The sequence below is a fragment of the Odocoileus virginianus genome, chromosome 22 (assembly GCF_023699985.2).
Source record: "Odocoileus virginianus isolate 20LAN1187 ecotype Illinois chromosome 22, Ovbor_1.2, whole genome shotgun sequence".
In the NCBI taxonomy this organism is placed as follows: domain Eukaryota; kingdom Metazoa; phylum Chordata; class Mammalia; order Artiodactyla; family Cervidae; genus Odocoileus; species Odocoileus virginianus.
Window position 1 is genome coordinate 9,442,292 of NC_069695.1, and position 144,179 is coordinate 9,586,470.

The following is a 144,179-nucleotide window of genomic DNA, read 5'->3' on the forward strand; positions in this document are numbered from 1 at the left end:
CGCTTCAGTATTTTTGTCTGGGAAATATCATGGACGGAGGTGCCTGGTGGGCTATAACTCAAGGGGTCGCAAAAGAATCAGGCATGACTTAGCAACTTAACAACAACACCTGCACACACCTTTGCTCCCCTTGCCTTGGAGGGAAGCAATGTACCTTCTCAGGATGCACTGGAACTAGCCAATTTTCACATCTGAGTGACGCTCTCAAAACATTTCACAGCTATTACCTTCCTACGTGAGGTGGAGAGGGCAGATCTTAGATGGATGAGAAAAGCACCAGAACGTGAAAAGCCTTTTTGCTCAAAATCACATAATTATGAATTAGCTGAAGCTGGAATTAGAAATTCCAGTCTTCTATCTGACATCGTGCTGCCTCTTCCTTCTGACATCCTGCTGCCTCTTCCTTTTTGTTGTGTGGAAGTGTTAGTCTCTCAGTGGTGTCTGACTCTTTGCACCTGGCTCTAATCCCCCTGACACACCCTCCCCTGGAAAGTTCAGTCACAGGAAGCCACTTGTCAGAGATAGATGCCTAAATTCCACCATTAGAGCTTCATTTCTTTTGCTTAAGGCAAAGTGTGAACTAAAGTGCAAATGCTCCCAGAAGGAAGGGGTCTCAGGTATTATCAAACACTTTCTGTGAAAGGGCCAGAGTATAATATTTTAGGTTTTGCAGGCCACACAGTCTTGGTCACAACTTTTCCACTCTGCCACAGTAGCACGGAAAGCAGCTGCAGACTACAGAACAAATGAACAAATTACTATTTCTGGACACTGATGTTTGAGTTTCATATGATTATCACATGTCAGAGAACGTTATTCTTTTGAGAAGCGTTTTACACTGTTTAAAAGTGTGAAAACCATTCTTAGCTCACAAGCATGCAAAAAATAGAGCCAGACCTTTGCTCTAAGGTGTCCCCCGGTCAGGACTGTGCTTTGTGGGTCAAGGCTCTGCAGAAAGGATTGGGGGGTAGGGGGACGAGTAGTGAGCAGGAGACCCCTGAGTGCCTCTGGCAAGGAAGGGGGTGGTGCGGACAGACCACTGCCGTCTGCAGTCTGTCCTAGTGCAGCCCTCCCGGACCCATCTAGAAGGAGGCGGCTGCCCGCCAGGCTGTCTGAGAAAGCCTTGCATCTTGATCGCCGCCGGAGCTGCGGGGAGCTGTGGTTTTGATGCCGAGGTTGGCTGGCCACTGAGGGGGAACCGGCTTTTCCCGTCTCTGGCACACAGCTGCACAGATATTTAGGTTTTTTCCTCTCCCCACATCCACCTGTAGGCTCCGTGCCCCACCACGAGGAGGCTGAAAGGTCAGGTTGCTCCATGGTACTGTTACATTTCAGGGCTTTTGTTACTGATTTAAAAAATACATACATCCATTGGAGGTCACTGCTGTGGGCTGACACTTTGACCTGCCACCTGGTAGACACAAACTATGAGATGCCATCATCCTGCAAGCACTTCCTCTTACAATCCCATCTGGTTCTCCTAAGTGGAATGAACAATGAGATGTAATTACCACCATTTTACAGATGGAAAAGCTGAGCCCAGAGCACTAAACTGACTTTCCCCAAGCAGAGCAGAGGCGCCCGGTTTGCATCCAGGTCTGAGTTCAAAGTCCTGACCCAGTTTCCAGGATGACTTGAGGAGGGATGTGCTGCAGACCGGCAGCCTCGCCCTGACCCAGAGCAAGGAGGTGCCATTCCAGCCTCCTTGGGTACAGCCTCCAGCCTCAGCCTGCCTCTCACTTGAGCCCCTCTGTGGTTCTTCTGAGGCCTGGGGGCTTCATCCACCTACAGGGCCCGCTGCCTGCCTCGACCCCACCCCACCGAGCACCACAGTCTCCAGGGAGGCCCACGGGAGCCCCCAGACCTGTCTGCCATCTATCCCTTTCACTGTGTTTTCTTCTTATATGTTTCCTATTTTATTGCTTGACATGCAATCAGCACTCAATGTTGATTTGTGCCTGGAGGAGTGAATGACTTAATACCTCTTACCTTCAGATACCCCAGGAACGCCAGGATAAGAGTCTCCATGATTAGCTTTCAGTGGCATGACCCACAGGAACTTTTTTTAGTTATTTTGGATCAGCACATAATAAGAATTCAAGGGAGCAGTCGAAAGACCCGGCACTTAACATACATTCGTTTCATCCTCATGGCTGCCTGCACTAGGCACCCTCATCACCCCATTTCACAGATCAAGGAACTGAGGCTCAGCGTGGGGCCCAAGGTTCTAGACCCTGGTCTCACTGTCTCCACACCGGCCTGTTCTGAGCACCAAGCGTGTAGGTCAGGGAGGCTCCATAATCCACCCTGAAGTTCAGGCCCCAAGAGGAAGAGGGCTGGGGAAGGAAGGATCCCAGGGTCCCCATGTCCCCATCCGTCTCAGCCCCCCTACCCCCTCACCCAAGCAGGGCAGCCACCTGCACAGGTGTGGCGGGGCTGGGCAGGAGCCCAGGGCAACCTGTTCCCTTCCCTCCAGCCTGTGTACCTGAAGCTGGGATATTAACAATTCTGACTGGCAGCCCGTGTAGACGGGTGCAGAAAAGTGGCCGCACAGTGGACCTTCCCTCACAAGCACTTGGCGTGATTGGGGTCCAGTGTCAAAGACCCTGACTCTTGACTGCCCAGCCTGTGCTAGGAATCCTGCCCTGGATGTGTTACTGCTTCTGACTTCCAAGCAGAGAGAAATGGTGTGGGGGAAAAAAAAGAAAAGAAAACTGGATGTGAGTATGATTGGGAGGGGGCAGGCGCGGGGCAGAGGGCCGGGAGGGCTCCACGGTGGGCCGACCACGGAACTGGGTACAGGACCAGCCTCCTGTCCTTGACCCTAGTGCTAGCTAAGGGTGTAGAGGGGACACGGAGCAGCGAGCGGCCCGCCCCCCGGCCCCTCCTCCCGGCTCCGCCCCTCCCCCCGCCTCCCCCCCTCCCCCCACTCCCTCCCCCTGGCCCCTGCCCCGGCCCCTCCTCACAGGTCAGCTCAGCCCGTCAAGACTCGTCACTTCGCTGACTGGCCACAAAAGCCTGCAACCAGTGAGACCCACCCTTCCAAGAAGGCAGCAGCAGAAGGATGTATCCTACGATGTTTGGGTCCTATTGCACATACATTACCTTATTGAAGATCTGAGGTCAAAAGCTAGTGCGAGGCCTCACAGAACCCGTCACATCTCTCTCACATCAAAGCCCCTGCGACCCGGGCCAGGTCCTCGGGGTGAGGCCAGTAAGTGGGCTACAGGGCCCTGCCCTCCATGGCCCCGGGCAGCCGGGCGGTCCTCCCAGACAGCCGGGGGGGGGGGGGGGGGGTCCTCCCCTTCTAGGGTGTGCTCAGTCGCTCAGTCGTGTCCAACTCTCTGCGACCCCGTGGACTGTAGTCCGCCAGGCTCCTCTGTCGTGGAATTCTCCAGGCAAGAATACTAGAGTGGGTTGCCATTTCCTTCTCCAGGAGAACGCCCTGACCCAGGGATTGAACCCTCATCTCCTGCACTGGCAGGAGAATTATTTACCGCTGCACCGCCTGGGAAGCCCTCTGTAGAGGCGGTTGTAAACCCTCAGACGAGGGGATCCACCTCTGAGGGGGACATCCGGGCGGTGGGGGGTGTGGCAGGGGGACAGGGGTGCCGCTGGTCTTCGGGGGGACGCTTGTCTTCACTGCGAGGAAGGTGCCAGGCAGCGGGGGCCTTCAGAGTGTGTCCCCTCAGGCTGTGGTCATTTCCTCAGAACAGAGGGCCCCAGGCCAGCGGCGTCACCTGGGAACCTGCAAATTCTCACATCCCACCCCAGACCTCCCCAACCAGACCCTCTGGGGTCTTTGTCTTTACAAGCCTCCCCGTGACTCTGAGGCTCCTGAAGTCTGAGGTCAGCTGTCCTCAAACTCCGGTGTGACCCACTCTTCCCTGGGGGTAAAAAGCTGTTTACAAGCTCTGATTGCCTTATTTCATCAGTGATGGTGAGGTACTATTCTATCATATTATGTACAAAGTAAAGCATCCAAAAAAGATTATGAAGGATGAGATACAGCTGAAATTAACAGTATCTCGTGACACAATATACACTGCAGGCATGAACCGTTATGGATGTAAAGTCTTCTGGATAATTTCAGTTTTGTCCAGCTCTTGGTCAGATCTTCTTAAAGCATGTGGCTGACCATGAACTCCTACCAGCGCTTGGGGACAGGTCAACTCACCTCTGCCACCCAGAGCTGTTCCCTGTGATTTCCATGTTAGCATCAGCTCCACTCCAAGGTTCCCTTCACAATGTTTTAATGTGCTTAGTCGCTCAGTCATGTCTGAGTTTTTGCGACCCCATGGACTATAGCTCCTCTGTCCATGGGGATTCTCCAGGCAATAAGACTGGAGTGGGTCTCCATGCCCTCCTCCAGGGGATCTTCCCAACACAGGGATCGAACCCGGGTCTCCTGCATTGCAGGCGGATTCTTTACCATCTGAACCAGCAGGGAAGCCCAAGAATACTGGAGTGGGGAGCCTATCCCTTCTCCAGGGGAACTTTCCGACCCAGGAATCGAACTGGGGTCTCCTATGTTACAGGCGGGTTCTTTACCAGCTGAGCTACCCGGAAAGAGGCCACTTGTTATTTTCATGAGAGTTTGTTTACTGCAAAAGAAATCACAGAATCTCTCAGTTCCCCTGTGAACACATGTAAGTAACAATGTGCTGAGATACCCCCTCCCCACATAGGGCCCCCTCCTCCCTCCTCCAGGACCCCATCCCTGCACCCCTCAGGACAACCCAGGAGGCCAGAGTTCATCAGCACTCAGCCTTCCTACTGTTGCCAAACTTTCTCTTTCGCTTTTGAAGTAAACCATCAGTCCAAATAGAGGGAGTGTTCTTTTCTTTCCTCCACCCCATAAATCATCTTCCATGCCCTCTGGGGTGCATGTACGCCACTTTGGAGACCCCAGACTGAATATAGCACCTCTCCACTTCCCCCCAAAGCCTGTGGATGCCCCTAACGAGGCATCGTCCATCAAGAGAGCCTGCCAGGAGCTGCCCAGGCCCCCGAGGGCAGGTCGGTCGGGGTGGTCTCAGGGCCACACGCCCCCTTCCCTCCAGCACCCTGTTACCCTCCTGGAGCCGGGAGTCCCCCCGGGGGCCAGCCTGGGTGGGCACCGCTTTCCCCGGGGAAACAGCCGCCCAAAGCAGGGGAAACGCAAGGGAGGGGCCGCCTCCCACCCCCGCCCCCCACAGCCCCGCCATGGCATTTCTGAAATCTCATTTCCTGTCACAATTCGGAGGCAGGTGTTTCTGTTTTTAGATCCGTCTCCAGTTGCTATTCTGGTCTGTGTGAGTCGCTTGGTTTTTGTTGTTTTTGTTTTTCTTTTTCAGGGACTGAAGTGCTATTTTTTCCCCCTGGGGGAGGCACAGTGAGCAGCCAGCCCCCCACCTTCAGCCACCCACCCCCGCGGCAGGGTCAGTCATGTGGCGGAAGCCCTTCCCAGAGACCTGGGGACCCACCAGGGACCTCTGGGGGCCCAGGGGAGCGGAGCTAGCGGGAGCCAGTCCCCCCCAGGGTGGTTAAGAGCCATTTGTGTTTTGGTTGAATTTCAGATGTGCAAACCTTCTGGCTCCAGCCAGGGAAGGCAAAACAAAAACAATCCAGGCCTGCACCTGAGGGGAAGCCGGGTCCCACAGGACTCAGAGTAGCTGCGGACTGTAGCAGAGAGTTTCTCACATGATAGCCAGATCCTCAAATCCAGGAGTTTTCAAACTGGGGTCTGCAAATGACCCAAGAGGCACCCACCCCACTCAGGGGTTTCCGTGACCCCCACTATGAGAATTTTGACTTTCATCTGGATGAAAATCTTAAAAATTAATGTCAACATGTTCCATGTCACATGAAAGATTATCTCATGGCTAAATATTTCTGGAGACTTCAGGACCAATTACTATTTCTAAAAAGAACAGAGAGGCTTTTCCTCATGAACATCATGGCATCCTAGCCCAAGGGAAAGACTTCACCTTCCAATGCAGGGGGTACAGGTTTGATCCCTGGTTGGGGAGCTAAGATCCCAGGGCCCAAAAACCGAAACTTAAAACAGAAGTAATACTGTTACAAACTCAATAAAGACTTTAAAAAAAAAAAAAAATGAGCTAAGAAGAATTTCAGCAGTAGCCTCATAGGGACTTTCTGTATTTCATTTGCATGCTGGCTTGGGTTTGAGCGTCATGTAAGAGCTATTAAGCATACAGAGTTTAAATAATTCTGTATCCAGACTTATTTAAGTAATATTTTAATAAGCAAAATCATTTAAATCAGCCCTGGGGGAGCATAAGACTTTTGGTTCCATTTGTTTGAAAGAAGTTTGTACCTGACTCAGAATTTAAAATGACCACTTTGGCATTCAAATCAAATATCCAGAATTACCTAAAGCAAGGGTTTATGCTGGGAGAATTCCAGAACAGTCTCTTAGGGTTTAGGACCAACCAAGATAATGAGCCTGCAGGAGGTATGTGATCACCTGTGTGTTTCCTGGGAGCTCAGTTTAAGCAGGGGCTGTTTATTGCCATCACCGTTACTCAGGCCTGAAATCTTAGTTTCTAGTACTTTGTGGTTAATGAGTAAAAAGTGAGTTTTGTGTATGTGTTGTTGCCAAACGAAGCATGTGCGAGGCGATTTGAACACTCACAATCTCCGGAGAGCAGTTGCAGGCAGGTGAGGTCACCACCCAGGGGTGAAGCCAGCGCCTTCCCTCCGCCCTGGGAACTGAAACCTCAAGGGCTCACCTGCCTCCCCCACTGCTGTGTTGAGGGTTACTGGGTCAGGTCTGGTTGTCAGGGCCAGGGAGAGCCAGGGCCACAGCTTGGTTCGGGTCGTTCTCAGACTTCCCAAGAGCCCTGGTGCGCACAAGAGCGAAACAAGAAATCCAGCCGTGCAGAGGGTGCTGACGAAGGCGCCCACAGGGCAGCTATGTCACTCACTGCCCCTGGGGTGTGGGGACCCCGAGGGCAAGTCCAACCAGCGATCCTGCTGGTGCTCCCCCCAGAGCCAGGGTCTCGGGGGCCAGGTCCCCTGGGGGCAGAAACTCCAGCGACCGGGGCTCTCGGCCCCTGAGACAAGAACTTGCTAGAGTCACCTCACTGGGACGGGGGTGGTTGGTAAAGGAAGATGAAATAAGCCTTGGCAAACAAACCCAGACACAGAGAGGGAAGGAGCACGAGACCCCGGGACCAGGTAGGGGTGGGGGTGTTTCCCAGGAGGACAGAGGCTCTCAGCATTACCTTCCCATCAACCAAGAGAGGGTGTGACCCCAAGTGTATTTGTTGGCTAAGGCCGCCATATCAAAGACCCACAGCCTGGGGGTTTGATAGGAATTTGCTCCCGGTCCTGGGGGGCTGGAAGTCCAAGATCAGGGTGTGGGCAGGTTTGGGCCTGAGGCCCCTCTCCTTGGCTTGCATGTGGCTGTCAGCTTGCCGTGGTCTCGAGCTGCCATTCCGCTGTGCCTCTGCATCTCTGCTGTCTCTCCCCCTTCTCACACGGACCCCAGTCCTCCTGGACGAGGGACCACCCATCCGACCCCGTTGACTTCCTTACTGCTTATCTCCAAATATAATCACATTCTTGGGTATTAGAGTTCAGACTTCAACATACAAACTTTGGGGGGACACCATTCAGTTTGTGGGCTTCCCAGGTGGTGTTAGTAGTAAAGAACTCACCTGGCAAGGCAGATGGAAGAGACACAGCTTCGATCCCTGGGTCTGGAAGATGCCCTGGAGGAGGGCATGACCACCTGCTCCAGTACTCTTACCTGGGAAATCCCACGGACAGTGGAGCCTGGCGGGCTTCAGTCCATAGGGTCGCAAAGATTTGGACACGGTTGAAGTGACTTAGGAGGCACAGATTCAGTTCACACCACCAAGAAAAGGCTTTGTGTGAGGTGTGGAGTCAGACATGAGCTGTGCGCTTGCCAGCGAGAGTCCTGCAGAGCCCCCAGCTTCATTCAGCCCCGAGAAGATGATGCCGGAGCTCCAGGAATGGCCTCTCACCTTGCCTCTGCCCCGGCAAGGACGGCCTGACTCTGACCCTTGGCCCAGGTCTTTGAACATGCAGTGAGCGCTTGCTGTTTCCATCTTTGTGAAAGTGGAACAGAGAGTCTATTTTCGTACTGACCTGTAGAGGCCGGGGAGGCCCCCATGGCACCAGGCCCTGGGCTCTGAGCCCAAATCTGCTCAGGACCGCGCCGGCCACCGCGGGTGCCCTTTTGGATTGTGTTTATTCAGGGAGATAAGCGCTACGTGCAGCTCCTGGGACCGGCAGACACACACCCCCGCCCCGGGTGGGGCGTCCCCTGCTGGGTCTGTGAGTCACCTTTCCCAGACACCACAGGTGTTCAGAGCTACTGTGCAGGCCGAGTGCTGTGCTTGGTCAATTCGTCGTGTACGACTTTGTGACCCCAGGGACTGTGGCCCGCCAGGCTCCTCTGTCCACGGGATTCTCCAGGCAAGCATCCTGGGGTGGGCTGCCGTGCCCTCCTCTCTATAGGCAACACCTGCCCGCATACTTGCCCCGTGGGTCTTCTCTGAGTACAGTATAGTTAACAGCCTCCACGGCCGTTAATGACAAAATAAGTAAGTCAGACCAGTTGTTTCATCAAGAACATCTAGAAAAGCAGGATTAGATAGAAAAATCAAAGAAGACATCAGAGAGCTAACATGAGAGTGGAAAAATTACTGGGCCAAGAGCTCATGGAGACCAGAAACGCAGGTGGGTGAGAGGCGTCCAGAGCCTGGGTGCATCTGCTGATCCACAGAGAGCAGATGAGAGGATGAACATAGCTTTTCAAAGCTTATAGGCTGTTGGGCAGGCCATCCTGGTGACTGAGACAGTAAAGAAACTGCCTGCAGCGCAGGAGACCCAGGTTCAATCCCTGTGTTGGGGGGATCCCCCGGAGGAGGACACAGCAACCCACTCCAGTATTCTTGCCTGGAGAATCCCATGGACAGAGGAACGTGGTGGGCTCCAGTCCATGGGGTCACACAGAGTGGGACAGAACTGAAGCAACTTGCACAGCACAGAACAGACTGCAGGGCAGGGATCCACAAAAATAGTGTGTATCAGAAAAAGAATAACTGGAATTAAGGTTTTTCTAAGGTATTCATATTGTCTAAAAAAGGTGAAAGTACTAAATTCTTTTAGAATTTGATAACACCAAAAAAGTACTGTAATCTCAAAGTTTGACCACTAAAAACCATATATTTTTTAAAGAACTATAACTACCAAACTAAGGAACAAAAAAAAAATAATTAAAAAACTAAAGAAGGCAAGAAAGTAAAAGGAAACATGGGCTAATTGGGACAAAGCAAGAGCAAATAATAACATTTAAGCCCAAGTGAATTAGTAATTATATTAAATGGAAATGGACTAAATGCTCCAATTAAAAGGTAGTCTGACTTGATAAAAACAAAACCCAGTTAAAAGCTGCTAATAAGAAGCACACCTAAAATAAAAGATACAGAAAGGTTGAAAGTTAAAGTACTATGAAAGATAAAGCAATCAAAAAATCTAAAGACAGAGTACCTATATTAATATCAGAAAAAACATTTAAAATCAAGAAGCATTACTGGAAGTGACCCAGTGTTTCATAATAATAAAAAGGTTGACTCACCAGAAAGATCTATCAGTAACAAATCTAAATTTGCATGTATATGATAAAATAGCCTCAAAACGTAGAAAGAAAATTTGACAAGTTAAAAAAAAAGGCAAATCCAAAATTGTAACTACAGTTAGGAATGGTAACATATTTCTCCCCAAAATTTTGGAGAAGTCTGAAAGGAATTAGAAGGATAACCACTTAAGTGACCCCAAATAACCAATACCAAGACATATTCTAGTAAAATATTGGACTTTAAAAGTAAAAAGGAGAAAGTAAAAGGAGTATAATAGATATTAACTATTTGTCGTTGTTGTTCAGTTGCTAAGTTGTGTCCAACTGTTTGCAACCCCATAGATGGTAACACAGCAGGCTCCTCTGTCCTCCACTATCTCCCAGAGTTTGCTCAAATTCATGTCTATTGAGTCAGTGATGCTATATCTTGTCATACGGGATGGAAAAGAAGCTACCAAGACTCAGGAGCCAAGTAGAACTCCAAATGGCCAAATATGGGACAATGTGAGCATTCAGGATAATTAATGGATGAAATACATCAACTGGATTTTATTCTCTGAGTAGCACTAATTTATATCCACAAATGAGCAACCCCAAGTTGTGGGTAGCTTTCAATGAGCAAGTCCACATGAGGAACCTGTGAGGAGTTTTTGGAAACTGAAACCTTAGCCCAGACCCCACCCTGACCGTTAGGGGAGAGGTGGATGCAAGGGAATAGCAGGAATTAGGAGATTTAAGGAAAAGGTCCTGCCCAGGGACAAGATATACTTTCTGGTTTGGGGGGTTTTGCCTGCTTGCCATGTTTCATTGGTTTTATATTATGTTGATCTGATTCAAAGAGCTTAGAGTTCAGTTGGGGAGATATATATTTGTGAATAAAGATCTAACAATTCCTCACTGACAGGTGAATCTTAAAAAGACACTACAGGCAGGAGAGTTAGGGAGGGTGGGTGACTGGAGTGGAAAGACTCTGGACTCAGACAATCTAGGTCTACATCCTGCTCTGTGTGACCTTAGAAAAGGGCATTCCTCTTTTCCGCATCCTCATCAGCAAGTTGGCGAAGGAAAACTTGGAGGTTTGCACTGAAGGTCCTGATCAACAGGAAAGCAGGCCCCAGAAGAGGACAGCCAAGTTTCCAAGCAGGCTGGTAGCGGGCAGGGGAGGGGCAGAGGCCCTGAGACACAGCAGAGGAGGAGAAGAAAGGCTAAAGAACCAAAAGCTCCAAGAAACCAGGAAGGAGAACACAGGGCTTCCTGCCTCTCGGAAGGGGACTACTCTCTGCCCCGGGCTCCCACGGGGAGCCAAGATAATCCTGTGGCTGGCAAGTTACAACCTGTCCCCACTCCACCTACCTCCCCACTTAGATCTTCCTCAGCCTCTAAGGAAGGAGGCCGCAATAAATTCTGTGTTCCTGTGATGGATCTAAGTATTCCAAGAAAATTCCAGTTTAATTAGTTCTAAATCACCATCCAGCTGGGCATTGTCTGCCTTTATTGAAATCTGGACCTGGAAGCCTGCTCATCCAGATGGATGCTTGCACAGTCTGATGAATCCAGCTCTCACGCTGCCCTCATTTTCCAAAGTGACTAACGATAAAAGGTTTTGTGCACTCATCAGCAAGAAGGCCTAGGAGGAGGGACAGAAGGGGGATCTTGACCAGAAATCCTGAAGACACACAGGGTGGTTGTACAAAATCCCATCAGTCTGGCATCTCCTTTCCCATTCTTTTTTCTTCTTTTTTAAACTGGAAAATCTGATTTTTGAATTTGTGGTTTGAGTCCTGGCTATGCTGCCAGGCAGAAGCTCTGGCCACCACAGGCTTATGCTTCCTAGTCTCTCTAGAGGGTCTGAAAGGCTGTATCATGGAGAGAGAGGCAAGATGGTATTAGAAACATTTTGTAAACTCAAAAAGTGTTAGACATTCTTAGTTCACATATCAGACCTTATGTTCTTGGGCTCCAAAATCACTGAGGATGGTTCCTGAAGCCATGAAATTAAAAGCCAGGTGCTCCTTGGAAGAAAAGCAATGACAAACCTAGACAGCATCACTTTGCCGACAAAGGTCCCTATAGTCAAAGCTGTGGTTTTTCCAGTAGCTATATACGGATGTGAGAGTTGGTCCATTAAGAAGGCTGATAGCTAAAGAACTTTTGAACTTTTGAACTAAAGAACTTTTGCTTTTGAACTGTGGTGTGCTGGAGAAGACTGTTGAGAATTTCTTGAACAGCAATGAGATCAAACCAGTCAATCCGAAAGGAAATCAACCTTGAATATTTATTGGAAGGACTGAGGCTGAAGTTGAAGCTCCTTACTTTGGCCACCTGATGCGAAGAGCGATTCAGTGTCAAAGACCCTGATGATGGGAAAATTGAAGGCAAAAGGAGAAGGAGATGACAGAGGATGAGATGGCTGGATGGCATCACTGACTCAGTGGACTTGAGTTTGAGCAAACTCCGGGAGATAGTCAAGGACAAGGAAGCCTGGCGTGCTGCAGTCCATGGGGTCACAAAGAGTCGGACACGACTTAGTGAGTGAACAACAAAAAAGCTCATGTCTCTGGCGGACTCTGCGGGGCCACCGGAGGAAAGGTTTGCTAAGCCAACGAAGGGTGTGGCCACCTGGGCCGGGAGGAGAGAAGGGTTACACAGAAAAACATCCTCTCCCACTTTGAAAGACCTGACCTCATCACAAGTCATTCTTACTCAGGGCTTCCCTGGAGGTCCCGTGGTTAAAAACCCGCCTGCCAAAAATCCCACATGCTCCGGGGCAGCTAAGCCCATGCGCAACAACGGCTGAGCTGGGGCTCCCTGGAGTCCAGGCTCCCCAGCAAGAGAAGCCACTGCTACCCTCCTACACTGCTTCACTATAGAGGAAGGCACACGCAGCAGTGAAGATCCGGCACAGCCACAGATAAATAACCAATCTTAAAAAGCAATTAATTCATCCTTAATTCTTCTCCCAGGTCACCCAAGAACCCCTGGTTGGCAGGGGTCACCCGTTGCCGGACATGTATTGGAATGTCCCCTAAGAAACGCCCTGCAGCTAAACTCTTCCACAGCCTCAGCTGGGAGCCTCACCCCAGAGTCTTCCCACGCATCCGGCACATCTTGGTTTGTCTGTGTAATGAGCCTGGTTTCCTGACGCTCCCTGGAAGGCGGGCTTCCACAGTGGTTGCTGGGCTGTGTGGTCGCAATTCACTCCCGTTTTGTCCTGGGACAAGTCACTCACCAGAAACCTCTGGGCGCTCCTATTTGTCATCTATGCAGCGTGCGGGCATGCCAAGTCACTTCAGTCATGTCCGACTCTTGGTGACCCTAAGGACTGTAGCCCGCCAGGCTCCTCTGTCCATGGGATTCTCCAGGCAAGAATCCTGGAGTGGGTTGCCATGCCTTCCTCCAGGGGATCTTCCCAACCCTGGGATTGAACTTGAGGTTTTCATATCTCCTGCATTGGCAGGTGGGTTCTTTACCAATAGTGCCTGCTGGGAAGCAGGGAAATGATAATCCCCTCCTCACAGTGTTTCTCTGCAGATGAGATAATTCACACAAAGCATTGGACAAGGCCTAACATTCAGGAAGTCTTCACAAAGTATTAGCTATAACATTCAACAACAAAAGTCAAACACTAAGTAAGAGGCTTCTTTCTCAGAGAGGCAGAGAAGTCCACACAGGACCAGGCTGTGGGTTTCAGGGACATGTGCTCCAAACGGAGGGACCTTTGTGCACCAGGCTGCTCACTGTACACACATTTAGTCATTTTATCAAGCATCCCAGAGCACTTCAGCTGACCTCTAGCTACCACCTCCCTGCTCCAGGCATGATTCGGTGTTCGAGCTTATTTATGGGAGAGCGTGAGTTCATTTCAAAATGTCAAATGCTCCCTGGTGACTAATGGTCCCTGCTGTGCTCAATATCTTCACAGAGGTTGTCCTTCCGTGACCCAAGGGCCTCTGCACTTCAGGAACATCCATCTGAGTGTCTGCCACAGGAACTACTGTGTCACAAAACCATCCAAAAAATTGGAGAACCCAGGCCTGTTGGGGTGAGCACTCAGGGAGTCAGCCAGAAGGCACAATCTCAGGAGTGGGGAATGCGATGGTTGGAGGGCAAGGACTTATAAATTCCACCAGCCCACTGGACAAGTGGACCTCAAGAGATGCGCCCAGAAAACAATTTTATTATTTTACAATTCTGGCTCATGTTTTTCACCCATTGAAACCTGCTCTGATCCTACCCCATGTATGACTCTCCAGTAGATTCTGTGCCTATCCTGTTCATTCCCAATTTCAAAAAGTCCTCTGGTCACCTCTAAAAATTTATATTATGGAGGGACTCCCCTGGTGGTCCAGTGGTTGAGAATCTGCCTTGCAAAGCAGGGGACTCGGGTTTCGATCACTGCTCAGGGAACTAAGATCCCACATGCTTCAGGGCAATGATGCCCTGAAGTGCAGAAGTCCAGAGCCTGTGAGTCACAATGAAAGGGTCCCTCGAGCTGCAACTAAGACCCGATACAACCAAATAAATAAATACTTTTTTTTAAAATTGTATTTTGGACATTTTCACACACCTCCAAAACTAAGGAAAATGGTATTATGAATCCCCATATACCCAATCACCCTGCTTCAACAATTATCAACAGTCCTACTTGCTTTATCAATTCCTATTTCCTCACCCCACATCTCCCCCTGCCAACACATACTCTTTGTCTTTGCTGAGATATTTAAAGCAAATCCTCTGATTACTTTCAGAAACAAAAGTAGCCTTAGTTCAGGAAAGAGTACCCCGTACAGTGGAACCATCAAGGACTTAAAAACTCCATTTCAGTTTCAAGCTCACTCTCCTATCCAGGCAATCCAAAAGGAGATCAGTCCTGAATATTCATTGGAAGCACTGATGCTGAAGCTGAAACTCCAATACTTGGGCCACCTGATGCGAAGAACTGACTCCTTGAAAAAGACCCCGGTGCCTGGAAAGATTGAAGGCTGGAGGAGAAGGGGATGACAGAGGATGAGATGGTTGGATGGCATCATCAACTTGATGGACATGAGTTTGAGCAAGCTCTGGGAGTTGGTGATGGACCAGGGAAACCTGGCGTGCTGCAGTCCCTGGGGTCGCAAAGTCAGACAGGACTGAGCAACTGAACTGAACCCCCATCCAGGGTTGCTGCTGGCTGGGAGACTGCTTTTGGGAAGGAGGTGTGACGGGGGTCTTCTCTGTTCCCCAGCTGAAGTTTCTTCTCCTTCCACTCACAGCTGCCTCTGGCTCCTTCAGGGTTCACAGGTAAGGGCTGGGGGAGAGGTTCCCAGTGGCTCTCAAGGCTAGAGGTGGTGGTAGGCTAAACACCCTGAAGTGGACACTCCGTCTCTCCTCTTCAGGGCTTGCCTTCCCAGAACTGGTCCCAGAGCCGATGGACAGATGGTGGAAGCAGACATCTGCCTGGGTTGCAGAGCAGTGCATGCTGGGTAGACTGAACACGTGTGTCTGCCCGTCGCTGTGAAGACAGTTTTTCATTGGGGAGGAAAAATCTCATCAGAGGAGGGGAGGATATGCACTGCTTTCCCCCTCCCTTAGGTGACCTGGCATCTCACTTGGGAATGGGAGATAAATAGTTGGCACATCTTGCCTCGAAGCCATGCTGTCCAATATGACAGTCACTGGTCACGTGTGGCTACCGAGCACATGAGATGCCTCCTAAGCAGGGAACACACACTGGCTTTCCACGACTCAGTATGAAAAATAATGTAAAATATCTCGTTAACAATGTAAAATGACAAAAAATATCTTATTTTCTATATTAATTACATGTTGAACTGATAAGATGTTTATATTGCATTAAGTAAAATGTATTATTAAAATTGATTTCAACTCCTTTAATTTTTTTAATGTGGTTATTCAGTTCAGTTCAGTCGCTCAGTCGTGTCTGACTCTTTGTGACCCCCATGGACCAGGCTTCCCTGTCCATCACCAACTCTACGAGTTTGAGTTTGCTCAATTTGAGTTTATTCAAATTCAAGTCCATTGAGTAGGTGATGCTATTAAAAAATTTTAAATTATATCCATGGTTCACCTTATATTTCTGTTGGACGGGCAGCCTCAAGGACTCAGCTAAAACCATGAGTGAGATTTGTTGCATTTTAATTTCGTGTTACGAAAACTTCTCCTCCCCCGCCCCACCAAAAAAATTGGTCCTAAAGCCAACAGAGGTTTGATCTGGATAAGTCTCTAGGTGAGGGTCAGTCCTTCATTTTGCAGCCAGTGAGACTGGGGCCTAGAGGGAAGGGACAGGCCTGGCTCGAGGTCACCAATCACTGCATGGCACATGTGCCATTTCAAGCGGCTCCTGTGAAACCGTGGGAGAGACACACACCAGACTTCCAGAAGCTCCTTTAAATACGTGTGCCTCAAAGGGCTTTCCCCAATGGCTCAGCGGCGAAGTCTGCCTGCCATGCAGGGGACACAGGAGATGCGGGCTCGATCCCTGTGTCAGGAAGATCCCCTGGAGAAGGAGATGGCAACCCACTCCAGTATTCTTGCCTGAAAAATCCCATGGACAGAGGAGCCTGGCAGGCCACAGTCCACGGGGTCACAAAGAGTCGGACAGGACTGAAGTCATTTAGCATACGCGCCTCAGAATGGAGTATTTCATAAGTCAGACCGAGAAACACAAACCCTGGGTGATATCCTTTATATGCGGAATCTAAAAATACAACAAATTGGGAGTATAACGAATATAACAACAACAAAAAATAGGCAGACTCAGATACGGAGAACTATTGGCTACCAGTAGGGAGATGGAAGTGGGGAGGGGCAATGCAGTGGTCGGGGATGGAGCAGTACAAACTCTCAGGTGTAACATAAGCTACAGGGATGTGCTACACAACAGGAAATATTGCCAATACTTTATAATAACTATAAATGGAGCATAGCCTTTAAAAAGTGTGAATCACTGTGAAGACCTTACTATATTATACACCTGTAGCTTATATAATATTGTACAGCGCTATACTTCAACAAAAGTGAATAAATTTTAAAAATAGTAATAAATAAATAAAATGCATTATTTCAGTGTCTCATAGTTCAGAGTGGGGAGCATAGGGCCACAGACCTTTGCCCACTGCCGGGGGAGAAGGCTGGGCTCCTGCCCGCAGACATGCAGGGCCTGAAGAGGTCTGAGTCTGAGGTCAACGAACTGGCGGCCTGAGGCCTAAATCTGGCCCTCTGATCTGTTTTGATTGGGCTGTGATGTTTGACAATTTTTTAAATCATTTGCCAACGTTCCAACTTTAGGAAACATCAATAGAAATGTGGGTTCCAACGTCTCCTAAAAACTTAGATCTGGCGACAGTGGGCTCGTGGTCCTGCTTAGCAGCCGCCTGCCAGCCCCATGGCTGTGGCCCCTTCGGGTGTGGGGTCACACCCTCCATTCCCCCATGGTCTTCATGCCCCCCGGAGGCCCAGCTGTAATCACTGTGACCTCTGTTTCCCTTAGGGCAGAGGTAAGAGGCAAGTGGGGCTTCCCAGTGGCGCTAGTGGTAAAAGACCTGCCTGCCAGTGCAGGAGACCTAAGAACTGCGGGTTCGATTCCTGGGTCTGGAAGATCCCCTGGAGAAGGGAGTGGCAACCCACGCCAGGATTCTGGCCTGGAGAATCCCATGGACAGAGGAGCCTGGTGGGCTCCCTTCCATGGGGTCACACAGAGCCTCACATGACTGAAGTGACTTAGCACACACGCACACAAGACAGAAATGCTGTGCTTAGTCGCTCAGTCATGTCCGACTCTTTGTGACCCCATGGACGGTAGCCCTCCAGGCTCCTCTGTCCATGGGATTCTCCAGGCAAGAATACTGGAGTGGGTTGCCATGCCCTCCTCCAGGAGATCTCCCCCGACCCAGCGATCAAACCCAGGTCTCCTGCTCTGCAGGTGGGTTCTTTACCATCTGAGCCACAGAGGGAGAAATAAAAGCCAGGCCAAGACAGCATCATGTTTCGGGGGGGATTAATCTTTTTACCGGCTCTTGCCCCCGTTTGCATCACCTCCCTCCTCAGCGGAGAAACCTGAGTTTGCCATCTGATCTGATCTACTTCTGCTGCGCCCCAGGACAACAGGGAAGGAGGCCAATTCACCCATTTTCCAGGAGGAAACAGAGAAACCATCTACTGAATACAAGGAGCTGGCTGCAGGGCTTAGCACCTGCGGGGCTTCTCCCAGCTCGCCAGAGTTCCGAGGCCAAGTTATCAGGGTCTGTGGGCCCCAGGGTGCAGGTACCTCCTGTCCCGAGGACAGATAACGACCTCGAGGGGCAAATTACATACAGTCAGTCTCCCCAGGGCTCCTCCTAAGAGCCAGATCCTGGCACAGGAAAGAGAAAGACACAGCTGTACTGAGGTCAGGAAACAACAGAGAAGGTGTCCCTGATGGCATTTCTTCTGCTTTTGGGCAGCAGTATTCTTGCCTGGAGCATCCCCATAGACAGAGGAGCCTGGAGGGCTATAGTCTGTGGGGTCGCAGAGAGTCAAACACGATTGAGCGACTAACACCGTTCCTGGTATCAGGCTGCCCTCCCTCCATCCCTGACGGCATCCTGCCATCGGCATCCTGGAGCCCACGCCTGTCTCCCAGGGTGTGGGGCCAGCCATGCCCAGACTCCCCCAGCGTTCAGAACCTAGATCCAGACAAGGCTTGCCCTAGGCGGGTTGGCACCCTGACGGGAACGGGGCAGCCCTGGGGGCCGGGGGTGCCTCTCAGCTTCCCCACCAAAGGGCTTGGAAGCCCTTACTTGTCCCAGGAGACCGATGGATTGGGATCGTTTCTTTAGCCACGTGCAGAGGCAGGAGAGTGCAGGCTGCCTCGGTGTGAGAGAAGGGGAGGAAGGGGGTGCTGGTTGTAATTAAGGCCGCTCTTGTGGTTCAAAATTTGGGGGATGGGGGCAAGACAGTAATGAGAAGGGCACAGCAGAGATGCCCTGGCAGCTGGCAGAAACCCATTCCCATCTGTCCCCAAACCTCACAAACCAGAGCCACGGATACCTGCCCAGCTCCATGGACTGGGACACAACACCTCCAGGTAACTGGTAAATGGGAGTCCTTCGTTTCCCTAGGAAAGGACGGGGAGAAAGATGGGGAGTGGAGGGAGGTGGCCTGGACTCTGCCAACCAAGCCGGCCCCTAAGGGCCCGCTCTGAGCTGCCCATTGTGTTAGCGGTCACAGCACTGACACTTCTATGCTTGTGTCATAGAAAAGGGTTTTCCCCTTTGTTCATTCGTTTGTTTTGAATAAAGGTATCATGCAGGGATTCAGAAAGATTGCTAAGTGGAGGGGAAAAAAAACCAAAACAGAGCAGAAACAATTCATTTAGCCCCATTTCTACAGTAGAGTGGAGAAAAATAGGTATCTTCCTCAGGCTTGCTTGGATTGACCCCAGGAAAACATGCAAGAAGACACTAGAAGCAAACAAAAGTGGCTACTGCGGGGCAAGGTACAAGGAATATATCTCAAATCGTATGCTTAGAAAATAAAATGAAATTTAAAATGAAACACCACAAACAACTTTAGAGTTTAAAAAGCAGATGAAGGACATGTGCCCTTAATTCTACTGCTGTCGAAGCACAGACGCATTCATTCATTTGTGCCTGTCTCCTTCCTGCTGTTACCCACATGCTTTTATGTTTTACATAAAAGACAAGACTCAAAAATTTGCCTACTAATTATCTCACTGTCCATCATCAGTGTTTTCCAGGTTGCCAGGTAGGATTCATTTGGGCTGGACACAGAAAATTCCATCACCTTGGGACTTCCCTGGCAGTTCAGTGGTTAAGACTCAGGCTTCCACTGGAGGGGGCTTGGGTTCGATTTCTGGTTGGGGGACTAACAGCCAGCATGCTCTGGAAAAACAAAATTATTAAAGAAAAAGAAAATTCTATCACCATTCTTGCTCTAAAGACCCATGGTGTCTATTTCTCTTTTTCTAAAGTTCACCAGGTTGATTAGCTCTGAAGTTCATCACCCGGCACAATTATGGCTACAACTAATGGCACTAGTGGTAAAGAACCTGTCTGCCAATGCAGGAGACATAAAAGATGTAGGTTCGGTCCTTGAGTCAGGAGGATCCCTTGGAGGAGGGCGTGGCAACCCTCTCCAATATTCTTGCCTGGAGAATCCCATGGACAGAGGAGTCTGGCAGGCTATAGTCCACGCGGTCGCAAAGAGTCGGAAACGACTAAAGTGACAGCATGCAATGTTGATGGGAGAGCAAAACGGAGACTTTCTTCTCCCAGGACATAGGCAGGAAAACACAGCCAGGACCCATGCCTCCCCCACAAGGCAATGATGGTTCATTGACCTAACACCGGAGACCCCACAAAGGCAGTTTTTGTCCCCTCAGAGCTAAGAGCCCTTTAAGATTTGCTTACTCTTTATTTTGAAATAATTACAGGCTCATGGGAAGCTGGAAAAATAAGACAGGTACACTTCACCCAGTTCCCCCCATTGGTGAGGTCTTGCATAACTATGTGCCACATCGCTTCAGTCCTGACTCTTTGCAACCCTATGGACCATAGCCCACCAGGCTTCACTGTCCATGGGATTCTCCAAGCAAGAATACTGGAGTGGGTTTTCATTTTCTTCTCCAGTGGATCTTCCCAACCCAAGGATCAAACCTGTGTCTCTTACGTCTCCTGAATTGGTAGGCAGGTTCTTTACCAGTAGCACCACCTGAGAAGCCCTATACATATCTATACATAGCTATCAGTCAGTTCACTTCAGTTCAGTCGCTCAGTCATGTCTGACTCCTTGTGACCCCATGGACTGCAGCACACCAGGCTTCCCTGTCCATCACCAACTCCCGGAGCTTGCTCAAATTCATGTCTATCAAGTCAGTGATGCCATCCAATCATCTCATCCTCTGTCATCCCCTGCTCCTCCTGCCTTCAATCTTTCACAGCATCAGGGTCTTTTCCAGGATTCAGTTCTTCATATCAGGTAGCCAAAGTATTGGAGTTTCAGCTTTAGCATCAGTCCTTCCAATGAATATTCAGGACTGATTTCCTTTAGGAAGGACTGGTTGGATCTCCTTGCAGTCCAAAGGACTCTCAAGAGTCTTCTCCAACACCACAGTTCAAAAGCATCAATTCTTTGGTGCTCAGCTTTCTTTATAGTCCAACTTTCACATCCATACATGACTACTGGAAAAGCCATAGCTTTGACTAGACGGACATTTGTTGGCAAAGGTAATGTCTGTGCTTTTTAATATGTTGTCTAGATTGGTTATAGCTTTTCTTCCAAGGAGCAAACGTCTTTAAATTTCATGGCTGCAGTCACCATCTGCAGTGATTTTGGAGCCCAAGAAAATAAAGTCTGTGCTATAGCCATAGTAGATCAAATACATAGCTACAGAAGATCAAATACATCAATGCCAGGAAATTTACATTAAGACAACATGTGCGTAGTGCGATGCCATTCACCACGTGGACAGGTTCCCATAGCCACCACCCCATCGAGAAAACCACTCCAGCGTCACAGAGGTTTCCCTCGTGCCACCACTCCTACCCACCTTCATCCCTAATCCCAGGCAATCTCTTCTGCATCTCCCTAATTTTCTCATCCAAGAATGTTGTGTAAATTGAACAGTGTGTATTTGAGACTAGCTTTTGGAGACTATTCCAAATAAATTGTTGTGAATATTCATGTACAGGTTTGTGTGTGGGCATACACCTTCATTTCTCTAGGATAAATGCCCCACTGCTGGGTCATAGGATAAGTGCTTGCTTACATGCGTGCTCAGTCGTGTCCAACTCTTTGTGACCCCATGGAGCCTGCCAGGCTCTTCTGTCCATGGGATTCTCCAGGCAAAAATTCTGGAATGGGTTGTCATTTCCTTCTCCAGGGGATCTTCCCAAACCAGGAATTGAACCCGCGGTTCTTACATCTCCTGCATTGGCAGACCATTGAACCAACCTGGGAAGCTTAACTGCTTAGTTTTTTGAGAAACTGCCAAACCTTTTTCAGGGCATCAGTACAATTTTGTATTCCCATCCACAAAAGAGAAACCCAGGCTTTCCATGTCCTTCCCATGCTGTGGGTCTAAGCGCATCACAAGAGTGAGCTAATCAGAAACCCTCCCAGATGTCAGTCAGTGATGTTGAGAGAGGCAAGTCCTTTATGGGGCAGCTAGCTGTCAGCTGTACTCATTAGGGTCTTTTTCCTTAACTTTTTGTATTTCTGATGATCTGACATCTGGGGCCTTGCTGACCCTGACAAGACTGCGCCTCCCAGGGCTAGCCAGTTCCAAGAGGCGGTAAACCAGTGCGCCTTTCATATGCAAATTAACCAGAGCCCACCCCACCCCCACCTCCTTCACTGGCTCTCACCCTCGGGGCCTTGTTGTCCCTCTTTCTAATCATCCCAAGGACAGGTGTCGGACATCCGGGGCAGCCCCTCTGAAGTTGTTCAAGCTAGCCAGTCCTTGCTTAGCCTGCTCACCCCGCTCATCCATTGCTTCCCACAAACACCAGAATACAGGCTCTTGCTTGTTTTCCAGCTACAAACAGGGAAGACACTGCAAAGGCGTCTTCCTGACCCACTCTGACTTTTCCCCACGGGGGAAGTGTGGTGCAGTAAGCCCCCTCCTCTTGGGAGCTGTGAGAAACAGTCTTTTCAATAGCGATTGTGTCGGGATCTGTTGCCTCCCCATAGCCAAGAATAAATCCTACATATTTTATTTTTCTTATTGGCATATAACTGCGCTACCATGTTGTGTTAGCTTCTGCTGCATGATGAAGCGAATCCGCTCTATGTGTACACAAACCCCTTCCCTTCCACGCATACCGCCCTCTCCAGCCCTCCGGGTCACCGCAGAGCTGAGCTGAGCTTCCTGGGCTTTAGGGCAGGCTCCCACTAGCGAGCTATTTTACACACAGGAGTATATATGTGTCAGTCCTAAGATCCCAATTTCTCCCCCCCTCCACATTCATGCATCTGTCCTCCAAAGCCGCATCTCTGTTCCTGCAAATACCTTCATCTGCACCATTCTTCTAGATTCCACATATATGTGTTAATAGACACAGATGGAGCTAGACTCTGTCACACAGAGTGAAGTAAGTCAGAAAGAAAAAAACAAAGTCTACCTTTTAAACGCAAGGACAATGTGAGCTTAGAGTTGCAGGTGGTCCCCCATCCCTCCCCCACGGAGCACCACCTGAGGAGAAAGCCCACCTACAGAAACACCAAGGAGAGACAGCGGCCCGATGGGATCTCTTCACACCCCGGATCCACCTGTGCCTGAAAGGCACCTTAGACTCCTTGGTACAGGAGCAATCGTCTCTTTTTCTTTTTCTCCTTAACCTATTTGGAGTTGGATTGTCCATCCCAAGTCTTCCCAGGTGGCACTGGTGGTAAAGAACCCGACTGCCAACGCAGGAGATCTAAGAGACTCTTGGCTTCAATCACTAGGTCGGGAAGACCCCTTGGAGGAGGAAATGGCAACCCACTCCAGTATTCTTGCCTGGAGAATCCCACAGACAGGCTGTCCGTCATAAGCACCGTGATTGATGCACAGCAGGCCACAGTGACCCTGCCCAGGTGCTGCGTTTCAGCAAGACCCAGTCCCCCAGAGTGCTGTGGAGGCAAACCTAGCAGTTCAGCAAAGGAGGAGCTGGTGGTGGGCGTGAGGCTGGAGCGTCCACACAGGGGCCGTGTGGAGAGCAGCTCTCCGGGCTCAGATTGCTCACCCGCAGAAGAGACGGTTAGGCTTGGGGTCTCTGTGGCCGCTCTGTTCACGTTCCCTAATTCTCTAAGTTTTCATTCCAAAGGAAAAATAACACTAGCTAGCACTCACAGAGCCCTCAGCACAAGTCAGGCACTGCTCGCACACGAATTCATTTCATCCGTGTAACAGCTCTCTGAGGGGTATGACCATCCCCACTCTACAGATGAAGAAACTGAGGCACAGATGCTCGAAGGCCAAGCTTGTAAGTGCAAGAGCTGGAATGAGAACTGGGTTTCCCTGATGGCTCAAGCAGTAAAGAATCTGCCTGCAATGCAAGAGACTCAGGAGACACGTGTTCGATACCTGGAAGATGTCCTGGAGGAGGAAATGGCAACCCACTCCAGTATTCTTGTCTGGGAAATCCCATGGACAGAGGAGTTTTATAAAAAATAAAATAGTGGCAAAATATACATAAAATTTAGGGACTTCCCTGGTGGTCCAGGGCTTCCAGGTGGCACTAGTGGTAAAGAACCCACCTGCCCATGCTGGAGACATAAGAGATGCAGCTTCTATCCCCGCATGGGGAAAATCCCCTGGAGGCAGGTACGGCAACCCACTCTAGTATTCTTGACTGTAGCTTGGCGGGGGCTACAGTCCAGAGGTTCGCAGAGTCAGACAGGACGGGAGTGACTTAGCACACACACACTAGTGGTCCAGTGGCTAAGGCTTCACCTTAAAAAAATGGTGCACATCAAAATACATATTTAAAAAAAAAAAAGACCTGGGATGAGATCCAAGCAGTCTGGCTACAGGGCTCTTGCTGATGACCACTGCTGAGCGCCTTGACCCCCTCCTCTGATGGTTCGATTCACAGGAAATTCTCCTGTGTCTGACTTGATCTCTCAGTCTCTTTCTTCAGTTCTTCCTAGTCCTTTCCTCCCCAGACTTACTATATGAGCTGCCGTTACTTTAAAATCTTTTCTCTCTAAATTGCCTCCCACACGGCCCCCTGTGTAAATCCCATACAGCTGAGGGCCTTTGTTCTGGAACCAGGTCAGGCGGAGGCCTGCGGCAATGGGGTATCACAGAGTGTTTCCAAGACCAAAAGCCCTGCAGGGGAGGGGCTGTTAGGGGGCAGAATCTGAAGTCTTGCAGGAGACACCGCGCCCTTGGAGACTCGGACACCTGGATTGCCCCTGTCTCCTGTTGCAAAATCCCACCACGGGTGTTCATTTCATCTTCTCAAGGTTCCATTAGATAGTTTTCATTCATCACCATCACCACCACCACTATTGATAGATGAGGAAATTTGCTCTGATATTCTAGCTGATAAACAGTGAGATTTACAATCACATCTGACTTCAAAGCTCATGTTCTTCCGACTAGGTTACTAAATAAACATTTTCAATTACCACCCAGTGCTGGACACTGCACAGTTGATGACTAGTTTCGAGGGTGGGAACTGGCCCCAAACAAGGCAGCTTCTTTGTCTGGGAAGAAGCTGAAATCAACACGTGGTGGGTGAGAACCACACCAGGTGGACTGAGGAGAGGCCCCCCACCATCAGAGCAGCAGCGTGAGACGGACCGCTGTGCCCGGGAGCTGGCAACTAAGGGGCTAGCTCTTCCGTAACAACAGCCTCATCCCACCGCCGGGGTACGTCAGTCTCAAGGACAAGTGGTTGTCGTCCAGTCGCCCAGTCGTATCCGACTCTTTGCAGCCCCAAGGACTGCACCATGCCAGGCCTCCCTGTCCCTCACCAACTCCCGAAGTTTGCCCAAGTTCATGTCCATTGCATCTGCGATGCCATCCAGCCATCTCATCCTCTGACGCCCTCTTCTCCTTCTGCCCTTAATCTTTTCTGATAAGTGGACCTGGCAGCTCTTTGACGGGGGTGTGAGGACTCCTGTGACAGTGTTCCCACTGCCACACCCAAGGCAGGAGCTGGGGAGCATTTGAGCTCTAGCTACAGAGGCAGCTCTGGAACAGGTCCAGCACCCCCCTCTCCAGCAGTCCCAGGGGTCCCCCCACCAACCGCACCCTAGAAGGTATCCAATAACTCAATCCTCCTGGGGCATTAGATGCCCTCTCTGGGGAAGCAGGGCTCTGGGCCTGCAAGGAAGTTTCTGGGAGGCAGACCTTGTCTCAGCACCGGGAAGAATTTTCTAGGTTCAAAGGGGTGCAAAACTGGGACCCAGCCTTGAGCCACCTCCAGGGCTGGAGCTTCTGACAGTGTTAGCAGCTCCGGGATTGCTGTGGAGCTCCAAGCCGCTGCTTACCACCCCCTCCAGTTCCACCTCTGCCAGGACACGGCCTCTGCCACGTGGTTCACACGCCACAAATAAGGGGCACAGTCCTCCGTTCAGCCCCGAGCTGGTTGCCCGTCGCTGCTCCCTCTCAATGGGCCACCAGTCAGCGCGGTGACTCAGTGACTGTCCCCTCCAGCTTCATGTCAGCCTGCCCTTTGCCCACAGCGGGAGGCTCTCACACTCAGGGCAAAACTGGTTACTTCCATCAACATCCCTTCTAGGGCCAACCAAGGAACCTTGTCAAGGTGGTGGCCTTGCCCGCCCTCTCCACCAGGGGGTCGCCTTAGAGAAAAAATCAGGGGCAGCTCATTTCCAAGCCGGTTCTGCTCTAGGCCCTTCAGCAATTTTTCTAGCCCCATTGTCCCACAGAGGCACGTCCAGAAAACACATTGTCCTGGTCTCACCCCTACCCTTTGCCACTTACCATGAACTGGCTGCTATTTCAGTAAAAATAATTGATGACTAACCTGGTGGGCCACTTTCTTTCACAAGTGTTGAAGTTTCAGGAAACTGAGACCCAGAGAGATTGAAGATTCTGGGCCTCACTTTCCCCATCTGTAAACCAGTGATGATATTCCCTCGGAAAATGCTTGTCAGGATGAAACGAGTAACTGCAGGTAAGGAGTTCAGAACTTTGCCCGGCACGTAGTAAGTGCTGACTCAGTGTCATTAACTATTACTATTATTACTGTTGCTGTTAGTTCATGCCTCCGGGGCCTGGCCCTAGAATCTCCTCTTTGGCTCCCTGGGCTCAGGGGGTCCCTAACCTTTCAGAAACAGGAGCGTTTTGGGGGGTGCTGGTGAGTACCAACTTTCCTTCCAATGTCCGAGAGTCCATCAAGCCATCAGCATGGGGGAGGAGGGGGGTGGGCTCCATTCGGGAAGGGACCGGGGAAGGGAAGGGGCTCCGACCTCCAAGGTGGCCCGTGCCCTGCGCGCTCGGACCGCAGCTTCCCCGCAAACCAGGGCCTGGTCCAAGCAAGCCCAGCAAGACCGAGGCTCCGGTGGAGGAAAACGAGAGCCGTCCCACGCTGGCTCCCGGAGTCCCTGCGACATCGAATTAAAGATTCCCAACACCCGAAATCGAAGGGTGGGCGCGCCGGGGATCGTCCTGTTCCCGGCTCCGCCGTCGGGCTCGGGTACCCGGCGAGCGGCTCGGGGCTGGGAGGGGCGAGTCCTCGCAGCGTTCCGCCCGGGAGGAGCCGGGAGGAGCGGGCCCCGCGTCGGGCGCTACGCGGGGCTATGGCGGCCCCTGGCGGTGACCGAGGGAGGCGGCCTACAGGCCCCGGGCCCCGGACCCCGGCCCCCGCGGCTCCGGCCCGCCTCGGCCCCGCCTTCCCCGCGGACGCGCGCCCCGCTCCTCCGCCCCTCCCGGGCCCAGTCCGGACGGCCCGCGGACCCGGACTCACCGCACCGGGACGCCTGTCCTCCTCCGGGACGCCTGTCCCCGGCCACCTGCCGGCCTCCCAATGCGCGCGGCTCCTGGTGGCCGTTCTGGGCACGCGGCGCGGGACTGATGGAGAGCCTCCCGTGGGGACCGCAGTGTCCTCGGCCCCAAGCCGTCGCCTGGCTTCTGTGGGCCCGAAATTCTGCCGCCTCGGACTGTGAGCCCCGCTGAGGCCGGTGCAGGGGCACCCCCGGGACACCCCCCGAGATGGCAAGGCAAAAGTGGGGGAGGACAGGAGGCCCCCCGGGGCCGAACGACGACTCCCACAGCCCACCTCCCGCGGGCACGCTGATAGACCCGCGCATTTCAGTGGTGAGGGGCAGCCCCCAGACACTGGTTTTCCGTCAAGGCTCTGATGATGGTGATGGTGATGGTGATGATGGCTAAGCCCCAGCAACCCCTTCCTGGCAGCGGGCGTTCTGTTACACATACGTTTTCTCCATGTATCCTCACATCAGACCTAAGACCCTCACTATGCCTGCCAGTGTTTTACCGATAAAGAGACTGAAGCTTAAGTTAGAGAAGTTGCGGAAGGCGCGATGGGGAGTAACCGCGGAGCTGATGATGCCAAAGACCCTCGGAGCACCACCTCCCGGGCCTGCGCTGTCCGCCAGCCACGAGTGCGCCGGGTACCTGGGTTCCGCTGCCGGAGTGTTCTCACCCTCGGCGGGAGATCGGCCCGTCCCCCGCGCCTGTCTGAGTGCGGGGTCCTCCGTGTACCAAGGAAAGGTGCCTCCAGGGCCCCGGGCGGGCGATCAGCAGCCCGCCGCCCCCGGCCCTGACCTTGAACTGGGAGATGCGCAGACGTGCTCTCGTTCAGAGTTCGCCTCTCAGCCTTTGTCCTCCAGACTAAGTCCCCGGTTCTCAGAGGGCCCCCCTAGGGACACTGCTACCTGTCCTGGACTGGCCTGCAGCTGACTCCTCCCTGGAGAACCCACTCAGCCTGTGCTGCCCCCATCTCACCCCTCCGAGAGCCGTGAGGCCCCCAGCACAGGCCCCGTGAGTGGACACTTGCTACCTGTTTCAAGAATAAAGACATGAATGTGGCCTTAATTTCCTGGACCTGCTATAACAAAGTGCCACAACCCAAGTGGCTTTAAAACAGCAGAAACTTCTCTCGGGCTCTGGGGGCCAGAAGTTTAAAATCAAGGTTTCAGCACAGCCATGCTCCCTCCTCCCAAGGAGGAGGGTCCTTCCCACCTCTTCCAGCTTCTGGTAGAGGCGGGGCGGTCTTGGAGACCTTTGGCTGGTAGCATCATTCCCGTTTCTGCAGAGCACCCCCCCCCCCCCACCTCAAAGGCCCTATTTCCAAATTAGGTCCTGTTCCCGGGCAAGGGGATTAGAACTTCAGCAAATCTTTATGGAAGACACAGTGCAACCCCAAACAATTGCTAAGGGCAATTTTCTTGTGGTCTGATTTTCCAGGAAAACGAAAGCTCTTGGGGCTTGGCTTCCCACTGCCAGTAAAAGGCCACCAGTGTTCGTGAGGTGGTGCTGCCCTGAACACTGCAGAGAGGTACTTGTTTCACCCGTGATTCCTTCCCTTTTTCTATTAGTCCATCTGTGATGCTTTTGTGGTCAAGTATGACTGTGTTGGGGCTTCCCTGGTGGCTCAGATGGTAAAGAATCTGCCTGCAATGTGGGAGACCTCGGTTCGATCCCTGGGTTGGCAAGATCCCCTGGAGGAGGGCATGGCAGCCCACTCCAGTATTCTGGCCTGGAGAATCCCACGGACAGAGGGGCCTGGCGGGCCACAGTCCATGGGGTCACAAAGAGTCAGACACGACTGAGCGACTAAGCACACAGCACAGTGACTGTGTGTACTCCAGGCTTAAATGCCTCTGTTTCCCTTTCGTGTTAGGTGTTAAAATGGAATATTAACTTAGAATATAGCCTCTCCCTCCACAGCCATGGCAAGAAGCATTCTGGTGTCAAAATAGGTCGGGCTGGCCTCGGGCACTCACTGAAGTCCAGAGGGCTCTGCTGGTCCCTAAGGCTCAGCGCAATCCAGCCCCAGCTCCCCTTTGATGGCGCTCCCTACACACGGCCGCCTGCCCTTCCCAGAAATGCGACCCGGGCTTCCACATCCATGGCTTTGCTGTCCTTCCCAGAATCCCCTCCCCATATCCAGCTTTTCTGTTGACATTCCCCCAGTCTCTCTTTTATTTAATATTTATTCTTATTTATTTGGCTGCACCAGGTCTTAACTGCAGCATGCAGAATCTTTTTTTAGCTGTGGCAGGTGGGATCTAGTTCCCTGACCAGGGATTGAACCAGGGCACCCTGCATTGGCAAACAAAGTCGTAGCCAGTGGACCATCAGGGAAGTCCCCTTCCCCCTGTCTGAAAGGCCAGGTTCAAAGGCTGCCTCCTCCAGGAAGCTTTCTTGACCTTCCAGCTCCTCCTCAGAAGGCTGGAGGCCCTGGCTGGCCTTCAGTTAAGGCACTGCTTTGAAGCAAACTTGTCTTTCCTTCACTCCCCCTACTCCTACTAAGCCCTAATGGAGAGGTGTCTAGAGACCATTTCATACAAGGAATAACTGAGTTGTTCTTTTACTTAGAAAAGAGAACACTTCCCTGAGTCATGTGCCCCAAGTTTCTCTCAGCTGCTAAGATTGTCAGACCATGAGATCCTTGTAGAAACTATACCTGGACTTCTTTGGAGGTCCTTTACACACACACACACACACACACACACACCACACACACACCTGTGCCCAGCACAGACCAGTGCTCAAATATAACCTCCTACCCAGTATAAAAGGTCTCTCTCTTGTGTCCCCCTCTTTGGGGCTTCCCTTGTGACTCAGCTGTTGAAAAACCTACCTGCAATACGGGAGACCTGAGTTTGATCCCTGGGTTGGGAAGATCCCCTGGAGAAGGGAAAGACTACCCACTCCAGTATTCTGGCCTGGAGAATTCCATGGACTGTATAGTCTATAGGGTTGCAAAGAGTGGGACATGACTGAGCGACTTTCACTTTGACTTTTAGGTGGCGTGGTAGGCAGAATTCTAAGGTGGCCCCCAAGATTTCCTGCACGCCAGGAAATTCCTGCACTGAATATCCCCAGGGCTGTGACATGATGCTTTCACTCCTGTGATGAGGCTGTGTTCTATGGCACAGTTGGCCTTAAAATAGGGAAGTTGTCTGGGTGGGAGCAGTCCTAATCACATGAGTCCTTTAAACAGAGTCTTCCTCAGCTGGTCACACAACGGGAAGTCCGAGAGCTCTCAAAGTGTGAGAGGGATTTGACTCGAGACCAGAGGGGCCCCGTGGCAGTGAGCTGCCTCTGGGGGCGGAGAGCTGTCCACACCAACGGCTAGCAAGACGGGGGGACCTCAGTCCTACAGCCACGAGGGAGTTAGTTCTTTGGAAGCTGGGAAGCCGCTCGTTCCCTCGTGGAGCCTGCAGATGTGGATGCAGCTGATGAGATCCTGGTTTAGCCTCAGAGACCCTGAGCAGAGGGCCAGCTAAAATGTGCTGGACCCTTGGAAACCGTGAGCCAGTAAATGGATGTCATGTACTCTGTTCCGTTTGTGATCATTTGTCACACAGCAGTAGAAAACTGATCCGACCCCCTGGGCCCCTCCCAGGGCCGAGCTTCTCAACTCTGCTGCAGGTAAATAGCTCTAGTGGCTGGGGAGGCACTTTCTCCTTGCAACTTAAAAAAAATAAAAGCAATACGGAGAAATTTTGCCCTACGAGGTATTTAAAGTATATTTTAAAGCCAGAACAATCAAAATTGCCTGGCATTGGGCTCGGGGATATAGGTAGATTAATCCAATCATGCAATACAATGGACCCAGAACTAAATATATAGATATGAAATCTTTGTTCATGATAAAAGAGTCATATCAAGAACTAAATTAGAATAAATAATGTTTAATGAATGGTGTTGACCACTGATGTATCCATTGAACTAAATTAGTGAATAAATAATGTTTAATGAATGGTGTTGGACCACTGATGTGTCCATTGAACTAAATTAGTGAATAAATAATATTTAATTAATGGTGTTGGACCACTGATGTATCCATTGAACTAAATTGGTGAATAAATAATGTTTAATTAATGGTGTTGGACCACTAAGGTATCCATTTGGAAAAATTAAGTTAGATCCTTCAACCACAGATCACATATAAATTAAAACTGGATTAAATGACTAAAATAAAGAATTCAACAACCATACAATCTGTAAAATACTAGAGTGTTACATAAATATAGAAGAATATTTTTATAATCTTTGAGTAAGGAAGGCTTTCCTACTCAAAACATAAAACAGAAGCTGTTAAGGAAATATCTGAAAAATGTAACTACATCCATTCAAACCTTCTTGTAGACACTGGGACCAATAACACAGCTAAAAGCAAGAATCAGGCTGAAAGAAATCATTCATACATACGTAACAGACAAAGTAGGGCTTCCCAGCTGGCTCTGTGGTAAAGCATCTGCTTGCCAATGCAGGAGATGCAGGAGACGCAGGTTCGATCGCCACATTGGGAAGATCTCCTGGAGGAGGAAATGGCGACCCACTCCAGTATTCTTGCCTGGATAGTCACACGAAGAGAGGAGCTAGGTGGGCTACAGTCCGTGGGGTCCCAAAGAGTCGGACATGACTGAGTGAGCACACATGCAACAAAGGAGAAATATCTAGGTCCAAAATACATAAAAGCTTACACTGATAAGTTAAAAAAATTACAATTCACCAAGGAAGTAAATAAACTATAAGCATATGAAAAGCTTCTAAACTTACTAGTAATCAGGAAAAGGCAAACTAAAATAACAGTGAGACATCACTCTTGACCCAGTGTGACTGGCACGATTTCTAAGTTGATAATATCTAAAGTGGGCAGGAGTGAGAGAATACAGGTACTCTAATGCTCATTTGTTGGGACTACAAAATGATAAGACCTTCTGGGGAACAATTTAAAAATTTAAATCGGCAAATTCTTTAATCCAACAATTCTACTCTAAATGTCTATCCCAGAGAAATATTTTTAAAAGGCCTGTGAAAGATATTTATTGTAGTATTTTCATAATATCCAGAAAAGTCAAATATCCAATAATAGAACAGTGGTTAGATAAACTGTGGGACATCCACATGGTGGAATACTGCAGTTATTGTGTTAAAATAAGGCAGGTCTATATACTAACATAAAAAGGAGTGTATATATCAGTAGATGAAGATAGGAACTTTCAGAATACTGACATATATTTTCTATTGTTTCTGAGACCCACATTTTATCCCCTTTCAATGTCTCTGAAAATGAGAAGTCACCTTATAATCAGCAGCATCTAAAGTGCTATTGGCCCAGTGCCTTTACTGCCTGAGTATACGTGAACTCTCAGAATTTCAGGTAAATCATTAAAGGACTGTTGGTTGAAGAAACAAGAATCGTGTCTGTTGTCTGAAAACTTTGTTAAACATCTCATAAGATTAAGAAAGTGACAGCTTCAAAAACTGCAGAATGGGTGCCAACAACTTAGAAGAAACTCCCTGAGACAGTCGTGAAGTGGTCTTTTAAGAAATGCTGGATCCAAGACTCTTGATGGTGTGAAGAAGACATGGTATGTATTAATAGTCATGGGCCATTTGGGGTCAGAAGAGATTCCAAAGAGTCAGATTCTGAACATTCAGAAATTTTAGCAGACACCTGAACCAACTTATTTATATTTAAAATATGTATTTCATGTAAAATATATATTTCAGGTATTAACATTAAATACAATACTTAAAAAAAAACCCTTTGTGTAAATAAGTCTAAGATTCTTGCAATAAATGTAAAAGAAAAATTATAAAGCAAAAAGAAAGCATGTGGTAAAATTTTTGTTTAGATTTACAAAAGGTTTGTGAAGTTATTTCAAAGAGTTCCCGTGTACTCCTTCCCAGTTTCCTTTATTATTCAGTTCAGTTCAGTCACTCAGTCGTGTCTGACTCTTTGCGACCCCATGGACTGCAGCACGCCAGGCCTCCCCGTTCATCACCAACTCCTGGAGTTTACTCAGACTCAGGTCCATCAAGTCGGTGATGCCATCCAACCACCCCACCCTCCATCGTCCCCCTCTCCTTTATTATTAGCATCTTATATTAGAATGGTACATTCGTTGCAATTGATGATATTGATACGTTGCTATTAACTAAAGCCCACACTACAGATTTCCTTCTTTAAAACTGTTCACCTATTTTGGCTGTGCTGGGTCTTCGTTGCTCGCATGGCCTTACTCGAGTTGCGGCGAGCAGGGCCACTCTGTGGTTGTGGTGTACTGGCTTCTCTTGCTGCCGGGCATGGACTCTCGGGCACGTTGGCTGCAGGAGTTGTGGCCCACGGGCTCAGTTGCTCCAAGGCATGTGGGATCTTCCCGGACCGGGGATTGAACCGGAGTCCCCTGCATTGCAAGGCAGACTGCCAACCACTGGGCTGTCGGGGAAAGTGAAAGTCACTCAGTCATGTCCAACTCTTTGCAACCCCATGGACTATACAGTCCGTGGAATTCTCCAGGCCAGAATACTGGAGTCAGTAGCCATTCCCTTCTCCAGGGGATCTTCCCAACCCAGGGACCAAACCCAGGTCTCCCACATGACAGGCGGATTCTTCACCAGTTGCGCCATCAGAAGCCCTACTGAAGTTTCCTTGGTTTTTACCCAGTGTCCCTTTTCTGTCCCAGGAGCACACCCAGGCTCCCACATTCTATTTATTTGTGATGTATCCTTAGGCTCCTCTTGGCTGTGACTTTTTACAGACTTTTCTTGGTTTTGGTGACCTTGACAGTTTTGCAGAGTACTGGTATTTTGTAGAATGTCCCTCAACTGAGATTTTTGATGTTTTTCTCTTAATGAGACTGGGAAGATCAAAGGTGTAAAGTCCCATTTTCATCACGTTATATCAAGGGCACATGATTTTATCAATATTTATGTGAACTTTGATCAGATGGCTGAGGTAAAGTTTGTCAGGTTTCTCTATTGTAAAAGTCAATTAATTTTTTACAAAGATGTCAAACTAATTTAATGGGTGAAACAGAAAACTTTTCAATAAATGGTGCTTGGACAATTGGATATTCTTAGAGGAAAAAACCTTGACCCTTACCTCACAGCACACATAAAAATCAATTTGAAATGGATCCTACACCTTAATGTAAAAACTGAAACTGAAAGTTCTGTAAGAAAATTCAGGAGGAAATCTTCATGATAAGTTTGGCAAAGAATTCTTAGGACACAAAGAGCATAAATAATAAATGAAAACCTTGATACATCTGACTTAATCAGAATTTTTAAATGCTCTTGAAAGATACTAGTAAGCACATGGTGGGTTTCCCTGGTGGCTCAGGGTAAAGGATCCACCTGCCAATGCAGGAGACACCAGATCAGTCCCTGATCCCAGAAGATGCCACATGCCGTGGCTCAACAAACCCCGTGTGCCACAACTGTTGAGCCTGGGCTCTAGATCCTGAGAGCCAAAGCTGTCGAAGCCTGTGTGCCCTGGAACCCACGCGCTGCAGCAAGAAAAGCCATCACGGTGAGAAGCCCGAACGTGGCCACTAGAGAGAGTAAGCCCGGCTTGCCGCAACTGGAGAAAAAGCCCGATGCAGCAGCAAAGACGCAGAGCAGCCGAAAATGAATAAATAGATGAATTCATTTTAAAAAATACATTCTCTTTGGAAAAAAAGAACACGAAAAGGTAAGTCATAGGTTGAGAGAAAATAGTCACCATATGTATATCTGATCTAGATCTTTCTTTTTATTATTTTTTTCCATTTATTTTTATTAGTTTGAGGCTAATTACTTTACAATATTGTAGTGGTTTTTGTCATACGTTGACATGAATCAGCCTGATCTAGATCTTTCTTATAGAATGCATTTTAAAATCTTATAGTTCAGTCCAAAGGCAAACAATCTGAAGATTTAAACAGACTCACCAAAAAAAAAAAAAATATATATATATATATATATATATATATATGGCCAATAAGCACATGAAAAGATGCTCAACATCATTAGTCATCAAGGAAATGCAAACTAAAACCACAATGAAATACCACCCCATACTCACTAGCATGGCTAAAATGAAAAAGACTCACAATACCAGATGTTGGTGAGGATGTGAAGCAACTGGAATTTTCATACTTTTCTGGTAGGAAAGTAAAATGATACAACCACTTTGAAAAAAAGAGTTTGGTACTTTCTAAAACTATGTATATTGTTGTGGTGGTGATTCAGTCGCTGAGTCGTGTCCGACTCTTTGCATCGCCATGAACTGCAGCACGCCAGGCTTCCCTGTCCTCCACCATCTCCCGGAGTTTGCTCAAATTCATGTCCACTGAATCGGTGATGCCATCCAACCATCTCATCCTCTGCCGCCCTCTTCTCCTTTTGCCTTCGATCTTTCCCAGCATCAGGGTTTTTTCCAATGAGTTGGCTCTTCCCATCAGGGTTTTCTGGTGTTTTTTTGGTTTGTTTTTCTTTTTTATGGTACAAAAAGGCAACAAAAAAGATTATGTATGTACAAGCAATCAGTTTCACTCTGAGGTGTTCACTGGAGAGAAATAAAAACAGATATCCATTCAAAAACTTGTACATCAATGTTCATAGCAGCTGATGTGTAATAGTGAAAATCTAAAACAGTCTTGATATTATGCCAAAATATTAGGCCTCTGACATTCTTAAGTGCCTCCAGGTGGGCTGGTTCAATTAAGTTGAAAACCACAAATAGTGACAAATGCCATGCACCCTCTATTACTTTATGACTTATTCCTGGGCAAGGGTTTAATGGAGTCCTGCCCTGATCACAAGTTGGGAACAACCTACTGACTACTATGACAGGTACCATTCTAAGCAGACAAAGCATTGCAAGTTAGGGTCCCTGCCTTAGCCTCTAAGAGCTCTATCTAGTCTCGGGGAACTCCCGCCTTCCAGGCAGAGCCCACCTCCCACTATCGAATCGGAACCTGACAAATACTTGCTCTCCCAGCTTCTCCTGCAGTCAAGACGTGGACACGGCGATCTAGGCTCTCCAATCATGTGATCTCGACACAGACTTGGTGGGCCACCAGCAGCAGTGGGAATGGTGCAGGATCCCTGCCGGCAAGGGGGGCTGTGGCAGGGGCAGATCCCGCCAGGATCCAGGGGCAGCGACAAGGTTGGGGGTCAGCATGTACAGTCCAGGCCAGGCTCGCTGCCCTTTCAGGACCCAGCAGACCGGTTCTGCCATGTGAGGCGGGCAGTGCCTAGCTCTGTGGACTCCAAGCTCGCATCTCCTGCTCTAGTGCTAAGTTGCTTCTGTCGTGTCCAACTCTTTGCAACCCCATGGACTGTAGCCCGCCAGGTTCCTCTGGCCACGGGACTTCCCTGGCAAGAATACTGGACGGGGTTGCCATTCCCTGCTCCAGGGGATCTTCCCGACCCAGGCATCCTGGTCTCCCACATTGCAGGCAGATTCGTTATGGGTCTGAGCTACCAGGGAAGCCTTCTCTAGGTAGGATTCTACTTACTAAGCCAGATCCTTTCAATACATTCATGTTCTACTCAGCCAGAGTTGGTTTCTTTGCTTACTAGATAAACCAGGTCCTTAAGAAATTCACACTCTAGACAAGACGTTTACACAGTCTTCCTGAAACAAGAGGGAACAGAGATAGTGAAACAAAGACAGTATTACACAACTGTTAAATGGAGTAGAATAAGCTAGAAGCTCAGAGCGAGGGTGATTGCTCAGGGATTGGGAAGGGCATGGATGATGGCATGGAGGAGCCACCATAATGTGGCAAGTGAGGGTGCCCTGCCCCAGGGCCTCAGGGCTGTGAGACCTGCAGGTTCCAGAATGCTCTGCTCCCCAAGAATGTTTCTGGTCTGCAGGGATGGATCAGAGCACCCCTTTCTCTTCAGAGCCAGACCCCTGGGCAGCACAGTGATGAGCTGGGGTTGACTTCAAGAATGCTTTTCCGGGTTCACTCCTGAGTAGTTCTAGGGTGTCCTGGAGAACCCACTGACATCATTTGGGGAGACAGCCCTACGGGAGCAAGTCCTAGCTCCTAGAGATCAGCCTCCAATGAAAGCGGCACAGAGCAGAGAGGGACGCGTTTGGTTCCCAGTCCTCCCACCGGCACATCGGATTGAGCTTCTAAAACAAGAGATTTTGTGTGCGGAACCCAGCGTAAACTGTGAGGACCTGGAGAGGTCACCGGCTCGACAGTCTCCTCTAGCAGACGGGAGCGCCGAAGGGCCGCCTCGCAGCCTACGTGGGCTTCCCCGAGCTGTGTCCTACGGAAACCCCAGAGGGGACAGCAGTGCTCACAGGTGTCCCAGCCCCCCCCCACCCCGCATTTCTGTGACCCGTGCTGTCGAGCGTGGCAGCTGTGTGCCACGGCCATTCTGCGGGGCTGTCTCAATGAAGAAAGGTTCCCCCAAGGTCCCAGCAGCCCCGGGCGTTCAAATCCACGAGACGTGTAAAAGGTTGTTCCTGCCACAACTGTGCTAGTTCTCAAGGAGGGGAGTGAGCTTATGGGTGTTTATTTTCTCATTATAATCCATACATCTTGTGTATTATGGTCATTCATTTCCGTTGGGTTTTAATTTAGTTAAAAGCTTTACAGGAAAGCACTATCGCAAACAGGGCTCACCACGCGCGCTAGTGGTAAAGGATCCATCTGCCGATGCAGGAGACATGGGTTCGATCCCCGGGAGAAGGAAGTGGCACCCACTCCAGTATTCTCGCCTGCAAAGTCCCACGGACAGAGGAACATGGGACAGTCTATCGGGTCGCAAAAACTTGGACACAACTGAAGCAACTTAGCATGCACGCACTATAGCAAATGGGATGTCTGCAAAGTTCTAAGGTGACTTGGGATGCACAAGAGTCGCAGGCACTGGAGAGTGTGCTCTTGACTGGTTGGGGGCTGGGTCAGATGCCCCACCAGGCTGCTCTGATTCCAGGCTGATGATACCAGCTGTCACAGCTGTCAGGACCAGCAGGACGGATTCTGTCCCTCCTGGAACCCCTGCATCCTGGTCCCATCAGCGAGCCGTGTGGCTGTCTGGCCTGTTCTAAATCTCACCCCGCACCTTCTGTGAAGTGTCTGTGTGACAGAGGACTTCCTCTTTGGCCACTTCTCCAGGGTTTTCACCAGCAACTCATTGCGATGTCACATCCTCCACTTTCTACCTTCACCTTCTGGTCGCAAGGAAGTAACTCTCGAGAATCCTAACACTGACAGTGAGGAGATGACCATGGATGACAAGCAGGAGGCAGGCTTCATCCAAACCAGAGCAGGAAGACAGAAGGCCACCTCCAAAAATGTCCCTCACTAATGGAACTGAAAGGTTATCTGATGTGACTGACCATTATGAAAGGAATTTCATCGTTATTTTACAACATTGGGGGTTAAAACAAGAGCTACACAGAATAAGCAAATAAGCATATTAAAATATTGAGGCAATTAATTTTGGGGAAAAAAGCAAAAGAATTATCGAAGAAAGAAAATATACACCAAGTGGTTCAATGGTGAATATTGAATTAATCAAAGTTATGATGTAACTCGATTGGCAAATGGGATATAATGGTGGTAGTGGTGGTATGAGAGAGCCAGATCTTCATTTTTCAGAGTAGGAAGTCGGTGGAAGTCTAAACTGTTTTTTAAATCAAGAAATGGCAACACGAGTAAGCGCTTAAGAAAGATGGAGGTAAACCCAGAAAAAGAGCGAAGAAATAGGAATGGGAGTCGGGAGGGGTGAGGTGAGAGACCTGTCTTTTTGTGATAAGCCTCACCATACGGCCTTTTTAAGATTAAGCTTTTTATTTTGTGATAATTATAGAGTCATATGCAGTAGTAAGAAATGATGCAGAGAGATTCTCCAACAGTAACATCTTGCTAAATGATATGGCAATTGGACACCAGGTTGTCCACATTAATACAGCTGACCACTGATCAGCACAGGTTGACCTGCATGGTCCACTTAGATGCAGTTGATTGAACCTGCAGATGTGGAACCCAGGGGAACTATAATGATACACAAATTTCCCACTGCTCAAGGGTCGTCACCCCCACCCCCGGGTTGTTCAAGGTCCACTGTAGTCAAGGCACGAATTTCCATCACTAGAAGGATCCCTCAGTTACTTTTCGACTTTCTACCTGTTAACCTCCCACCTTGGCCTTTGGAAACCACTGCTCTCCATTTCTGTAATTTTGTCATTTTAGGAATGTTCTACAATTGGAATAATTTGTAATTTTGGGGAATTGTCTTTTTTCACTCAGCAGCATGCTATGGAGATTCATCCAGACGTGTGTGTATCAACTGTTTGCTCCCTTTTATGGCTGAGCTGGGGCTTCCCAGGTGGCGCTAGCAATAAAGAACCTGCCTGCCACTGCAGGAGATGTAAGAGATGTGGGTTCGATCCCTGGGGCAGAAAGACGCCCTGGAGGAGGACATAGCAACACACTCCAGTATTCACGCTTAGAAAATCCCGTGGACAGAGGAGCCTGGCAGGCTACAGTCCATAGGGTCACACAGAGTTGGACACAACTGAAGCAGCTTAGCATGCATGCACCGTATTCCATGAGGTAGCTATATCCCAGTTTGTTTAACCTATTTGTCTGTTGAAGAACATCTGGGTTGTTTCCAGTTTTCATCTATTACAAATAAAGCTGCTATAAACATTCAGGTACGACAGGTTTTTTGTGTGAACATACGTTTTCAGTTCTCTGAGATAAATCCCCAGGAGTGCAGTTGGTGAGCTCTGTGATCGTTGCATATTTTTTGTTTAAGAAACTGCCCAAGTGTTTTTCAGAGCCAGCTGTAACATTTTACATCCCCACCAGCAATATATGCATGGCCGTTCTCTGCATTCCCTTAACATATGACGTCACTGTTTTTTTATTTTACCCATTACAGGTATATAACGATATCTCTTTGTGGTTTTAATTTAGATCTAGTGATATGAATATGTTTTCATATATTAATACTTAAATGCCACCTTTAGTGGCATTCTTTAGTGAAATGTCTCTTCATGTCTTATGCCCATTTTCTAATGGGATTATTTGTGGGGGTTTTGTGTGTGTGTGTGGTTTTTTTTTTTTTTTTTTTTTACTGTTTTGAGACCTCTTCATCTATTCTAGCTATTGTCATTTCATTCCCTTAACAGGGTCTTTCACAAAGCAAATATTTTTTAATTTTGACAGAATCAAATGTATCAAAATTTCCACTTATGGATCTTGATTTTGGTGCCAAGTTTAAGAACTTCTTTTAGGAAAAAAAAAAAAAAAACTCTAGGATTTAAGAACTTCTTGCTTAATCTTAAATCCTAAAGTTTTTTTCCTAAAAGTTTTATAATTTAAGGTTCCATATGTAAGTCTACAATTCATCTTAGTTAATTTACGTGTAAAGGGTAAAACTTGGTCAAAGTTTCTTTCTTTGTATCAAACTTCTCCACCACCACTTGGTGAAAAAACTATCATTTCTCCATTGAATGGCTTTTGCACCTTCATCAAAAGTCAGTTGTGCATATTTCTGTGGGTCTATTTCTGGATTCTTTGCATGCATACTATGTCACTTCAGTCATGTCCAACTCTGTGTGATCCTATGGACTGCAGCCCACCAGGCTCCTCTGTCCACGGGATTCTCCAGGCAAGAATACTTGCTTGCAGTGGGTTGCCATGCCCTCCTCCAGGGATCTTTCCAACCTAGGGACTGAACTTGTGTCTCTTACATCTACCTGCATTGGCAGGCAGGTTCTTTACCACTAGTGCCACCTGGAAATCCCCATCCATCATATTGATTTGAGTGTCTGTCCTCCAATATCACAGTCTTGATTACAGTAATCGTGTCCGACTCTTTGTGACCCCATAGACTGTAGCCTGCCAGGCTCCTCTGTCCATGGAATTCTTCAGGCAACACTACTAGAGTGGGTTGCCATTTCCTTCTACAGGGGATCTTTCCTACCCAGAGATGGAACCTAGGGCTCCTGTATTGCAGATTCTTTACCATCTGAGCCACCAGGGAAACCCTCTTTCTCTCTCTCTCTCTCTATACACACACACACACACACACACACACACACACACATACATATATTCAGTATACACACACACATATATATGCTATATTTATATTATCTTGATTTAAGTAAACTAACTCTTCCTACTTCTTTGTCAAAACTGTCTTACCTTCTGTTTGCCTTCCCATGGATGTTTTAGAATAATCTTGTGTATATATACAAAAAATAATTTTGTTTGGATTTTGACAGGATGTGTACTAAATCTGTACCAGTCTAGGGAGAACTGACATATTTACTAGGTACAGTGTTCCAATCCATGAACACACAGCATGTTTTTCCATTTATTAATATTTAGATGTTCTTTATTTCATCAGCATTTGTAGTTTTCAGCATACAAGTCCTTTACATGTTTTGTTAGATTATATCTGTGTTTCTTTTTCAAGTGATTATAAATAGTATTGTATTTTAAATTCAGTGTCAACATGTTCACTGTTTATGATAAAACTACAGTTGACTTTTGTATGTAAGTCTTATATTCAGTGACCTCACTGGACTCACTTATTCTGAGAGTTTGTAAACACATTCCTTGGGAATCTCTACATAGACAATCACGTCATCTACATATAGGGACCTTTGTAATCCGCCTGCAATGCAGGAGACCCCCGTTTGATTCCTGGGTCGCAGGCTACCCACTCCAGTATTCTTGCATTTCTCTTGTGTCTCGGGTGGTAAGGAAACTGCCTACAATGCAGGAGACCTGGGTTCAATCCCTGGGTTGGGAAGACCCCCTGGAGAAGATAAAGGCTACCCACTCCAGTATTCTGGCCTGGAGAATTCCATGGACAGTCCATGGGGTCACAAAGAGTCGGATATGACTGAGTGACTTTCACTTTCACTGTTCAAATCTGTATACCTTTTATATCCTTTTCTTGCTTTGTTACACTGGCAAAAACTTTCAGCACTGTGTTGAATAAGAGTTGTGAGTAGTAGACATCCTTGACTTGTTCCTGATCTAAGATGGAAAGCATTCACTTTCTCACCATTAAATATTGTTAGCTGTAGGTTTTCTGTAGACGTGCTTTATTCCATTGAGGAATTTCCCCTCTATTCTTATTTTCTGAGTTTATCATGAATGGGTGTAGAATTTTGTCACATGATTTGTCTGCATCAATTGCTAGAATGATGAGATTTTTTTTTTCTTCTTTAGTCTGATGATGTGGTAGTTAGACTAATTGACTTTCAAATATTGAACCAGTCTGGAATTCCTAGAAGAAAACCTACTTGATTGTGTATAATTTTTTGTATATTTCTGAATTCTATTTGCTAATATTTTGTTAAGGATTATTGCATATCTATTCATGAGAGTTATTGGTCTATAATTTTCTTTCTCTTTTGGTATTGTCTTTGGTTTTGTACGAGGGTAATACTTGCTTTATAAGATGAATTAGAAAGCGTTCTCTTCTATTTTCTGGGTAAGATTGTATAATTGGTGTTGATTCTTCTGTAGTAGAATCTTCAGTGAAACTCTGGGGATTGGATATTTCTTTTCGGGGATTTTAAAATTAATCTTATTTCCTTAATAGCTGTCAAATAACCTATTTCATATTGGGTGAGTTCTAATAATTTGTGACTTCAACAAATTGGTCTTTCATCTAAGTTGTCAAACTTACAAGTGTAAAGTTGTTTGTAGTATTCCCTTGTTATCCTTTTGACATCTATAGTGGCTGTAGTAATATCCCATTTTATTCCCTAAAAAAAGTTTTCAAACTGCAGTGTTGGAGAAGACTCTTGAGACTCCCTTGGACAGTAAGGAGATCAAACCAGTCAATCCTAAGGAAATCAACCTGAATATTCACTGGAAGGACTGATGCTGAGGTTCTAATACTTTGGCGACCTGACACAAAGAGCCAACTCATTGGAAAAGACCCTGATGCTGGGAAAGATTGAAGGCAGGAGGAGGGGAGGACAGAGGATGAGATGGTTGGATGGCATCACCAACTCAATGGACACGAGTTTGAGCAAACTCCGGGAGATGGTGAAGGACAGGGAAGCCTGGCATGCTGCAGTCCATAGGGTTGCAAAGAGTCAGACACAACTGAGCTATTGAACAACAATTCCCTATATTGGTAATTTGTGTCTTGTCTTTTTCTGTCAGTCTTGCTAGAGGTTTATTGATTTTACTGACTTTTCTAAAGAATCAGCTTTTGTTTCATTGATTTTTCTCTGTTGGTTTTGTTTCAATTTTATTGATTCCTGCTCCAACTTTATTTTCTTCCTCTGCTTGCTTTGAGTTTTTCTAGGTGTTTGATGTGGAAGCTTTAGAGTATTGAGATTTTTTTCCCCTTCTTCTCTAATGTTTGCATTTAGTGCTATAAATTTTCCTTTCAGCACTGCTTTAGCAGAATCCTACAGATATAAACATTCCAGTTTCATTTCTCATTCAGTTCAGTGTTGGTGAGTCACTAAGTCATGTCCAACTCTTTGCACCCCATGAACTGCAGCACACCAGGTTTCCCTGTCCTTTACTATCTCCCAGAGTTTGCTCAAACTCGTGTCCATTGAGTTGGTGATGCCATCCAACCATCTCATCCTCTGTCGTCCCCTTCTCCTCCCGCCTTCAATCTTTCCCAGCATCAGGGTCTTCCAATGAGCTGGCTCTTCGCATGAGATGGCCAAAGTTTCAGTTTCAGTCCTTCCAATGAATATTCAGGACTGATTTCCTTTAGGATTGCCTGGTTTCATCTCCTTGCTGTCCAAAGGACTCTCGAGTGTCTTCTCCAACATCACAGTTCAAAAGTATCAATTCTTCGGTGCTCAGCTTTCTTTACAGTCCAACTCTCACATCTGTATATGACTACTGGAAAAACCATAGCTTTGACTATACAGACCTTTGTTGGCAAAGTGATGTCTCTCAATACGTTGTCTAGGTTTGTAATAGCTTTTCTTCCAAAGAGCAAGTGTCTTTTAACTTCATGGCTGCAGTCACCATCCACAGTGATTCTGGAGCCCAAGAAAATAAAATCTGTCACTGCTTCTACTTTTTCCCAGTCCATTTGCCATGAAGTGATCGGACCGTATGCCATGATCTTAGTTTTTTGAATGTTGAGTTTTAAGCCAGCTCTTTCACTCCCCTCTTTCACCCTCATCCAGAGGCTCTTTAGTTCCTCTTTGCTTTCTGCCATTAGAGTGGTATCCCCTGCATATCTGAGGTTGATATTTCTCCCAGCAATCTTGATTCCAACTTGTGATTCATCCAGCCCTGCATTTTGCATGATATAGTCTGCATAACAGTTAAGTAAGCAGGGTGACAATACAGTTTTATCATACTCCTTTCCCAATTTTGAACCAGTCTGTTGTTTCATGTTTGGTTCTGTTGCTTCTTGACCTGCTTACAGGTTTCTCAGGAGACAAGTAAGGTGTATTCCCATCTCTTTAACAATTTTCCACAATTTGTTGTGATCCACACAGTCAAAGACTTTCACATAGTCAACAAAGTAGAAGTAGATGGTTTTTTGGAATTCCCTTGCTTTCTTTATGATCCAATGGATGTTGGCAATTTGATCTCTGGATTCTCTGCCTTTTCTAAATCCAGCTTGTACATCTGGAATTTCTCAGTTCACATACTGTTGAAGCCTGGCTTAAAGGATTTTGAGCATTACCTTGTTGACATGTGAAATGAGCACAACTGTGTGGTAGTTTGAGCATTCTTTGGCATTGCCTTTCTTTGGGATTGGAATGAAAACTGACCTTTTCCAGTCTGTGGCCACTGCTGAGTTTTCCAAACTTGCTGGCATATTGAGTGCAGCACTTTAATAGTATCACCTCTTGGAGTTGAAATAGCTCAACTGGAATTCATTCACCTCCACTAGCTTTGTTCATAATAATGCTGCCTATGACTTCACACTCCAGCATGTCTGGCTCTAGGTGAGTGACCACACCATCGTGGTTATCTGGGTCATTATGATCTTTTTGTACAGTTCTTCCGTGTTTCCTTGCCACCTCTTCTTAATCTCTTCTGCTTCTGTTAGGTCTTTGCTGTTTTTCCTCCTTTATTGTGCCCATCTTTGCATGAAATATTTCCTTGGTATCTCCAATTTTCATGAAGCGATCTCCAGTCTTTCCCATTTTATTGTTTCCCTCTTATTTCTTTGCATTGTTCACTTAGGAAGGCTTTCTTATTTCTCCTTGCTATTCTCTGGAACTCTGCACTCAATTGGGTATATCTTTCCCTTTCTCCTTTGCCTTTCACTTCTCTTTTCTCAGCTATTTGTAAGGCCACCTCAGACAACCACTGTTCTGTTCAGTTCAGTGCATTATTTTTTTTTAATTTCCCTTGGGACTTCCTGTTAATCCCATGGTTTAGAAATATTTTGTTTAGTTTCTAACTGCTTGGAGATTTTCCTGTTATCTTTCTACTATTGATTTCCAGTTTGGTTCCCTTGTGGTTGGAGAACATTTATGATTTAATTTTGTTGAGCTTTGAGTCTATCCAGGATATGGTTTGTGTATGTTGTTTGCATTAAAAAAGCAAAATAGTATTTTGCTATTGTTGGATGACTTGTTCTATAAATCATATCAGTTGATACTGTTGTTCACTTCTTCTATACCCTCGATGATTTTGGTTGTTCTATCAATTATTCAAAAAGCTGTGTTGAAGTCCCCTACTATGGTAGTGGCTATATTTCTCCATTCAATTCTTTAAAATTTGCTTGTCATATTTTCCTCACACTTAGGATTAACGCTGTCTTGATGAATCAAACTTTTTATCATTATATAATATCCCTATCTCTGGTATTTTTCTTTGCTCTGATATCTCCTTTATCTGATATTAACATAGCTATTCCTGCTTTTGCTTACCTTAAATGTATTTTCCTATAAACTTTCTTTCAGATTTTGCTTCAGATATTATTATATTTGAAGTTTCTTGTAGATAGTATATAGTTTAGTCTTGTTTCTTAATACACTCTACTAATATCTGCCTTTTAATTGGTATATTTAGGCCATTTATTAATATGTTGCGCTTAAGTCTTATTTTTAAGACTTCATATTTCTCTTTGTTCTGTTTTTGCTTGTTTTACTCCACCTGCCCCACACCCCCCCCAACTGTGAATTACTTGAACATACTTTAGAGTTCCATCTTGATTTATCTATAGTACTCTGAATTCATCTGTTTCATTTTTTCAGCAGTTTTAAATATTTACTCTGTATACATTTAGAATCACCTTAGGTAGCGTTACAATTTTGCTTCAACTATCAAATGTAACTTAGAAAACTCAAGATGAGATTTACACATTTTCCTTACTGTATTTTTTGCTTACCGTATTTTAAATTTCTTCTTTTATAATTTCCTGTTTAAAGAAACTCCTCTGCCATTCTTTTAGGGTTGATCTGCTGATGAAAATTCCCTGAGCCCATTCTGTGCATCCGAGCCCAAGCGATGGCCCAAAAGGACTACATCAAAATGCAATCCCCATGGCAGGGCCAGAACAAGAAGAATTGCTCATTCAGACCAGAAAGGGCTGAGAGGTAAAGAGCAGTACAATTTATCACAGTTAGAAGATGGAGTGAGAAGGGTTTGAGAGGAGCTGGGACTTTTCAGGTTGTTGGTTTGGGGGAGCCGTGCTGAGGCAGGAGATGGAATAAAGTACAGAGTCAAGGGTCAAAAGCACAGGGCAGAAAGAGACGAATACATAAAACTGCCCTTTCTGCTGACGTGTTCCACAAAGAAAGGTTTTGCTTCCCCCCAAGGGAATGCCAACTGACAACCCTCTCCAAGTTCTGGCTTAAATACTGTAAACTTTAGGTCAGGTGAGGGCAAGTCTCTCATCCTGATAAACATCTCTAGAACTTACATCAGCAAGATCAGAAACAAAATCCTGATTTGGTCACATTTTTTTTTAGCAAGTCACTGCCAAAGAATCACTTTACCTGACCACCCCCTGCCCCACACGGACCCTTCATTTCATAGAGGAGGCAGCTAGAGGGGAATAGCTTTCCTTGCCTTTAGATAGGCAATGATAGGGTTCCCAATTTCCGTCTCTCCTTTAAGCATCTTGGGCTTCCCTTGTGCCTCAGCTGGTAAAGAATCCACCTGCGATGCAGGAGACCTGAGTTCAATCCCTGAGTTGGGAAGATCCCCTGGAGAAGGGAAAGGCTACCCACTTCAGTATTCCGGCCTGGAGAATTCCATGAAAGAGTCAGACATGGCTGAGCGACTTTCACTTTCACTTTTAAGCATCTTGGTTCTAATTCCCTAGCAGCCACCTCTTCAACCACCACCACTTCACTCTCTCCTTTTAGAAATAAGAATGGGGCTTCTTCTCCCATGGTCTTATTTGAAATGCTTCAGTTCCCATCTCAGTGGTCACAAAGCAATAAAGGAAAATGTTGTCCTCAAGTCTGAGAATTCACTCAGTGATTAGGAATTATTTTTAGATCTAAAACACCCACAAGCTTAAGAAAAAGAATGAGCACATAATGATTTAATTGGCTTTCTCTTTTAATCAAAAACATACTTTGTTACAGAGTTCTCAGGAAAGGTTCAACTGTTTTTCAGCCACAGACTTCAACCAGGCAAAAGCATACAGAAAGCCACAAAGGACCTACCAGAGCCCTTAGCTGATCAGTTTTCCCCAAAGCAGAAGCTAAGTGTGGCTCTCCTCTGAGATACGGCATGGCTCCTCTGACTTCAGGAGAGGAGACAGAGTTGGGAGGTATGACCCCCAAATCCGCCCCCAACCCCGAGTCACCTCTTCCGAATGGTTCTGCAGCCCACCAGGTTTTCATCATCTACAAGCTTTCACTCTTTTCCCTTAAATCACACGTCCAAGGCATTGGCCAGAACCCAATGCTTGGAAGAAGTTTGTTGACTCCATGTTTAGCCTTTTAACCAATCCAAGCCCTGAGTCCTTCTATCAATGACAAGCAGCCATAGCAACAGCAGCTGGTTTCATCCCTTCCCTTCCAGCCACCACTGAGCTGGCCTCTACCAGGACTCCCCAACCCCCTACCCTTGACCCACCCCCAAAGAAGGCTTGATCCTTGAAAAAGCCAAGTCCATTAATTATACTAACTCAAGGATAGGCTGGAAGAGAACTCTGAACGGAATGCTCCAGCCAAGTCTTCTGATCAAAATGGACCTAACAAGAGCCAAAAATAAAGTGAATAGTCATCCACTGGTATTGTTTTCTTGAGTCATATAAAGCATTTTAATTGATATAGTTCAAGGGAATTTCCCTATTTTGAGAAGAGTTAAGAAACCAAAGACCCAAAGCAATGACCTCTAATATCACTAGGCATTTACAATAAGTTTTCAACCCATTCTAGTTTTAAAAAATTTTACCAGCACACAGCACTTAAGAAGATGGTGTCACACACATACCCAAAAGGTAAAAATATTATGACTCAAAAGAAGCCTTAATACACCATGAAAACAGATGATGAGAAAATAAAATGAAGGCTTTTCTCCCTCTTATTATTTTAAGTATTTATTGCAGCCCCCAAGGTGGTGCTAGGCCTTTGGTTGAATTTAAGTCTTAAGGACATATTATGTAACTTCTTGTCCACAGAACAGTAATAAAATATCAAGCCTAGTCTCATTTGAATAATGTGGAAATAAGTAAAAAGCCCCCTCAAACAGCAGACCAAAGTAAGGAAGAACTCCCAAACTGCTGCAAGGTAAGCAAGGTCACTTAAACTTCAGAGCTGGAAGAACTCATCTAGTCCAACTCCCTCATTTTACAGATGAGGCAACTGAGGCCCAAAGAAGGGAAATGACTTGCCCAAGGTCATATACATCAAGTTTTAGCGGCAGAGCGCACACTAGAGGGTGCAGCTTCTGGCCCCAGCCCAGAGCCACTCATTTCAGGCTGAGCAAGAACACTGGTTCTGAGACCTATTTGAGAAAGCATCTGAGATAAACTGAAAATTATCCACATCAGTAGAGAGAAATGATTGTCTTCACCAGTTTTCTCCTTTGTTCTTCCTACATTAAAAAAAAAAAATGATGAAAGGGGAAGAAAAAAGGTTCATTCACTCATTCAAGGCTGATGTTAAAATCCCTGAAAACATCAGCAATCACTTTAGCTACTCCTTGGGGCAGGTTATCAGACCCTCAATTCTCATAAAGGCACCTAAAGGTCAAAAATATCTGTGAGGAGGAAAGCCAGAAGATAGGACTCAAAAAGGGACACCAAAACAAAACGAAAATAACCCTCTCATTTTCCAAGCTTTCATTTTTTTGCTGTGTTCTTTTTACACTGGTGTCCTCTAGGCAGCAATGCTGCCTTTGACTATTGATGCTCATTTTGTAACCAACCAACACTTTGTAACCCCAGTTTTGAGCAGCACTCAAGTGGAAGCAACAAAACCTTTCAAGGGGGAAAAAAATATGAGTATGACTCACTTCTCTCTATTCTCAACTACCTGAAATTCAGCAAGGATCAGGAAGCACACTCAGCAGTCAAACTGATATCAAATGCTAAAGCCCTAAAGTCCTTTTCAATACTTTATAGGAAAGTTTCTTGGGTCCTGTCCCAGTTTGCCCGTGTTTTAAAGAAAGTTCTAAAAAGTATGGTTATCCGGTTTTCTTGCCTAAGCAGTCAGGAAAGTCAATCAGAAAGGGGAGAAGGAAGAAAGGGGAGGTATACTGACAACACACAGGAAGCGGCTGCTGTCATTAATGGGGGTGGGGGAAGGAAGGGGTCTGCGTATAACAAAACCAAACATTCCAAACCACAGCAGCCTGCGACCATTCAGTGAAGGTAAGACTGTCCCACATGTCTTAGCAGCCCCTGAAGTCTATAAGCCAGGAGGCACAAGAGAAACACCGCATCCAATGTTCTCTGATACACATATCAAATAACTCCACGTCAGAAAATGAGCACAGTAGAAAAAATTTTACTGCTTAAATAAGGTAAATTTGGATTATGCAAAAACTCCCATTCTGTGGTGACAGCAGAAGAGTAAGATAAACACTCTAGCAACACTGGGGCAAGTGCTTAGGGACAAGGCTGGGCCTGAGGATGCTATGAATAAGGTCACTAGCTTTTTATGTCCTTCCTAATATGTATTAGGAGAAAAGAAATTATCTAGTTGTCCGAGAAAAAAATGGAAAGGTTGCACACAAGGCTCTCATATCCCACTTTCTATCATCTTGCAAAAGAGGGCTTAGGCAATTATTTTACAGATAGCTATCTGCAGCAAGAGGGGTCCTGCCTTTAGGAAGGAAAAGAAGCATTTCTTCCATCTGCAAGTCTCAGCCAAGCCCATCCACAGGAGCTGTTAACTGACTTTACAGGTAATTACTTTCATATACTCATCTACCCCAGTAACTTAAAACACTCCATTTCCCCAATCTGTTGTCATTAAATACAATGCCAGTAAAATGACTCAGTGCTGGTACGAACAACCTTTAGAAACTATCAACAAAAAGGATTCTGCCTTACTCAGGATAACACTGTTCCTTCCAAAAGGCTCTCAAAAATGTTCAGAACTAATCTGATTTTGTATAATCACTAGTGAGTAACTATTAACTAGTTACCACCAAATCAAGAACAGAAATACTTCACCATATATTCTTTAACCTCCACTGATACTTAAGGAGCACCATGGGAAAAATGTAAAATTCCCCTTCTTTAGGTGGGCATGGTCAAGAAGACAACTGCAATTAAGCTTTTAAAATAAGATATTTATCATCTGGAAGACAGGACATTTTATTCTGCCGTCAAATGTTCTATCACAAATACTCCTTCTTTACACTACACCCTTCCTCATGAAAGTGGATTTTTTACTTTGAAGTGCAACACAACTGATATGTGTTCAGTTTATCTGGATATTTTGAGTATAGTTCTCCTTAAGCCAGATCACCTAAACTGTAAACCTACAATGTTTACAAGAGGAATGGGATAGGCAACCTATTTAGTGGTTAGGTCAATACAAATGAGCCATGCTTCTAGAAAAACAAGGTTATATGGCAGTGATTTATTATCACTATCTTTGTATAACAGGAGTAGTATACTATAAAAAATGAGATAAGACTACATCCCACAGAAGAACCTACCCCCGGGAAATTAAAGGCAACAACACCATTTTGGATTTAAGGATTCCCTTTGACAATGCGCTGAAAGGCACTAGAGGGAAGTGGAGAGGCCTCACACTGGATCATAAAGGTACGTACCTGGTTCAACTCTGCTCAGTTTTCACTGAAATTCAACATTCTGAGCATTTCCGAGAGATGAGCTAGCTAGAGTAAACCCACCCAGAACCCTATCCTCCTAACAGTCAGATTCCAAGAAATGTGGAAACTCTTCTACTCTTAAAATAGCCATAAAATCTTAAACCTAGTGGTTCTTTTAGTCTTGCTCATCAAAGATGACTACCTCTAAGAAATGTAAATACTGTTCAACAACTAAGACCCTCAGAAATAACTGATTATAATATACTAAATGTTTTCTCAAAAGCATGTGACTGAACCTAGGCACAAATATAAAGCAATTAATAACTAGAAGTACTTTTATGTACTTGTAGTATTTTTATGGCTCTTTGCAAAAAGCAACCAAGGTGGGTGGCCTAGACTCAAAGACAGACTACTTAGCAAATATTTTCCACAATACTTCCCCCAGATGATTAAACACGTAAACTTCCTTTAAAGCAGAAAAAGGGGCGATGTATTATATCATAGCATGCTTATAGTTCTAATCAAATAAACTCAGTTTTAAAAATCTGTTACTCTAAAACTCTCTCCTCTCGCTCCTACTCTTCATTCATAGTAAAACAGACCTAAAGTCAAAAATTCCTAGAGAATGAAGATATCTTTTTAGAAAATTTGCCAATAAACTGTAAAATCACCACATTTTTACAGGTTAGAATTAGGTCTTTAACAGAAGTGTTTGTAAGAACTCAAGAGTATAAATGAGTTGGTAGAAATGTTATTTTAAAAAACAAAAGACATGTAGCTTGGATTAAGATATGTTTAAAGCACAGAAATAAGCAAACTCAGTGGTTTCTAGGATGGTCTTATTAAGAAGAGAAGACCTAAGCAAGGAAATAGAAGACTTGTTGATTTAAACTGATATAAGGATGATTATCATGCGTAAGTATTTCTCATGTCTCAAACTTGTAACACACCTGAAATAATCTTATTACACTAAGAAAGGCCCTCCATTTTGAAAAAAGCAAAAACATCTGAAAGATAATCTTTGATTTTATTTCACACTATTTATCCTGCAGACAACCTATTTATCTTATAGACAATCAGGCCTAGCTTTGCTACAGTAAAATAAAAGTGAAAAAAATAACCAACCCTACACTTGATACTTAACGTCCACGGGGAGTCCTAGTAGAGTGGGAGAAGAAAACCAAAGCTGCCCAATAGTACTAGCTGTTGCCTGTCATTTAGTAGAAGGTGTCTCACCACTAAGGTTGGACTCAAAAGTGCAAGAGAAAAAAAAAGTTAAAAATCAAACCTAGAATTCAACTTTGCATGTTGAGATTCAGTTTTATTTATGCTACTAGCTAAGTAAAAAGCATACATATTGTGTCTGTGGTACAGTCAATACATTTGCAACTTTTCTACTTAAATTCTCTATACAAAGTCACTGCCAATTGATATGATCATTGATGGCAAAGGGCTTAGAATAACCAAAAGGTATAAAAAAGTTTGCAGTCTTGCCCCAAGATACAAAAACTGAATTTTAAACAATGTCATAACATACATGATTTAAACAGTATACGAAAAAAAAGTCACACATCAAATCAAGTACAAAAATATCCAAACTACCTATCAATGAATGGTAATGTTTCTATTATCCTGCACAGTACTTGACAAAGAATTTAGCGGTTTCCAAAATACTCATTATTTAGCTTAGCATTGCCACCTGTGCAGAACGGTAAGGTATTAGATGGAGTGACACTGCTTTTAGTGTTTTTAAAAATATAAAATCTTTCCCTATGTTAAGGAAGGAAAGAAATTCCTCTTCTAGGCTCCTTAGTAACCAACCCTGTGCCTAGAAATACAGAATACATCTACTGTTTAACAGGGCAAAAGTATATTTATTGATAAATAGTTATCCAACAAAAATAACAAATGTAACTTTAAATGATACTCCTTTGTCTGATAATTTTAAGGAATTCTCAATATACACAGATTAGTGTTTTGCCTTGGCAAAAGAAAAATTGAAGTCGCAAGACAATCTGAGTTAAAATCATCTTCACTAGTTTAACTTGAAAAAAATATTTTGGATAAAAGGTTATAATACACTACTATCTTTTTTAAACACAGAGTAAAGTTGCTCTTGGTAAAATTAACTCACCCACATGGCACAATATTTTGGAGTAAAGTATGTTCAACAACAACAACTCACACACAAGATAACATAGGTGAATTAACTTTGAGAACTTCTCTGCCTTTAAAATGAGCAATATTAAATTTATTCTGTAGAATAACACACATATTGATGTTCTGCATATAAAAGGCTCTAAAACATTTTAAAGGGCTAAATTTTCCAGCATTGGAATGATTCCTTCAAACATAACTGGTGAAGATTTAATAAGAATGTATTTGTCCCAATCTTCAAGCTCTGAGCCATGCCTGAAAAGTTCTAAGTAGGAAAAAGAAAATTGTTTTAATCCAGTTTCTGTCTGCTAGGAGCAAGGCAGCAAACACATTTTTCAACCCTTTATGAAAAGATAAAGCAGAACAAAAGTGAAATATATCTTCAGATTATAAACAGGATTGCATCTTATAGTCCACCATCCTGAAAATGGTAAGGGCCCCAACAGTAAGTTAAAAGACCTCAGTCTAAAGGCTGTGGGTCGGCAATAGGCATGGTGTGAAGGACTTCATCAAGGAGCTGGAGGGCCCGGTGTAAGTGAATCTCAATCCAACAAGGTGTTTCCTTGATGCTCTGTCTTGGGTAATCAGGTCCCCAGCCTTTCACAAAACTCATCCTGAGTATGCATAAACGACGGAGGTCATCCACACCGATTCCGGCAGCAGCCGACAAACCTAACAGAAAAGATTTGGAAGACGTCAGCGGGACAGGCTGACCCCTTCCCATCCCCCCTAAATCTTACATTAACAAGGTGACCAGCTTTCTTTACTGCATTCTCCCCAGCACAAGACTTCTCTGTCAAAGTGCCAAAAAGTATAGATCTATACTTTGTCAACAGGGACTGAAAACTTTTGGTTAAGACAATGTATATTCCACATGGGTCTTCCAGCTACCATTAATTATAAATTACCACAATCCACCAACACCCCATCTGCTTTTTCTCTTTAGTAGTGGAGGTGAAGGGATAAGAAACAACTTGTTTTTAAGAGGCAGTGCATGTCTACACGCTGGTTCTAAGAACTTCACTCTCTGTCTAAACGGTCTAGTTCAGGGTAAGACATGACTAACAATGAGACAGAAAATAGTCCTGGTTCCACTAAGACTTCTTGAATGACCCAGATGATGTCTGTCTCTCAGTTTCACAATGTAACAGAGATAGTATATAATTACCCAATGGGGGGCAGTAGATGAGAAGGAGAAATTTAGTAACAGCTCTGGATTCTTCACTAAAAGCATATTTGTAACATCAAAACTAGCAAATTAATTGTTTAGATGCCCAAATTTTTTTTAAAAAAAATCAAATTCTATAAATGAGTATGCCTTATCTACCTCAAAATTGTAAACTCCTGAGCATAAGTCACAATGGAGACTCTGCATCTAATTCTCCAGTCAGAACATACAGTCATATAGTCAATCTGCATTCATCAATATTACAATGAAACTAATGGGAGGAATTTGCATGTACTGTAGAGAAACCTGCAGGGCCACTGCAGTTTTCTTAGCCAGTGTGATTTGCTTACCACACTGAAGAGGTTAAGAACAGGGGTTGAATGAATCACTAGTTATGCCTTCAGACGTGGAAGATGGGTGCCACGTGTTTCCATCATAAAAGTCTATAGTCAGGAGTTTAACTCTGCAGTAAAAAATTCCCCATCAGTGTGAAACCTGGCACACAGTTCAATTTTACCCTAAAATTAAAAAAAAGTCTACAAGTTATCAAAATACCACCCTCACTTAGTTTTCTCTCCATGCTTAGTATACTTTAAAAAAAAAGTTGGAGAGATGTCTAATTGTGAAATTGAAATATGCTTTCCTTCTAGAATAAAGCAAAGCACATCAGTGATTACAACCCACCCTGGCTGGTGAGCCAAGAATTAAAAGCATCAACAAAAATAGGGGAGACTGATCAATATAATAACAACAACCCCCTTTCTTCTTTATCCCACAGTCCCTTTTTTGATACAAAATGAATGAACACAGGGCCATAAACAAAGGGCAACTATTATAGACGAACAGTTTTTTGGGTTTTTTTTTTTTTTTTTTTAACAAATTCAAAAATGTTATTATCCCAGTAAAAAGAACTTCACTTTCTATTACTGGTTAAAGTAACTAATTAACTGAGTCAATCAAGATAAAGCACCATCTACTACACTTGGAAAAAACAAAACTCAAAAGCATACTTACTGATGGCTGGGGCTATTCCACCCACTGACCCTGGGCCCGGGATGTTTCCTGCCACGGCTGCTGCCTGGGCAGCTGCTGCAGCTTGTGCCGTGGCTGCCTGCTGCTGCATCTGACGATGACACTGACGCAAATCAAAGACCTTAAAAGAATAATAAGTGTAAGTTTCATGCCATGAGTCCAGCAGAAATATTCCATATATCAAAAACCAATGCACAGTCTATTTAAAACTCACAGCTTGATTTAGCTCTCAGGATTAAATTAACTGTTTAAATCTTTTATGTAGATGGTAATTTCTTAGGAAAGCTGGTTTGCATGAAGCTCAACAAAGAGGCACAGCTCACTATTAGGACAGTTTTGGTTGCCACGCGCCTCTGTATCCTTTATCTGAGTTCAGTGTGGGTCAGCCATTACTGCCTTTGTGAAAAACCATACCACTGTGTAAAACGAAGTTAAGAAATCATCCCACCCTTTCATAACTAAATGAAGAGTTTTCTGTAGGTTGAATTGACGGCCTAGGTCATATGGCCAGCTTCTTTATCATTTTAACTATTTGGAGGAATGCATAAAAGGCACTGTCACTACATAAGAAGACAACAGCATATCTCAGAGATGCACAGAAGCAATCTAACACGATATTTAGGATATGTTTTAAAAAACTATAGAAACAAAGGAAAAAGAACTGATCACGTAAATGTAAAATCTTAACAACTACTGAATCTCAGTGATGGATATATGGGATTCCATTAACTAGTTCCTCATTAATTTTAAAAATGCTCATGATTTTTAAAAAATTGCTTAGCTTTGAATCCTATCATTGATATCTGCTACTTATGTGGGTTAAATTTCTTAACCTTTCTGAAGCCTCAACTTTCTTATCTATAAAATGGGAATGTTAAGTGTGCATGCTTTTTCATATTATTGTAAACCTGGCATAGTATATAGTAAGCTCTCAATAAACATTATTTTTTTTTATTTTGTTTTTGGTCTCCCAGGCAGCCACCAACCTTGCAGGATGAGTTAAGGAGCTTATAGTAATTTCAACGCTCTTTATCAACCATGCCAAAGACAAGGACAAGAGTAGAAGCAAGGACCATGCGCATTTTAACAGCATTTTAATTTCTGAACCATGTGACTATACTCCTTCAACAAAAGTAAAGTACAATTTAAAACAATCCAAGTATGCACAAAACCTAAATATGAGTGAGCATAATTATCTTTGACAATAAAAGAAATCGAAGAATGTGTAACATAGAACTTTATCAGATAAAGAATAGGTTTGAAACCCAAGCCAGTAATTTTCAGATTCCTGAAAAAATTCTGACTGTCTTTAGTCACTGTCTTTACATCAACCGTAAGAGCATACAACAATAATACACAAGAGAACCCTCCCCAGACAGCAAACCAAATGCCCATTTACTCATTTTTCTACTCAGTGCCTATCTTCCAGCATCAACGATGGACAAAACTTAGACTTCTCAGTCTCTGGATCGAAGTTTGTCAAACAGGGATGCATTTATTACCTGACCAAGCTACTAGTCCTAAAAGGGACAGGAAGCATGACAAAGTCAGGTCTGGAAATCAGAAATCCCACAACGCCCAGAAAAACCGCTGTTTTCTCAAGAGTCCATTAGATTCTGAACTTTTCCACTGTGCTCTGACCTCTTAGAATGCCTTACCCAGCACAGCACAAAACAGGGATGCAAATATCTGAAAAGCCAATTAGCTCCACAATGACTTTTTTTTTAAAGAAGGAAACTGACAAACTTTCTTTTAGAGCAGTTTTAGGTTCAAGGTATAATTAAGCAAAAAAGTAAAGAGTTCTCTATTTCTACTCAAGTACAGCCTCTCCCACTGCCACATCCCACACCACAGAGGCACACCTGTTATCAATGAGCCTACACTGACAAGATTATCACCAAAAGTCAGTTTACATTAGGTCTCACTCTTGGTTTTATGATTCTATGGGTTTAGACAAATGTATAGTGATATGTGGGCTTCCCTGGTGGCTCAGATGGTAAAGAAGCTGTTTGCAATGCAGGAGACTCGGGTTTGAACCTTGGGTCAGGAAGATCCCTTGGAGACGGGAACGGCAACCCACTCCAGTATTCTTGCCTGGAGAATTCCATGGACAGATGAACCTGGTGGGCTAGAGTCTATGGGATTGCAAAGAGTCGGACACGACTGAGCGGCCCGCGCGCGCACGCACACACACACACTCCAAAGAGTGGGACACGACTGAGCGGCCCGCGCACGCGCGCGCACACACACACACCCCCATAGTGATACAGTATTTTTGTTGAATCCTGAGCACTGTCTATGCATTTTTTCCCTCCTCTCTATGCCTAGAAACAATTCATCTTCTCACTGTCTCCATAGTTTTACCTCTTTCAGAGTGTCAGTTACAATCATATAGTATGTATGTAGCCTTTTCAGATTGGCTTCTTCCACTTAGTAATACGGTTGCTTAAGGTTGCTTAGTGTCTTTTCATGACTTAAATGCTCACTTCTTTTCAGTGTTGGGTAATATTCCACTCTGCAGATGTAGGATGTGTTGGTTGCTAAGTTTTTGGCAGTTGTGAATGAAGCTGCTATAAACATCCAGGCTTTCCTGTGGACATAAGCTTTCAAATCATTTGGGTAAATATTAAGGAGTGCTGACTGAGGGATCATATGGTTAGAATATGTTTGGCAATGTAAGAAACTACCAAACTGTCTTCCAAAGTGGCCGCACCCCTTTGAGTTTCCACCAGGAACGAAAGACAGCATCTGCTGCTCCACATCCTGGCCAGCACCTGGTTTTGTCAGTGTTCTGGATTTTAGCCATTCTCCAAGAATGCAGTGGTGTCCCAGTGCTGTTTTAATTCACGATTCCATAATGGCATATGAAACTGAACATCTATTCATATGCTTACTTGCTATCAATATATCCTTTTCCCTGAAGCACCGATTTGGGTCTTTTGCCCCTTTTTTAATTAGGTTGTTTGTTTTCTTATTGCTGAGTTTAAGTATTTTCTATATTTTTGATAACAGTCCTTTATCAGATGTGCCTTCTGCAAATATATTCTCCCAGTCCGAGGCTAATCTTCTCATTCTCTTGACACCATCTTTCATGGAGCAGACAGTTTAAATCTTAATGAAATCTAGTCTCTTAACTGTTTCTTTCATGGATTCTGCCTTTGATGTTATATCTAAAAAGTCACTGCCATATTCCAGGTCATGTATATTTTCTCCTATATTATCCTCTAGGAGTTTTATGTTTTACATTTAGGTTAAGTACAACCACTTAAAAAAAATTTTTTTAACCATCATTAACCTAGTATGGCCCATATATAATCTTGTATCATTTGGGAGGAGGGAATACAACTTACTTATAATTTCCTGGGTTCAAATATGTTCTCAACATACCCCCACCTCCACCAAGAGTAATTAAAAATTAACCAAGAGATCTTCACACATAGGTTCTTTATAATATGTTATAAACAACCTTAATTATGATGGCCTTAAAATCTATGCTAACACCAGGAGCACATATTCCAGTTAACCACAAGGATGAAATTTTAAACACTGTGACCCTTATCTACAGGTGCAGTAAAAATGATTCATCAAGCACCTCAGCGAATCTCCTTTCCACATGGGTTATTTATGTAATTACAGCATTCACACCAAAAGACCTAACTATTGACTACACTGCTAAACTGAAACCTAGGCTGCCTCCTCACTCTGCACTGTCTATACCATAACAGGTTTCATCTATTATACTGGATGGTAAAATTAAGGCTTTCACTGAAAAGGAAACATCTTCCTTTCAGAACCCAAGTTGTTGATAAAGACAATTCAAAGTAACCAAAGGTTTTAAATATTCTTTTTGGCTCAGATACAAAAGATATTCCTGATCTCCACCCCTGGGCTACTCAACAATTTACTTCCGATTTCATCTGTTTAAACATATTTCCTTACTCTCATCTAAGTTTATTACAAACCCATTACTTAAACAAAGGTGTCTTATAAAGATCACTGTCAACACCTTCAGGATATTCTCTTTTAACCAGGAGTCAAATTTTGGCATTCTTTTTTCATAAGGCTCAATTATAGTATACTGTTTATATCAACACCAAGAAACAGTAATCCAGGAAGAGAAACAGGTCCCTGTGTTGGTGGTACACTGGGCATCTGAACAGAAGACTGCACTAAAGATTTGCTAAGTTATCCGACCTGGGGATCTAAGAGTCATGATATCTAGTGACTGGGAATAAATTTAAGTGGATCATAGTAACTTTAACCTAGTCCAGTTGTGATTTAGAAGCACTGTCTGCCTCCTATCCCTTACACATATATATGTGCAACAACAAACCTGACTCAGTGTCAGAGAACGCAGATCTAACCCACCATAAATGAGATACCATGTCACATGCCCTTAGGAAGGCTAACATGGAAAAGACAGATAACAGTAAGTATTCATGAGACTGTAAAGAAATCAGAAACTTCATACACTGCTGCTGGAAATATAAAATGGTACAGCCACTTTGAAAAACAGTTTGGCAATCTCTTAACAAGTTACACATAGAGTTACTTTATGATCCAGAAATTCCACTCCTTGGTATCTGCAAGAGAAATGAAGATGTACATTCACAAAAAAATCTGTACATGAAAGTTATAGTGGTATATTCACAATACAGCCAAAACTCATATGTCCATCAACTGATAAATGGACAAACAAAATGAAATGTTTGGAATGTTATTCAGCCCTAAAACAAATGAAGTATAGATACATGCTACATGAATGAAGCTTGAAAACACTAGGCTTAGTGAAAGAAGTCACAGAAGACCACATTGGATGATTCCATTTACAAAAACTGTTCTGAGTAGGCAAACCCATAGAGAGAAAAAGTAGATTAGTAGCTGGATAGGGCTGGAGGGTACAGGGGGTTGGGAGGTAGCACATAATGGGTGCAAGATTTCTTTCTAGAGTAATGAAAATGTCCTAAAACTGACTATGGTGATGGTTGCAGCTCTGTGAATATACTAAAAATCACTGTACTGTACACTTCTAATGGGAGAATTATATGGTATGTGAATTATCTCTGTATCTCAATAAAGGCCTTAACCCGAGTGTCCAGTGCTTAAGCAACACAAACAGATCTTACTTTTGAAAGCAAAAGAGCAATGACACTTAAAAAGAATTCAAACATCTGTTCCATTTAAAGCTTGTAAAATGCCATTTCATTACATCAAATTTTCATAAATGTAAGGTGACTGCTATGTCATGAGAGAAGTAGGAAAAAAATCAGTATCATAGAAGGAAAAAAAATGCAATTTAGTCCTAGCTTCTTAGTTTATAAAATGAAAGAATAGCTCTCCAAACCTATGTTTTCCTCATTTTAACTGAAAGGAGAAAAATATGCTTCTGTGTATATGTGTGATTGGGGCTGGGCTGGACTCCCCTATGTAAAGACACTCTTTCCACGGGTTCATACACATGCACTCAACTCACCCCAGTAACGTCACCTCTGGCAAAAGTCTATCTGACAATCTAAAACACTAAGATACAGATCCTTTAGGTTACTGGTGCCCCCCAAAATTTAAGAAAACACCAATGGCCAGATTTAGGATATACCTGAATCTCCTTTTGGCTAACAAGACTCTTCTAAAGAATAATATACTTAATAAACAGTAAATTAAAAATAATTATTTTAAATCTTAGTTAATAAAACATAATTGGGATTTTTTTTTACTCCATGAAAGTGTACCAGAAGATAATTTATTTATTTTTCAAAGCAAAAGTCTGAGTTTGCTATAAAAATCTATCCACGAAAAAAAAAAAAATCTATCCACGATATAGTAGTTTATCAAGTGATGACAAGTCTCATATTTGCAGGGCTTCTCAAGGACCATTTGTATCAGAATAGAGATATTACATTATTTGACAATCCTAGAAATTAAATTATACAAGATACCACATTTTAAAAGCCTAAATGTTTTAAATACTACCTCATGTATGATAACTTCATAATTACTGTCTGACACAAAGTATATATTCAACATTGTAGCCCTCTGTCCATCGACTTCTAATTGTACACATAATCTAGAGACTTCTAGTCAAGATGGATACACAGGTACAAACACATTAAAAAGCTAGAAAAACTATTAAAAATAAGTATCTTCCAAACCAATCATAAAATTCACATGGAAATCCAAGGGGCTGGCAACAGCCAAAAGAATCGTGAAAAATAACAAAGCTGGAGGGCTAACACTCGCCAATTTTAAAAGTTCCTACAAAGCTATAGCAATCAAGACAAGGTAGTACTGTCCCAAGGACAGATATATAGATCAATGAAATAAACTGATGACCCAGAAATAGATCTTTACCATTTAAGGTCAACTGAATTTTCAACAAGGGTGTCAAGATAGTTCAGTAAGGGAAAAAAACAGTCTTTTGAATAAATGGTTATACAAACAACTGGTTCTCATGACAAAGAACAGAGTGGCATCCTTTCCTCACAGCACACACAGATATGCACTCAAAATGGATCATAGACCTAAATGTAAGACCTAAAACTATAAAATGCTTAGAAAAAAACATAGGTGTAAATCTTCATAACCTTGGATTAGGCAACAGTTTCTTAGACATGACACCAAAAACATAAGCAACCAAAGAATAGACTACAACAAAATTTAAAACTTTTGTGCTGCAAATCATTATGAAAAAAGTGAAAGATGAGACAAAGAATGGAAAAAAATATCTGCAAATCAAGTATCTGACACAGGACTGATACCCAGAATATACAAAGAATTCTCATAACAATAATAAAAAGACTAAATAGCCCAATTAAAAAATGGGAAAAGATGGGAACAGACATTCTCCAAAGAAGATACACAAATGGCCAAAAAAGAAGTTCAATGTTATCAGACACTGGGGAAATGCAAATCAAAACCACAACGAGATAGATACCACTTCACATCCAATAGGATGGCTAAAATAAAAAAGGCAGATAATAACAAGTGTTGATGAGAATATAGAGAAACTGAAGCCCTCCATGCACATTGCTGGTGGAAAGGTAAAATAGCACTGCCATTTAGAAAATGAGTTCGGCAGTCCCTCAAGTAGATAGACATAAGAGTTATCTTTTGATTCAGGAATTCCACTCCTAGGTATACATTCAGGAAGACAAAAACATCAGTCAGTTCAGTTCAGTCGCTCAGTTGCGACCCCATGAATCGCAGCACAGCCAGCCCTCCCTGTTCATCACCAACTCCCAGAGTTTACCCAAACTCATGTCCATCGAGTCGGTGATGCCATCCAACCATCTCATCCTCTGTCATCCCCTTCTCCTCCTGCCCCCAATCCCTCTCAGCATCAGGGTCTTTTCCAATGAGTCAACTCTTCGCATGAGGTGGCCAAAGTATTGGAGTTTCAGCTTCAGCATCAGTCTGTCCAATGAACAACCAGGACTGATCTCCTTTAGGATGGACTGGTTGGATCTCCTTGCAGTCCAAGGGACTCTCAACAGTCTTCTCCAACACCATAGTTCAAAAACATCAATTTTTCGGCGCTCAGCTTTCTTCACAGTCCAACTCTCACATCCATACATGACCACTGGAAAAACCATAGCAGTGACCAGATGGACCTTTGTTGGCAAAGTAATGTCTCTGCTTTTTAATATGCTATCTAGGTTGGTCATAACTTTCCTGCCGAGGAGTAAGCGTCTTTTAATTTCATGGCTGCAGTCACCATCCGCAGTGATTTTGGAGCCCCCAAAAATAAAGTTGACACTGTTTCCACTGTTTCCCCATCTACTTCCCATAAGGTGATGGGACCAGATGCCATGATCTTAGTTTTCTGAATGTTAAGCTTTAAGCCAACTTTTTCTACTCTCCTCTTTCACTTTCATCAAGAGGCTTTTCAGTTCCTCTTCACTCTCTGCCATAAGGGTGGTGTCATCTGCATATCTGAGGTTATTGATATTTCTCTCAGCAATCTTGATTCCAGCTTGTGCTTCTTCCAGCCCAGCGTTTCTCATGATGTACTCTGCAAATAAATTAAATAAGCAGGGTGACAATATACAGCCTTGACGTACTCCTTTTCCTATTTGGAACCAGTCTGTTGTTCCATGTCTAGTTCTAACTGTTGCTTCCTGACCAGCATACAGGTTTCTCAAGAGGCAGGTCAGGTGGTCTGGTATTCCCATCTCTTCAAGAATTTTCCACAGTTTATTGTGATCCACACAGTCAAAGGCTTTGGCATAGTCAATAAAGCAGAAATAGATGTTTTTCTGGAACTCTCTTGCTTTTTCGATGATCCAGCGGATATTGGCAATTTGATCTCTGGTTCCTCTGCCTTTTCTAAAACCAGCTTGAACATCTGGAAGTTCTCGGTTCACGTATTGCTGAAGCCTGGCTTGGAGAATTTTGAGCGTTACTTTACTAGTGTGTGAGATGAGTGCAATTGTGTGGTAGTTTGAGCATTCTTTGGGATTGCCTTTCTTAGGGACTGGAATGAAAACTGACCTTTTCCATTCCTGTGGCCACTGCTGAGTTTTCCAAATTTGCTGGCATATTGAGTACAGCACTTTCACAGCATCATCTTTCAGGATTTGAAATAGCTCAACTGGAATTCCATCACATCCACTAGCTTTGTTCGTAGTGATACTTTCTAAGGCCCACTGGACTTCACATTCCAGGATGTCTGGCTCTAGGTCAGTGATCACACCACTGTGATTATCTGGGTCGTGAAGATCTCTTTTGTACAGTTCTTCTGTGTATTCTTGCCACCTCTTCTTAATATCTTCTGCTTCTGTTAGGTCCATACCATTTCTGTCCTTTATTGAACCCATCTTTGCCTGCAATGTTCCCTTGATATCTCTAATTTTCTTGAAGAGATTTCTAGTCTTTCCCATTTTGTTGTTTTCCTCTATTTCTTTGCATTGATCACTGAGGAAGGCTTTCTTATCTCTCCTGACTATTCGACAAAAACATACATCTACCTAAAAACTTGTACATGAATATTCACAGCTGCATTATTCATAATAGCCAAAAAAAGTATAGCAACAACCTGTGGATCCATTAACTGATGATGGATAAACATAATCCTCAGTGGACAGCAGGGTCTAAAGACAGAAGGTACTTAAGGTACCAGCACCAAACAGAAGGTGTACAGTATAGGAAGTGATATGGAAAGAGAAAACAGGAAGGCTCTATGAGGGCCACACTGGATATCTGACCATGAATCAAGTGCTAGTAAAACAGTCTGACAGTTAATTCAGAAATGCATCTAGGAATAAAATTCTTGTCCATGGCATGGCTAAGCATCAGAGAAATCTATGCAACAGGATTTAGGCCCTGAGCATACCTGGGGATTTTAACTCAATTTTCTCAAGGGACAAAATTCCTCTACCTTGTAAATATAAGAATTGGTTCTGAGATGTGTATCTTAGTGTGTGCCAGACTAAGGCAGAACTGCCCTACAGGGAGAAACAATGACAAGGAGGAGAAAACAAAACCTCTTGAGACAAACTTGCCAACAAATACTAAATAGATTACAAAGTATATGAGGAAATCCAGCACCACTTAAAAATAATAACAAAGTACAAATAACTAAAATTCCTTGTGGAAAAATTAGAAAATGCAAATAAAGATAATTATATTTGTGTGCTAAGCAATTTCCTAAGGACTAAGCAATGAGTTAAATCTACTAACTTACAACTGCTTTTTAACTAACCTTAAAGACACTGAGGACTTTAAAAAAAATGTGAAAAATCTAAATTAGAAATATAGGACTTCCCTAGTGGTCCAGGGGTTAAGAATCCACATTGTAATGCAGGTAACACTGGTTGGATCCCTGGTCCAGGAAGACCCCACATGCCATCGGACAACAAAGCCTCTACGCCACAGCTACTGAACCTGCGCTCCAGAGCCCGGGAGCCAGGCCTACTACTGAGCCTGTGTGCTCTAACAACTGAAGCCCGCCCGTCTAGAGCCCGCGGCCCGCAACGGCAGAAGCCACCACAATAAGAAGCCTGCACACTGCAGTTAGAGAGTAGCCCCCTCTCTCCGCAAGAGAGAAAGCCAGCCTGCAGCAACAAAGACCCAGCACAGTCAAATAAATACATAAATGTATCTTTATTGAAAAGAAATGTTTTTGTTTTCTTTAAAGAAATATATTGAGGCTATCTAATTACAACTATCTTTCTCTTTCAAAAACAGTGTATGTTATAAACTAAAACTGAAATGGGTTGAACATGAAACAATTAATGAAAAATAATTTTTTTAGGTTTTATTTGCAAAATGATACAGAAAATAAAACTCATTCAAAGAACAAAATAACTAACCTTAAAAAAACATGGTTTTGAAAAATTTTTCATTTCTCAGTTCTTAAGTCAAAATCTTTCACTTTTAGAATTTTCTTCCATAAAATCCTGAAGATTGGCTAAGATGAAATTTCAGGGGCTGATTTTTACATTATTTTAAATATCAAAGGAACACAAATTTGGAGGTTTCACTCAGTATTTCTAAGAACTTGTGTATTTCTCTAAAACATTTAACAAATTTGCTAATACAAACATAATTTCTTTAATCCATAAGACATTTTTACATTTCTCCCACATCCATCTCCATTCCTTAAACAACAAATAGAGCTTTCCAAATCTAAAGTATTTGGGTGAAATTACAACTAACCTTTATATATGCACTTGGGTAGATCTTATGAACAGCATCTCCAGGTGCACGCCCAGCTTCTCTGTCTAAGTAGTAGCTCTGTACAAAGACTGCATGGTCACTAAGACATCTGACCCAAACATCTCCTTCACCTTTACATTCCAACTGCACACCTTTGCCTATGTGCAACCTTAGGAAGAAAAAGTGAGTCATATTTCATTTTGATAGGTATTTAAAAATAAATTTTAGTGCAGACTACACAGCATACCCAATACTGAAAATTTTTAAAGAATAAAGGACATTATATTTTGGTTATAAACCATAGCCAAAAGACAGACAGCCACTGTTAATATTTTTCTGTTTCTTTCTTTAGTATCCTAGTCACATGTAATAATGATGAGCATTCACATAATGCTTATTATGTGTCAGAAACATTTAATATAAATTCTCATTTAACCTTCACATTCAATTAAAATTAATTTTACAATTCAGTTAATCATATCAATCAAATTTTAAATGCTCAACAGCTATGTGTGGCCAGTAGTTACTATACTGGACAGCACAGGTAAACCACTTGCTTCGTCACAGAAAATTCTACTAGACAGCACTGGCTTGGAGAGCAGATAATCTGCCAAAGGCACACAAATAGTATAGAGTCGAGATTATGTGCTTATACACACACATATTTCCTTAAAGAGTTGAGATCACACAATACTTAAAATTGTGTAAGTTTTCGCAAGTAAACTTTCATACATAAGTAAGCTTTCATAAGTATTTACATTTGATTATATAAACTTTTTATATTTTAATGACTGCATAAAAACAAAGGTTTATTAAAATTTACTTAAGCATTTTTCTTTTTTTATCAGTCTTTCATTATAAATAACACTTGCAGAAACATGTCTTCATTTTATGTTATTTCCTCTCAGTAAATCTGTAGAAATACTATACAATCAGAGGAAATAAAAACTAGCTTTCAAACTGAGTTCCATAGGGTCCAGTTACTATTAAAAACATAGAAAACTCATGAACTTTTAAAGACAGACTGTATTTTATCAAACAACAAACATCTACACTTAAAATGAAATGCTTACAAGTTCTAAATGTTAAAGATCATCTTTATTCCTTTATCTATATTCAAAAACATAATTTACACTGAAAAATACAGCCTCAAATAGAAGTTCAATTTTTAAAATGAACTAACTATACAACAATACCTTGCTCTCTCAATGGCTTCTGTCCTGTGGACATTGGAGAGCTGACCCAAGCAGAAGCGATCTCCTCCAGAAGGGTCCACATAGCCGTCGACAGTAACAATAGGACAGCTTGAGGGGACCTTGAATGTCTCTCCTACTTGAACATCCATCTCAAAGTAAGCGATGGAACACCAATACTCAGGAGCTATAGGAGACGAACGGGAGAAGACAGTCACTCGTCTGAGAAAGTTACAAGGCTCTCACTTTCACTCCATATGACAAAGCTTTTCTTAAAGGCTAAAGGAAGGGGAGAGCAACCAAAAGAACTGACAATGCATTACAAAGTAAGCACAGCCATGTCTTCTATTTTTCAGTTTATTACCTAGCATTCTTGAAGTTTAAAAAAAATCATTTTTAAAATCTGGAATTTTGTTCTTATTTCAAAGTACCCAATCAACAAGGAATTTAAAGAATGGAAACAATTAGAATCATAAAATCTTTACCATGGTGTTTCATCTGACTGCACATAATATGTTCTATGTAGTCTGAACTTTAAAAAAAACAAACAACACACAGATTCTAATACATATTTCAGAGAAGTGTTCTTGAGTAACATCTATCTATGGTATATATTTATAGATCCCTAAATGAGAGAAAGGACATAACCAAGTCAGACATTCAAGGCAAGAGAGTCAAAGTTAATTACACTCCAACTACATAGCTTCTGTGAGCAGGAATTTTCAACTGTCTCTAGGATGAAAGGTCATTTGTCCCATCTGTATTTTTGGTGAAGTCCATTCATGATAACTACTACCATTTTACCTTTGAGAATGTGTGTAGTGTATTCATTTAACAATAATAAATGATTTGAAATAATTTTAAATGATTGGGGGGAATGAAAGCCACTATCTGGTTTGGTATGTAAATATATCTAATCAAGTATTTCTAATTTTTGTTTGAGTACAATTATTACATAGAGCCCACATACATGGAAATTATTTGATTTTCCTTTTTGAAATAACAAGTATTTATGGGGTACATGAGAAATTACTGTAGGCACTACATATACAGCAGTGAACAAGGTAGCTATTGTTAGCTACTGTCCTTATTTTCATGGAGGTGCAGCAGACAAATAAGTGAATAAATTAGCAAGATAACTCAGGTAAAGACAAACACTATGGAGAAAATTAAAAAGGGTATGGGACAGAAGAAGAGTGGGAAGGTCCTTCAAACTAGACAGTAGGGGTACATCCTAATGAAGAAGTCAGACCTGAAAGACCATGTAACTATGTGGAGACTGAAAATGTAAATCTTAAAAGAGGAAAGCAAATGCAAAAGTCTAGACAGTAGAAAGGGGTCTGACACAATGCGGGAAAAGGCTAGTGCCACTTACGAGAGGATTAAAGTTTTCTATGATAAACCAATTATTTACCTGCATATTACTGTGCCATTTATGAACTTTGGCTGAACTAGAATATGAAGCAATAAAACTTTCAACAAGATTAAAAGATACTCAGAAGGACAAAAAAAAAAAAAAAGCATTTTAAACCTCCCAAAAGATCTTAAATATGATAAATGCTTAAAACGTATTAAAAACAAAGTTCTTATCAAGTCTATAAGTATCTAATTGCTTTTCAAAATGTCAAGGAAAAAAGTACTTCCCAATGAAGTATTAATAAAAAAGACCACTGAAAACTGGGTGATTCAAAACCTGAATAATGCAAATGTTCTGCCATACAGAAGAACCAACTAGTCACAAACTCTCCTTTAAATATTTTTTATTATTATAACATGAAAACTAGCAATATATTAAAGTGTCTTCTTAAAAAGCTAGTTTTGAAATATTTATAAAGTTTCATTTTATAGTGAAACTAAATATAGTAAATATTTACTTTATAAGTAAAACTATTTATTAAAGGCATTATATTATGCTATAGACAAAGAAGCTTCATCAAATATAACAGGTAGATTTACTGGTTGAACCTAAAAGTAAAGAGGTAGTCTAAGACAACATAAAAATTACCCAATGTTCTGGCAGCAAAAAACGGTAACAGCACTTAAAACAGATCTTTAAATAATCACCCCAAACAGTAAATTTTGTTACAAATAATATCCTGAAGTCATGAATGTTTTCAATGATACTTAAAAAAATGAGATCCAAGAACATGCATTTCCTAGTTCATACTAAAGAACACTGTTTCAAGTAAAGTGCCATAGCACTTTTTTCCGTGAGAGTCAACTGAGGAGGAAAAAAGAGAGTTGTGTTATCTTCATGTTTAAATAAGAAAAATATACTTTCATCATCATAAATTACAACATCTGCAACTACAATTAAACCTTAGTTTATTATTTCCAAGTCACCAAAGGGATTTTTGTTTGCCTAATATTTCACACCATACATTTCCCAGTGGCTCAGCGGGAAAGAACTCGCCTGCCAAAGCAGGAGACGTGGATTTGATTCTTGGGTGGGGAAGATCCCCTGGAGAAGGGCATGGCAACCCACTCCAGTATTCTTGCCTGGAGAATCCCATTCGCCTGTTGGGCTATGGTCCACGGGGTTGCAAAGAGATGGACAAAACTGAAGCGACTGAGCTCAGTACCACAATGACACCATACAATAAAGCTGCATTTTGGCCGTTGTGAGGATCAAATGAAACTGACATCAGAGTTGTACCACAGACCAGGGATAAAACAAACATCTAATTAACAGGATCATTAAGGCCCAGGAAAGCAAGAGGCAAGGGGTTATCTGTGAGGAGGGAGGGTGCTAGAGGTAACCTAAAAGGCAATCCAGAGAATTTGGTGGTGTGGGGATATAAAATACCACGTGAAAACATTTTCTAGTCCACTCTAAACCTGCTATACAACTAGGAGGGAACATTCTCATTTTTAAAACAGGAGAAGGTAATAGGAAACACTCATTAAGCCTTTCTGTATCTCTCTGTGCTCTTTTGCTCCAAGAACCAAATGCCATATAGGTGACAGGCCTGCAGCCTCTCAAAGCTAACAGCAACAGCAAGACAGAATTTACTCAGCTCCAAGAGAGCATTCTTAACGTCCCAACTCACCTGAAAGGGAGAGAGACTGCTAGTATCTGCTGACGTGGCTATTTTTAGTGTCTTGTTTCTTAAATTAGTGAGGCCGAACTGGTCTCGTGAAGTCTATGGGCTGCTCATCACTGATCAGGGGAAAAGTTTTAAAAGACTGACTTAACAACATGAATTTCTTTAAAAATATATTAAAAACTCAGCTAAGTATTTTTTTGTAATGGGGAAATGTATAACAAAGCACAGCTTTATCAAAAAATTGTTGTTCAATTATAATAGAAAATATAAGTCTCCAAGGCATTATCTTTAATTTCTTAAACAAAAGTCATTCAAGAAAAAGTTAAAAATTTGGTTAAAGAACCTAAGTGGCTCATTATGAATTACTCTTTCTGTTATTTAGATCTGAATGAGATGTCCTATGAGAATATTTTATAAACACATAAAATTACTCTCTTAAATGGTAGTTCCAGAGTACTAGAATACAACCTGAATCTGAAAATCCGTGAATTCTGTATCCACGTATCAATGACCAAAGCCACCTCAAGACACCGAGGAAAACTCTTCACTTTAATTTGCAATCAATATTTAATGAGTATTACCTCAGTTTCATAAAAAAGGAAAAGAGCATCAGTCAAAAGAAATTAGAAATGAAAGATTAGCTTTTCCAAAAATAGTCTCCGACTTAGCCATCAAAGTCAAAGCACGTAACTTGCCAAGCAGATGTCCTGTTGAAACCCTTTACACCAAGGTAAAGACCAATACTAACTGGTCATTTCTCATTCTACTTGTAAAACAGAAGCTTTAATGCCAATGCAGGGCACTACAGATGCGTATCCTAGTAACTAATGAATGCTATTCCCTAATCACCAGGACGTGTTAAGTCTCAATGTCAGTTCTACAATGAAAAAAATGAAGTAAATCCATCAAGAGGCCAAAGCAATTGATGAATCCAAAACTGAACCCAAATAACGAGCTAAATGCCACCATTCCCAGCCCCACTCCACTGCTCATCCAGGGTAGGTCTTTTGTGTTCAGAGCCCTCATTACCCTTCCTCCTGTAGACCGTCTGTCACCAAGCCCTATGAACCGAGACCCTCCAAGCTGCGGGGGCCACGACTGATTCTCCAAGCTGCAGGGGCCACGACTGATTCTCAGTGATGATGCCTGAAGCCAGCAAAATTCTCATTCTTAAGCCTCTACATTTTCCTGACTTCTCACAATACATTTGTTAACACAAAGTAAGATTCTAATACAATATGTAATTTCAAAAAGCGGTAAAGTCAAACTACTAAACTGGATTGTCTAGGGATGCATTCATCGTAAATGAAATGCAAATGCATAAAAAGCAAGACAACAGTTACCTCCAGAGGAGGGGAGAAAAAGCCTTTGACTGAGACAAAACGGGTAGGGTAGGGAGATTTCTGGTAGCGCTGCAATGTTTTAATTCTCAGTCTGAGTGCTGGTTACACAGGTGCTGGCTTTCACATTATTCATTAGACTATATGTATACTGGTTTTATGTACTTCTCTGTTTATTACATTTCTCAATTAAAAATGTTTATAGAAAGGCAAGACCCCTTGACTCACAAAAAATATTTAAAATCACAAAATGTACAAATAAGATCAGAAATCCACTAAAAAGGATAATTTAACTAGTAAATATATACAGTTAAAAAATGTATACATGTAACTAGTAAATCATTGCTATTGTTCAGTCGCTAAATTGTGTCTGACTGTTCATGACCCCATGGATTATAGTATGCCAAGCTCCCCTGTCCTCCACCATCTCCTGGAGTTTGCTCAACTACTAAATACGTATGTTTAAAAAATACTTCTGTCCCGCCAGCAGCATTTTTCTCCTTATCAAAACAAACATTTGCCTCTCAAATTAATAAAAGTTAACGAAAGTATCACATCTACTACTGGTGAGCATGGTAAAATGGTTCTCATACTCTGAAGTGATCACTAAAGCAACTTTGCCTTCTGAGATAGAAATTCTTTAAATCTCCTAAACTATGAGACTAATTAAAGAATAAAGAGCCTACCCTCAATGCTTTTTTTTTAACAGCTAGAAGTCAGAACCAACAAAAAAATAGATAACAACATTATTTAAGAAAATAATGTAGATCTATTTGAGGAACTGTGAGTTACCCTTTAATTTGATCTTATGGTTACTGTAGTTATATTTTTAAAAAATCTTCACTGGAAATAAACATGGAAATATTTATGTATCAAATGATTATATAGGATTTCTACCCTTATAACAGGTAAGGGTATGAAAAGTAGGTGAGGATATGAAAGAAACAAGACTGGACAGTAGTTGATAACAGCTAAAACTGAGGAAGGAGAATTTTCTATACTGGTATTTGGTATATGTTGAAATTCCTCATAATTAAACAAAATTTTTTTAACTAGGGAAAAACTAAGGTGATGAACTGAAATTATGTATCTGCATCTTTTTAAGCAAAGAAAAACAGATACAATAGGAAGGAGGGAAGAAAAACAAATCAAAATCCTATGTTTATGTTAAGAAGCCGGTGTATTTTATTTCCAAACTTTGTTTTATTATGTTTATAGTTGAAATCTACCGAGCTATTTAATCTACTATTTTAAACATAATTTAAAGCAAATAGTTTCTAAATTCCAGTTAACCAGAGATTCCTGAACCTACCTAAGACAGATACAGTGAATTATTTTTCTGTTCGGCATCTACTTCAGATTCTTCCTGGCTTTTTAAGCTAGTGTTACAGCTATTCTATTTTGAAACCTGGTTTCTTCCACTGCACATTTATGTATCAAATGTCTGTCTTAAAACCAGCATTTTGTTACTTTATATTTTAGCCAAAACCACGAATCTTGTCATTTCTTTCAGACAGTTAAAAAAAATCAAATATGGACAGTTCATGTGTGATTATATCCGTTACTCATAAACTGTTAATTAACTAATGCCATAATAAATATCGTACTTATCTGAAAAGTTTATTCTGCAGTTCTATTAAAATCTGTGTGCATATATGTCTCATTGTCATAAAGAAAAACTAAATGTAGGTAATTCATTCTGAAATACACTTACCAGGATGATTAGAAATGGGAGGCTGGAATGCAAGCTCATTGTGAACTGGTGGCCCTAAAGAAAAGACAGCAAAAAAAATCCCATTTTTATTTATTAAAAGTTTTCCAGTGCCAAAACTTTTAATAAACCTTTAAATATAACTATTATACCTTAGGAATTGTTTAGATCAAGTTTATACAGTGTCTAAGAACTTAAAAACTTGGTTTAAATTTATACTACGCAAGTAGTCTTGAAATCACTTTTTTCTTGAATTGCTTTTGCAGACATTTAATAGCCAACATTTTAATGCCATATGCCAACTATTAATTTATAATAACTATACATGCAAATAGTTTAAATACATGCAAACTTCAATGCAAATTATAAGTAAATTATTCATGTAACATGTAATATACTGTAAGATATATAATTATAATCCAAACTTAGGTCCATTTTAAAATAAGTGTTTATGGATTTATTAAATTAAGAATATTTACAAACTGGCAATAACTGAGAGATCATTATGTGTTAAGACATTATGTTAAACGAATCACATGAATTAATACATTTACTTCTTACAGCATCCCTTGAAATATATACTATTATTATTACCCTTAAGGCTTAGGGAGGTTAAGTAACTTGCCAATGGTCACACAGGTAGTTAAGCATTCACACTCAGTACCCTTAACAACTATGCTGGCCAGGCAGCCAGTAAAAGTTACACTCTCTTAAGACAGGGAAACATAGTAACATAACTATAAAAAAGCAAGGTACAGTAACATATTCACAGTCTGATAGCCTCCTCACCCCAAATTAACACATACACCAATTATGACTGGAAAGAAACATGTGACAAAATATTAAGAGTAGATATCTCTGGGTAGTAGAATTCTGGATAATTTTTATTTTCTTATTTACTCCTCTGTGTTATTTTCCAAGTTTCCTGTGGTACTATTACTCTTATAATGGAGGAAAAGGGTTTAATATATATGAAAGATTTATACTCTTGATTTTATTAGGCCAAATGAACTATGTTCCTATTCTGCCTGAAACTACAAGGTACAGTTGGTTATCAGTAGGGTACCCCTCCCAATCAAGCCTGCACAGAATAATGACAGATTCAACATCTGTGTGTCTACGGTATGCTGAACTCTACAGTGAGAGAAACCTTGAGATCGTGACTCTCAAGGAGTTTCAGTCCACTTAGGATGGATATACAGATACACATGAGATCTAAGAACATATACAAAACAAATGAATGGCAATCAATGTGGTGTTAATGAAACATCAGCAAGGAAGAAATAAAAGTGTTTTGTAAATATCAATCCTCTAAAACAAAGGTATGAAAACGTAACTATGAAAAACTGAAAAGCACTAATCATTTAATGAAACTAAATTGTAAGATGGACAAAAGATGGAAAAACATTATTTAAAAAACGAAAAGAAAACAAACTTCAGAAAAGAAAAGCCCTAAGAACAAAACAAGAGCTTACAGTAATGTCCGGGGTGGGGCGGCATAGGCGGGTGGTGCTGAAGATGGCCGTTTTGGTGGTGAGGCAAATTAGGTGTGTATGGTGCGGTCCTACTTCCCGTCCAGGTGGTAGTGCTGTCTAAAAATTAAGGCCCACATGGGTTAATGTGCTTTCAGAAAGTCTGCCTGTTTTTTCTCAACTACTGAAAAGATTTTAAAAAGCATGTACATACTATGATGATAAGTAGCTGGCTGACCAGTAAATCCATTCTGCTGCTGTCCTGGCTGAGGCCCTGAAGCTATCTGCAACAATCCTTCACTATGGCTGCCTGCCAGTATACTGGCGGGCTGACCTAGAGGAACAAGAAGACATTAATATGGTACATTTATAAATGCAATCCTATGGCTTTATACAGTAAATGAAGGATTAATTACACCTGAAAGTCACAACTATAAAGATGAGCAAAGAGTGGAACTCACCCATGGCCTATCAAATAAAAAACCCTACACTCATCTATAAAGGCAAATCTTAATCTGAAGAAGTTCTTTAAGTAATATCTAGCTAATTTTAGTGGCCCATTTTCACAAATATTCTCCAAATGCCAGCAAAACCCCAGTACAGGTCTAGCCTATCTTAATAACTTCTTCAGAAGTACATTAGCTCACCCACAGCCACTCCATCTAGCTTTTGCATCTTTCTGTTAGGATTCCAAAAGTCCAGGCTCAAGGAAATGTTGAAAACTGGAAAGTTCATTATTATCAGCAATGGTACTAGTAATGGCAGAATGCTAAAGTCCAATAAAAAAGCAGAGCAGGCAAGTATTTCAAATGGAATGTAATGGATAAGGTGAGAAAGTTAAGGGGAAAAAAGGTAAGCTCCACTGTCCAGTCAACGCAGCATCTGCGAGTTTTAATGAATAAAACAAACCAAAAGAAATCAGTCTATTTTGAAATTTTCTCATGTACTTTTAAAAATCAAGAATTGCCTCCAAGAACACTATCATATTTCTGGATTTACAGGAAATTAGTTGCCCTCTCTGTATGTAATATAACAGGAGAACTATTCTATTCAAAACCATTCTATGAAATTGCTTACATTTTTAAGGCTTTATCTTTTGTGTGGAAAAAGCTAAATTTTTTCAAGCAAGTATTAATTCAACTGTGCGTCTCACTTGGAAAGCACTAAAATTCCATAATTATTGTTACTGGCATTACCTCAATCTTTTCTCATCCATATGAGAGTATAATCAGATAGAACAGAGTAAATGACACCATTGCTCAAATATGCAACAAACAGCTCAAAGTATCAAGAAAAAAGAAAATTTTTCTTCCTGCTACAAATCAGATTTCTGTAAGGCTAAGATTGTAAAATTAAAAGCTAAAGAGACTATTTCAATACTCCCTGTTTATTTTTAAAGATGATGTTTTCAGCAATCTCCCTTCCTACTCATCCCCCTCAAATTTTTACAGGTTACCTTTAAAGGTTAATTATATATTTGCTGTTGTTTTTAACAACTGTACATGCTATATACTCTTAATTAATTATCACTATACAAAAGAAATTAAACTATTTTAATTAAGAAAGAATCCCTTAAGATATTCAGGTTCCAACTGAACATAACGCCCACTACAGTTATCTATACTGAATACTTTCATTACACAATTCCAAGTACATAAAATGAAATTAAATAACTCATGAAGTCTTTCAATTCCTCTATTTTAGTCATTTCTTTCCCTTTTTCTAATTTTATCAATATACTTTTTAAGATCTAAGGAAACATTCTGCAACAAATTCTAAAACTTACAATTACTACTCATTGTGAAAATACATCCAAAAAACACCAAGACAAAATTATCCATATTTCGTTCATACCACTTTTTCTGATCTTGACTAGGACTTGGTCCCAGGGAACATTAATGGTTAAAATGAAATTGCATGAGCAATTATCAACAAAGGCATGCAAATTCAATCCTCAGATAGTATCAGCAGAGGTAAGTGGCACTAATCTATGCTCAAGTGGCTATAATGTACCTTCTTTTATTTTCCTTCCCTGTCCACTCGTTTATCAACTATATTCCCAAGCTGGTAAATACAGAGATAACAGAAGCACCAAGTGATTAAAGGTTCAGGCTCTAAAGTATGTGTGTTTAACCTATATCGTCCAACCTATTTGGAATATGCTGTCTATATGAAAACTGTCATCTTGTGTAGGAAATACAAAAGATATTATTTGAAAAGGTGAAATAAAAGCGGGGGAAATCTGATGTACTTTATGTGAAATTCAACTATAGAAATAAATCCTCCATCTGTTCCAAAGATCAAATTTCTATGTTGAACTTGATCTGATATTAAAGTAAATAGAATATGCTTCCTTTGGTATCAATATACAAAGCATCAGTCCAGATGCATCAACAATTCACTGCTGTTGTGCGCTGAGATACAATCTCCTTAGTACCAAGGAACAAATAACACAGTAATACAAATGCCAAGACCCTGTTCTGTGATTAATTTAAAAAAAAAAAGGAACAATGCGGGGTGGGGACGAATTGGGAGACTGGGACTAACACACATACACTACGATGTATAAAACAGACAACTACTGAGAACCTACTATACAGCACAGGCAACTCTACATGGTGCTCTGTGGTGACTTATTGGGAAGCAAATCCAAGAAAGAGGAGATGCATGTATACATACGGCTGATTCACTTTGCTATACAGCAGAAACTGACACAGCAGTGTAAAGCAACTATACTCCAATTTTTTTTTTTAAAAAAGGCCACTCCACTTGCCAAGCTGAAAACTGTCCAATATAAGGTCATTATTGCCTTGACCAGGCCCCACGCTGAACCTACTCGCCCTCTGCTTCCATGACACAGCAGAGAAGGCAGTACCTCTAAACTGGAAAGAATCTTTTTAAAACATACTTCTTGTTAGGGAAAAAAAGGATACATATAATTTAGCTTTATTTCAAAATTGACTAGAACACTTAACATCTATCTTGAGGGTCATATGTTACAAACAAATTTGTCAAGATCCTTTTTTCTAATAAGCTTGTACAACTGGAGACTGAGATGATGATTATAAAGTAATCTGCTGGATAAAGCAAAATAAAAACACTGATTAGAGGAAAGCTTGCAATTCCATTAATACAGACTTCTATAAACATCTTGGTTCAAAACTATTTGTTCTCTAAAATTTATGTGAAAGCACAATAGACTTCTTCTGCATGTAATAAAGAACTAATTAGACCACTAATTTAGAGCATTACTTAAATTCCAAGGGACTATACATCAATATAAGACGGTTTATGTTCTGTTACATTAAGATAAATTGAAACTTTTTAAAATTACAAATACCTTTTTTTTTTCCCCAGGACAACTCAAAAACCTATTTGATGCTTATTAACCTATGAAAGATAACCACAGTACTTTTAATATTCACTTACTTGGAGGTCTCCTCCAAGTGACTACCTATAAATATTAAATGGTTAGGAAAATTCATCTTGCTGACTACATCTGACTCTAGAACTCACTTGTGGAAGCCACAGGAATGTTGGGAAAATTGGTGGTGCTGGTAGCATTAGACTCAGATGGAGCTAAGAGAGCTGGGGTGCTGTATGTCTCCGTCGATGCACGATTACTTGGTGGATGCTGGATGGTTTGAATTGAATGCCCTTCAGTGGATAATGATGGCTGTCCCTCAAAGTCATGAACATATTCATCCTTCACCAACATACTTGGTGGAGCTACACAGAAAAACAAACAAATTTTAAAATCTTATAAGCTTTTATTTCCAGGGGAAAAAAAATCTTGTAAGTAACATAATAACACCTAAAATCAACTAGAGTATAACTCAGAATTTTCTCATACTACTTTAAAAGCATTCTACTTTTATCAGCAGAAGCTATTTATTTAGAGATAGTGGCATCAGATCAATCTGATTAACTCCTTGAAATCTGAAGGCGACTAAATTCCGACAACCTCCAGCTATGGTCCTGAAAAGGTATTTCTGAGCTTCCCAATTAATAACCTAAAGGTAATAATCACCTTCAATATATAACACAGGCAAAAATCAAGTGGCTGGAGAAAGTGTTTACCTCAGTAAGAAAATCAAATTTGAGATGGAGTAATCAATTTTTTTCATCTTTTTGCTAATTTCATGTAAAAATATGAGTGGGATCTGACAGCTATCCAATGCTAGGATCCAACATTATTAAGTAATGTATTCTTTGAAAGTGAAGTATACTAAATGTCCCCTAAAAAATTAGAACGAGCAGAAAAATCTCAAATGGTAAGTCATACTGAAATTTCCTTCTAGAAACCCAATCCAAATAATGATGCTTGATAAATATGTAGTGTGAAAAAACTCAATAAACAACATCTTTCTCCTACATGGTTACACCCTAATGCAACCCTGTAAACTGACCCTACTTGATACAGCATCTTTTTCTTGAACAAACCAGGAATAGTTAGTTGGCTTTACTGTGAGGAAAAAAAGAAAACTGAAAGTGCATTTATAGTATCAGTGGCTCTGCCCAGAACTTCCCACTTCCTTTTAGGTGACAGTTTTGGGTTTTGCTTTTTATCTTAGCAAGCAACCCTTTACTGCACCTGAACTAACACTGCCCTACAATTCTACAATCTACTGAGCTCTTAACACGAGGTTCTGCTCTTAGAGCAGTCAACAGTCCACAAAAAGCCATTCTCTTTTCCATTAAGAATCAGCATGCAATGCTCCTTATCTTTCTCTATGTCACTCTTTGAAAAAATCTATTACACATAAATACTAATTCATTACATGGCTATTTTTATTAAACTGAGAACATTTCAAAGAGGTAAAAATAATCTATTGTTCAGATTTCCACATATAATCTCTTAAAGGACTTTGTCAGGCATCATAATGAAGACATTGATATTTTTAAGACCCATAAATTCCACTCCAAAGGGTTTCTCTTCAGAAAATTGTATGCGGGACTTCCCTGGTGGTCCAGCAGTTAGGACTCTGTGTTCTCAATGCAGGGTGCCCAGGTTCAATCCCTGGTCGGGGAACTGGATCCCACACGCTACAGCTAAAGACCACCCCCCCTCCCCCATGCCACAACTAAGACGAGGCACAGCCAAATAAATATTAATTAAAAAAAAAAAAAAGAAAAAAAAGAAAATTGTATGGAAACAAAAAGACAACCAAAAGGAGCTTAACATATCATTGTATGTCAGTGAAAAAAAAAGAGTGGACCTAACTATTCATCACTAATGTCGGCCAAATTATAAAAATGCAAAGAAGAAACCATGCAGATATGACTGTATTTATTCAATTTTTTAAAAATTACACTTGCCAACAAAGTCCTATGATTTTCTCCATAAGATGCTAATATCTCTATTTAATATTTGGAAATTTTAGGGCTTTTGTTGCTTACAGTTACTAGAATCTTTTTATCAAGATTATGGAATTGGCAGTACCTAAGGAGGAAGTTACTAATTTGAGGACACAGCTGGTTACCTTGACATTCATTGCTTCTGCTTTCCAACTGACATTCTGGCTTACTGTGTAATCATAACACTAGAATTATGGGAATTCCCTGATGGTCCACTGGTTGGGACTAGGTGCTCTCACTGCCATGGCCCAGGTTCAATTCCTGATTGGGGAACTAAGAGCCTGCAAGCTGCACAGCGCAGCCAAAAGAAAAAAGATCTGAAAATAATTAAATTCTGCTTTTAAAAAGTTATGTCTCATAACTTTTTCTTGCCTAACACATTGACTAAACCTTTCCAAGTGTTAAGTTCAGAACTTCTACCAGTCTACACGTCTCTTTAATCAAGTAATTTAAAACAAGTTTCTTAGGTAAAACTGGGCATCAACAAGGAGAGATGTCTGTAATACATTTTTTCCAAGAGCAAAAAAGTTGGTTACAAAACACTACTATACACTATAATCATACTCACGTTTCAAAAAATCATATACTCTAAGTAAAAAAGCAAGGTCCAGAACAGTGCACAATATGCTTTTTGTGTAAGAAAGGAGGGAAATAACACATGTATTTTTGCTAAAGAAACCCTGGAAAAAAAAAAAATTAAAAAAAAAAAAAAAAAAAGAAACCCTGGAAGGAAACACCAGAAACTAATAAAAGTGATTACCTGAGGTAGGGGGGAATGGGGACAGGGGTGGGAGCACTTCTTTTCACTGTATACTTTTTTATAGTATTTTGATTTTATGGACCATGTATTGCCTATTCAAAAAAATAAAATTAAAAAAACATATAGTATATATTTTTAAAGTCCAGGAAACAGACACCAAACCACTAAGTATTTCTCTTTATGGACTAGCATTCAACAAATTAATTCATTGAAAAAAATATTTATTGAGCACCTATGTTTCAGGTACTGTTCTAATACTTGGGATACATCAGTAAACAAAAGAAAGACCACTGTCTTCGCAAGGCTTACAGTCTTTTATGATACCTAGGTATTTAAACAATAGTGAGCCCCTCCCAGCTGCCTTAATCTTGGGCAAGTTCCCTGACCTCTCCAGGAACCAGTTTATTTGTATCTGACAAAATGTGGATAATGCCACCTATCATGTAGGAGTATTATAACAATGATGACACAATATTTGTAGATCATTTTGACACAGAATAAGTACCTAGCAAGTGTTAGCTATTATGATTTAACCATATTTTTAGAGCAGTCATACATGTATATAGATTGTAAAATGCTCTATGAGGAGTAAAGAACTCACAGCGGACAGAAGAGCTGAAGACACGGAGCTCATCCTAGGTCTCTGCTCTTTAACACTAATAGCAAGCAGGGCACGGCTGTCTGATGGTACTGCCACTGTCTTATTTACCTTTTCTTTCCTCCATTAGACTATGTGCTTGCTCGAATGGAAAAAACATACCTTGTTTATCCTATCGTCCCTGGAACCTAACACAGTACCAGGCAATACATGCTCATTAAATATTTGTTAAAATCAATACACAAGTGGATGCGGTCATGTAAAGTTTCATCAAAGAGATGAGAGACAGGCTGGAAATAATTACCACCAAGATCCCAACTCAAAAGTGAAGGAATTACACCATTTGCTTAACTTTTAGCTACCTGGCCTTATACACTTTGTCCAAATCTAAAAGGACCTTGTAAGAAACACCTGTCATTTTCTGAGGAAAGAAGTCACTGAGGCCAGCCTTTTTTTATAGACAGCCACCACTAGGGGGATCCCTAAGGCTGAATACAGGGCTAAAGCAACTGAAAAGGGCTATCAACCCACACAATTCCATCAAAGACAAGCACTCATAACAGCAACAGTTTAGGACAGGAAGCAGTGTAATGAGTCTTCAGAATTAGATCACATCACAACCTCTCCCTAGGGGGATTGTAATACAGTTATCAACCTAACACCCACTGAGTTAAAAGCTTTCATTCTCCAAAAATGCAAATGGAGAATAGTGAATATCTAAAGGGTGTTTACTTTCAAAAAGAGGTGACATGATATCAGTGTCTGGGTGATGAATAAGCTGGGCTTTACCCAATTAATCTTAAAGCTACCCTTTCAGACCACAACAGCTTCCATTATCAACCCACTGTTCTCAGAAACCAACTAACCCTTAACAAATACCAAAAGGCACCAGTCTTTCTTTATTATTATTGACATGGAAAAGTGGAGAATAAAAACAAGTAGCCTTTCATGCTCTTACCCATTTTAAGGTCAGATGATACTTCTGACCCATTTCTAGGATTCCGAAGCAAAAGTGCCGCTGAACCACTAATTCCCCTTCAGAACAACAGCGCACCTTTCTAAGGTGATACAGTATTGGTTTAGTTGCTCAGTCGTGTCTGACTCTTTGGGACCCCAGACTGTAGCCCACCAGGTTCCTCTGTCCATGTGACTTTCCAGGCAAGAATACTGGAGTGGTTTGCCACTTCCTCCTCCAAGGGATCTTCCTGACTAGGGTTCAAACCCAGGTCTCCTGCATTCCAGGCAGATTCTTTACCATGAGCCACCAGGGAAGTCTTCTAAGGTGATGGTGGCTTTTTATCGTTTCTGTTCAAAGTAACTAGTTCTTACAGAAATTTTAGCTCATTAACATGTTTCAAGAAACAGAGCTAAAGTTTTAACAGATCTCTGTTCTCAAATACTACACACACACAAAAAAACACCCTCTTATTTGTTTCATTTTCCTATCTCAAAACTTTCTTTTAAAAATAGGCTTAGAACATCTGTGATTGCCATGTACTTTAAAGTAGCCTTGTTTTATTTACTCAAAATATAATAAGACTGAAAAAAATATAATATAGTTTTAAGTCATTCACAAAATTATCAATCATAAAAATAAGTTTGGCTGAAATGAAGAAAAATGAGAATTTGGGTTTTTAAACTATGTTATACATGATTCTAAATTACCAAACAGGTTATTTACACCCATTGAAACTGGTTCTGTGAGATTTACTTCTAAAATAGCCCGTTTTTACCAGTTCAAAAGTTACTCTTTCTTTGTATGTTTTATGTTCCCCACCACATTTTTTAGACTACTTGTAGTCATAAATAGCAGTTTCAATTCAAAGAGTCAACAGCCTACTAAATCCAGTTTGTTTTAAACCCAGTTTTAAATGCTGATGCTGCCCCACTCCTGCAAAACATGCACTTTCAAAGCAGTCAGTGCTTCTCTTGTAAAAGCTACCAGCACCCGCCCACACAGATTAATTCTAGGTCAATAAAAAATAAAGGGATGAGATAAAAGAAAAGAGAGTTAAAAGAAAGGGATTACCTACCATTACTCTGCAGTGTTAATCCTGAGAGATCTTAAATTTTTAAAGGGGAAAAAAAATAAAACATTAATCATTATCATGAAAATAATTTCCACTATATTTAAAATTACAGAATGTAAATTTAAGCCAGGGATTCAAAATTTCCATGAACCATTTCAATTCAAGAATAGTAGTGTAAATGCTATCTAACAATGCAAAAGTGCTTTTCACCTTATTTTTCAAGACCAGTGTTCTAAACGGGCAAAATACCAAGTATGTACACTTAGTTTTAGCAGTCAAAATATAAGCTTGCTCAGAATTCAAATTTAAATACACATATTTCATTAAAAATGTCTGACTTTTAACATTAGTTGAAATCCTGGGCTATCTCCAAATTTACAATTTAACTTAGAAAAATTAAAATACTATTGATATCTTTTCCCTTTATGCTTCTAGGCATTAAAGCCAAGTCTACTTACCAATTCCAGGTGATACAACTCGTTCATAGTGATATGGATTCACACAGACACTATCACATTTTAAGTCAAATGCATACTGACAATATTTAACATGTTTTAGTTCATTTTTGTGAAGGTCAGGCCACCTCCAGAGACGGGCATAGATCACATGAGGAAATCCCTTCCGACCAGCCACCTAAGAAAAGTAAATGACCATTTAATGAACATCAATTATGCATCACACAATATACAAGGTACTTGATACATTCTCATTTAATCCTTACAATCCTACAAAGTTAGTATTATAATTCCTATTTCTTAAAAGAGAAAACTAAATGCTCAAAATAACTGGACAAGGTCACAAAGTAGTAAACTTAAGTATGATTTCAAGGCTTATGCTCAGGTTTTAAAAATACACAAAAAAGTATGCATTTAATGAAGAAACAATACCTAAAATCTAGAAATAAAAAAATTTAAACCTAACAATATGCTTTCTATATGTTTCTTTAAAAATATTAAACACATGAGATTATGTAATTCTACATGAATAATCTGATCCCTGAAAGTAAAAGGTAAAGATTTGTAAATTTAAGTTAACTCCGTAAGTTTTAAAAATATTGTTGAATTCTTCTGGATTGTTTTTCACATAAAAGTACTAGACATACAACACCAGATTTCTAAATTATTAAAAAAAAAAAAAAAAAAAAACCTGAGTTGTACATATAATACCAAAAAAGAAAAAAAGGCTACAAGGATGAATACCAAAGTGCTGAAGATGTAGGTTTTCTTCTAATTTTTATTTTCCAAATTTTATATATGAACATTTTTTTTAGTCAAAACATTTTTCAAATGTTCTAAGCTATACCTCTATTGTAAAGAAGATACATCCTTCCATTTATTTCCATAGTGTATCAGAACAGGATCATGTATTGATAATATCTGTGCTATAGGGTGTACTACAGTATCTAAAGAGATGCAGCAAGCATGAAATTTCTGTAGTAACTTAAGAGGAAACAAGAATTTGTAAAAACCTACAAAAGAAACTCTGGAACAAGACTAACCTGAAGCCTTCCATCCAATGTTCTCTGTATGGTAACACATTTGCTAGGGTGAGCTCCATTTGTAGTTATAGCTGTTATTAAAGAATCCAATTCATCTTTTTTCTCCTTCAGCTTTTTTACCAAACTTTCAATTGCTCTTTTGGCAAATGTTTCACTCTCTCCACCTTGTCTATGGCACATCAAACTATGTACAATGCTCAGACAGGCATCATTACTTGTTGGTGTATTCGTAATAGACATATTGTCCATTTGTTAAGGTTATTTCTTTTAAATCAAATATGTCTCCAATTTCTGGAGCAATTTTGATCTTTCAGAGGCAGCGAAAAACAACAGTTAACGTTGCAAGGAAAATTGTTAGACATGTAGTATTCAGGATAATCTAAAAAAAAAGAGAGAGAGACAGATATCAGAACACATTTCACAAAGCAGATTCAATTACTTTGGAAAAGATGAATTGCTTCAGTTAAGTCAAAGACTCAATGCACAAAATTAAATATGGTGCTTAAAGTTTTAAATTACTTAAAATGTTGCCGTTTTTTACATTACCAAAACATTAAAGTTAGGCCTTATTATTATACAGGCATGTTCAATCAAGTCTTGTTGACTGTATTAGTCACCCTAAAGTAAAATCTTAACAGAACTTTTAAAATGGATTACTTCTGAAGAGCAGCACTTTAAAATATTCTTGATTAACAACTAGCTAAAGCTAAAAGTCTATCACTAATACACATGAAAAATTCGCCATCACCTGGTACCAAATGCTGTTTATCCATCAGCAACGGCCATCTTTGTTATAAGAGACCACTGACAACAATAAAAAGATGAATAATTTTTAAATGGGCAAAGGATTCTAACATTCACTTCTCCAAAGAAGGGCCAACAAGCACATGAAAGATACTCAATATCATTACTCATTACTGAACTGCAAACCAAAACTACAAAGAGATACCACTTAACATTCACTAGGTTGGATAAATCTAAAGAGACAAAAAGCATTTGTGAGAAAATGGAACCCTCATACACTGCCCGTGGGATTGCAAAACGGTATAACCACCTTGGAAAAGGACTCTTGACAATTCCTCAAAATGTTAAACACAAAAAATTACCATATAATCCAGCCATCATACCCTTAGCAATTCCATCCAAAATTACCAAAAATCTATGTCCACACAAAAATATATACATAAATGTTCATAGCAGTATCATTCCTAATAGCCAAAACAACGCAAATGCCCATCAACTGATGAATGTATAAATACATACAATGTAATATTATCTAGTCATAAAAAAGAATGACTTACTGGTACATGCTTCAACATGGATGAACCTGGAAAACATGCTAAGAGCAAGTCACAGAAGGCCACATGCTGTATAACCCCATTTATATGAAACATCCAGAACAGGCAAAGCACCAAGAAAAAAAAGATGGATTAGTGGTTGCCAAAGGTTTGGGGGGGAGGGTGAGCAGTGACTGCTAATAGGCATGCAGTTTCCTTTGCGTCAGTCACTCAGCCCTGTCTGACTCTTTTCAACTCCATGAACTATATATCGTGCCAGGCTCCTCTGTCCATGGAATTCTCCAGCAAGAATACTGGAGTGAGTAACCATGTCCTTCTCCAGGAGATCTTCCCAGCCCAGGAACCGAACCCACATCTCCGGCGTCTCCTACACTGCAGGCAGATTCTTTACCACTGAGACACCAGTCCTTCAGGGCTAATGAAATGTTCTAAAATTGATACTTGTGACAGCTGCATAACTCTGTCACTATAGGGAAAACCATCGAATCATACACCTTAACCAGGAGACTTTCATAGTATGTGAATTAACACATCAATAAAGTTATTATTTTTTTTATCTTTTTTTTTCCATCTATTTTTATTAGTTGGAGGCTAATTACATCATTATAGTAGTTTTTGTCATACATTGAAATGAGTTAGCCATGGACACATCAATAAAGTTATTATTAAAAAAGAGACACTACTGAATTCCTCAGAAGATTTTACCCATAAAAGCAACAAGGTAAGTTCCTTTCAAAAGAAATTAAAATATAAGAATATTCATTAAAACTCCATTCAACATCTATAACACAAACTAACTTATCTAACCTCAAAATCTCACGTGGAATAAGAAAAGGCCACCAGCCTAAGAACAAATGCGATGAAGCGGGAGTGGAGGCTGTTCTCAAGCCGGGTTGTTTTGCACGCGTTTGCTGATATTGCTGCGTCCTACGCTTGTTTTACTTTTATTTTCTTTGGCTATTTACTTGAATTTTAAAAACTCATTCTCCACTACCAAATTAATAACTCATCAGTCTGCCAAAATCGACTGCTCTCCTGCCAACCTTCACTTGCACGGCGTGCTGATGTGCTTGGTCGTGGCCATCCCCGGGGCTGCAGCCCGCCAGGCTCCTCTGTCCGTGCAATTTTCCAGGCAAGAATACTGGAGTGGGTGGCCATTTCCTTCTCCATGTACAGCTTGAACACCACTCAATTACTCAGCTCTGGAAAGCCTGGTACACCATAGCTGACCTACCTGTCTCGGACCTCCCCTACATTCTCTCATGAAGTTACATGGTTCTTCACCTGAGTCATTTCTACCAACTCCTATTCTATCAGACACTGATGTAGTTCTGGGCTTCCTTTACATTTATATTACTTGATATTTAACACGTGCTCTTTTCTATTGTTATCTATTTTATATAAACACCTGCCCCAGGCAGAGATAAACACATTTTTCGTGTATCTTTGAATATTGAGCCACTTGCCCACATTCAAAAAATACATGCTGGAGGTGTACTTTTCAGACAGCCAGAGCATAACCTACCTGGTGGGTTCAGGAGTTAAGAGATACGGATTAGAATCCCAAGTCTCACACTAGGTAGTGGGACAAACTAAGTTACTTAAACTCTCTCTCTCTGAACCTGGATTAAAAGGAGAATATACAGAGCTCAAAGTGGAAAAATCTATATAAAGGTGTCTAGCATGTAATGCTGAGTAAAAAGCAGATACTTTCTGAATACCAAAATGCTTAACTGTTGAAGAGATTTTCCTACCACAGATACTTTCTGAATACCAAAACGCTTAACTGTTTTAAAGAGATTTTCCTACCACACATTATGCATTTCTCTGCATTTTCTCTTATTAAAATTTGTCCAAGAAAATTTAGTAGGGCAGGAACAGCAGTAAACTGCCCATCCAGGACTCACAACACAAAGGCATACAGGAGTCAGGCAAATTACATAAATGAATAAAATGTGGCAGGTGTAAAGAAAAGGACTAAGGCAAGCAAGTGCACGTCCATCTAAAGTGAGCAGCCGATACTCCCAGCAGAACTAACATTTGAGTTGCCACATTTTCAAAGCCTATTTGTATGTCAAAATAAGTATTGGCAACTTACTTACAGGGAAAGGGGAGGAAGAGGGAGAAAGAGAGACTGCTGTGAAAGCCAAACCAAACACACCTTCAACTCAAATCTGTCCCAAGAGAATCGTCAGTCTGGAAACCCAGAAAGCCAACCTCATAACAATTTTAATTTCTAGACTGAAAGCTCTCAGGGACAGGGAGTAATGCTTGTCTTACTAATCATTATATGCCCATAGGACATATAAGTGCTTCTTCTTATTAAAGGAATGCAGTTCTGCCTGTGTTTTAAGATTCATGTCCAGGCTATTTCTTTTGCCTAACATATCCAGTCTCATTTTATCTACTCAGTAAATTTCTAGCTACCTTTCAAAGTACAGTGTAAACGTCTCAATGCCTCCAACAGTTTCCCCTAACACACTGTCTCCTCCCACTGCAATCCTGGAGAACTACTTCCCTGCTACGTTTACTGTGTGCCCTATCATATTACTTGACACCACTCTCAAAACCACACCCCAATTACAACTCAACACATTATACTGTAGTTATTTGATTATGTATTTGCTTCACACCCTGTTGCCAAAGTTTAGAAAACAGCAGTACTTTCTCATCTTAGAAATTCCCAGTACAATGTTCTGTTCCTTTCATATACTAGGAAAATGCTTACAAGTTGACTATAGTTTTTTTTAATCAGTATCATTACCTTGCAACAAATTTGGAAGAATGGAAACACACGTCACTGAATTCATTCTGATATTATATCCAAAAGACTTGTTCCATCTTATAATGTAATTAAGGATGAATTAAATTCAGATGACCATCATACCTACTACTGTGGGCAAGAATTGCTTAGAAGAAATGGAATAGCCCTCACACTCAACAAGAGTCCAAAATGCAGTACTTGTGTGCGATCTCAAAAATGACAGAATGATCTCGATTCATTTCCAAGGCAAACCATTTAACATCACAGGAATCCAAGTCTATGCCTCAATCACTTATGCCAAAGAATATGAAGTTGAAAGGTTCTATCAAGACCTACAAGACCTTCCAGAACTAACACCAAAAAAAGATGTCCTTTTCATCACTGGAATGCAAAAGTAGGAAGTTAAGAGACACCGAGAGTAACAGGCAAGTTTGGCCTTGGAGTACAGACTGAAGCAGGGCAAAGGATAACAGAGCTTTGCTAAGAAAACAAACTGGTCATAGTGAACACCCTCTTCCAACAACACAAGAGAAGACTCTACACATGGACATCACCAGAAGGTCAATATCGAAATCAGACTGATTATATTCTTTGCAGCCAAAGATGGAGAAGCTCTACACTGTCAGAAAAAAAACAAGACCTGGAGCTGACTATGGCTCAGATCATGAGCTCCTTATTGCAGAATTCAGACTTAAACTGAAGAAAGTAGAGAAAACCACTAGGCCATTCAGGTATGATCTAAATCAAATCCCTTGTGATTACAGTGGAGGCTGACCAACAGATTCAAGGGATTAGATCCAGTAGACAGAGTGCCTGAAGAACTATGGATGGAGGTTTGTAACACTGTACAGGAGGCGGTGACCAAAACCATCCCAAAGAAAAAGAAATGAAAGAAGGCAAAGCGGTTGTTTGAGAAGGCTTTACAAACATTTGAGAAAAGAAGAGAGGTGAAACATAAAGGACAAAAGGAAAGATATACCCAACTGATTGCAGAGATTCAGAGAATAGCAAGGAAAGATCAGAAAGTCTTAAGAACAATGCAAAGAAATAGAGGGAAACAACAGAATGGGAAAGACAAGAGATCTCAAGAAAATTGGAGATACCAAGGGAACATTTCATGCAAAGATGGGCACAGTAAAGGACAGAAACAGCAAAGACCTAACAGAAGCAGAAGAGATTAAGAAGAGGAAGCAAGAATACACAGAAAACGGTGCAAAGAACATCTTAATGATCCAGATAACCATGACGGTGTGGTCAATCACCTGGAATCAGACATCCTGGAGTGTGAAGTCAAGTGGGCCCTAGGAAGCATTACTACAAATAAAGCTAGAGAAGGAGATGAAATTGCAGCTGAGCTATTTCAAATCCTAAAATATGATGCTGTTAAAATGCTGCACTCAGTATGTCAGCAAATTTGGAAAACTCAGCCTTGGCCACAGGACTGGAACAGGTCAGTGTTCGTTCCAATCCCAAAGAACATTCTAACCATTATATAATTGCACTTATTTCACATGCTAGGAAGGTAATGCTCCAAATCCTTTAAGCTAGGCTTCAGCAGTACATGAACCAAGAGCTTACAGATGTACAAGATGGATTTAGAAAAGACAGAGAAACCAGAGATCAAACTGCTAACATCAGTCAGATCATAGAAAGAGCAAGGGAATTCCAGAAAAACATCTACTCCTGCTTTACTGACTATGCTAAAGTCTTTGACTATGCAGATCATAACAAACTGTGGGAAAATTCTTAAAGAGGTGAGAGTATCACACCACTTTACCTGTCTCCAGAGAAACCTGAATGGAGGTCAAGAAGCAACAATGAGAACTGGACATGGAACAACAGACTAGTTCAAAATTGGGAAAGGAGTACATCAATGTCACCCTGCTTATTTAACTTACATGCAGAGTACATCATGTGAAATACCAGGCTGGATGATGCACAAGGTGGAATAGAGATTGCTGGGAGAAATATCAATAACCTCAGATATGCAGATGATACCACTCTAATGGTAGGAAGGGAAGAGGAACTGAAGAGTCCCTTGATGAGAGTGAAAGAGGAGAGTAAAAAGCTGGCTTAAAATTCAACACTCAAAAAACTAAGATCATAGCATGGGCCCATCACTTCATAGCAAAAAGATGGGGGAAAGTGGAAACAATGACAGATTTTATTTTCTCAGGCTCCAAAATCACTGTGGACAGTGACTGCAGCCATGAAATTAAAAGATGCTTGTTTCCTGGGGGCCAGGGGGAAGCTATGATAAACCTAAACAGAGGATTAAAAAGCAGAGACATCACTTTGCCAACAAAGGTCTGTATAGTCAAAACTATGGTTTTTCCAGTAGTCATGTACAGATGTGAAAGCTGGACCATAAAGAAGGCTGAGCGCCAAGAATTGATGTTTTTGAACTGTGGTGCTGGAGAAAACACTTGAGAGTCCCTTGGACTGCAAGGAGATCAAACCAGTCAATTCTAAAGGAAATCAACTCTGGGTGTTCACTGGAAGGACAGAAGCTGAAGCACTAACAATCTGGCCACCGGGTGTGAAGAGCAGACTCACTGGAAGAGACCCTGATGCTGGGAAGACTGAGGGTGGGAGGCGAGGGCAACAACAGAGGATGAGATGGCTGGATAGCATCACTGACTCAGTGGACATGAATCTGAGCAAATTCAGGGATACAGTGAACAACAGGTAAGTGAACAAACTGGCATGATGCAGTCAATGGGGTAGCAGAGTCAGACACACTGAAAAACAACAACAAAGTACCTGAGTGTAACTATTTCATCACAGTCTCACTATCAGATGTAACCACCTCTAAAATTTAAGCTATTTTTGGCCCTAACAGTATCTCAGAAAATGTTTTAATTTGCACATTTCTCTGAAAACTGGTAGAAATACTCCTATGACCACAAGTGTCTGAAACATAATGTAAAAGCTCCTAATATAAAAAAAATAATACCAGCAAGGGTATACAGGTGCTTTCCTAAATTGAACAGTTCTAGATTACAATTTTTTAAAGAGTCATATGGAATGACAGTAGACAAGAGTATTTAAGTGGTATAAACAAATGCATAGATTTTAATCAAAGTTCTAGTAGCATGACTGTAAGTTAACATCTCTCTCAATTCTCTAGTCTATAAAATGGAAACAGTATCTGCCTTGCCAAGTTTACAGACTGGCTATGGTAATCAAAGCAACCTGGGGACCATAAACTGGCCCATTCAACAAACACTGTATCCCCTCTGAGCAAAGCACTTACAGATACAAAAATAAGTTAACAGGTAGTCAGAAAAGGGTTCTCTACTGAGAAAATCCCATTTTTGTAACAATTTATATCACCTCACTAGCTATCCTGAAACAAAGTTCTAACCTACTTATAATTTTTTAAATAAATACCCTAATATAAAGGGGGGGAACGATTAATATATAATGCAGTATATAGTTCAATAAAAATGCTCAAGCATATCGACAAAATCATAAAGTATAATAAACAGGTTAGATGCTAGGATGTATACAGTAAACCACCATAAATATGACAGCTGTGAATTGAGACCTGCCAAGACAGCTGTGCTGTTTTGACACAATGGCACTGTAGTCAGTGACATGGGTTTTCCAAAATGTTAACTGCTGACAAAGTTCCAAACAAAACAACTTCAGTTAAGAAACTGAATTAACAGGATTGACATGTATACACTACTGTTCAGCACAGGGAACTCTATTCAATAACCTGTAATGATCTATATGGGAAAAGAATCTAAAAGAGAGTAGATATATGTATAACTGATTCACTTTGCTCTATAGCAGAAACATGACATTGTAAATCAACTATATTCCAATAAAAAATAAAAACAAACAGAGAAGCTTAACTCCCCCAAACTGAATATATATTAAGATGGAGCTAGGGTCTAGGCTAACTATGTTTTCCTTCTACATGAATATTCTGGGCATTTGAAAGCACTGTGGAAAGCAAAATGTTCTTAAGTCTCCCGAATGCAGGATGTCATGCTCACTCCCCATGCACCAAAGTTCCTCCCACTAACTCCCACAACATCTCTTAAAGAGCAGTTGTTCAGTCTTGCAGTCATGTCCAGCTCTTTGTGACCCCATGGACTGCAGCACGCCAGGCTCCCCTATCCTTCACCATCTCCCAGAGTTTGCTCAAACTCATGTCCATTGAGTCGGTGATGCCATCCAACCATGTCATCCTCTGTCGCCCCCTTCTCGTCCTGCCCTCAATCTTTCTCAACATCAGGGTCTTTTAAAATGAGTCAGCTCTTTGCATCAGGTGGCCAAAGTGTTGGGAATTTGAGTACTTACTCCACTGAGAACCACTGACCAAGACAATCCAAACACATCATTACACTAAGTAACAGATGCCTAAAAGAGGTAGGAATTAAAGTGATCTGGAAATAGGAAAGCATGGAAAATCCACAGGTAATCTAAGTCTTAGCATGATGTGTCAGTCAGGCGAGGCTAATCTATGTCACGGTGACAACTAACTCCCCATAATCAGCAGCTTAAAACAAAGCTTTATTTTCTGCATAAACTCAACGTCAATCACAAATATACACCCAGAATAGCAATGTTCATCACTGCTCATTGTCATCTCTCATAGATTAGGCTAAGAAAGCTCCATTTCTACATATGTCCTTAAATGACAGGGGGAAAGATCAGTTCAGTTCAGTCGCGTCCAACTCTTTGCAACCCCATGGACTGCAGCACACCAGGCCTCCCTGTCCATCACCAACTTCCGGAGTTTATCCAAATTCATATCCACTGAGTCGGTGATGCCATCCAACCATCTCATCCTCTGTCGTCCCCTCCTCCTCCCGCCTTCAATCTTTCCCAGCATCAGGACCTTTTCAAATAAGAGTCGGTTCTTCACATCAGGTGGCCAAAGTATTGGAGTTTCAGCTTCAGCATCAATGAACATTCAAGACTGATTTCCTTTAGGATGGACTGGTTGGATCTCCTTGCAGTCCAAGGGACTCTCAACAGTCTTCTCCAACAAACAGTTCAAAAGCATCAATTCTTCAGCACTCAGTTTTCTTTATAGTCCAACTCTTACATCCATACATGACTACTGGAAAAACCACAGCCTTGACTAGACAGACCTTTGTTGGCAAAGTAATGTCTCTGCTTTTTAATATGCTGTCTAGGTTGGTCATAACTTTGCTTCCAAGGAGTAAGCATCTTTTAATTTCATGGCTGCAGTCACCATCTGCAGTGATTTTTGGAGCCCCAAAAAATAAAGTCAGTCACTGTTTCCACTGTTTCCCCATCTATTTCCCATGAAGTGATGGGACCGGATGGCATGATCTGTTTTCTGAATGTTGAGCTTTAAGCCAACTTTTTCACTCTCCTCCTTCATCAAGAGGCTCTTCATCAAGAGGCTCTTAAGTTCTTCTTCACTTTCTGCCATAAGGGTGGTGTCACCTGCATACCTGAGGTTATTGATATTTCTCCCGGCAATCTTGATTCCAGCTTGTGCTTCATCCAGCCCAGCGTTTCTCATGATGTACTCTGCATAGCAGTTAAATAAGCAGGGGGAAAGATAGGACAACTCATACTCTGGCTTTTAAAGGCTGACTATCGCTTCTGCTCACACTTGATAGGCAGTCATATGGCCGTGCCAGTGGTTCTCAACCAGAGCAACTCTGTCCTTCCAGGGACATTTGGAAATGTCTAGAGACATTTTTGATTGCTACAACTGGAATGGGGGGGGGAGGGGGAGGCAGTGGTAATGGTGGAGGGCAGAGTACTACTGGGTATCTAGTGGGTCAAGACCAGGGCTACTGCTAACCATTGTGCAATGCACAGTACAGTGACCCATAACAAAAATTTACCATGCCCAAAATGTCAATAGTGCCAAAGCTGAGAAACCCAGGACCAAGGCTAATTTCCAGGTAGGGGAGGGAGGTAGAGAGAAGTACAATATTACCAGGCACCAGAGAGCCATGAGAATATTGATGAAGTAGCACCACCACACGTGAATAAGAATCTACCAGGCTGAAGGAACATCACAGGAAAAGCAGAGGGACAGGAGCAGGTTTGTGGTGGGAAGGGTGCGGGGGGAGAAACAGCGCTGGATCTGCGTTAGAAAGGAAACCTCAGTGACCGCAGGAAGACAGCTTTGCAAAGAGGAAAAGAAAACCAGTCAGGAGACAGTGATTCCAAGAATGAATGGGCCCAGACTAGGGGCATGGGCAATGGAAACCAACAGGACACTTCTAGGCAGAACAGATAACAATTTTTTAGTCAACTGCGTACAAGGAGTGAAAAGAAAAAACAGTCAAAAGATGGCCCATTTCCTAGACAGGTTTACTGAAAGATGAAGAATGAATAAAAGATTTAAAAGTGGTTAAGTAACAAACTCAGCTTTAAATACGCTGTATTTACAGTCATTTAAAGATGTTAAGCCTATGTGAAACTCTCTAACACAGATATTAGATAAAGTCACTGTAACAGAACAACAATCCCACTGCAGTGGGGTAATTAATGGGAAGCAAGAAGTCAGCAAATGGGACAGAGGTTTGTTCTTATATCTACCTATTTTGTATTTTGTCCCGAGCCTTGCTATTAAACATAAGGTGCCACCTGAAGTTGACCATAGATCTAAAAGCAACTCCATGAAGTATAAAGCCACAATAATTAAAATACTCAGTAAAATTAAACAGGCTGAGTGCTGCCTGGAGAGGCTCTCATGGAGATTCATGAACTTTAGTTAATGAATGCTGCTATTTTTTAATTCCTCAGATGTCTGTTTACTTTTGGATGATTACATTTGTAAAACAAACACAGAGGCATATTTTCTAGAAATTATACATACCTTAGTCAAGGATTAAGTATGGGAATATTTGAGAAACTGCTTAAGTTTAACAAGAAAAAAAAACAGCCTGGCCTGGTGAAGTATCATTAGAAAGAATTCTAAGAAATGGCAACCTACTCCAGTACTCTTGCCTGGAAAATCCCACGGACGGAGGAGCATCATAGGCTACAGTCGATGGGGTCGTAAAGAGTCGGATACGACTGAGCGACTTCACTTTCAAGCATAGGCTTGCACCAGGGGTGGGGTGGGAGAGGGTGCAAGCTTAATTCAATTACCCGAAGACACAAGTTACCTGAAGCACAAGTTACAGCCTAGACTGAGCTTCATCAAAATGAGGGCAGCTGGAGGAAAACCTCCAAAAGTACAAGGAATTATATGCACAGTATTAAGTGGCTCAGAAGGTAAAGAATCTGCCTGCAATGCAGGAGACCCAGGTTAGATCCCTGCATCGGGAAGATCCCCTGGAAAAGGGCATGGCAACCCACTGCAGTATTCTTGCCTGGAAAATCCCATGGACAGAGGAACCTAGCAGGCTACAGTCCATGGGTCACAAAGAGTTGGACACAACTGAGTGACTAATACTTTTCAATGATTATAAAGATTTAAGATAAGAAACAAAAAGACATTTTTTGTGATAACTTTTAAGATGAACTACAAGGGACAAATTTAGAAATGTCTGCTGTTCACTCTCTGGGCTTAGATTTAAATGTCATACTGGTGTATCACTTTCATAAATAATTTAATAATTAATGAATAATCTTATTGTAAAATTAATTTTTCTGATTGAATATATTAAAGGTTGCTAAAAGAAGAATCAGCAAAGCCCTCTAGTTGACATGTTTTTGTCTGCCAGCATACATTTTCCTTTCTGTAACAGTACTCAGTACTCTGATTTCCCAAGGAGAACATACCCGAGCAGGTAGGTTAGACTCTGCCTAACCAGTCACCTCCATGGCATATCAGCTGTTTCAAAAACAGGAAAGGACTCAAGTCAGGCTAACGACAGCTCTAGGACTTCTGCTGGAACTACAGAGAGAAAAAAGAAAAAAATGCCTTTCTTTGCTGGACCTAAACATGAAGCTGGGAGTAGTTAGTCTGGAGCCTGCCTGCCTGTTAAGTCACTGCAGTCGTGTCTGACTCTGCAACCACACGGACTGTAACCCACCAGGCTCCTCTGTCCCTGGGATTCTCCAGGCAAGAATACTGGAGCGGGTTTCCACTTCCTACTCCAGGGGATCTTCTCGATCCTGGGATCAAACCCACGTTTCTTACATCTCCTGCATTAGCTGGTGGATTCCTTACCACTAGCACCACCTGGGACCCTGCCTGAGACTTAAACTTAATAGAAAGGGAAGCACTGCCAGAAAACAATCCTGATGATACTGGCTCCCTGTGACCCCAGATCCAGCACTCTGAGCCCAGCTCTGATTCCAGACCAAACCAACGAATCCCCTTTTCACTTGACTGCAACATATTTCCCAAATTTACTGAACAAAAATTGAATTAATTGAGGACCTACTGTACAGCACAGAGAACTATACTCAGTATTTTATGATAATTTATAAGGGAAAAAGACCTGAAAAAACATATATATATATATATATATATATATATATGAATCACTGCACTGTACACTTGAAACTAACACAACATTGTAAATCAACTCTATGTTTCAATTTTCTTTAAAACTGAGTTAATAACATTCTCAGAGATAAGAGTAATATAATACAAACCACATATATCAACAATAATAACCAATAATTTTGTCAGTAACACAGATAATGAGTTACTTTAAAATAGCAATTGCCAAACTGGTCTCCAGTCCACTTACTTACATGCTTAATTATTGAGAATTCCAAACAACCTTTGTTTACATGAGTTACATCTATTAATATTTACCATATCACAAATTAAAAATGTTTACTCTATCCAAATAACTTAATAAATCCATTACACATTAATATAAATTTTATGAAAAATAAGTATTTTCTAAAACAAAGTCAATATTCAGAATGACATCATTTTTGGTTTTGCAAATTTCTTTAATGTCTAGCTTAAGAGAAGACAGCTGGATTCTCATAAGTGCTGCTGCATTCAATCTATTGTTATGGTTAACGTTTATGAAGAAAATGCACCTCACACAGATAAGTAATTGGAAAAGGCAGGAATTTTTTAACAGCCCTTCTATACAATGATGGCTGTTCATCTTTTATTCAATGCAAAATGCAACAAATGACAATTCCTGAAAGTTAGTTGCAATGTGGAATCTGAAACTGTATCAATGAACTTCTTGGCTCATAAAAATCCACTGGTCCATATTACACTCTGAATGGCTCTCCTACCCACACATGATTTGTAACATCACGCACTGGTCATCTAGAAAAATACTGGTTCACAGAAAATTACTAGAGCTAATCAATGAATATAGTAAAGTGGCAGGATATAAAATTAACACACAGAAATCCCTTGCATTCCTATACATTAACGATGAAAAAACAGAAAGAGAAATTAAGGAAACAATACCATTCACCATTGCAACAAAAAGAATAAAATACTTAGGAGTATATCTACCTAAAGAAACAAAAGACCTATACATAGAAAACTGTAAAACACTGATGAAAGAAATCAAAGAGGACACAAACAGATGGAGAAACATACCGTGTTCATGGATTGGAAGAATCAGTATTGTCAAAATGGCTATTCCACCCAAAGCAATCTATAGATTCAATGCAATCCCTATCAAGCTACCAACGGTATTTTTCACAGAACTAGAACAAATAATTTCACAATTTGTATGGAAATACAAAAAACCTCGAATAGCCAAAGTAATCTTGAGAAAGAAGAATGGAACTGGAGGAATCAACCTGCCTGACTTCAGTCTCTACTACAAAGCCACAGTCATCAAGACAGTATGGTACTGGCACAAAGACAGAAATATAGATCAATGGAACAGAATAGAAAGCCCAGAGATAAATCCACGAACCTATGGACACCTTATCTTCGACAAAGGAGGCAAGGATATACAATGGAAAAAAGACAACCTCTTTAACAAGTGGTGCTGGGAAAACTGGTCAACCACTTGTAAAAGAATGAAACTAGAACACTTTCTAACACCATACACAAAAATAAACTCAAAATGGATGTAAGACCAGAAACTATAAAACTCCTAGAGGAGAACATAGGCAAAACACTCTCCGACATAAATCACAGCAGGATCCTCTATGACCCACCTCCCAGAATATTGGAAATAAAAGCAAAAATAAACAAATGGGACCTCATGAAACTGAAAAGCTTTTGCACAACAAAGGAAACTATAAGCAAGGTGAAAAGACAGCCCTCAGACTGGGAGAAAATAATAGCAAATGAAGCAACAGACAAAGGATTAATTTCAAAAATATACAAGCAACTCCTGAAGCTCAATTCCAGAAAAATAAATGACCCAATCAAAAAATGGGCCAAAGAACTCAACAGACATTTCTCCAAAGAAGACATACAGATGGCTAACAAACACATGAAAAGATGCTCAACATCACTCATTATCAGAGAAATGCAAATCAAAACCACAATGAGGTACCATTACACGCCAGTCAGGATGGCTGCTATCCAAAAGTCTACAAACAATAAATACTGGAGAGGGTGTGGAGAAAAGGGAACACTCTTACACTGCTGGTGGGAATACAAACTAGTACAGCCACTATGGAAAACAGTGTGGAGATTTCTTAAAAAACTGGAAATAGATCTGCCATATGACCCAGCAATACCACTTCTGGGCATACACACTGAGGAAACCAGATCTGAAAGAGACATGTGCACCCCAATGTTCATCGCAGCACTGTTTATAATAGCCAGGACATGGAAGCAACCTAGATGCCCATCAGCAGACGAATGGATAAGGAAGCTGTGGTACATATACACCATGGAATATTACTCAGCCGTTAAAAAGAATTCATTTGAATCAGTTCTAATGAGATGGATGAAACTGGAGCCCATTATACAGAGCGAAGTAAGCCAGAAAGATAAAGAACATTACAGCATACTAACACATATATATGGAATTTAGAAAGATGGTAATGATAACCCTATATGCAAAACAGGAAAAGAGACACAGATGTACAAAACAGACTTTTGGACTCTGTGGGAGAAGGCAAGGGTGGGATGTTCCGAAAGAACAGCATGTATATTATCTATAGTGAAACAGATCACCAGCCCAGGTGGGATGCATGAGACAAGTGCTCGGGCCTGGTGTACTGAGAAGACCCAGAGGAATCAGGTGGAGAGGGAGGTGGGAGGGGGGATCGGGATGGGGAATACATGTAACTCCATGGCTGATTCATGTCAATGTATGACAAAACCCACTGAAATGTTGTGAAGTAATTAGCCTCCAACTAATAAAAATAAATGAAAAAAAAAAAGAAAAATACTGGTTCAATGAATTATATAGACTTTCCCAAGGTTGACACATTTCTTATAGAATACATTTTTAAAAAATCACATTCCTAAATATCATCACCAATCTCATCATAAATATCTTTTAAGTACAGGAAGCTGGCAAGCCCATGGTGACAGGTACACGTTTTCCAGAAATCTAATTTTCACTTGAAAGACTAGATTCTTATCACTGGTAGCAACCAGTTATTATCCTTGAATGGCAGGCTTATTTCACTCACTTTCAAGGAAAATGCCTGCCAAATATCCAAGTCTAAGTAATGACAGTTTATTATTCTTTTAAGTAAAAATAAAGGTAGTGTTCCATTTAAAAAGCAGCAAGTGCTTTTCCTAGAGATGAACTTTGCATGTCGATGTGCAGAAGAACTTTATGTACAACTCAATTTTTTAAATATTTATTTATTGTTGTTGTTTAGTGGCTAAGTTATGTCCAACTGTTTGCAACCCCATGGACTGTAGCCCCACCAGGCTCCTCTGTCCGTGGGATTTCTCTGACAGGAATACTGAAGTGAGTTGCCACTTCTCCCAGGGATCGAACTCTACAGTCTCCTGCATTGGAAGGCGGATTCTTCATCACTGACCCACCAGGGAAGCCCAATTTACTTATTAACTTATCTAATATCTATTTGGCTGTGTTGGGTCTTGGTTGTGGCATGCAGGAGCTGCTGCGGTGAACAGACTCGCTGTGGCGCGTGGGCCCAGCCGCTGAAGCAGGTGGGCTTTACTTGCTCTGCGCGCAGCACAGAGCACAATGGATCTTAGTTTCCTGTCCAGGGAATCGAACCTGTGTCCCCTGCACTACAAGGCACATTTTTAACCGCTAGACCACTAGGGAAGTCTCCACACATTTAATCACACTGAAGAGACATGCACTCCAGGGTAGAGATTTTGAGAAGGAGAACATCTCACTGCTTCACCAAGGACATTTTTAAGTGAAATCGGCTTTTTTCCCCAAACGCTTAATGTGCGTTTGGTAACACTGCCTTGATTCAAACTAAGATGCCAGCAGTTTGCCCCCCACTGCCCCTCATCAGTGCAAATGCCAGCACAGCAACAGTGCACTAACGTCTTTCATTAAAAGAATGATTTTGGTTTCAGGAACCCCTAGAAGGAACATGGGGATCCCCGGGAGTCTGTCAACCACATTTTGGAAAACACTGTTTTAAAAGATTGTTAAAAAAAAAAAAAAAAAAAAAAAGATTGTAAAGTAGGGTGGATTTTAATAACTGGAAACTGAAAAATACATTTCATAAAACCTCATAATTGAAGAAGACTATCAAGTCATCAAGCTTATTCTTTCAAACAGGGGCTATACTAGAAATCCCCCAGGTCACACCAGCCCTACTAAATCTATACTGAGTGGGGCCCTAACTTTAAAAGCACCCAGAGTCTGAGGTGCTATCAATTTCACAAAGCACTGATGTAGCCTGTACTAGTCTACATGCCTCACTTTACAAATTACCAGAAAGACAGTGGAACAAACTGCAATGTCACGGATACATGAAACTATTAAAAAGACTAATTACACAGAAATTGTGCCATTTTTCTTATTGTTAGCCAGCTGCCTAATTTCAACATCTGTACACATAAAATTCTCCCTTCAGCTAGTTTTGGTAGACCTGTATGACCCAGATGCACCGAGTGTTACTTTAAACAGTAATTCCTGCTTATCTCACCACATTAAGCACTACTTTCAGTTGTCCTCTCATCAGATGATTCAATTATTACAATGACTGGCCACCTACTGGTATCAAATGCTCCAGAATTCACTAGTGAACCCCACAGACAAATAATCTCACATTCAGAAATACATTCTGAAAAATGTAAAAGATCTAAATTACACATTCATCTACATTAACATTAAAAAAATTATACCTTACTCATAACAAAGACAAATATTCAGTAGAAGTCCTTTTAAAAAAAATCGTAAAGATCTGCGTTCGAAACACGCAGACTGGGGTTTGATGACTTTTAAGTAAATCACTCCAGTGCATCAATGACTGCAAAATAACTGCATCAAAACAAATGAAGCATAAAGACAAGCACACTAACACATCCAAAGGCTTTAAAATCAAGAGGTTCTTTTAAATATATATATATATTATACATATATTCCCATGCCTCCTCCACTCCATTCTCATCCTGAATCCATGTTTGGGGGATGGGATGTACAGAAGGGACAAAGAATATTCTGTTTAATGTTTTTAAACTAGCTCGTCCAGATGCAACTACTGGTAAACCAGCACTTGTGAACTACTTCAGGTAATGTAAATGGAGAACTGATCATGCTCTCCTGGAAGATCTCTGAAGAACTGCTAATGGGGCTTTCCTGATGGTCCAGTGGTTAAGTAAGAATCCGCCTTGCAATGCAGGGAACACTCGTGTGATCCCTGATCCAGGAAGATCCCACATGCTGCAGGGCAACTAAGCCCATGTGCCACTGCTACCGAAGCCCACGCCTAAAGCCTGAGCTCAGCCACAAGAGGAGCCCCTGCCACGAGAAGCCCTTACATTACAACCAGAGAAAGCCTGCACCCCTCCTGCGCTTCTCAGGAACCAACGAAGTGACCAGTTAATTGTTGCCTACAAAATGCGATGGTTTCCAAGCAGATCAACCCCTCTAGGAAGACCAAATTCCCACTGGGAGTTTAGATGCAAAGTTCAGCACCTAACCCAAGTCACTAGTCTTCAAAAGGAGCCCAAGTAAGCATTTTAGAATATGTTAAAATATCAACTTCCTATTTAGGATAGCAATGATAAACCAACTTCTCAGCAGGGGAAATACAGCTTCCTAAAACTTGCTACCAGACAACTCAAATGAATTGAAAAATGAAGAAAGGTTCAAACAGGAGACAGACAGAGGGAAAGACTTGGAAGCAAAAGAAATACGGCAATACCTTCAAGGAGCCATGTGAATGTGTATGTCAGTGTATTAAAGAATGTAAAGCTGACACAGTGAAACAGTTAAAAATTTTTAAAAAGAAGCCAGAGGACCCTAATAGCTCAATCATTTTTGGAATTCTGATCTGGCTGCACCCCAAGCCAACTGAGTCACACGATCCAGCCATCAGTATTTTGCAAAACTCCCCAAGAGATTTCAAAACACAACCAAGGTTGAGAATCACCGCCTTAAACCTTGAAAGTAAAACAACAACAACAACAAAAAGATGAACGTCGCGCAGTAACAAGTTTTCCAAAATGCAAACAATTCTCATTTAAAATGTAAATAATGAAGTATAGACTTTAAATTTAAAGGTGTTTAGAATTATCACGAACTTTAAATTAACATGTAAAAACAGGACTCTTTACAGTATGTAGTAGCTATCTGACCTTGATATAATTCACAGTAGTAAATAATTAAAATTTGAATTATAAGATTCTGATGATCTACCATCTCAGTTCTACACAGGGAAGTGCTACCCTAGTTTTTATCCACTCTCACGGTTAAGACAAATTTTCCTGGATGCCAAGTACACCATGTAATAGTGTCAAGGTGACACAACCTAAAATACTTTGTTCCTGAGAAGCTGGAATTTAGCCACATTTCCTATCACCAAAATTACACATTTTAGGATGAGGGGGAAAAAAATCCAAAAATTCTAAATATGACTCATTACTAAGCATATGTTTTGGCATATTATCTATGCTAACAGTACTGAAAGTTGCTCAAATGAATAATATCTAGACATATTTGTCAACTGCTTGAATTTCTCTTTTTTATTTTTTTAAATTTCTCTTTTTAAAACAATTAAATTTTCATCAACTGTGGAGCAAAAAATCCAAAATTTAATAATTTAACAAAATGGTATTAAATTCTGGGTTAGGTTTATCTAACTCCTTTAATTTTGGTGTAGAAAACAATGAAATCAATCGAAACCATTTCCATCAGATTAGTTTTACACATAATAGTCACTTTTAATCATCACTGAAGCAAAACATAAATTCCTGCCTAACTACACAATCCTGTAGGATACAAAAATAAACGAAATCCAAACACATACAAAGAGCAGTGAAATGACTAACATGTTCACTGAATGAAAAAAACTGGAAGGAAAAAAGAAAGCATAAGCTAGAGGGGCACACAACAGAACTAAGTTTACACATAAGAAAACTAATATATGTTCTCACCAAAATGGACAAAATTTTAGATGAGACTAAATATGTATTTTACATATAATGAGGCAGATCCTGTAGGGTTAACTGCCCTAGTACAGCCCTCAGCAATTCACAACTCAATTAGAATAGTGTCTAATGATGTTACTATAACACCAGCTCAATCAGAAAAAAACAACTTCCAAGCCAGAGAGCTGGAGTGTGACTGGACAGCATAAATTAGTTTAACACTTGGGGGGTGGGGGGTGGAGGGGAGGATCTGAAGAGGAATGCAGAAAAATAAACTCACACACAAGTAGTGAAACAGCTCAACTAAAATGTGGCTTAACAAAGTGAAGCACAGATTTTTATAAGCAAATAAGACTTACTGCTTCCCAGTATAAGCAGAATTGCTTCGAACAGCAAAGCCATCAAAAAAGGTCAATGATGCATATAAAACTTGTTTCAAAAAACTTCACAGTGACTTTCTCAGCACAGGTTTTCATTAAATCTGAAACCAAATTGCTGTTTCTTCTAAGCTTAAGATACACAACTAAGGAACTTAACTAAACAAAGAAGTCCTACATGGCACTTAATTAAAAAATTAAGATGCAATACCTCTTTAAAGTAAGTTCCCCCCAAAACCTGGAAAGCAAAGAAAAAGCCACTTCTATTAACAGACTCACAAAATGTTGTATCAATTTTCTCTAGAAAAGGTTTTAGTTTTAATTCCAACAACTTAAACATACATAATTCATCACCACCCTTACACCTAAATGGACTCCAAATTTTAAAGGCCTGGCCTACCTGTATTATATTTGTACTGTAATAAACCCATTTAAGAAAGTAAAACCTCAACATTAAGGAAAAAACATTAATTTTTTAAAAATCATACTTTAAGATAATGATATCAATCATTTACAACTTGAAATGTCAAATACTACTCGTATCAGAACTTTCCAAAAAAGAAAATAAATCCTTTAGCAGAAAAAGAAAAGCTGCACACTAGCACACGCCAAGCTGAAATAAATTTGATCTAAGTACAATATAGCAAAGACAACGTATGAAAACTGCAATAAAAATTACTGAAATGCAATGGACTAAATCTAGTAAAGTTCGTAAACGTATTTATTTCTGTATTTTCTATTAGGACTAAATAGTTTCTACCAGAAAAAAAAGTACTGAACCTACTTTTTAAACACCCTGAGACTGAAAGGATGCTAAGTGGATGCTAAGTCTTGCAAAAGTCAAAGAGTGTTAAAATCTGCCAAGACAGCTTTTAGAAAGTCAATTCAGACTAATTAAAATGACACTCCATTATATTCATCATTCCTAAATAAACTGGCAGTTTCACATTTAACTACAGCCCAAACACTAAAGGCATCAAGAAACTAAATTCAAAATAAACTATTTGGAAACAGGCAAATATACTTATTTTCAAAAATTTTACTATGCTTTTCAAGGGGGAAATATTAATAATCATCAATTTTCAGTAGAGTTTTAACCTCTCTATATTGCCCTCCCCCCCCCCAAAAAAAAAATCTTTCAAGTTAACGACACACACCCACTTCTTCGAAAATCTCAAATTCAGCTTGAGAAATCACAAGAGCAGTTTGGGGCTTGAGATGGAGCCACCGCCCTACGCAGCGTACACCGATTTCACGCTCAGTACTTGCAGTTGGAGCAATAAAATAAGTTGGCTCTTTTCATTAAGAGTGCGGGGCGCCGGGGGTAGAGGCGGGCTGGTCAGTTAGGTGCTAACAATGTTTCCAGCACACCGCCACCACCCACGGTACTCAAAAAAGTAAAGTCAACAAGCCAAAGCCAGAAACACGAACTGGAGTGACACAACCAGGAAGAGAAAATAAGGGACAAAGAGAAAAAAGAAAACAACTGCTCGAGAAAAGAAATGAAGAGAGACCATTCACAACTTTCATTCAGACCGAAGGCAGCCCGCTCCCGCTAGGGCCGACACGCTCCGCCGCGAGGGACGGGGGAACTAACTCAGAACAACAAAGAAGCGGCGACGGCCGCGGTAGCACGCCCAGCGCGGGCTCTACTCGGTTCCGCCGCGGACCCCGCAGGCAGCTCGGGGCCGCAGGACCGACGCCGGAGCCCGAGGAACGCGAGGCGCCGCGGCCCGGCCCGGCCCGTCAGGAGGCAGCGCCGGTTCTCCGGGCCGGGCCCGCCGGCTTCCCGCGCGCGCTCCCCGCCGCCGCCGCGGCCGGGAGCCCGCCCTGGGGCGGGGAAGCCACGGGCGGGGACGCGCGAGCCCGGCCCGGGAGAAGGGGAGGGGGACATGGCGCGTTACCTGGGCCCGGGCGACGGCGAGGGGCTTCCGCTCTCCCGCCGCGGCTCGTCCCTCCGCCCGGCGGGCCCCGGCGCGCTCCTCGCCCCCCGCCCCGAGGCGTCCGGGCCAGGCCGCCCGCTCCTCCGCGCCGCGCCGCTGCCCGCGCGGGCCGGGCCGCCTCCGAGCTCCCGGGCCGCCCCGCGGCAGGGCCGGGGCAGAGGGGTGCCCCTCTCACGGGGCGCCCGGCTCCCCTCACCCGCTCCCGCTCCCTGGGCGGCCGCGGAGCCGAGGGGAGGGCGGGAAGGGGGCCTCCGGAGGACAGCGGGCGGCTACGAACGCGGGCTCTGCCACTCGAGCCGCTCCGTTACCGCAGCGGCGGTGGCGGCGACGACGACCAGGGCCGTGTTGTTGCTGCCAACTTGTCGGGAGGACACTGAGCATGCGCGCGCGGAGACCACATCCGGGTAATTTCAGGGTTTGGCCCTTTTCTCCCCCCCGCCCCGCGCTGCTTTCCTTTCTCTCGCTGCCCCCGCCCCGCACCCCCCCGCTGGAGTGACGGGAGGGTCGCTCTGCGCAGGCGCCCGCGGGCCAGCGCCGGTGGCGGGGAGCTCCGAATCCGGGCCTGGTCCCGGCCCCGGCCGGGTGCGCTACCCTCAAAGGTCGGGGGAGCGGCTGCTCCGTGGGCGTCCCTTTGCCACAAAGTACCCAAACAGCGCGGGAGAGCTCGGCGTGTTAGTGGGTGTCTAGTAAGTTTATAAACAACGATCAGGCGGGCCTCTTGTTTTTTTTGAGGACCTGCGTGGCCGCAAAAAAATGACACTTTTTAACAGCTTGCTTTGGGGAGAACGTAACTATAGCGGGTTATTTGGGAAAGAAACTGGGGTGACCTCACCTTCCCTCTCCGCCAGTCCTGGGTCCCTAGATCCGGAGGTGTTTAAACTCATGAGATGCCTTCTTAAGTTGAGCAGGACAGATCATGGAACCGCAGATTTGAGAGCCTGAATAGGTGTTAATAATTCCTGAATGGTTCCTGTTGGAAGAGGTTTAGATAGAACCTCAAGACTTGGAAGGGACTTTCGGGGTCCTACAGCACACCTGTTAAGTAGGTTACCTGCTGGGTAAAGGAAAGGTGTAAACTCCACTTTTGACCTTATACTTGGGTTATTTGAAAATTTTACAAGATAAATGCATTTACTCGATGTTTTTAAAGTTTCAGAAAACACATACTATTTCAGTTCAGTCGCTCAGTCGTGTCCAACTCTTTGCGACCCCATGAATCGCAGCACGCTAGGCCTCCCTGTCCATCACCAACTCCGGAGTTTACTCAAACTCATGTCCATCGAGTCGGTGATGCCATCCAACCATCTCATCCTCTGTCGTCCCCTTCTCCTCCTGCCCCCAATCCCTCTCAGCATCAGGGTCTTTTCCAATGAGTCAACTCTTCGCATGAGGTGGCCAATTGGAGTTTCAGCTTTAGCATCAGTCCTTCCAATGAACACCCAGGACTGATCTCCTTTAGGATGGACTGGTTGGATCTCCTTGCAGTCCAAGGGACTCTCAACAGTCTTCTCCAACACCACAGTTCAAAAGCATCAATTCTTCGGTGCTCAGCTTTCTTCACAGTCCAACTCTCACATCCATACATGACCACTGGAAAAACCATAGCCTTGACTAGACAGACCTTTATTGGCAAAGTTATGTCTCTGCTTTTTAATATGCTGTCTAGGTTGGTCATAACTTTCCTTCCAAGGAGTAAGCGTCTTTTAATTTCATGGCTGCAATCACCATCTGCAGTGATTTTGGAGCCCCCAAAAAATAAAGTCTGACACTGTTTCCCCATCTATTTCCCATGAACTGATGGGACCAGATGACATACTATTTACATATATTTTTTTCTCACCAGCCAGGAAATATTTACATATATTTAATCCCACCAATATTCCTATCGGAAGGTTCTAAGGTCATTTCTTAAATCTTCTCGCTCAGAATCTGTCTTCTCCCCCAACTAGGTTTTACTCCCAGGGCCCTAACCCTATCCTGCCCTTTCCTTTTCTGCCCAGCAGCCTCTACAACTGTCATCTTCAAACTGGCGATCCCTGGGCTTTATGAAGACTTTCCAAGACCAGTTTTAAGGTGTTCATTTCCAGATGCCTCACCAGCATGTGTTCTATGGTCTAAAATTGCTCAGCTTGGGACTTCCCTGGCCATCCAGCGGTTAAGCCTCCAGGACACAGGTTCAATTCCTGGTGAGGGAACTAAGATCCTCCCTGCTGCATGCGACCAGAGATTTTTTTTTTTTTTTTAATTTCTCAGCTTAAGAAAGAACCTGAAGACACAGCATCCCCTTTCAAAACTGTTCAACTCCCACCATACAAAGCCAAGTAAAAACTCACCCATTACTCAGACACATAGATCCAAGGTGTAGAAAACCTCTAGGAGAATTCAGAGGAACATTCAGAAATTGGTGTCCTGCTGAAAAGTGACTCAGAACAATGGGGTTATAAGTTATCTTACAAGTTAGGTGGCTTCCAGTTCTTTGCTATCAACAAAATCGAAGGAAACTTTAACTATGTGACTTGATAACAGATCACCATGTGATTCTTGGCAGTATACTTGGAAGAACTTAGAGAATTGAGTAATGTTGCTAAATCTAAACTTCTTCCATTCCTATCTCTAGTAGTTATCTATACACATGCATCTTGTCACCTTTGCCGTACTCTATTGGAAGCAAATCACCAGTCCCACCCCCATTCAAGGGAAGGAGACCACACCTGTATTCCTGGAGGCCCGATCCTGTGGGGCCACATTAGAGTCTGTCTGTTTACTCATGCAAGGGACAGTTCCTATAAGCTCAACCTCCTCCAAATTTCTCCGGATTCCTTTCAGATCCTGGTTTAAGGGAAACCTGACTTCCCTGGGGCATTGTTTCCCCTTCCCCTCTCAAGTAGTAGGTCCTGTTTTTTCAACCATGAGCCTTCTAGACTGGGCTTGGAGGTGAGGTAAGCATCCTGCTTACACTTGCACAATGTTTCTAGACCATCCTTTAAATCTTGTCTTCCAGTGTCCCTCATCCTTGCTCACATTCCCCTCATTATTTCATCATTTGCTCTCATCAGGCCCTCCAGCACCATTTCAGTCCTAATCCTAGGCAGTTATTCTATAACATGTATACTCCGATGATCATCCACCTTCCCTAACCTCTTAGTTCCTTGACTTCTCCGAGGATCTAGTCCTATCCTCACTCTGCCTCTCATTCCCTTGGCATAATCACAGGAGCCTCATCAAACTTGGCAACTTTCTTCATCATCACAATTTCAAACACCTCACTCTGAACACTACCTCCTGTTTCCGTATTTCCCTGTAGTACTCCTAACTCCAAAAGTTCTGCAGTGCACTTACCACTCTCTCCTATCCTTCAAAGTGAGTCGCTCAGTCATGACCCACTCTTTGCGACCCCATGGACTATACAGTCCATGTAATTCTCCAGGCTGGAATACTGGAGCGGGTAGCCGTTCCCTTCTCCAGGGGATCTTCCCAACCCAGGGATCAAACCCAAGTCTCCCATATTGCAGGCAGATTCTTTACCAGCTGAGCCAGTCCCATCCTTACCCAACTTAAATTCCTGGCCAGTCATCCCACAGTCACTCTCTTGCACACACTCTCAACCCTCTCCCCTCTTCCACCTTGTCGTGCTTACTGGGCAAAACCACAGCCCTGATTCAAGCCCACTCTCCATCTGTTTCATGTCGGCCCTGTACCTCTGAATGTGGCTAAAGAAGAACACAGTCACTAACCGGCTTCACTGTGATTTCATCACCGCGAACTGCCTGTGGGCCCTTAGTGCTTGCTGCCCGGGAATCCTTCTTCCCTCCTCTGTTCTTCTAGATGTCAGACCTTCTCTGTCCTCCAACCTGTACCCTCTTCCCTCCCATCCTCACTAGTTCATGACCTTGCTTCCTATTCTACTGAGAACGTTGAACCAATGAGACAGAAACTTCCACAACATCTCTGTCTCATCTACCCATAAACCACATACTAGCCTCTGTAACCTCCTCTCCACCCTCCCTTCCATTATGTAGGTGAATTTTCCATGTTCCGAATTAAAGCTAGTGCCCCTGCTAAACGCAAGAGACCCTAATATTGTCTTGTTTAATCCAGATTATCACCATGACTCTGCCAATTGTTCCCCCTCCTCTTTTAGCAGTGTTTCCCTCTCTACCGGCTGATTCCCATAAGCTTATAAACAGCTCTTATTTCTCCAGTCCTACAAAATCTATTTGATTCACTTCCACTAGCAGTAACCTTCCCATTTTTCTGCTTCCTTTACAACAAAACTCCTAAGTGTTTCCTGTGCTGTCTCTTGTTCTACTCTCACTCTAGAACAACAGAACACATACCATATGGTACAATTAATATAAAGATAATAAAGCATGCCAAATATAATGTGTATGTTATGACTGTACACATATGTAATAGAATCATATCAACACATATGAGATTACATATGTGTGTATTTTATGTCTTGAGCTGAGAGGGTCACCCACACCCCCTTAAACCCCCTCCATTCATGCTTTCATCCTTATCACTTTATCAAAAGCATTCTTGTTGAGGTCAACCGTGAACTTCACATTGCCTAAGCTGTGCCCTCTTGCTTTTCCTCCTCATCACTTCATCAGATCCTTCATTCCCTGACTTCTTTCTTTTTTGTTGATTCTATCTCTTCTCCAAGACCTCGTAATGGCCCAGGGCTCATTCCTTGGATTTCTTGTTTTCTTTACCAACTCACATTTCACTGGTGATCTAATCAGGTCTCCTGACTTGCAGTACTCTGTAAGATATATGATATCATCATAGAGGATGACAACTCCCAAATTTATATCTTTATCTCCAACTCCTCATCTGAATTCCAGATGATACCAGCAGCCTGTTACGCATCTTCTCTTTCAGATCTCTTCAGCCCAGCAACTTCCCTGTCTCTGTTGGTGACACGTCCATCCTTGAAGTTGCTCAGACCAAAAGCCCTGGAGTCATGCTAGACTTCCCTCTTTCTTATCCATCCCATGTCTAGTCCAGAGTCAGACTCTCCCTTACCACCTCCACTGGTCCCCTGGTCCATTCCACCATCACCTAACGCTAGAGTTAGTCTTCTCAAAGCTCTCCCTTCTTTCACACTTGCCCCTTAGAGTCTATTCTCAGCAGAACAGCCAGAGTGACCCTCCTAAAATATGTGTCTGCTTAAATCCCTTCTATGGCTCCTCATTTCATTTGGAGTAAAAGTCTGTATCCTTAAAAGAGTCTACAGGGTTCTGTGAGATCTACACCGCCACCACACTTCTGATCCTTACCTCTCTGATCTCATCTTCTGTTCCTCCTCTCCTGGATGACTCTGGTCTGGCCTTACTGACCTCCTGCCTGACCTCAGAAGACACCAGCCAAGCTTGAAAGGTAGGACCTTTGCATTAACTGTTCCCTCTTCTTACCACCCACTTCCCCAGATATCTGCACTGCTAACGCCCTCACCTACTTTAGTCAAATACCATCTTCTCCCTGAGGCCCACCCAGACCTTTTTAAAAGCACAACCTATTCTGAACCCTCTCTCTAAACCCCAGGTCCCCCTTCCCCTGCTGTCTTCTCATAGGTCTTATCTTCTAACAGACGGTACTGTCTACTTATGTGTTATGTGTACTGCTTATTGTCTGTCATTTCCCCTAGAATGTAGGCTCCACAAGAGCAGAGATTTGTCTGTAGTGTTTACTAGTTTATCCCAAGTGTCTAGAGTTCCTATTGCCATGTAGGAGGTGCTGAAATATTTGTTGAATGAATGAACAAAATGTTTCATGCTTCTATCCTTACAAGTGTAAACTAGAAATAGAGTTGATTCTGAACCCTATTTTATTCCAGCAAAAATATTTTACACTTTAACAGTTGTTTTTTTTAATTGGAGGATAATTGTTTTGCAAAGTTGGGTTTATTTCTGCTGTAATTTTAATAGTTGATCAAAATTCATAATATGTAATTTAGATAAATTAGATATTCAAAATTGAACCAAAAATAACAAAATTGTATTGGTAATACTATCAAGAAAATGTTTTAAACTTAGGGACTCAAAGCTTTTTTAAATTTTTTATAAGGAAATACAATAGGCTGATCAATAAAAGACTTTGCAGCCTAAAATATCACATTAAAACGCTCAGAGGCAAATGGAATAGAAATACAAGATAAGGAGAAAAAGAATTACGTTAAATTTCTCTTAAAGAATTGCTTGTTCATTTTTTTTTTAAATGGATGCTAGATGCATCATGGTATTTAGATTCCCTTGGATACATTTAAAGAATGATGTAAGCATCTTATTTTCAAATGGCAATACCTATAAGATGCCAGAAATAACAAACTTTGCCATTATTTAAACTTAAGATGAAACATTTTACATATGACCTTTAAAAATACAAGAAGAAACATAATTTGTCAAATTTCTTTTAGGAGGAAAGTAAGAAATTTTGAAGACCACAGTCCCAGAGGAGCCAAGCTGCCCCCTCTCCTGAATCCTCCCTGAATGAAGCGTCTCATTTCCCAGGTCCGTCCTGTCTTGGGCAGGCACAGGCGCGAAAGCTGTCTTCCTCTTTTGTCCTTTTTGATGGCTCCACCTCCTGTGAAATGGAACTTCCCCCAAAGACCCTGATGGTGGGAAAGACGGAAGGCAGGAGGAGAAGGTGGCAACAGAGAACAAGATGGTTGGGTGGCATCACCGACTCAACAGACAGGAGTTTGAGCAAACTCCGGGAGATGGTGAAGAACAGGGAACCCTGGCCAACTGCAGTCCACAGGTTAGCAAAGAGTCAGACACAACTTAACATCTGAACGACAGGGAGAGGAGAATCCAGAGCTTTAACCTTTTCATCCCAGAGGTGGAGACAGAGAGCTCTCACCTCTTGCACTGCCCACCTAGGAAGGAATAGGATAATATGGTATTCCTCTGGAAATGGCCTAGTAGTTAACAGCTCACAGCTCCAGGCAAGAGTTAGTACATAGACATTTTAGAGTTAACCCAACGTTTTGTTTTGTTTTTACAGTTATCCAAGTTGCCTTTGAAAAATCACTTGACATTGATTAACCTGAACACTATCAGTGATTCCCACATTCCTAAAAACACTACAGTAAATCCGGTCATCTCCTTTGACTTAAAGTATGACTGACGTGCATTTGACTTATCAAGCGATTTGTTCTTTTAGCTTTGTTTTGTTTAGTCACTAAGTCTGACTCTTTTGTGATTCCTGGGCTGCAGCCCACTAGGCTCCTCTGTCCATGGGGGTTTTCCAGGTAAGAATACTAGAGTAGGTTGCCATTTCCTTCTTCGGGGGCTCTTCCCAGCCCAGGGATCGAACCTGTGTCTCCTGCATTGCAGGCAAATTCTTTACCACTGAGCCACCTGTGGTAAGCCCTCTCTTAGCTTTCTAGGTGGCCAAAGCCAGACTCAGTGAGAAAGAGAGTAGACAGATGGAGCCGAGGCTCCATCCCCTTCCTTCCTCCGTCCCTCCCTCTCTCTTTTTTCTTTCCTTACTAAATGGCTGTGATAGCCAGAGCCAGCAAGGCCCACAAGAGCAGCTGTGGACAGAAGCGGACAGAATCCAGAGTGGAGCGTGAGGGTGGGTGGGGAGGGGAATGTGACTGGAGTGTGAGTCCACAGTCTCTGTTCAAAAGATTAAATTGAAACTTGAAATTCAGAGTGACTAGTATGTATCTTCTTCTTTCTCTCCTTTAAGACTCAGTGATCCTCTAGGATCACTGGTGTTTGTCCAGGTTGGGCACCCTTTCTTTCTGCTCCTGGACTGGCCTGTGAGTTCCCTGAGGACAGAGGTTCTCTTTTCTGGCCCTCAGCAGAATGTCTAACGCTGGACCATTCATGGAATGTTCGAATGTTTGTTGAGTGAATGATCGGAGGGGAGCGGTGGGAGCTAAGACTGGGAAGATGGGTTTGGAGCCAGGCTGTGAAGGAAGACACGTCATGAGTTGAACTCCAGTGGAAGACGGATACGTGTGGGTTTTGTGTAGTTTTATTGAGGTATAATCTGCATTGGACCATAATCTACATTAACTTTTTTAAGTAGAGAGTGAATTTAGGTAAATGTATACATCGTGCAATCACCCAGTTAGAACACTTCCATCACTCCAGAATGTTCCCTTCTTCCCCTCTTCAGTCAGTCCTCACCTGCATACTCCAGACCACAGGTAACCACTGACATGCCTCCTGTTGCTAAGGTTTTGGTTTTTCTAGAATTTCATATAAATAAAATCGTATACTATGCAGCTTTTTGTAACTAGGTTCTTTCACTCAGCATGTTGTTTTTGAGGTCCAGAATATCATTGTATGTATCAGTAGCTAGTTCCTTTTGATTGTTGAGTAGTAGTATACTGTGCTGTCGTTGCCTAGTTGCTAAGTTGTGTCCTGCCCTTTTGCAACCCTGTGGACTGTATACCCCGCCAGGCTCCTCTGTCCATGAGATTCTCCAGGCAAGAATACTGGAGTGGGTTGCCATTGCCTTCTCCAGCAGATCTTCCCAACCCAGGGATTGAGCTCACATCTCCTGAATTGGCAGGCGGATTCTTCAAAATGTTAATAATCGGTGAATAGGGATAAAGGCTACATGGACATTCTTTGTACTGTTCTTGCAAGTTTTCTGTAAGATTAAAATTTTTTCAGTCACTTGCCCACATGATAAAGTTCCTTCAGCAGTACCATTGGAATTTGAACCCTCTGTAGCCTCCAGCCCTCCACACACTGTGCTTGTGGAGCTGCCCAGTGACCCTAATAGCTGTTTGCTGAAGCCAGGCCCCAACAGAGCCTCCTGACCTGATGCCTCAGGAAGGAGGGGGCCCAGGTGCCTTAGTGCAGTGTTTCTCCAACTTTGAACACGCGCACAAATCCCTCAGAGGTCTTGTTACAATGCAGAATCTCCTTCAGTGGATCCAAGGTGGAGCTGGAGCGTCTGTGCTTCTAACAAGTTTCCAGATGAGGCGGATCCTGCTGGTCCCTGGATCAGAGTTCCAAAGGCGAGGCCCTAGACTCTAGGACCCAGAACTCTAGGGCCTAAAATGCAAAATGTTGGGGGGGAGGGGAGGAATAGAAAGGAACATTTAGGAGACGGTCCACAGTTGTGATTCTATGTACTTTAAATGCTTTTCAGTCAAAAGCTTTCATTTTTCAAACATCCTGGCATTCGATAAAGACTCAGAGTGAGCCTACTGGGGCACCATACTTTAAAGTAAGGAAATGAATGGTGATTAACGTTAACTGGAAGAGTTATGATTTATCTGGTCTTTCCTTGTCCTCGGAGACTCCAAAGCAGCCTTAAATCTAGATACTTTTTAGCCCGACAAGTGACCTTGTCATCCAACAGTCTAACTTAGCATCACAGGCACAAGAGAGAACTTTGCAGGCAGGGAGCCCTGTAAATGATGATTTCATCAAAAGCAAAACAGAACATTTAAAAAACACTTGGCATTTGTGCTGTGGCATCATTTTAGTGACATAAGAATTTTATAATGAGTGTTTGGACAAAGGACTTTCAGCTTTCAGCCCTAAGTGGGAAAGTATCTTACCTTAACATCGCCTACATCTTTTATTATTTTTAAAGCATTCTGGGGGGGAGACCACCCTGAGGAAAACAATTGATTTTACCCAGGACCAAAATTACAGTTACTACTTTTTTGGAGCTTTGAGGATAATCAGGTGCCACCTTTTAGGGACAAGGTATCTGAAGGAGAAGGATCTTCCCTATTGTCTCAGTGGTAAAGAATCCGCCTGCCAATTTAGGAGCCATAATGCGGGTTCGATCCCTGGGTCACGAAGATCCTCTGGAGGAGGGAATGGCAACCCACTCCAATATTCTTGCCTGGGAAATCCCATGGACAGAGGAACCTGGCAGGCTACAGTCCGTGGGGTCGAAAAGAGTCAAACTCAACTGAGTGACTAAAGGACAATTTGAAGAAGAAGGATGCTATGAGCATTTGAGCAGTATACACCTCACATCTACCTCTCAGGAAGGAGCCCTGAGAAGGACAAGGATACCTGGTTCCAAGACTCAGCCTTTCAGTCCCCTTCTTCCAAGAAAACGTGGCCAGGGACCTCCCTGGCAGTTCAGTGGTTGGGAATCCGCCCAACAATGCAGGGGACATGGGTTCGATCCCTGGTCCAGGAGGATTCTGCTTGCTGTGGGGCAACTGAGCCCATGCACATAACTGCTCTAGAGCCCGCTGCACCCTAGAACATGTGCTCTGCAGCAAGAGAAGCCCCCGCAACGAGGAGCCTGCGGACTGCAACTGAAGCATGGCTCACGCGCTCTGCAACTAGGGAAAAGCCCGCACACAGCAGCGAAGACCCAGGGTAGCCAACAGGTAATTAAAATTAAAAAAAAGAAGAAGTGGCCAGCAGAAGCCTCACTCTCTGAGGCTCCCAGAACACGTTGAGCCCGCTGCGAGTTTTCTTTCCCTTTCTCCGGTGGTGGCCGATGCCTCTCTGCTTTTGCTTCTTCCCTTTTCCTTCGCCTGGCTGACTTTCAGTTCCGGGCAGAGCTGATAAGCTGCCCCCAGCTGCTGCCTTTGAACTGTCCCTACCCACTTCCTGCCCGCTGCTCTCTTCTTGCCTTGGTTACCCAGAGCTGGCTGGAGCCTGGCCTGCAAGGTGACCCCGGTGAGGAAGCGTGGCAGGAGCTAGGGTCTGCTCCTAAGACATATGGGGGCCACAGCCCTCTCCCAGGACAAGCGAGCCTCCTCCATCGCTGGAAATGAGAAGGCCCTGGATGTCCCTTGTGGTCGAAGCTGTTTCCTCGCCCTCATCCTTTTTAGGGGAGGCTGATGATCAGGTCAGCTCCTACTCGGCTCAACAGTAACCCCTATCCCCTCTAAATAAGACACCCTGGGACTTCTGTGGCGGCCCCATGGTTAAGAATCTGCATGCCAACGCAGGGAACACAGGTTGGATCCCTGAGCTGGAAATATTCCATATGCTGCAGGACAGCTAAGCTTATGGGCCACAACTACTGAGCTGGTGCGCCTTAGCTGCGGAGGCCCTTACAGCTAGGCCTGTGCTCCACAACAAGAGAAACTACTGCAGTGAGATGTCCATGCACCACAACCAGGGAGTAGCCTCGATCGCTGCAACCAGAGAAAGCTCACGTGGAGCAACAAGGACAATAGATGAATAAATAAAAGCCCTGGCTCAGAAGCCCCCTCCAGCCTGGATGCCTCCCCGGCAACCGCTGTCCCCAACACACAGATAACCGGCTTCAAAGGGGAGCTTAGACTTGGTCTGAACTTAACCTGAGGCTGCACTTGTTAGAATTCGCATCTGTGCCTCCCTCCTAACCGCCGTCCACAGGCTCCTTGGTAAGGGCTCTTGCGGAAGTGTTTGACCCAAAGGCCCCAGAAGGCAGGCTCGTGCCCTTTCTCCCCTGCAGCCTGCCCTCCACCCTCCCTGCTCCCCCAGGGAGCAAATCAGAACCAATTCTTCAGCCAAGGAAACGGCTACGGTGGGCAATCATGGACCGAGCCCGGGGTTTGCCCTCACTCCCTTCCCCACCTTTCCAACTCTCAGTCACCCAAAGCACCCCGCCCTCTGCCGAGCGATGACTCCATCCCAGCTGATCTCATCGGAAAAACCACAAGCCCCCAGCTCGAATTCATTCCCTACGGTCGTGTGTGTTTGCATCTGCTTCATTAAGAGACAGTAACGTGGTGGTGGGGATTGTGGATGGACTGTGGCGTCAAAGGGACCTACGTTCAAATCCAGCTCCATCGCTGTGTTCCTAGGCAAGTTATGGAAACTTTTCAGCTTTATTTACTTCATCCATAAAAATAGGTACCCTCACACTTTTTAAAGCTTTTTCCTTGAGAATTAACTGAAAATTTTCTCAACAAAAATTTAGTGAGTGTCTACTTTTTGCCAGGCACTGCTCTAGATGTCTTTAAAGAGCTTACATTCTAGAAACAATAAGCCTGTAGCCAAACAAATAATGTAATATTATACAGTGATAACTGTTACTTAAACAGAAAAAAAAAAAAAAAACCCACAGAGAATGACTAGATTGGGAGAGAAGATGGTATTTTAAATAGGATGATTAGGGAAAGTTGTCTGAAGATATGACATCCAAGGAAACCTGAAGTGTAAAAGAGTGAGCTATAAAAAGTCGGGGGAGAGCAGGTATAAAGATCCTGAAGCAGAAATGAGCTTGATAAATGCAGCAATAGTAGGATCACAGCAGACAGAACAGAGTCAGGGAGAGGGGCAAGGTTGGAGACGAGATCAGAGAGGTGATATGTGTGGGAAAGATTTCACAGATAGTAAGTGTTCCATCAGCTATTCTTAAAGGGCTCTCATCTCCCTAACAAGGCTGTGTGTTCTCTGAGGGCATTCATATTGAACAACTATTTACTGAGTGCCTACTAAATGTCAGGTACAGTGCTACAACATAGAAATATAATAATGAACAAGACCGTTGTGGGAGAGAAAAATGATGAGAAAATGAGCAGGGTACAGTGCAGGATCAGAGACAGCTGAGGCTACCTATTGCAACTTGAGGAGCTGAACTTGGACTTGGGGGCATCCTGATGTTTGTCATGCTATTGTATGACACCACCAAAGCGAGGGACCAGTGAATCATTATTCGAATATTAACAGAAGGGAAAAGAGATACAGGATAAATATGAATCAAAAGAAACGATTTAGTATCACTCAAAATAGGCATTACAGTAGGAAACTTCATAAGGAGCAAAGAGGACTTCATAAGCAGTACAGACTGAGAAGCCATAAAGATTATAAACTGCATGCACCCAAAAATATCACCCCAAAAACTATAAAGCAACACCTGATAGAGGAATCGACAAGCATAACTGGACACTTAACATAGAGATCTTCTTTGACTTGCTAAGGAGTTTTATCTTGAAAACATTAAAACATTGAAAACACTTAATACACTTAATCTTCTAATCATGGCTTAGCCTAGCCTACCTTAAACATGCTCAGGATACTTATATTAGCCAACAGTTGGGTAAAATTATCTAACACAAAGCCTATTTTATAAGGAAGTGTTGACTATTTCACGTAATTTATTGAATACTGTGTGCTGTATGCTAAGTCACTTCAGTTGTGTCCAACTCTTTGCAACCCCGTGGACTGTAACCCACCAGGCTCCTCTGTCCATGGGGTTCTCCAGGCAAGAATACTGGAGTGGGTTTCCATGCCCCCCTCCAGGGCATCTTCCCAACCCAGGGATTGAAACCACGTCTCTTATATCTCCTGCATTGGCAGGCGGGTTCTTTACCACTAGCGCCACCTTGGAAACCCATTGAATACTGTAGTGAAAGTGAAAAGCAAAGCAGTTGTTTGGGTACAAAATGGTTGTAAATACATCAGTTGTGCACCCTGGTGATCTTGTGACTGACTAGGAACTGTGACTCACTGCCACGGCCCAGCATCAGGAGAGAATACTGTACTGAATATTGATAGCCCAGGAAAAGATCAAAGATCAAAATTCAAAGTACAGTTTCTACTGAAAGTGTATCACTTTCCCATCACCGTATAGCTGAATAATCCCAAGTTGAACCATCGTAAGTCGGGAACTGTGTGTATGAACTTAGAAGCTGATAGACTGAATAGTTTATATTTAAAAAGTGAAGATAAAATATATTTTAATGACTCAATTAGTCAGCTCACTCTAATAGAGAGCTTTATACTCAACAAATAAAGGATACATATTCTTTCCAAGGAATATAAGGAATAATCGCAAAGATCAGTCATGTACTGGTCATGCCCCTCAATAAATTCCAAAGAATTACCACCATGTAGCCCATGCTCTCTGACCATAATGCAGTAAATGTAGAAATCAATAACAAAAGGGTAGCTTAAATTCCTAAAAATCTGAAAATGTAAAAAATACTATCACATACTAGAATAGAGAAATTGTAATAAAGGAAACTGCAAAATACGATGAAAGCACCAAGTGTCAAAGTGTGTATAAGAGAGTACTTAAAAGGGATTTATAGCACCACACACATTTATTTGACAAACAAGATATATTGAGACCAAAGAGCTAAGTGTTCAGTGCAAAAGATAAGAGCAAAAATCAATGATATTTGATGATGGTGGGCAAGAGGGAAGAAAAGCAATAAACATGAATAACAAAATAAAAAGCAATTTGTTGAACAGACTAGATGATTCTGTAGTAAGACCAAGAAAAAGTAGAAAGATATACAAGTAAACAGAATGCAAAAAACAATAAGGAAATAATTTACAGTCAAAATAGTTTTAGAAAGATATGAACTACTGCATGCTAATAAATTGGAAAATCTAAATGAAAGGAATTCAAAGCTGGAAAAACATAAAATACTTAATGACACAAGGAGAAACAAGTTTGAATAGAAAAATAACCATTAAAAACTGTGAAATCTGGGATGGGGAATACATGTAAATCCATGGCTAATTCATATCAATGTATAACAAAAACTACTGTAATGATGTAATTAGCCTCCAACTAATAAAAATTTAAAAAAAAAAAAAACTGTGAAATCATAATGTGATTCCCTCACTCCATCAGATACAAACATATATACATATTTGCTTATATTAAAAAATAATGGGAGACTAAATCATAAAAAAAAATACTTAAAAGCTGCCTATGAGGAAGAGCCAATACTAGGGAAGCTATAATTCTCTAAATATATCTGTTCTGCAGGTTTTATTGTAGAACTATGTAAACATTTAACATAATAAAATTCAATTTATATTAAAAGGCAATCCCTAAAAAGTGAAAACAAATTGAAACAAATAAAACCTAACTGTGCATCAAGTTGATAACTCACAGGGAGCTGCTATTCCAAGTGACTTTAAAACAAATAATTGGACTGTACATGCCTGGTGGGATATACCCAAAGGATGAAAGAATGGTAACACGCACGCGCGCGCGCGCACAGAGACACACACACACACACACACACATATAAAGTCTTAAACATTTCTAAGTAATTTTATTTATTTGATCTTATTAACTTATTGGCCATACCACAGGGCATGTGGGATCTTAGTTCCCCAACCAGGGATGGAACACACTCCCCCTTCATTGGAAGCACAGTTTTTACCACTGGACCACCAAGTAAGACCTTAAAATTTTTTTGGAACCACATTGGTGGTGGAGATTAGGTTTTATTATCATTCTGAGACTGTTAGTGTGCATTGCAAGATAAAGGAAATAAGTGTATTGGTGTTACTGGGAACTGAGATTTTGACATACAGAAAACAGATAATGGTGGAAGATGGAAGAAGTTAGGCAGTCTTGAATTTGAACTGAAAGTATGTGGTAGGCAGAATTCTAAGATGATTCCCATTGGGACAAGCCTTTGTATAATTGCTTTCTCTTAAGCGTGGGCAGGACCTGTGACTTTGACGAGATGCAGTTCTTGTGATTAGGTTTTATTATAGCTAAAGGATAGGATAGGAAAGGATTTGGCAGATATAATTAAAGTTCCTAATCAGTTGACTTTAAATAAATCAAGAGCGATTATCCTGTGTGTGTCTGACCTAATCAAGCAGCTCTTTAAAAGAGGATCTAGAAGTCAGAGACTATACACAGTGAGCCCTTAGACTGATCTCTTTTAATTCAGAAAGAAAACAGAGAAATCTGCTATTTCCACTGCCGTTTACCATAGCTGCGGCTACTAAATCGCTTCAGTCATGTTCAACTCTGTGCGACCCCATAGACGGCAGTCCACCAGGCTCCCCCGTCCCTGGGATTCTCCAGGCAAGAATATTGGAGTGGGTTGCTATTTCCTTCTCCAATGCATGAAAGTGAAAAGTGAAAGTGAAGTCGCTCAGTCGTCCAACTCCTAGCGACCCCATGGACTGCAGCCCACCAGGCTCCTCCATCCATGGGATTTTCCGGGCAAGAGTACTGGAGTGGGTTGCCACTGCCTTCTCCAGTTTATCATAGAGGACTACCAATATATTGCCATGTGAAAGAGACTAAGAACTGGAGGAAAAGGGAGACATTGTTTTTGTCATTTAAATGTCATTTCCATTTATCTGGAAAACCCAAGAGAATTAACAAATTATTAGCTCTAAATAAAGTTCACTTTCACTGATAGCTCAAGTCAGTAAAGAATCTGCCTGCAGTGCAGGAGACCCTGGTTTAATCTCTGGGTCAGGAAGATCCCCTGGAGAAGGAAATGGGAACTCACTTCAGTATTCTTGCCTGGAAAATCCCATGGACAGTGGAACCTGGCGGGCTACAGTCCATGGGGTAACAAGAGTCGGACACGATTTATTTATTTATTTATTTATTGGCTGCATTGGGTCTTAGTTGCAGCATATGGGATCTAGTTCCCTGACTAAGGATTGAACCTTGGTCCTCTGCATTGGGAGCCTACAGTCTTATCCACTAGACCACCAGGGAAATCCCCGGACACGATTTAGTAACTAAACCACCACCAAAGTTCAGGAAGGTTGCTAGATAGCAAGGTAATATATAAAAATCAATAGTATTCCAGTACACCTTCAAAACCCAGTAAATAAGATAGTACTTTTAATAGCCATGAAACTACAGCATATGTTGAAATTAAATATATGTTGACCTGGAGAAGGAAATGGCAACCCACTCCAGTATTCTTGCCTGGAAAAGTCCATGGACAGAGGAGCCTGGTGGGCTGCAGTCCATGGGGTTACATGGCTGAGCATGCATGCAAGAGGGTGGAGGGAGATGGGTTGGTAGCAATAAACTAGTAGAACTAAAAAAAAGAAATGTTGAATGCACATGAAATATGGCTGGGTTTCACATCATCTGATTCAACCAACTCTGGATCAAAAATACTTGGGAAAAAAAGTCCAGAATGATCCAAAACACAAAACTTGAATTTGCCACATGCTGGCAACTATTTACATAACTTTGACGTGGTATTAGGTATTATAAGTAATTTAGAAAGAATTAAAAGTATACAGGAGGATGCACATAGGTTATATGCAAATACTACACCATTTGACATAAGACACTTGAGCAGCTGCAGTTTTGGTACATGAGGAGCTTCTGAAATCAGTCTCCCATGGATACTGCAGGATGACTATATCTGAATTAAAAATGTAAAAGCCTATTAAAATGCATAAAAGAAAACCTGAATAATCGAGAGCATATTTTATGTTCGTTGGTAGAAGGGCTTAACATTGTAAAAATAGTAACTCTCACAATAATTAATCTGCAAATTAAATGTAATTACATCAAAATCCTAGTTGAAGAGAATCTATCACTATGTGAGAATCTATGTGCTATCTAAAAGCACATCTATCAATAGTTAAGACACTTCTCAAAAGAAGGGCAGAAGGGGTGCATGCCCTTCCAAATAACAGGATATACTGCAAAGCTAGAATCATCAGGACAGTGTGGTACTGATGCAAGAACAGCAAGTAGAGCAGTGAACCAAAGGAGGGAGGTCAAAAGCAAAACCTTGGTAACAAAGGGAACTGAGACATCACTCCTCAGTGGGAAATCAATGGATTATTCAGTGCACAATTGGGAGAGTTGCCTCACTTTAAGGAGAAATATCAAGTTCAATCTCACAGCATAGATACAAAAAAACCTCGAGGAGATTAAAATCCTAACTTTGAAAAGCAATATTATAACACCAGGAGAAGGAAATGTCAGTTCAGTCACTCAGTCGTGTCCGACTCTTTGTGACCCCATGAATCGAAGCTCTCCAGGCCTCTCTGTCCATCACCAACTCCGGAGTTTACTCAAACTCATGTCCATCGAGTCATGACCATCTCATCCGCTGTCATCCCCTTCTCCTCCTGCCCTCAATCCCTCTCAGCATCAGGGTCTTTTCCAATGAGTCAACTCTTCGCATGAGGTGGCCAAAGTATTGGAGTTTCAGCTTCAGCATCAGTCCTTCCAATGAACACCCAGGACTGATCTCCTTTAGGATGGACTGGTTGGATCTCCTTGCAGTCCAAGGGACTCTCAAGAGTCTTCTCCAACACCACAGTTCAAAAGCATCAATTCTTCAGCACTCAGCTTTCTTCAGAGTCCAACTCTCACATCCATACATGACTACTGGAAAAACCATAGTTTTGACTAGACAGACTTTTGTTGACAAAGTAATGTCTCTGCTTTTCAATATGCTGTCTAGATTGGTCATAACTTTCCTCCCAAGGAGTAAGTGTATTTTAATTTCATGGCTGCAATCACCATCTGCAGTGATTTTGGAGCCCCCCAAAATAAACTCTGACATTGTTTCCACTGTCTCCCCATCTATTTCCTATGAAGTGATGGGACCAGATGCCATGATCTTAGTTTTCTGAATGTTGAGCTTTAAGCCAACTTTTTCACTCTCCTCTTTCACTTTCATCAAGAGACTTTTTAGTTCCTCTTCACTCTCTGCATAAGGGCGGTGTCATCTGCATATCGGAGGTTATTGATATTTCTCTCTGCAATCTTGATTCCAGCTTGTGCTTCTTCCAGCCCAGCGCTTCTCATGATGTACTCTGCATATAAGTTAAATAAGCAGGGTGACAATATATAGCCTTGATGTACTCCTTTTCCTATTTGGAAATGTAGAAGAATATTATTGGGAATTTGGGAGTGGGAACATTTTCTCCGAAAAGGGGGTTATTGTATGTAATAGATCCTTTACGTTGTCTGACTTTCTCTTCACCCGTTTCTACATCTAACATCAAATGCTCTGCACTGGTCTATGCCAATTTACACTCATCTGGTCAGAATTCACATAGTAATTGCATGGAGATTTCAGTCTTTCTGTCTCTACCACTCTCACTAACCCCTTTACATCATAAATCACATAGAGTCAGACCCCATCAACTGTAGGTTCAGGCTACTTCTTTTTCTTTTTTTTTTTTTAATTAATTAATTAACTAGTTTAGTGGCGTCGAGTGTTAGGTGCAGCATGAAGAATCTTCATCGCGTCAAGCGAGACTTTTCGTTGAAGTGCACAGACTGCCTGGTTGTGACTCATGGGCTTAGTTACTTCTAGGCATGTGGAATCTTAGTTCCCCAACCAGGGATAAAACCTGCATCCCATCCACTGCATTGCAAGGCAGATTCTTAACTGCTGGACCACCGGGGAAGTCCCTCTTTCTAATTCTAACCCTGTTGCCTCCCATCTATCTAGTGACAAAAAATTCTACTGTGGTGGCTCTCTCTTTTAATGAAAACAGACTCTGCAAAACTATGATTGCTTTTGTTCAAAAGTTCTGTCTCCAAAAATATCTTCTGCCACTACATTACGTGGTGTTTTATGGGCTGCTTTAGCTTCAAGTGAGGAGCAGAGAGGCTGAGTACTTGCCTAGAAGATTCTCCACCATGATTCAAGTTCTTTCTTCGATGATTGTTTTTGATCTTTCAATTCCAAAGTTCCTCAGTTCTAGCAGATGCAGTTAAATACTGTTGGGACTTCCCTGGTGGTCCACTGGTTAAGACTTTGCTTTCAGTGCAGGAGGTGTGAGTTTGATCCCTGGTCAGGGAGCCAGGGGACTTCCCTGATGCCTCAGCTGGTAAACAATCCACCTGTAATACGGGAGACCTGGACTCAATCCCTGGGTTGGGAAGATCCCCTAAAGAAGGGAACAGCTACCCTCTCCAGGATTCTGGCCTGGAGAATTCCATTATAGTCCATGGGGTAGCAGAGAGTCAGACACGACTGAGCAACTTTCACTTTCACTTTCAGGGAGCTAGGATCCCATGTGCTTCATGGCTTAAAAAAAACAAAACGTGAAATATAAGCATTATTGTAACAAATTCAGTAAAGACTTTAAAAATGGTCCACATTAAAAAATAAATCTTTCAAAACAAACAAACCAACAAAAACTGTTATCTGCAACATTTGCCTGGGATAAATCCTGGTTGTCAAGGGGCTGGGACCTATTGGGGCTAACCAGAGGAGGCCCAGGATTTACTGAAGGCTCACACCCAGACCACTCTTGGCAAGTACTGTCAGCTCCTTTGTACAGTTGGCTGTAAAACTTGGTGGAAGAATTCCTAATTTTTCCCTCTGCCAGCAGCATGGAAAAGGGCATTGGCTGGTGGTTAGAAAACAGCAGTCTTGGCTTTGCCACTGTTACCACTTAGTAAACCTGGGATTGTAGAATTGTGACTATTCTACTTCTAAGAGTGAAAAAGTGAGTTGCTAAGTAACAAACAGGCAGGTCAGTTAACACCTCTTGGTTTGAATTTCTTCATCTATAAAATGATACTCCTCTATTGCCTACCTCACGGAGTGACTGTAACCATTAAACAAGGTATAATATGGATATTAGATATTATTATGCACCAAACAAAAGCAAAGTTTAATCTTGGGACCCTACTTCTGGACATCTATATTCAAACCTGGGAGTGTAGAATTGTGACTATTCTAAGAGTGAAAAACTGTATAGCTTCTCATAAATCAACTTGATTTAACATCCATAGCTTATGAAGAGTTAGGAACTATATGCAGGCTCATACATAGAGTAGCATCAAATTTGGAACATCAGTTAGGATATTGCCATATGTAAATGGTTGGAGATTCCAAGTGTGGATGCACATAACAATGTAAGAAGATGCTACAAATTTCTGCAAAATATGCCTAAAAACAGTCTTTAGCAAATGCTTCTAAATTCTGTCCAGATTACAGTTTTCGAACAAAAGAAAAGCCCGGTGGATTTGGACCAGAGATATCTAAAATCTCCTCCACCCCACAACTGTCTTTATTTATTAATAAATTTCGAGCAGATGGAGAAACCAACAAGCAAGACAATGCCTGCATCTGCTAATAAATTAATATCACTGAGCCAAAGCAGTGGAACAGTCTTGAGTGGGCTCTACATGTTGGCTGAGCACAAAGAATGCTAGGGCTTCTGCTTTTCAGGAGTTTATAATCTATATAGTTTACATATGTTATTGTTTGCTAACATTTTTGAGGACTTAGTATATGCCAGGTACTATTCTTAGTGTTTGACTCATATTAACCCATTTAATCTTCCCAAGAACCTATGAGATAGATACTGTTATATTATCCAATTTACAGAGGAGGACACTGAATCTCACAGAAACAAAGTGTCTGCCCAGGCTTGCATGTTAGAGACAGAGTGAGGATGCTAAAGATTATACTCTTAGCCACCATGCTAAACTGATCTTTTACAAAGACACAGATAGGAAGGAATAAAACATCCCATGACTTCACTTCATATTTACTATACATTCTTTTTTAAACTAATTTCTTTTTAATTGAAGGATAATTGCTTTACAATATTGTGCTGGTTTCTGCCATACATCAGCACGAATCAGTCACAGGTATACATATATCCCCTTCTTCCTAATCCTCCTCTACTATTCTTTATTGTTTTTGCAAGTGCACCTTCCTGACCCTCTTAGAGTGCTTTATAAGCCTGTATTACAGCACTTAACACTGAGCTTGCATATAGTAGGAGTTCAGGTGGTATTTATTGATTTGATCATGGGCTTTATTATCTTAGATACCCAGATTGCTTTGAACATAAAATCATCATAAGAACTTAAGGATCTAACCAATGTCATGAAAGATGTATCCAAGCCTTGAATTTTGGCGAGTCCCAATCCCATGATATTTGTACTTCTTTGCAAGTTATTTTCCCTCCTTGTCTCTCCCTGGAGGCTGTAAAGCCTCTTGAGGACAAGTATAGTGTCCAAGCCGTGGTTGCATCCTCAGCTAGCAGCCCAGTGCCTGATGCACTGTCATTGAGGAGGTTTAATTGTGAGTGACAGAGCCCAACTGGCATTTGTTAAAGCAGAAAGAAATGTGTTGGAAGGATGCTGGGGGAGCTTGTGGGTTGAAGACAGAGGAAAGTGAGAGCTGCAGGAAGTAGAGGATCACCCAGGACTCCATGCTGCTGGAGCTCACTTCCTTTCAATTCATCTCTTCTCTGCCTGGGGAGAGAATAGAGCGTCCAGGGCCCTTACTTCACAGCCTTCTAGCAGAACTAAGAGACACAACAGTCTGGGGCTTCTTTACTTCCTCTCCCTCAGCTCCAGTAAGAGCAATATTGAGGAAGACTCCGATTGGCTGAGCTCAGGTCACAGACTCATCCCTGATCAATCATTCTGGAGCACTCCCATTGGCCAGACCTAGAATGTGTGCTTATCCTTGGATGCTGGGGAGTAGGCTACCGAGCAGAAGCTGAGTGTATCGCTGGCAGTAGGGTGATGTGAGTAGGAAGCATGCCAGGTAGCCAAAAACACAAAAGCTACCTAGTAGGTCCTAAGGAATGATGATTGAGGGGCCTTCCTGGAGGCTCAGACAGTAAAGAATGTGCCTGCAATGCAGGAGATCCGGGTTCCATTCCTGGGTCGGGAAGATCCCCTGGAGAAGGAAATGGCAACCCCCTCCAGTATTCCTGCTTGGGAAATCCCATGGACAGAGGAGCTTGGCAGGGTACAACCCATGGGTTCACAAGAGGCAGACAGGACTTAGTGACTAAACCACCACCACCAGTGATGATTAAGGATATGGGTTAGGAGTGCAGAGTCGATTATTTCCTTGAAGAAATGATTTCATATTGAGAAACAATAGGGCTTCCCTGTCATTCAATTTATATATGTTCATTCCTTCAACAAAATTTTTTGAGTGTCTATCAAGGGCCAGGCGCTCTTCTCAAGTGCTCCGTATACCCATCAGAAACAAAGTTCCTGTTCTCCTGAATTTTCCTTTCTAAAGGAGGGAGACTGGTAACAAATAAACATGCAAACATATACTATGTCAGCTGGTGATAGTATTTTGGAGACAAAGCAGGGTGAAGAGAAGAGGAAGTGAGGAGAACAGCGTGGGGCCAGGCTGCTCGGATGAGATGACGTCTGAGCAGAGATCTGACGGAAATGAGAGGGCAAGCTCCGAGGGCAGTTGGTGATGGAATGTTTCAGGCTCAGGAAAACAGTGAGTGAAGGAGCCGTAAGGTGGACACATGCTTGATGGGAGGAGGCAGAGAGAGTGGAGGATATGACAAGTGGGATTTACCATGAGGCCAGTAACACTTGCCTGGACCTCTGCTCCTGCGGGGGATTTTGGAGTTGCGTAGAATTTTAGGTGGGATGGTGAGACAGGCTGCCATCTGGAAGCATTTCCGTGTATGTGTGTCTGATAAATTGCCTAAAGGAATATCAAAGGAGAGGGACTCACTGTTGAGATTTATTCTCTCACTCTAAATTAGCTCTCAATTCTATACTTAGTTTTGGAAACTTCCTCTATTACGACTCCCTTCCCAGGACGGGTCTCCGTCCCTAGCTCTTTTGTCTCTCTTTTTATCTTTTATATTTTGTCCTACCTCCTTTCGAAGACAATAGGCTGCTTTTCTGGGTGCCTGAAGTCCTCTGCTAGCGATCAGAAGTTGTTTTGCGGAGTTTGCGCAGCGTTTAAATGTTCTTTCGATGAATTTGTAGGGGAGAAAGTGGTCTCCCCGTCCTATTCCTCTGCCATCTTAGCTCCTCTGTACTTAGTTTTATATTTGTAGTTTGTATTCTTTTCCTTATTGAGGACCCACGTCCCTCTTGACCTTCCCTCCTGTTCACCTGTGGTGGAAGCTTCAGCTTCGGCAAAACCTGGGTCCCACCCGAGACCAGAGGGATTGGAGCTGGCAATGGGTAAAGCCGGTCACTAAGGACCTAGCCGACCTTGGTTGAGATTTTGACATTTACTCTTAAGTGAGATATGATATTATCGGGAATTTTTAAGCAGAGTAGTAATGTGACCTGAATTATCTTTCTAAAGGATTACTCTGACTGCTGACCTTGAGGCAGACTGTGTGAACAAACGCTAGCCAGTTGAAATGCAATGAGCGCCACATATGTCATTTTAAATTGCTTATTGTGGCTGTGGCTTAGTTGCTAAGTCATGTCTGATGCTTTGCAACCCCATGGAGTTTGGCCCACCAGGCTCCTCTGTCCATGGGATTTCACAGGCAAGCATACTGGAGTGGGTTGCCATTTCCTTCTCCAGGGGAACTTCCAGACCCAGATCTCCTGTGCTGCAGGTGGTCTCCTGCTTTGCAGGCAGATTCTTTACTGATTGAGCTATGCGGGAAGCCCCTACACATACAGAACAGTCAAAAGAGACAGGTGAAATTAATAATGTCATTTATATTTAACCTAATATGTTCAAAATATCATTTCAACACATAATCAAAATGATTGAAATATTTAACATTCTTTTTCACACTTTATCTGAAATCCAGGGAATATTTTCAGACAAAATGGACTAGTCATTTTGGACTAGTCACTTTTCAGGTACTCATTAGCACATATGGCTCATGGCCTAAACAGGTCCAAAGCAACGAGACCTGGCCCCAGCCTTCCCAAACTAGGGGGTTGTTGGTACTCCCTTTCCACCCTCTGGGCTGGTGAGGCACTCAGAGTGCAATTTTAAAGCTCCTTGGGAATTAAAGCTGAAGTGAATGATAAAGGAACACCCCGGGCTCAGATTGGAGGTTTCACAATGATAACTTATATATTAACACTTCGAATTCTAATTTTTTATCTATGTGAAATCATTTCATCTTAATAACAATTTATTCATAGTAATCCTATTACTATTTCAGATTTGCAGATGAAGAAACTAGGGCCAAAGAGAGATGAAATAATTTTTCTAAGACCACACTACGGTCTAATTTCAGAGTTTGTGTTCCAATCTACTATACCAGTGGTCCTACCTGTGAAATATTTCACTCTTCTTTTTCTCCCTCATTTGTTTTCCATTCTATTTCCCTTTATTGATAGTATTCTTTCCTTTTTTCATACTTTTATTGATCACTCTATCATATTTTTCTGTAACAAAAAGTTTTTATATATATTTTACAATCCACTGACTTTGGACTTTAATTCTCTTTGCAAGATCCATTTAAGCCTAAGATCAGTGCTGGACTGAATAGCCAGAGAGTAAGAGTCTTTAGAATTCTGCCTGAATTTAAAAAAAAAAAAAAAAGTTCTTTTTTTTTACCACCTTTGGAGATAGTTGACATATAACTCAAAAATGTTCTTAGGTCAACTTTTCATTAATGTATAACTTACATACAGAAAAATGCCCAAGTCACAACTGAATAGCTCAATTATTTTCACACCATAAACATATCCATATAACCTCTAAGATAAGACTTTAAAGAGTTTCATAATGTATTGTCATAGGCAGCCTCTAAGATGGGCCCCCACGATGACACCTGCCTCCTGGTATTTATGCCCTGTGTAAGGCCTTTCCCTTGAGTGCGGACTTAACTGATTTACTTCTAATGAATAGAATATGGAAGAAGTAATAGGATATCATCTTCAAGGTTGAATTGTAAAAAAGACCACGGCTTCTGTCTTGAGTGCTTACTTTCTCTTAGGTTGCTTGCCCTGGAGGGAACCAGCTGCTCCGTCATGAGGCAGCCCGTGGAGAGGCCCACGAGGCAGTGGACAAAGGTCTGCTGACAAGCTTCCTTGTGTAGGAACTATGGACCCCATCAGCTGTCTTGAGATGAACCCGCAACTCTAACTAGCAGCTTGACTACAACCCTATGAGAGAGCTAGAATCAGGAGCATGTAGTTTAAGCTATGCTCAGATTCCTGACCTACCAAACTGTGAGATACTAAATAACAATGTTTGGGGGTAATTTGTTATGTAGCAACATGTAAACTCTATTAAATCCTAGATCCAAATCCTTTATCAGCTATAGGTATCAGTAAATATATTCTACCACTCTGTGGCTTGCCTTTTCACTTTTTTGATAGTATTGTTTATAATTAGAAGTTCCTAATTTTAAGGTCCAGTTTAACAATCTTTTCCTTTATTTTTAGTGCTTGTATTCTGTTTAAGAAATCTTTGCTTTTTCCAGGTCAAGGAGCTATTCTATGCTATCTTCACATTTATATATAAAATCCATCTGTAATTGATTTTTGTGTAGAGTGGTTTAAGGTAGGCATCAAAGGTAACTATTTTTCATTATGGATATCTGATTGACTCTCCATTTATTGAGAAGACAATCCTTTCCCCATTGTATAGGACTTCCATATTTGTCATGAGTAAAATGACCGTATATGTGAGGAGTTTTTGCTGGGCTTCATACTATTAATACTCCTATGGTTGATTTGTCCTCCTTAAAGTGATATCACATTGTCTTAATGATCGCGATTTTACAGGAAGTCTTGATATCTGCTAGTGTTAAGTCTTAAATTTTCTTATTTCAAGATTTTTCTGGCTATTTTCAGTCCTCTGCATGTCCATATAGACTTCAGAAATCACTTATCAATTCCATCATATATATATATCCACATAAAATGCTGTGAGCTTTTGACTGGGATTATGACAGTTAAATTTAGGAATAAATGATATATTTCCAATATTGAATCTTGCAAATTCATTAAGATGGTATGCCATTTTGTGTATTTGAGTCTTCTTTAATAAATATCAATGTTTTGTAGTTTTCAATGGAGGAGTTTCACATACCTCTCATTAGATTTATTCCTAGCTTTTTGATGGTTTCAATGTTCCTGTAAATGGTATTACATAAAAAAATTTTATCTATTTATTGCTGAAACATAGAAATAAAATTGACTTTTTTTAAAAGTATGTGTTTGTTTTTGGCTGCACAGGGTCTTTGCGGCTGCACTCAGGCTTTCTCTAGTTGAGGGGAGAGGGGGCTACTCTCCAGATTCTGGAGGCTTCTCTCGTTGCAGAGCACAGGCCACAGGCACGCAGGCTCGGGAGTTTCAGCTCATGGACTCGCTAAATGTGGCACTCTGGCTTAGTTGCCCTGAGGCAGATGGAATCTTCCCAGAGCGGGAATCAAACCCGCGGCCCTTGCATTGGCACATGGATTTTTATTTTTTTTTCAGGATGGAGCAGTGTGACTGACTTTTATTTATTTATTTATTTTTATTAGTTGGAGGCAAATTACTTTACAACATTGCAGTGGTTTTTGTCATACATTGAAATGAATTAGCCATGGATTTACATGTATTCCCCATCCCGGTCCCCCCTCCCACCTCCCTCTCCACCCGATCCCTCTGGGTCTTCCCAGTGCACCAGGCCCGAGCACTTGTCTCATGCATCCAACCTGGGCTGGTGGTCTGTTTCACTCTAGATAATATACATGTTTCAATGCTGTTCTCTTGAAACATCCCACCCTCGCCTTCTCCCACAGAGTCCACAAGTCTATTCTATACATCGGAGTCTCTTTTTCTGTTTTGCATATAGGGTTATCGTTACCATCTTTCTAAATTCCATATATATGTGTTAGTATACTGTAATGGTCTTTATCTTTCTGGCTTTGGCACATGGATTTTTAAGCTCTGGACCACCAGAGAAGTCTCCTCCTGTTCATAATATACTAAGTGTCCTTACTATATTAACACATGAGTAATAAAATTTTACCAAAGGAAATATTGTACCTATGTTGATTATTTTACCACTTTTTCCCATTGATTTTGTTAACGTGGTGAATAACATTGATTTTCAGATGTTAAACAAAACTCCCTTTGTCAAAATGTTTTATTCTTTTTCCATGTCACTGTATTCAATGAGCTAAGTATTTTCTTTGGGGTTTTTGTGAGAGAATTAGCCTGTGATTTTCCTGTCCTTAAGTTTTGGCATCAAGGTTATGCTGATCCTATAAAATGAGCTGTGAAGTGTTCCTTCTGTTTCTATTTTCTGGAAGTGTCTGTGGAAGAAAGGTATATTTCTTCTTTAATTGTTTAGACTGATTCACTAGTGAAACCATCTGCGCCTGGAGTTTTGTTTGTTTTTGTAAGGAGGGTTTAATTAGAAATTCAATTTCCTTAATAAATAGAAAACATGAATAGTCCTATAGTTTTTTTCTTGTGTCAGTCAATCAGTCATAGAAAATTGTATTTTTTAAGTAAGTTGTTTTAGTAATTTTATTTAAAATTAAAGTTATTTATATTATCTTGACTTATTAAAAGATCTGTAGCAATGTCTCCTTTTGCATTCTTTCATAGGCATATTGTAAACAAATGCTTTTATAATCTATTATTGGACTGACTGATGGATAAATAAAATTTGGTATGTCCATACAATAACATATTATTTGGCCATAAAAAGGACAAACTAGTGATCTAAGTTACAACATGGAAACATCTTGAGAACATTAAGTGAAAAAAGCCAGTCACAAAGGACCATATACTATATGATTCAATTTGTATGAAAAATACAGAAAAGACAAATTCTCTCGTGGCTCAGACAGTGAAGAATCTACCTGCAATGTGGGAGACCCTGGTTCAATCCCTGGGTTAGGAAGATTCCCTGGAGAAGGGGATGACTATCCACTCCAGTGTTCTTGCCTGGAGAATTCCATGGGCAGAGGAGCTTGGCAGGCTATCGTCCATGGGATCACAGAGATTTGGACATGACTGAGCAACTAACAATCTCACTTTCTCTTTCTTTCAAAGAGACAGAAAGTACATTAGTAGGTAGAAAGCAGCTTAAGACCCTGGGGTTTGGGATGAAAGTGAGAGTGACTGCCAAAGGGTACAGAGTTTCTTTTTTCCCTTTTTGGCTGGCACAGCACACATGGCATTCAGGACCTTAGTTCTCCAACCAGGGATGGAACCCGTGCCCCCTGCATTTGGAGCTCGGAGTCTTAACCACTGGACCACCAGGGAAGTCACCATAGTTTCTTTTGGGGATAATGTAAGTGTTCTAAAATTGATAGTGGTGATAGTTGCCTGACTCCATGAATGTGTGAAAACCCATTGAACTCTATGTGAAATTGAATTGTATGAAAACCCATTGAATGTGAATTATATCTCAAGAAAGCAATTAAAATCTATTATTGGACAGAGTAACTACTCCTTGATCTGAATTTGGTTAGATCATCCTTCAATTTTGCCAAAGTAACATATTGGAAACTACCCAACTTGAAAAGAATTTATTACCTAATCATCCAAGTTTTCACCCCAATACCAGTATTTCAATTATCCCCTTCTTTGGTGTCCTGGAGCATTGCACGATGGAACCAATAAGACACTTTGCCTATGCTAGTTCTCAGGGAGGTTGATTTTAGGGGACACTTCACATGAATGCATGCCTCTGTATCCTTAGAGAAGTCTTCGCGGCTGTTCAGGGACACAAGTACACTCATTGGGAGATTACTGCAGCAGGCTAGACTGCCTCTCCGGAGGAGGCGGTGCCACCCCACTCCAGCGCTCTTGCCTGGGAAATCCCATGGACGGAGAAGCCTGGTGGGCTGCCGTCTATGGGGCCGCACAGAGTCGGGCACGACTGAAGCGACTTAGCAGCAGCAGCATACTGCCTCTCTGTGCAGCCATGTGAGGGAGGAAATCAATCACGCTCTAGTGTCTCCTAGCGGTGTGAAGATGTGTTCCACACAAGCCCCTTTGTAAGCCAGTCAGGAACAGCATTTGGGCAGCATGTCTTGCTGCCCCAGACATGGGTGCGTATACAAGGTCAGCTCCAGTCCGGGATATTTGATGGAGATATGGTGTCATTCAGACAAGCCTAAGATCTGGAAGCCACAACAATGCGGTAGACAAAACAGCTGCGGCTTCATTTCATGACACTGAGCTCACTGTGACTTAGCACTACCGGAGGCTGCCTGCCGGGTTTTGTCAGTGACAGGGGGTTTATACAGCAGGGAAACTTGATCCTTCGCCTTTCCCCTTTTATTTTTTTCATGGGCGAATTTAATCTTTGTACCTGCCATGTCTGCTGAGTATAATTAGCAGGCTGACATCAGAGCGACAGTGTTTCTCAGCTAGCTTTATTTTGGAGTGGAAATATTTGCTACTTTGGATAAACTTAGGCACCCCCTTCAACCTCCTTATCCTGAATATGACAGCTTTTTAATCCTTAAAAATATGTCAAGGGCACATAAGTATCTGTGTCCAGATGCCACCTAGAGTTACTCTGTCCTTATTACCCCCCATTTGGTGGGTGACATAGGGTCAGTGCCCTCCTTACAGACTCCTGAAAATTCCTGGAAGACTTAGGTCCTTGTGATCACCTGACCCCATAGCTCTGAACCATATTAGTTTGGGACTGTCTTATTCTTTCACTCCTGCTGTCCAATTTCCACCCAGGTCAACCCAGTGATGGAGTTCAGAACCTCTTCTGGTTTGGTGGTGTCAAGGGTTGAGGAGAGATCCCGAAATCCTTTGTGTCCAGCAGACTTCAAAGAAAATTTGAGGGAAATAGAGGGACTTAGTGTCAATCCACACAGCCACCATAAGAGTGAACATCAGACATCTGTGTTCTTAAGGCTTCTATGGAAACAACATACCAGTAGGAAAACCAGGCCCCAGAAAGGAAGAGCGCCAGGGCTTGTACCTACTCTGCCTAAAAGAAAACCCAAATTATCTGTGTAACCGAATAGAATCATGCATTCTATTATGCTTATTGGGGTATGACCACAGGCCTATTGATAATTGTCCACTGTTAGCTACCTAGGCTTAAGGCATATGAATGACAAGTTAACTTTGATTGTATCTTTCTTTTCCTTTGTTCAGACTAGTTTCGGGGAATTTGGGGAGGTGGGTTTGGGCACGCACACTTAGGGTATATAAGGTTTTCACAAAAACTGGTTGGGGTCCTTGGCTAAGAGGAGACTCTGCCTTGGGCCCACCGGTGTAATAAAATGTACTCCACTATCTGCATTGTCCTTCTGAGTGCATTGTCCTTCTGAGTGAGTTTGTTTCCTGGAATACGTGGCTATAACACTTACGCATAGTGAAAGCCAACATCCCACTTTCTTAGAGAAACTCCTTTTTCCAGCCCTTTCCGATTCTAGGTATCTACCTGCATTCCTTAGGACACCAAGCTAAAGCTTTAAAATTAGTATTTACAAAAATTTGCCTCATTTGGAGACATAGGCTTGATCCCAGAGTTGGGAGGATCCCCTGGAGAAGGAAATGGCAACCCACTCCAGTATTCTTGCCTAGAGAATCCCTAGAGACAGAAGGGCCTGGCAGGCTACAGTCCATGGGGTTGCAAGAGTTGGATATGACTTAGTGACTAAACCACCATCAAGAAGGTTATAGGCAACCATTCTCTTCCTCCTGGTTTTTAGTTTAGAGATTAAGTTTAGAGGATTTTTGCTTTTTTGTTTTTAATATTAATCAGGAAAAATCCCTAGGAGAGCACGGTATAGAATAACGGGAAGGCAAGGAAACTGGAACCAATCACCACTATTTATTGAGTGCCTAATATATTCCAGGCACTGACCTAGGAGCTGGGGCTCAAAGGGAAGCACAGGCAGGCACAGTTTTGCTCTTGTGAAGTTTACAGTGCTGGAGGAAAAGAGAAACATCAATTGGATATTCACAGGAACAAAATGAGAATACGAAGTGACAAGCAACAGGAATGTGGGGTGCAGTCACACGCTACCTAGTGGGGAAGTCTGGGAAGGCTTCCAGGAGGATGTGGCTGCAGATCTGTGAGCAGAAGGCTCAGGAAGGGTTAACCTGGGGAGAGGAGGAAGCATTCCAGGCCCAGGGAGCAGTCTGTGCCAAGACTGGGCAACAACAGAAACCTCTGACAAAGGACTGAAAGGCCCACATGGCTGGGGCTGCAAAAATGAGTGGAATAAGATTAGCTTGGCAAGGGGGGTAAGGCAAGGTCATTCAGATCTGGGTACTAGGTTCAGATTTGCATTTTGAAAAAACCTCTTTGCAGTATGGGGAATGGATTGGAATGTTAAAAAGTCTTGAAAGGAATTGTTCACTGCCTGGAGCACCCATAAGGAAACCCCGATTGACATACTTATTTGGAGCAGCATTTCATCTCTTGTGTAAGTATTTTAATGTAATTTTTTAACTAAATGAATGTGCACACACACACACACAGACAAATAGTTCAAAATACCTCATATGTTAGTTGCTCAGTCGTGTCCGATTCTTTGCAATCTCATGGACTGTAGCCCACCAAGCTTCTCTGTCCACGGGATTTTCCAGGCAAGAATACTGGAATGGGTAGCCACTCCCTCCTCCAGGGGATCTTGAGGACTCAGGGATTGAACCCAGGTCTCCGGCACTGCAGGCAGATTCTTTACCGTCTGAGCCACCGGGGAAGCCACTAGTGCCATTGGTTTGTATAAGACAGTCCTCGTCACTATTCCTCCCATACCCCTTGCTAAGGATCCCTTCTTCCACTCTTAACCATTCATCTGGTATTCACTATCATCCCACACCCCACCCCCTTTAAAAATGTAGTGTGGTTAATGTACTATTTATTTTTTAGTTTTTAAACACTGTTTAAAAGAATTTCTCAATCTTATCTCACATCCCACCACAGCCCCCTCAAATTCTATCCTTGTCCTGCCAAAGAGTGAGCATCACCAGCATTTCCTTTTTATTTTTCCCATGGAAAAAAAAAAAAAAACAAAACAATACTCTGACTCATTCAGTACCTAAAAAAATCCATCAATCAGTGAGGACAGGATCAATATATTTCACCATAATATATAACTTAGTGAAGACAAAAATACCTTCACTGTACATCTATCATGAGCATATTTGAAGCAGTAAGGATTTTTACCTTTTAAGTAAGAATTGCATTTTTAAGGTGGCATAAGAATATTCAAGGAAATCACAGTTGAATTATACGTGCTAGTTGCAAGACATAACAAAATTGTTTTCACTAGCTGGCAAAAATAATCTTTATAAGACAAATGTCTGGGAAGAGAAGTGTTAGAAGGGTCATTAATTGAAGATATTCAATATCATCTATCAATGGAGCAGCACAACAGGCCTCTCTCCTGCAGCTGCACAGTGTGAGCGAGAAAACCAGTGAGAGATTCTTGACCGGAGTCCAGAAAAGTAAGTGAGATGTTTTGACCTCCAGAGAAATCAATGCTAAGGAAATACTCAGAGATACAAAGATTTATGCCTCAGGATATTCATGACAGTATTATTTATAACAATGCAAAACAACCTCAAATGCCTCAAAAGTATGAAAACATATATCTATAGAATGGGATAACATAAAATCATTAAATTCATGCTCTCAAAGAACAGTTAATGCTGTGGGAAAATGCTCATGTTAAATGAGAAAAACAGTCGAGGTCAACCTACACGTAAAAATATGCGTGTGTATAATATACATACATCTATAAGCATGTTTAAATTACATAAAATATATTTATGTACACTTCAGTTTTTCCAAGTGCATAAATACAGTTTTTTCTCCACATGTAGTTTTTTCTCCACTCACATACTTCAGAGTCACCTAGGGGGGTTTATTAAAAATACAGATTCTTGGGTTCCACCCCAGACATACTGAATTAGTCTTTGGAATTAGAACCCAAGGACCCGTGTCTACCTATGCACACCTGTCCACCTGTGTAACACCTTGAGTTATGCTGACTCACATCTCAGTTTCAGGATCACTGGAACAAAGCAGCAGCTCTCTGGATTGGCGGAACTATAGTGTGTGCACGCTCAGTCGCTCAGTTGTGTCTGACCCTCTGCGACCCCATGGACTGTAGCCCGCCAGGCTCTTCTGTCCATGGAATTCTCCAGGCAAGAAGACTGGAGTGTGTTGCCACTTCCTTCTCCAGGGGATCTTCCTGATCCAGGGATCGAACCTACATCTCTTGCATCTCCTGCCAACTGCACCACCTGGGAAGCCCCCAGCAGAATTATGAGTAGTCATCTTCTTTTCTTGAATCTCTAAAAAAAAAAAAAATCACTGGGCATATGCTGCTTTTATGTTTAAAAGTTTATTAAAAGTATACTAAAGAAGCATGAGTATTTGAAAACAGAGATGATTTGGGGTCTATTTGGGCAAGTCTAAATACCTTTTGAGAAACAGAAAAGTGCCTGTTTTTTATCTAAATAAGCAGGAGCATGAATTTCTAACAATTGGAAAGTTGGTTAAGACAAAAAATACTATATTTGGTGTAGACATGGAATTTACTACCTCAATAAAGTTGCAGGTAAAAAATATAAATAAAATGCTTTTCAATAGTATTCAGTTCAGTCGCGTCCGACTCTTTGCAACCCCATGGACTGCAGCACGCCAGGCTTCCCTGTCCATCACTAACTCCCAGAGCCTGCTTGAACTCATGTCCATCGAGTCGGTGATGGACATAGTTGGTGACTATTAGTACTTTCAATAGTATTGAGGAACACCATTTCTCAGTGTTATAAGATGCTCCTTGGCAAAAGAGAATTCAGTGATCAAATAAGTTTGGGGCACCACACATATTCTAATCCCCTCTAGAGTCATATAACCATGAACAAATTACAGGCTCTGAGAAGTTCAACTTAAGGTTCACTCTTGGGAACTCCCTAGCAGGCCAGTGGTTAGGACTTGGCATTTTCACTGCCACGGCTCTGGCTCAATCCCTGAGTGGGGAACTAAGATCCCTCAAGCTGCATGGCCCGGCCTAACAAGAAAAAAAAAAAAAAAATTCACTGAATTCTAGCTCCACAAATTCTTAGAATGTGTCCTACCATTAAGAACAAATTCTAGGCCAGAAGAGAGTCCAAGAAAGAATTCTTGCCATGAACTGATACCCCACACTTAATCCAACACATCAATTTGTTCCACATTCCCATGTCTCTGAGGGTTTAGCCCACATATATGAAAAGAGCCTGATTCTAAGGGCACAGTCAAGCCATCTATCAAATAATGCTCAGGAACAGCAAAACTGAGTGATGGGCTGTAAGATCTGAAAGATCTGAAAGAACTGCACATTCACTTTGGGTTTTCCTATTAGTCTCTAGCACTGAGACAGTGAGCCTGAGATTTTGTCTTATATTCATTTACTCCCAAGACAGTAAATGGAATACTACCAATCAGGCAGTTACTTTTTTTGGACAAACCCAGCAGTAAAATGGGCTAGGCACAGGTTCTAAACTTTAGGCCTTAAATTTTGTGATCTCGTTTCATTCAATTTCATTCGATACATTTCTGAGCGCATAGCATGGGTGGGTATTTCCGAGAATGCAGAAGTGACCAAACTACAACCTTTACACACCAGAGCTCCAGGCGTTAGAGGTACTAGTGCCAGCCATTCCCTCTCGTACAGGTTTGGGCACACGTCGAGTGCACGTGTGCTAAGTCGCTTCAGTCGTGCCCGACTCTTTGCGGCCCTGTGGACTGTGGCCCGCCAGGCTCCTCTGTCCATGGGATTCTCCAGGCTAGAATACTGGAGTGGGTTGTCGTGCCCTCCTCCAGGGGATCTTCCCAACCCCAGGGATTGAATTCGTAGCTCCTGTGGCGGATTCTTCACTGCTGAATCACTGGGGAAGCCCATTCGGCACACAGTAGGTTAATAAATGATGGTTTGACTTGAGTTCAGGAATCAAGATACGCTTTAGTTCTGGTCCACTTTGGTACTCTGGCAGGCCAGGAGCCTACAGTAGGGCCGAATCAGCCCATTCTGGAGGCTGCTTCAGACTGACTGAGATCTTGAGTAACTAGACCATCACTACTTCAGGGATACCAGACCCCTCCAGGAGTCAATTTTTACTAGAAAAACCCCCAGGACCAGAGGAATCCAATAGTCTACTATACACCATGACAGTATTTCTGAATAAGTATACTATAAAACTCTCTAGCTTCTTCAGATGTTAACAGATAGTGTACGGTGAAATATGACTTTAGAAAGGGGTTCAGTTAACAAACCTCTGTACTTTAGGACTTCATGCCTTGAAGCAACGTGCTATGCTCCTTTTATACACTGTCTTTATTTAATCTTTACAGCACTCCTAGAGGTAGGTCTTATTATTTTTCTCATTTTTAGAGATGAGCAAGCTAAAGATCAGCAGATCTAAGGAACCTGCTTCAGAGCATATAGGGACCGTCATGAGGCACAGAATGGGACTCTGAAATCATGTCTTTTTGGCATCACAGACTAGCTGGTGATCACTGAAGCCGTGCTGTTGTTAATACATTGATGGGCATTACAGCTCTGCCAGAGGGACACACAGTATACAGGGTTTCCCAAACCAGTCTGATTAGGGAACCTTTTTGACTGAATCAGTACTTGAGACTACCTTTCCATGTATTTACTGTGGGCAAATGAGTCAGAGATACCCTGTGACAGACAGGAGGGAGGTGGAAGGCAACTCAGCAGGAAAAGCTATTCTAGAAAGAACATTTTACTAAAATGGTGCTCAAAGAATTATTTATCAGAACACGTAAATTAAACCCAAGTCGGACAGATAGTTATTTTTTAACCTCCAGATTCACAAGCTCCAGCCCACAGCTCATTTCTGACAAATAATGTTTGAGGTGACATTCCAATATATTCACTTAGCTGAATATATTGAAATATATATATATTTTTTTTAGGATCTGTTGCAGAATTTGACTTACCTCATAGTTCAACTCATTATGTTACTATTTCTTGTTTTTCTTTTTGAGCAGAGAAAGGTTTGTTGCAGGGCCATGCAAGGAGACTGGTGGTTCATGCCCCCAAAACACCCAAACTCTTATGTCACTGAATTTTTATAAAGTATGTTCACAGTAGAAGTTTTAACTTGATGTGTATTTCAACAGACCTGCAATATGCATTGTGGGATGAAATAATTCTTCATGGTTTAGGATTGACCAAAATTCTCTACAATCTAACGTCCTGGCTTGTACTGACTGACTGCTGATAGTAGCCCCTCCTAGTTTTGACAAGAAACATCCCACAACTTCAGAATTCCATCCAAGGGAGCAGTATCACCTCTGAGAACCCTGGGTTTAGAGCAAACTGGAAAGTTTAATAAAATACTGATTGAAGGCTAAACACCTACCCTGACCCTGCATTCAGTCTTCTAGCAAAGAATTCAAGATTTAACATGCCAGCTTCAATTCTGCATATCAAATATCTCATTACTATTCTCTTTTGTTAATAACATGAACAGATTCAACACAAACTGCCAAAATACCCTTTTCAGCCAGGAGGGCCAAGTCCTGCGTACTTTGCCAACAACAGCAATAAAGCTGGATGCAAGCTAAGCCCACGGTGCACTGGCTAATCTCTGAGGCAGCAGCCTCAGAGCATGCATACCTGAAGAGCCTATCATTTTGTCAAACGTGGACTTTAAGAAGGATGCTGGCTTCATTCTTTTTAAAGTGATTTATTATCAAATAGCTTGCTCCCTCTCAGTGCTGAATTAGTTCAGCAATGCAGCTCCATCCTTTTCAGGATTATGAGAACTCAAATAATTGGAGATCAAAACAATGATGACCACCACCACCACAGCAACAAAAAGAAACC

At 42.2% G+C, this 144,179-nt stretch overlaps 3 protein-coding genes across 5 annotated transcripts in view; 1 reads left to right on the forward strand and 2 right to left on the reverse strand.

The window, feature by feature from the left end:
• Nucleotides 1–47,533: 47,533 nt before the first annotated feature.
• SMAD4 (SMAD family member 4) lies at nt 47,534–107,073 on the reverse strand. Of its 3 annotated transcripts, none has more exons than XR_011482675.1 (13): nt 106,984–107,073; nt 85,247–85,625; nt 84,207–84,381; nt 83,752–83,781; nt 78,519–78,731; nt 75,217–75,336; nt 75,006–75,122; nt 73,534–73,587; nt 67,436–67,619; nt 66,240–66,408; nt 55,569–55,707; nt 54,905–55,017; nt 53,973–54,058 (listed from the first exon to the last, which is right to left on the reverse strand). XR_011482675.1 is itself a non-coding variant. In XM_070452516.1 (12 exons), the coding sequence occupies exons 2-12, from the start codon at nt 85,493–85,495 to the stop codon at nt 53,847–53,849; spliced, it is 1,662 nt and encodes a 553-aa protein (XP_070308617.1). In that variant the 5' UTR covers nt 85,496–85,625; nt 106,984–107,073; the 3' UTR covers nt 47,534–53,846. The 3 variants fall into 3 exon arrangements, 1 of the variants encoding a protein (XP_070308617.1); XR_011482676.1 differs by having other exon boundaries at nt 54,905–55,072; XM_070452516.1 differs by lacking the exon at nt 54,905–55,017 and having other exon boundaries at nt 47,534–54,058.
• On the forward strand, nt 103,013–115,763 carry LOC139030331 (collagen alpha-1(I) chain-like). Its single transcript, XM_070452419.1, has 4 exons — nt 103,013–103,144; nt 106,757–107,426; nt 112,256–112,407; nt 113,444–115,763. Exons 1-3 carry the CDS (start codon nt 103,013–103,015, stop codon nt 112,402–112,404), a joined length of 951 nt encoding a protein of 316 aa, XP_070308520.1. The 3' UTR covers nt 112,405–112,407; nt 113,444–115,763.
• Nucleotides 115,764–144,023: 28,260 nt separating this feature from the next.
• The window catches only part of ELAC1 (elaC ribonuclease Z 1), a 15,117-nt gene continuing 14,961 nt past the window's right edge, over nt 144,024–144,179 (reverse strand). Inside the window, exon 4 of the mRNA XM_020869455.2 lies at nt 144,024–144,179. This exon is cut by the window's right edge and continues 532 nt beyond it. The gene's annotated coding sequence lies outside the window, so the exon portion shown is untranslated.

Coding starts and splice junctions, on each gene's coding strand:
- SMAD4 (XM_070452516.1), bottom strand. CDS start 85,495: ATGGACAATATGTCTATTACGAATACACCAACAAGTAATGATGCCTGT. Junction 66,409..67,435: donor GAAGCCATTGAGAGAGCAAG/GTATTGTTGTAT, acceptor TTTCTTCCTAAG/GTTGCACATAGGCAAAGGTG. Junction 55,708..66,239: donor ACCCAAGTGCATATATAAAG/GTTAGTTGTAAT, acceptor TATTCTTTTAAG/GTCTTTGATTTGCGTCAGTG.
- LOC139030331 (XM_070452419.1), top strand. CDS start 103,013: ATGTGCCACTGCTACCGAAGCCCACGCCTAAAGCCTGAGCTCAGCCAC. Junction 103,145..106,756: donor GCTTCTCAGGAACCAACGAA/GTGACCAGTTAA, acceptor CGGACCCCGCAG/GCAGCTCGGGGCCGCAGGAC. Junction 107,427..112,255: donor CGCGCGGAGACCACATCCGG/GTAATTTCAGGG, acceptor TATCCTTAAAAG/AGTCTACAGGGTTCTGTGAG.